Below are 128,523 nucleotides of genomic sequence, written 5' to 3'. Positions count from 1 at the left end.
GTCTTTCACTAAATTTGGAAACCTTTCAGCTACTATTTCTTTAAAAAAATTTTAGCAATACTCTCTCTTCTCCTACTGTGACTCTGAGGACATGGATGATAGAACTTTTGTTATTGTCTCACATTTCCCTGAGGAGCTGTTTATTTTTTTCACTTTTTTTTTTAACTCTCTGACATTCATATTAGATAATTTGTATTTATCTACTTTCAAGTTTATTGACTGTTTCCCTTGTTATCTCCCTCCCACAGGAATGGATTAGCTTTAAGAACATGATCTTTTCTGGAGTCCATAAAACCTCTGAAACATCACAGCTAACTTAAAGTCTTTGTCAGATAATTCCAACATCTGTATGCTCTTGTTATTTGCATCTGTTTGTCATTTTTTTTTTTTTGCCATACTAGTTGAGATTTTCAAGGTACTTTATATGGAGTATATACGGAGTATATGAATATGGCATCATAAGACTTTGGATCTTGTTTACATTCTATAGAAAATGTTGATATTTTTGCTTTAGCAGTCAGTCTGATTAGAGGCAGGCAGCAAATTCCTGCTTGCCTTCTGTGGGTTGAAGGTCCAATGTCAGATCAGTTTTCAAAGACTTTGCAGTGGTATTCAGATCTATCTGGTATGTGTATCACTAAGTGGTCAGTTTAGAACAAAGATGGAATGCAGCAAAAGTAGTCCTGAGAGGGAATTTTATGGCTCTAAATGCATATATCAAAAAGCAAGAAAGTGCTAAAATGAAAAACCTAACTGAACAACTGAAGAGGCTAGAGAATGCTCAACAAACCAACCCTCAAGCAAGTAGAAGAAAAGAAATAACAAAGATTAAAGCAGAAATAAATGACATAGAGAACCAGAAACAATAGAATAAATAAAACCAAAAGTTGGTTCTTTGAGAAGATCAACAAGATTGACAGACCCTTAGCTAGACTGACAAGCCAAAAAGAGAAGACCCAAATAAACAGATCAGAAATGGGAGTGGGATAAATACTATGAATCCCAAAGAAATTTTAAAAAATCATAAGAGGATACTATGAACAAATGTATGCCAACAAATTACACAATTTAGAGGAAATGGTCAATTTTCTGGAGACACATAAACTACCTAGATTGACCCAAGAAGAAATAGAAGAACTCAACAAATCAATCACAAACAAAGAGATCCAATCAGTCATCAAAAATCTAACTAAAAATAAAAGTCCAGGGCCAGATGACTTCACAAGGGAATTTTATCAAACTTCCAAAAAGAATTGACACCATTCCTGCTCAAATGCTTTCAAAAAAACTAATGAAAAAGGAACACTAACTCATTCTATGCAGTTAATATCATTCTGATACCAAAACCAGATAAGGATACTACAAAAAAGGAAAACTATAGGCCAATCTCCCTGTTGAATACACGTGCAAAAATTCTCAACAAAATACTTGCAAATTGAATCCAAAGACACATTAAAAGAATTATACACCACGACCAAGTGAAGTTCATTCATGGCATACAAGGGTGGTTCAACGTAAGAAAATCAATCAATGCAATACAACACATTAACAAATGTAAAGGGAAAACTCAAATGATCATCTCAATAGATGCTGAAAAAGCATTGACAAATTCAACATCCCTTTTTGATAAAATTCAAAAGGGAGGAATTGAAGGAAACTTCCTCAATATGGTAAAGGGCATGTATGAAAAACCCACAGCCAGCATAGTAATTGTGCTGGTTTGTATATATTATGTCCCCCAGAAAAAGCCATATTCTTTAATGCAATCTTGTAGGGGTAGACATATGAGTGTTGATTAGGTTGGAATCCTTTGATTGAGTGTTTCCATGGAGATGACTCAATCAACTGTGGGTGAGACCTTTGATTGGATAATTTCCATGAAGGTGTTACCCCACCCATTCAGGGGGGGCTTAATTGAATTACTGGAGTCCTATAAAAGTGTTCACAGACAGAAGGAGGTGCTTCAGACATGAAAGACACTTTGAAGAATGCAAGGAGCTGAGAGTGGAGCTAGAACATAACCTGGGATGAGGAGGCACCAGCCACATGCCTTCCCAGGTAACAGAGGTTTTCCAGATGCCATTGGCCTTCCTTCAGTGAAGGTATACATGTGTTGATGTCTTCATTTGGAAATTTTTATGGCCTCAAGACTATAAATTTGTAACCAAATAAACCCACTTTATAAAAGCCAATCCATTTCTGGTATTTTGCATAATGGCAGCATTAGCAAACCACAACAGTACTCAACTGTGAGAGGCTGAAAACTTCCCCCCTAAGATTGGGAATGAGACAAGGATGCCCACTGACACCTCTATTATTCAACATTGTGCTAGAAGTTCTAGCCACAGCACTTAACCAAGACAAAGAAATAAAAGGCATCCAAATTGGAAAGGAAGAAGTAAAATTGTCATTATTTACAGATAATATGATCTTATATTCAGAAAATCCTGAGAAATCAATGACAAAGCTACTTGAGCTAATAAACAAATTCAGCAGAGTGGCAGGATACATGATTAATGCACCTAAGGCAGTAATGTTCCTATACACTAGTAATAACCTAACTGAAGAGACAATCAAAAAAATTTCATTCACAATAGCAACTAAAAAATCAAGTACCTAGGAACAAACTTAACCAAGGATGTAAAAGGCCTCTACACAGAAAATTACAAAAATTTACTAAAGGATCTAAATAGGTAGAAAAATATTCCATGCTTATTGATAGGAAGGCTAAACGTCATTAAGATGCCAATTCTACCCGAACTGATCTCCAGATTCAATGCAATTCCAATCAAAATTCCAACAACCTACTTTGCAAACTTGGAAAAGCTAATTATCACATTTGTTTGGAAGGGAAAGGGGCCTCAAATAGCCAAAAACATCCTGAAAAAGAAAAACAAAGTGGGAAGACTCACACTTCTAGACTTTGAAGCCTACTATAAAGCCACAGCTTTCAAAACAGCATGGTATTGGCACAAAGATAGACGTACTGATCAACAGAATCAAATTGAGAGTTCAGAAATAGACGCCCAGATCTATGGTTGACTGATTTTTGATAAGGCCCCCAATTCCACTGAACTGGGACAAAACAGTCTCTTCAACAACTGGGGCTGGGAGAGCTGGATATCTATAACCAAAGAATGAAAGAGGACCCCTACCTCATTCCCTATACAAAAATTAACTCAATGTGGATCAAAGACCTCAATATAATAGCACAATAAAACTCTTAGAAGATAATATAGGGAAACATCTTCAAGACATAGTAATAGGAGGTAGCTTCTTAGACCTTAAATCCAAAGCACAAGCAACAAAACGAAAAAATAGATAAATGGGAACTTCTCAAAATCAAAAGCTTCTATACCTCAAAAGAGTTGGTCAAAAAGGCAAAGAGGCAACCAACTCAATGGGAGAAAATATTTGGAAACCATGTATCTGATAAGAGACAGATATCCTGCCTATATAAAGAAATCCTACATCTCAACAGTAGTACAAACAGTCCAATTATAAAATGTGCAAAAGATATAAAAAGGCATTTTTCTGAAGAGGATATACAAATGGCTAAAAAACACATGAAAAAATGTTCATTTTCACTAGCCAATAGGGAAATGCAAATCAAAACCACAATGAGATATCTCACACCAATAAGAATGGCTGCCATTAAACAAACAGGAAACAATAAATGCTGGAGAGGATGTGGAGAAATTGGAACTCTTATTCATTGCTGTTGGGAATGTGTAATGGTACAGCCACTGTGGAAGACAGTTTGGCAGTTTCTTAGAAAACTAGATATCGAATTACCCTATGATCTGGCAATTCCACTTCTCGGTATATACCCAGAAGATTTGAAAGCAGTGACATAAACAGACATTTGTATACCAATGTACCAGTGTTCATAGTGGTATTGTTAACAATTGTCAAGAGATGGAAACAATCCAAGTGTCCTTCAACAGAGAAGTGGGTAAACCAAATGTGGTTTATACATACGATGGAATACTATGCAGCAGTAAGAAGGTACGAGGTCTTGAAACATATGACAACATGGATGAACCTTGAAGATATAATGCTGAGGGACATAAGGCAGACACATAAAGAAAGATGTTGTATATTACCACCACTATGAACTCCCTGAACACTGTAAAATCAATGTCTTATAATGCAGAATACTGGGGACCTAGTGATAGACGGAGGCTAGTGAAAGGGGAATGATAATCTAGTATGTTCAGATACGTTAATGAGGGTGAATTCAAAGGTATGGGAATGGATGGGGTGATGATTGTTAATGGGATTATAAGCATCAGAGCTGTATTGAAGGCTAATAGGACTGAAAGGGGTTGTTTATAGGCATATATAACACAGATCAGCTCTACAAATATAGATAGGTGCTTGCATGATATAGTTCGAAGATATGATACTGGTACAAAGAGTTGATAATGGAATGGCATATGGAAAAAATCTACCTGTTGCATACCAGGGACTATAATTAATAGGAATACCTTACTAGTACCACACAAATACTAGGGACAAATAAGCAAGGGCTGAAAAGAGTTTGGGGGCATAAACGAATTTTTTTTAAAAATCAAAAAAAGTATTGATAAAAATAGACATGCTTCTGTATTAAGGCATTAAAATCAAGATCCAGTTCTAACAGGTTTCTTAATTTTTAAGTAGTGATGTGTAAAGTAAATTGAGACAGTTGCAATAACAATGAAAAGAGACAGACGGTTTCATTAGGACTTCTAAAAGAACAGCAGGGATGGAAAAAGGCAGGGGGAGGGAATAAACTACTTATATTTTTTTCTTAATGTACAACTCCAGAACTAAAAGGTGGGTACATGACACTTCTTTTTAGTGAGACTAAAGATTTGCAAGATGGATTCCAGCTCAAGGCTTTTAGTACATTTATGCAAAGTTGGATGTGCCAGCAGAACCACTGCCAAGCAGCTTGAACGTCTCTGGCTATGCCTTCAGTCATCTTGCTAAGGAGTGGAACAGGGCAGAAGGGAAACCTAATGATGTCTAGTCTCCAGGGCAAAGCAAGTGGGGAGAGGGAATGGGAAACTGACTCAAAGGGAAAGAAAGCACTAATACACCTAAGGCTTGGCATGCTCTCCCTCCTGACCCCAACCCATCAGAAAAGGTGATGTGAACAGACTGAGCATGGGGAATCTTAGACCAGGATTAGGGAGGCATTTCACCCAAAATTTCTTCATTAATTGTCCCCTCTAACAGATATCCACCACCAGGACTGATATTCAAAGTATCTAGCAAGTGGCCACAAATGGCCACAGAGCAAATCAAAATGGTTTCCAGCCACAGTACTAGAATAGCGTCCTCGAGATCTCCTGCTGTGGGAGACATTACTTGCTTCAGTTGCTAGATTGTGGGGAAGTCCAGGAGGAATTGAGGCAGCATCTCTTTATCAACTGGCACAGAAGATGTTCAATATATTTATTAGAGCAGTTGTGGGTTTACCAAGAAATCATGCAGATAGTACAGTTCCCATACACACCCCCCCCACAGTTTTACCTATTAATAAATTTTGTATTTCTATGCTTCTTGTCACAACTGCTGAAACAATATTATAATTACACTATTAACTATAGCCCATAGTTTACACTAGAACTCATTCTTTATGTTGTACAGTTCTATGGATTTTAAAAAAATTTTATTCTGGAAACATATATACAATCAGAAATTTCTAATTTTATCCACATTCAGATATACGGTTCAGTGGTAGATACATTCACAATGTTGTGCTGCCATTAATACCATCTATTACCAAAACTTTTTCATCGCCCCAAACAAAAACTCTGTACCAATTAAGCATTGATTCCCCTTTCTACCCCCACCCAGCCCCCAATAACCTGTATTCTAGTTTCTAACTATGAATTTGCATATTCTAATTATTTAATATCAGTGAAGACATACAGTTTGTCCTCTTGTGTATGATTTATTTCACTCAACACGTCTAATTCCTTTTTACAGCCAAATAGTATCCCATTGTACGTATATACCACATTTCATTTAGCCATTCATCTGTTGTTGGATGCTTGAGTTACTTCCACCTTTTAGCAATTTATGAATTATGCCACTATGAACGTTGCTTTGCAAGTATCTGTTCAAGTCCCTGCTTTCTATTCTTTGGGGTATATACCTAGCAGTGGGATTGCTGGGTTATATAGTAATTCTGTACTTAGATGTTCAATATGTTAATGACTGGAACAGTTGTACCAGTACATATAACCCTAAAGATAGGACAGAAAAAGGGACCAGAATCTCCTTAAGGCTTTACAAAGGAAGGATTGGGCAATTGGTTGGTGCTTCCATTTGTGGAACATCTCACTAATTTCACAGGTGGAATATTTTTCTCTTGGCAGAAGGTAAGGGCAAAAAAAAATTTCAGTGTGCCATTATCAAGCAGTTTTTTCAAATGCAAACTCTAAAAAACCACCCAATTATGGAAGTAGAACTACCTTTGGGTTAAAATTCTGATCTCCCCTTTTCAGCATCTAGGAAGAAGCAAAGAAAGTAAGAAACCTGGCATTGAGACTAAGAGCGTTTGCCCACACAACCAGCTGTCCCAGATCTTAACACTCAGACCTGCCTGCTGAGTGTGGGGTGCGGGTGCTCTCTCTTTAGACAGGGCACCACCCCCCAGGATCCTTCTTACACAGTCCCATCTTTCCATTCATGCTTAGCTCAATTCCTCTACCCATGAGGAGAAAAACCTCCAAACAGAGGAGGAAATTTTATAAGCTATATCCTGAGACATAGTCTTTACTAGGTAGGAAAAAACTTTCCAGGGCTGTTCATGGCGTGTTGGAGCTATGAGAGAAGAGGGAGCCATTTTAACAACTATTAAATTTTTTATTAAATTTCTAATCAAGTACTACAATAATTTCTTCTTTTTCATAAAATACTTAAATATTTACAACTTTATCAGTTTGGAAAAAGACAAACAACAAGAAGGAAAAGTGATCAAAGACAAATTAAAGCATAGAATAAACAGTCTATTAATGTGTCTGTCTGGACCTGGTGGCTGCTGCCAGGATGCCAGACTCTCAGTCTCAGAATCAGGAGTAGTTCAAAATCTCCTCCAGCTTCAATATGTCCAAGGGGGGGGGGGGGATTTTGATGACTTCAAAGAAGATTCTGCAAAAGGAAGAGTGGTATGCTCAGCATACAAGAGGCCAAAGCCAAGGAGGCTCCATGGGACAAGTGGAACATAGAGCCCCTGACTCCCTATCTTGCTTTAAACCTAAAGCAGAAAGGAAAATGAAAAGTATCTGAATCCCTCTTTCTCTTTAAGTGAGGTTAGTCTGGGCCCAGTGCTTTAAGGCTTCCCATGACTAAGTACAACCCCAACTTCAACCAGGGCTTGGTACTTACTGATGAGAATACTTGGAATACACAGTCTTGAGCCTGTCACAAGCCTGGAAAGTCAGCAGGATGTTCAGCTGCCTGACCAAAGGGTGAAGATCAGCAATCTTGTAGCCACTGTAATACTCTAGGGTAGGAGCCTGGAAGCAGCAGCAAGAACAGTGACTTGTAAAACAGACCATCTCCCCTACCCCAAGTCCAAACTTCCCACCCATTGCATAAGCAGGGGTGATATACAAAATGTTTTTTAAACTCATAAAGCACAGACATAGCCCAATAATTACAGGGTACTAGTCTAGAAGAATGAGTTCCAGTCACAAACAATAGTATGGCTACAGCCATATGTAATCACTGACATTAGCCCTGATCATAGGTGATCATCTGGCTGAAATTCATGAATCTAAGGATTTTATAATTTATTCACTCTTATAGCCAGACAAACCCCAGGACAAACTTGAGGTCCCAATTCAATGACTAACAGGAACTAAGGCTCATCCTCCTCTCTGGTTTTAAAATTATCATTCCTGTGGTGGAAAGGGGACATTCATGTATGTCACCAGAAGGAAAGCTGGAGGTTAAAACATGGGAACGTATAATATATATTTAAAAAAAAAAAGAAAGGAAAAGAAAAAATTATCATTCCATACATTTATTTTCTCATTCAGCTTCATAAAAGGCCCATGATGTGGCAGAAGCAGTATAGCAGAGGATTTAAGAGCAAAGGTTCTGGAGGCAGACTGCTTGGATTCAAATCCCAACTTCACTAATAGCAAATGTGGCTTTGAGCTACTTATTTAACCTCCTGGTGCCTCCATTTCCCCATCTTTCAAAAGGGGATCATTAACATAATTATATCACAGTATTAAATGAGTTATATATAGCACTTAGAATAAGGTTTATCACATAGTAAGGGCCCAGTCAATGGGATCAATAGGATTGATGTTACCAAGTCCTGTGTAGGACACTGGGAATACAAAGATGCCCTTGAAGAGTCTGTATCTAGTGGGGGAGACAGACACACAGAGAATGGCAAACTATGTGGTAAGTGCTATGATGGAAGTGAACATGGGATACTTGGAGGAACAGAGTAGCACGACCAATGAACTCTGGCCAGGAAAATCACAGAAGCTTCTGAGAGGAGGGCACATTTACAATGGGTGTTGAAAGAAAAGTGGGAGATCAACAGGCAGAGAAAGAAACAGGACTGATTCTGTAAGTCAGTGGTTATCTAAAAGTGTTTTGAATTATTTTCCTTGAACTCCTTTTTTCAATATATTTTACCTGGAAGTGGAGGTGGGGACCTAGAAGCCCACCAATTTGACTCCCTTATCTTTTACGTTGTCCCTGAGATAGGAACCCCAGGATTCTACCTAATACTGTGTGGAAACCACTGTCACAGGCACAGGGCATTGGTGTGAATAGGGGAGTAACACATTATATTGGGTGTGTTAAATAAGATTAATGGTCCCACTGCCACTGCATTGGTTCAGACCCTCAATGCTTCCCCTTGACTATCAAGGTAGCCTATTATTTAACATTCCTACCTTTAGACTCTCTCTCATCTAATATGCCTTCTATATTTCTGCATCAGTACTGTTCCCAAAACACACAAACAGTAGTATGCCTGTGCTTAAAAAATCTCCAATGCCTTAGGATGAAGTGGATTTCTTAGCACGGCATACAAAGTTGCTCACAATCTGACCACAACTACCACTGTAGTCTCATTTCTCACCATTCCCTATTAATATAACCTCTGTTCTATCCATAGCAGATATCTTATCCTACCCTAAATATATCATACTCTTTCTTTAGTGCCTTTTCAAATACTGTTCCCTCTAACTAGAATGTCTCCTCTCACAAGTTCCTACTTATCTGAGTCTCAGCTTAAAAGTCACCTCTTCTGCGAAGCCTTCCTTATCTATAGGAGAGGCAGAATAGCATAATAGCATAATGTACTGTGGAGACAGACTACCTGAGCTTAGGGCTAGTTTTTAGGTGATACTCACTGCTAAAGACATACCAAGTACCAAAACACTGAAATATTTCTGTACTGGTTGGCAAACAGTTTGCTGCTCTGGGCCCCTCAATTGCCCCACAGGATCTACCAAACTTCCCCAGGATCCAAGGATCAAAGTCTTACTCAGCATGGGGCCTCCAGAACCATGACTCCAGAGCTATGGCCACATCCATTCTAGCACTCCTAGTTCCTAAAGCCTAGCTCTGCCTATCACTAGCAGTATCAACATGGAAAGTTGTTTAAATTTTCAGTGTGTCAGTTTCCTATCTGTAAAATAAGGATAACAGTACTGATATAGAGCTGTTATGAAAATTAAATGAGTTAATACACAAAGTGCTTAGAACACTGTGTAGGCACTAATTCAATAAATGCTAGCCATTATTATTATTTATTTTTTTATCATCATTGCTGCCATTTATTGACTGATTTCTCTGCCCTAAGAAATTTCAACATGACTGGTCCAAGTTCATACAACTGTTTGTGGGGTTCTTTCTCAGTACACAAAGGTTTTCCCATCTGTAGTGACTCTAGAATATCCAGGTAGGAGGAGGTCAGGGGTGGTTGGGAAGGAGGGCTGCATTTGCACAGTAAGCATACTCTTTTTACATGGGTTGTATGTTACACATCAATAAAAAATTTAAAATTTTCTAAAGTTGTTTTTATTTACAATTTTTAAGAGAGCCTCAAATACAATTTTTATTTTTTTTGAGGTAGGACGATTTGGGGACCCTCCCTTCAGAGAAGAGCACAAAAGTCATATCTCTGAGTCCTTATTATACATATGGACAACTGCTTTCATGACTCCATTCTCTGGATTAGTGCTTTTCATACCCTGTCTAACAAGTTCTCTAGGGGACCAAGTTTGCCAAGGGTGTCTAGGATAAGAAGTGCCCCCCACCCCTGCTTCAATCAGAATAATTCCACATTAGTCTGTTTTGTGATATTGGACTTTCAGGTAAGCTTTCTTTGGAACAAAGCATACTGTGACTAAGAAAAATAAAATATTTCAAAATCATTGCTGTAGAAACCCTCTCGGTCTGCCAGGCCCCCAAATTGTTGAGGTGTTAAACAATTCATAACAGTGGGTATGTGGTAGTTTTTTCACCAACAGTTTCCCATTGCCCTAATTTACACCTTCCCTCTGAGCCAACCCTATTGTTTTCAAACCCCACTCTTTGCCCCTCACGAATATTTACTCAGTGTCCAAGCTTCTTCATGTAGAGGGCCAGGAGGAAGGAACCAGCAGCCAGTTTGGAAGCCCGCACCTGAACATAGTCATATTCCTTCAGGGTCATCTCACAGATGAAGCAGGACAATGTCAGGGTCTTCATGCTGGCATGGACACACTAAAAGCAGCAAGAAGTCTGGCTCAATAATCAACTCAGAAAACCAGCACCAAACAGAAGAGTCCCCCATACTCACTCTTTCAAATGATCCCACCCAAGACCTATATATCTTTCTGCTTGAGTAAACTACCTCTCTTACCCCCATGATTCATCTTAAGGTAGCTACCCCCCAAAGCACAGAATCTTTAGGGGAGGATTTTGAAATCAGGAGTGGGATTTGCCACCTTTATGGTTTTCATCCAAATTATAAGTGTGTTTATGGTACCCTCCTACCTTCTCTTTCTGTACCAATTATCCTTTGAAAAGCCAAAGTCCCTCAACTGTGACTCTGCACCTGGTTCCAATCTAGGAGGTGTTTCATGCTTCAAAAGAACCCCTTACCTTTTCTTGCATGAGCCTTTTTTTTTAAATTGTGACCTATAACGAAGTGACCTCCCATGAAACTAATAACCAGGTGAAGAGAACATTACTAGCATCTCCCCAAAATGCCATATGTCCCTGCTTGATCACAGAATCTTTTCCCCCTTCTCTACTCTGCCTTCACCTAAAACCTATAGCACACCATGGAAATAAGCAACTTGCCCCCCCCCCCCTTATATCATAAAGATTGCCGAACTTTAACCCAGCTGGTTGGATTGAAGGAGAAATTGCCTTTGCCCCTCAGTTTCCCTCTTTCCCTTTTCTCATCACTCAAGCAACCACTGTGGATATAGAGGAGAATAACCCAGCAGGGGGACAATGAAGATGTGCCTCTACCCTCTTACCTTAGCATATCTGCATAGGAAATGATAGGCGATGGGAATGTTGATGTCAAATTTGACGGTTTGGAGGATATTGATTTCCATGGCAAGCATCTCATCTCACTGGTAAATATTATCGCAGATGTACAGAAAGTCATCCACAAAAGGTGGGCAAGGTTCCTAAGGGTAGAGAGTAATGAAAATCACAACCAGGCAAAGACAGCCCTCTCCTCTGCTCAGCGCTGAAAGGCAGAGAAGGCAAAAAGCTTCAGGATAGCTCGGAGAACTGGATTCTGGTTGATTTGAGTGACTCATCAGAAAAACAAAACCTGAGGGGAGGGAGGGAAGGAACAAATACAAACAAACAGAAACCCACACTTTTAAGCTCTTTGAACTTAGTACAAGTTCCTACCTCTCTGCTCCTAAAGAATCAAAGAGGTTAGTTGGATCAATTATGGTTATGAAGAAAAAGCCAGCTACTCACTTTATACTGCTACTTCAAAAATTACTATTCACTTGGACCATTTAGAATCATTACCATGTAAAAGCCTGCAGCATCCAGGTTTGTAAATGCTTCCTTATATTTGCAGACAAGACTCCACAAAATGGGGATGGTGTTGGGACAAGAAGAAAAGGGCAGGGGGCAGAGAATCATGGACTAGAATGAAGCTTTAAAAAGAACTACCATTTAATTAAGCACATACCCACATATACACATCTTCAAACAGAAAATGGAAAAACCTTGATGATGCCAGGAAATTGAGATATACCACCATTTTCATCCAACACCAGCTTCCCTGCTTGGGGAAGACAGACAAAAGATTTGGTGGGGAAAAAATTATGCCTGTATGTGCATGTATAATTGTATACACATACTCATATATATACACATATATACACAAATGTATACACTCATATTTGTGTGTATATGTATGTGTGCTCAGTTTTCTCCAGGCCGTATAGACCCAGGCTCACCTCAAATTTTGCTGCGATCAGAAAAGCTGTGGAACCAAGGAGTTGTAGTTTGTCCTTTCTGCATACTGCCTCCATTAAGTAGTGATCCACCAGTTTCACTGCCAAGTACAGGGTTTCATGATTCATCTCAAAGGCCATCTAGAAGAATAAACAAACCGGGCATGAATCTGGATAGCATATAGCTCCAAACCATATCAGATAGATCTAGCTACATGGAGTGTCTGCAACATCAAGAACAGTGGAGCAATCATACCTGGTCAGCTAGGATTCTGCTATTAATATGAGAATTGCCCCAGCTAGGAACGTGGGTATATCTCCTTTCCTTTTCTAGATCTTGGCATTATCTATCCTTACACATTTGGGGCAGGTGACGAGTCTTAGAAACCAGAGAGCTGCCTTTCCTTCTCCCTTTGATCTCCAATACTTAGATTCTTCCTTTCCTCATTTGCTACCTTGTACAATGAACTCCAAAAAGAGATCATTCTGAAATACTCAGAGACTTGTTTATTAGTAAACAATACTTCTTTACTAATAAACAAGATTAGTTTGTTTACTAGTTTCTCTTCCTAAATAGAAATGCTGCTAGAATTCTCAATTGGCAGCAAGTACCAGTAACATCATTTGGAAGCTAGCTGAGGGAATGGAGAAGCCAGAGTAAGATTAAAAATCAGGAACATAACCCTCCTTCCCTACTTCCTCTTATTTATTCTTGCCTTGCCTTCACCAACTCCAAGAAGTCAACCGCTATAGCCCTAGTCCTGGGGTTAGTGCTGGCCCAGACAATAACTTTGTGCAAATTAGGAAAAAAGTGCCTTCTTTGTTTGGGTGAATAAAGTCCTGCAAGCACACATCTTATCAGGTAGACAATACCTTAGTATGAATTAGAAAAAGGTGTCCCTTCTTTAGGGAACAGGATCCCCATAGCCAGAATGTACAGCCTAGCAAACAACATGAGCTAGATTTCACTGCCCACTTTCCCCTTTGGCTATATGTCTTTCACAGGCACAATTTCTACAACTGTACCCAGGGGTCCCACCCATTCATCAGTGATATTTCTTCCTCACAACCCCTCAGGTTCTTAGGATCCAAAAACAATAAAATGCATACTAGGCCAACACCTCAACCATTGCACAAACCCTCTCTTTAATGTCTCCACTCATTAGTTGCTCAGTTACTGCTATAGCACCTTCAAATACAGCCCAAACTATCTTTGAATGCTTCTCATAGAAAATTCTTTCCTCTATTGAGTGGAAATCACCCTCCCTGTAAGCTTCACTTCATTTTATATCCTTTTATATAAGATATTCTCACTAACTGGAGCCTAAATAATTGAAAAATAGAATAAACCAATCCAAAGCATTAGAGAAATGGATGCATATTTGCATGGGCAAATGATTATCAGAAGATGGTTGATTGAAATAGTTCAAAAATGGACACATTAAGTTTCTAAATAAGAGAAATACCAAGAAGCAGTATTTACTGTTGCTGGGATCTTTTCAGTAACTTGTCTGTATTAACTTCTTATTGCTATTATAGCAAGTTACGACAATCTAAGTGGCTTAAAACAACATAAAGTCATTATCTTAGAAATCTGGAGGTTAGAATTCCAAAATGGGTATCACTGGGCTAAAACCATTGTGTCAGCAAAGCTGTGTTACTTTCTGGAGGTTCTAGTAGAGAATCCATTTTCTTGCTTTTCCAGATTCTAGAGGCTGCCCACATTCCTTGGTTTGCAACCTCCATTCATCTCCAAAGCCAGCAATGGCTAGCCAAGTCTTTCTCACATTGCATTACTCTTCTGCCTTCCAGTTCCTGAATGGGCCCTGGTGATTACATTGAGCTCATGTGGATAATCCAGGATAATTTCCCTATGTTATATTCAGCTGATTAGCAACCATAATTCCATCAGCTAATTTAATTCCCCTTTTTCATGTAAGGTAACATTCACAGGTTCTGGAGATTAGGATGTGGACATCTTATTGCTTCTGCCTATCATACTGTCCAAAAGAATATAATGGGAAATTGATGAGGAGAGCTCATGCAGATGAAGGGTAATGATCGCCACCTAAGTATCAAGAAATGGAGATCAGGTAATTAACCCCCCCCCAAAAAAAAGAGTGTTTGGGTAGGAATAGAAATAAGCAGTTCTCTGAAGATGATGTCTCTGTGATAAAATGACAAAGCCAGTACTTACATAACCTCCCTCCAGTACTCATGTAGGCATTTGGCCACTCACGCATGTGTGCTGATATCAATGGTAACATCTTAATGTGTACGTAAAATGTGAATGAATGGTTGAAATTTGGAGTAATAAATATTTAAATCAGCAGCTGTGCCAGTTTTAGCAATACTCCTTCTACCCTTCTATGCTCCAACCCTTCTAACATAATCCTATCATTTAGGACTACATGGAACAAGTCTATGACAACTTTTAAGCTACTGAAAACAGTTATTATGTCTCCTATAAATCTTCTTCACTCTAGACCAAATAACTTGACTTTTTCTAAGTATTCTTCACATGATATGGTTTTTGGTCCCCTCAGCATCAGGCTCCAAATGAGGGTCTTTGTGCCAGTTAGAGAAGACTGGCAGCACTCCAGATAATTTCAAGCAGCCACTATAAATGTAGATAAGAAGCCCTTTAGCACAGCAGCAAGGTTCTCTCCCTCATAACTGCCTTGATTAAAGCAGCCCTCCAATTCTTCATAAACACTGCTCTCCTCATCTGGAGATGGCTAAGAACAAAAGTGAAGTGATAAATAAATCACAACTATAGAAAATAAAAACATTACTCTTAATCCTGTACTACAAAATAAATAATAAAACCCTTATCAAATTCCAAAGTTCAAAAACCATCTTCTACTAAAATGAATACACAGAGCAACATAGCAATGTGAGACATCTATTGAAAACCTCTCCCCAGAGACTCAGTGGAAAAAAGGACAAATCTCACTTGCTCAGAACTTCGGATGAAGTTAAAGACTGGAGAAGGATCCCACAAATGCTGTATCAAACAAAGAGAAAAATATCAAGTAGGAAATTTCCATCCCAGACCAGCCAGTCCTCTTCTCTCCCCCTCACTCAGTCCCACAAAGCTTGGGAATTGCCCAGAGGCAGTGGTCAGGATTCCTCCCACCAGTGACACAGACTATATAAAATCTCTCAGAACAGTGAGACAAATCCCTAAGTATATCCAGACACAGAGACCCAAGTCCACATCCAGGGCAGGACACAAGATGCTGCAGACTGTGGAATACAAAGGGCCCCAAGAAGAAGCTTCCAAAATGGAGAATTAGAGAGGAAAGAGAATAACCTTTTTCTTTCCCAAAAGCAGCAAGTAAGCAGGCAGAAACTGTCTGAATTAGCTGTTTAGGGACCTGGGGAACAAGGGAGGGCACTCCAATGCTCAGGTCAGTGCAAGACAAAGAGACTGAGAAAACATGCGCAGAGACCAATTCTGGCCATGCTTCCTGGAGCCCAGGCCCCACCTTTCAGGGACACAACAGCAGGTGGTCCAATATTTGCCTGGCAGACAGCTGTGGTGGCCCTCCAACCCAAGTACAGAGGGAGACACAGTCAAGCACTGAGTCAGATACTTGAGAGCAAAGTGAGAAAACAGGATCCCTGCTGTTTCAGCCCCAACTGCTTACACACTACTGGGCTCTGAAGATCACTATCTGCAGGCCAGGAAGTGCAGGGGAAAAAAGCAGAGGTTTCTGGAGCCTCTCCAGATTCTATTCCAGATCTATCCGAGCAGGCCTACTCCCCTGCACGGGGACCCAACCCTGTTTTGGCTGGGAAATACTGACAATCCAATTGGCAAAGCAGTGCCCTAACATAAACTCAAGAAACAACTGAATCCTAGACAAGAAAGAGAAATTGACCTTCAGAATAGACCCATATAGATAACTAGATGAACAGATATCAGCAAAAAATCACAAGACATACTAAAACACAGGAAGATATGGCCCAGTCAAAAGAACAAATTAAAAAGTCAGAGGAGACACAGAATTTAGACCTAATCAAAGATGGTAAAAAAAAAATGACTTAAGTCAATTCGAGGAGATGAAAGAAAATGTGAATAAAGAGATAAAGGATATTAAAAAGATACTAAGAGAGCATAAAGAAGAATTTGAAAGAATACATAGAAAAATAACAGACCTTATGGAAATAAAAGCCATGGTAGATGAAATTTAAAATATACTAGAAACATACAACAGCAGATTTGAAGAGGCAGAGGAAAGGATCAGTGAGCTAGAGAACAGGGCAACCAAATTCAAAAAGACAAAACAACAAATGGAGGGAAAAAATGGAAAATTTGAACAGGTTCCCAGGGAAATGACTGACAACATGAAGTGCCCAAACATATGCATCATAGTTATCCCAGAGGGAGAAAAGAAGGGAAAAGGGCCAGGAAGACTATTTGAGGAAATAATGGCTGAAAATTTCCCAACACTTATAAAAGACATAAATCTACAAATCCAAGAAGCCCAATGTACTCCAAACAGAATAAATCTGAATAGACCCACTCCAAGACACATACTAATCAGACTGTCAAGTACTAAAGAGAAGGAGAAAATTCTGAAAGCAAGAGAAAAGGAATTCACCACATATAAGGAAAATCCAATAAGACTAAGTGCTGATTTCTCATCAGAAAATATGGAGGCAAGAAGGCTGTGGTATGATACATTTAAGATACTGAAAGAGAAAAAATGCCAGTCAACAATTCTGTATCCAGAACAATTTCCTTCAAAACTGAGAGAGAGGGCCAGGGCAAAAAGGCAGCATAGAGAGGTGTGGAAATTAGTTTGTCCTCTGCAGCAACTAGTAAATACCCAGGAACAACTAGTAAATAGTCTGGAACAACTGTTTGGGGGACATTCATGACTGGACACACATCATACACCAGTCTGGAATGGATGACTGGACCAAGACCACAGTGTAGAATTGTAAGTAAAGCCCTCAAAACTGGGGAAGTGGTGCCCCTCCCCCATGGGCACAGCAGGCTGAGTTAGAACACTTCACTGTGGGAATAAGAAAGGGTCTCTGCTGTGAGCAAGGGAAGATAACTCAACCAAGCTCCAACTGCAGTTTTAATTAACAAATTTGGACTACTGAATATAAGCTACAAGCACACATAAACCTGGAGCAAGCAGGAAAGGCCTCTCCTGGCACAGAGGAGGTGGGACTGACAGAAATCATAATAATAGATAGATAGATAGATAGATAGATAGATAGATAGATAGATAGATAGATGATAGATAGATAGGATATTGGAGATGGCTGAGCTCAGAATACTAGAAAGTTGCTATATCCCAAGAAAAGGGGTCCATATTACCAGGTACCAACTGCAGCTCTTGACTAGAGAAACTGAGGGGCTGGGGACTGGCTGTGAAAGGGAATCTCTTTTTTCACTTTTTTGTCTCATTCTAAGTAGCTCATTAGAGAAAGCCTCAGGCATTTTCAATTGTCAGCCAGCACTGATTTAGGCAAGGGTGGAGTTCAGGTAATCAGAGAGACAAAAGAAGTCATCAAGTGAAGGAGAAAATTTCCTAAAGGACAATTCTTCCCTAAGAAGAGGTGATGTGGGGCCCAGCTCAAGTGGCTTCCTTCCCTCAGAGAATTCAGACCTTAGGGCCTGAGGAGATATTAAAAAAAAAAAAAGAAACAGCTTAAGCTTGGCTTCTGAACACCCTTATCTGAGCAGGGACAGGGTCTGCTGATAAGTAAAGGCACTTCAACTTTTTACACCAGTAGGGAGCTGCAGGCAGACACGTGCCACCTGCTGGGCAGGATAGAAAATGCACAGAGTCTAGAGGCCTCACAGGAAAGTCTGACAATCTTCTGGGGCTCATCTTGAGGGAAACTTGATACTCATTACACCCTCCTACTGAGAGCTGGGCCCATCTGGTGTGGAAAAATCTGATTCTGGTAATCAAAGAAACCAGATGCTTAGACAATAAAAAATTATGAGTCACACAAGGAAAATCAAAGATATGGGCCAAAGAGAAAAACTTACATTTCAAATGAAATAAAGAAGTTGAAAAACTAATTAAAGATGTTCAAACAAATATGCTAAATCAAATCAAAAAGCTGAAGGAAAATGTGGCAAAAGAAATGAAGGATATAAAGAAGACACTGGGTAACCATAAAGAAGAATTCATAAGCTTGAATAAACAAATGGCAGAACTTATGAGAATGAAAGGCACAATAAAAGAGATGAAAAGCACAATGGAGACATACAACAGCAGATTTGAGGAGGCAGAAGAAAGGATTCATCATGAACTAGAGGAGAGGATAACTGAAATCCTACACACAAAAGAACAGATAGGGAAAATAATGGAGAAATCTAAACAGTGTCTCAGGGAATTGAATGACAACATGAAGCACATGAATATACATGTCATGCATGTCCCACATGGAGAACAGAAGGGAAAAGGGGCAGAAAGAATACTGGAGGAAATAATCACTTAAAATTTCCCATTTCTTATGAAAAATATAAAATTAAAGATCCAAGAAGTGCAGCATTGCCCAAACAGAATAGATCCAAATAGACCTACTCCAAGATAATTAATAATCAGATTATCAAATGTCAAAGACAGAGAGAATTCTGAAAGCAACAAGAAAAAAGTGATCCATTACATACAAGGGAATCCTGACAAGACTATGTGTGGATTTCCTGGTAGAAACCATGGAAGCAAAAAGGCAGTGGTATGATATACTTAAGATACTGAAAGAGAAAAACTGCCAACCAAGAATTCTGTATCCAAGAAAACTGTCCTTCAAAAATGAGGGAGCTTTTGGGGGGTCTTCTGTGACCAGTCATGCATCATACACTGTGGGTCTGGAACAGGTGGAATGGCTGAGATTATAGCAAAAAAAACATAAGTTTCCCCAGCCAGGGGACTCATGTCCCTCTCCAGAGGCACAGCAGACAGTCTTGGAGCTGGTTCCCTGAGGGAAAAAGAAACTATCTGTGCTTGGAGCAAGGAGAGGGGCTCAACCTGGCCCCAATTACAGAATTAATAAACAGACTTAGCCTGCTGAATAAAAGTTCCAAGGACAGATAAACCAAGAGCAGGCACCACAGAAACTGGGAGCAATCAGTCCAGCCAAAAAGAGGCAGTGCTAACAACAGTATCAAAAAGAAAAAAAAACACATAGAGACTTTTGGAGTTGGAGGTGTTCAGAATACTGGAAAAGGGCTGGGCTCCAAGGTAAAGGGGCACATAGAAATGTTACCAACTCCCATATGCAAACTGGGGAGTTAGGGTCCAGCTCTGAATAAAAGGCTTTTTCTTTCTTCTTTTCTTGCTCTCTGACTCATTATCTTTTGATTTTTCAAAAGACCATCAGAGTTCCTGCTTCAGCACTGCCCTGGGCAAGAGTGGAATTAAAATTGTCTCAGAGTAACTACTCAAGTGAACAAGATAATAGCCTAAAGGGTGTCTCTTTAAATAACCTATACTGGTAAGGACAAAACATGGAGGCTGGGGAAAGGACTTGAAAGGGATTTCTTTTACTTTTTCTTTTTTCTTTCTTTTTTTTTGAAATAACTTTTCAAAGTAGCTCATTACAGAAAGGCTCAGGTATGTGCAACTGGCCTCTGGACCCAGGCAACAGTGGAGCTAAGATATGTCTGAGAGACAAAGCAATGAATCTAGTGGGGGAGACAATTCCCTAAATGGCATACCTTCCACAAGAAACGGGGGTGTGTTCCAGCTCAAGTGGTAGACCTCCTTCAAAGAACTCAGACCCCAAGGGCAGAAAACAGAAACCAGCTTGAGTCAGCCATGCCCCTGGCAGGGACAGGGCCTGCAGAGAATTAAAGGCATCTCTGGCACTTCTTTACCCTTGTGGGAAGCTGTGGGCTGACAAGTGCCACATGCTAGATGGAATAGGAAAAGCACATGGTCTAGAGGCTTCACAGTAGGGTCTGACCACCTTCATGGTCTCATTCTCAGGGAAACATCATACCATTTTCCTGAGAATTGGGCCTGTCTAGACTGGGAAAATCTGATTTGGGAGACCCTCTCACAAAAAGGTTACATAGAGGCATATCTGGGGAGACCCTCTCACAAAAAGGTTACACAGAGGCAGGGCAAGAACCAGAAAAACAAGAGAGGAAAAATTCTGATCAACTAAACAGAAACTATATGAGAGGTTTAGAATAAGTTGAACTAAATGCCAAAGAACAGATAAAGAACAAAGCCAACCAACAAGAAAACCCTAGGTAAAAGAGTGAAAATGAGCTCCAGAATAAAGTCATCAAGAAAATATGATGCCTGGACAGCTAAAAACAATGAGAGATACAAGGAAACATGAAGATATTGAAGAGCCAAAGAATAAACTAACAATTCCACCGAGATACAGGAATTGAAACAAGTAATTAAAGACGTTCAAACAAATCTCCTAAATCAATGAGATGAGATGAAGGAAAATGTGGCAAAAGAGATGAAGGATATAACCAAGGCACTGGTTAACCATAAAGATTTTGTAAGCTTGAATAAACAATTGCCATAACTTATGGGAATGAAAGGCAAAATACAAGAGATGAAAAACACAGTGGAGACATACAACAGTATAATTGAAGAGGCAGAAGAAAGGATCAGTTAACTGGAAGACAGGGTGTTTGAAATCATACACACAAAAGAACAGAAAGGGAAAAGAATGGAAAAATACAGGCAGGGTGTTAGGGAGCCGAACAACAACATAAAGCACATGACTATACATATTATGGGTATCCCAGAAGGAGAAGAGAAGGGAAAGGGGGCAGAAAGAATAATAGAAGAAATAATCACCAAAAATTTCCCAACTCTTATGAAAGACATTAACCTATAGATTCAAGAAGTAGAGCATACCCCAAGCAGAGCAGATCCCAATAGATCTACTCCAAAACACTTACTGATCAGATTGTCCAATATCAAAGACAAAGAGAATTCTGAAAGCAGCAAGACAAAAGTGATCCATCACATACAAGGGAAGCACGATAAGATTATGTACGGATTTCTCTGTAGAAACTATGTAGGTGAGAAGGCAGTTTCATGTTGTCATTCAGCTCCCTAAGACCCAGCTAATATTTTTCCATTCTTTTCCCTATCTGTTCTTTTGTGTATATGATTTCAAATGTCCTGTTTTCCAGTTAACTGATTCTTTCTTATGCCTCTTCAAATATACTATCGTATGTCTCCATTGTGTTTTTATCTCTTGTATTTTATGATATGTTTAAGATACTGAAAGAGAAAACTGATAACTAAGAATTCTATATCTGGCAAAACTTCCCTTCAAAAATGAGGGTGAGATTAAAATATTTTCAGACAAACAGACACTGACAGAGTTGTGAATAAGAGACTGGTGCTACATGAAATACTAAAGGGAGGGCTAAAGGCTGATAGGAAAAGACAGGAGAGAGAGGTTTGGAGAAGAGTGTAGCAATGAAGACTATCAAGAAGGGTAAAAGCAGAGAGAGAAAAAAAAGAGATGACATATAAAATCCATAAGAAAAATGGTAGAAGAAAGTACTAACCTTACAGTAATAACACTAAATGTTAATGGAGTAAATGCCCCAATAAAAAGACAGAGACTGGCAGAATGGATTTACAAAAAGGACCCTTCTACATGCTATCTACAAGAAACTCACTTTAGACACAAGGACAAAAATAGGCTGAAAATGAAAGGTTAGAAAAATGTATTTCACACAAACAATAACCAGAAAAAAGTGGGAGTAGCTAAACTAATATCAGACAAATTAGACTTCAAAAGTAAAACAATTTAAAGAGAGAAAGGATACTATATATTAATAAAAGGCTCAATTCATCAAGAAAATGGAACAGTCATAAGTATTTATGCACAAAGCCAGAGTACCCCAAAATACATGAGGCAAACACTGAGAACTCTGAAGGGAGAAGTAGATATCACTACAATAATAGTTGGAGACTGTTCTGGTTTGCTAGTGGTGCCTTTTTGCAAAACACCAGAAATGGATCAGCTTTTATAAAGGGAGTTTATTTAGTTACAAAGTTACAGTCTTAAGGCCATAAAGTGTCCAAAGCAAATCATCAACAGTCAGGTACCTTCACTGGAGGATGGTCAATGGTGTCCGGAAAACCTCTGCTAGCTGGGAAGACACATGGCTGGTGTCTGCTCCAAAGTTCTGGTTTCAAAATGGCTTTCTCCCAGGATGTTCCTCTCCAGGCTGCAGCTCCTCAAAAATGTCACCCTTAGTTGGTCTTGGGGTGTTTGTCCTCTCTTAGCTTCTCTGGAGCAAAAGCCTGCTCTCAAAGGCTGTCTCCAAAATGTCTCTGTAAGCTGAGCTCTTGTGCATTCTTCAAAGTGTCCCTCTTGGCTGTAGCAAGCTCACTCCTTCTGTCTGAGCTTATCTAGTGATCTAATAAACTAATCAAGGCCCAAGCTGAATGGGCAGGGCCACACCTCCATGGAAATTAATCAGAGCTATCACCTACAGTTGGGTGGGTCACATCTCCAAGGAAACACTCAAAGAATTACAATCTAATCAACACTAATACATCTGCCCACACAAGACTGCATCAAAGATAATGGCATTTTGTGGGACATAATACATTCAAACCAGCACAGAGATTTTCATACACTGCTCTCATCAGTGGATAGAATATCTAGACAGAGGATCAATAGGGAAATGGAGATGGTGAATTATACAATAAATGAACTAGACTTGACACACATTTATAGAACACTACACCTCACAACAGCAGGATACACAATTTTCTCAAGTTTTCATGGAACATTCTCTAGGACAGACCACATGTTGGGTCACAAAGCAAGTCTCAACAAATTTAAAAATATTGATATTATACAAAACACTATCTCAGATCATAATGGAATGAAGTTGGTAATCAATAACAGGCAGAAGGCTGTAAAATTCACAAATATATGGAAAGCTAAAAAGTACACTCTTTGACAACCAATGGGTAAAGGAAGAAATTACAGGAGAAATTAGTAAATACCTCAAGGCAAATGAAAATGAAAACACAACATAACAAAACTTATGTGATGAATCAAGGGTGGTGCTGAGAGGGAAATTTATTGACTTAAACACCTATATTAAAAGAGGAGAGCAGAAATGAAGGAATTAACTATTCACCTGGAAGAACTAGAGAAAGCACAGAAAACTAACTCCAAAGCAAACAGAAGGAAAGAAATAACAAAGATTAGAAAAGACATAAAGGAAATTGAGAACAGAAAAACAAAAGAGAGAATCAACAGAACCAGAATTTGGTTCTTCAAAAAAAAATCAATAAAATTGATGGACCCTTAGGTAGGCTAACAAAAAAAAAAAAAAAAAAGAGAGAGATCATATTAAACAAATACAATCAGAAATACTACAAGCAACTTGTGCTGGTTTGAATGTATTGTGTCCCCCAAATGCCATTATCTTTGTGATCTTGTGGGACAGATGTTTTGGTGTTGGTTGGATTTGCTTGGAGTGTGCCCCACCCAGCTGTGGGAGATGATTCTGATGAGATGTTCCCATGGAGGCATGGCCCCGCCCATTCAGGGTGGGCCTTGATCAGTGGAGCTATATAAATGAGCTGACTCAGAGAGAGGGAACTCACTAAGTGCAGCTGGGAGTGATGTTTTGAAGAGGAGCAAGCTTGCTAGAGAGGAACGTCCTGGGAGAAAGCCATTTTGAGGCCAGAGCTTTGGAGCAGATGCCAGCTGCCTTCCTAGCTAGCAGAGGTTTAGCGGACGCCATTGGCCATCCTCCGGTGAAGGTACCCGATTGCTGATGTGTTACCTTGGACACTTTGTGGCCTTAAGACTGTAACTGTGTAGCCAAATAAACCCCCATTTTATAAAAGCCTATCCATCTCTGGTGTTTTGCATTCTGCAGCATTAGCAAACTAGGACACAACTATATGCTAAAAACTAGGTAACTTAGATGAAATCGCCAACTTCCTAGAAAAGTGTAAACAACAAAATTGACTCGAGAAGAAATAGATGACCTCAACAGACTAATCAAAAGTAAAGAGACTGAGTCAATCATCTAGAAGCTCCCAAAAAAGAAAAGCCTGGGACCCGATGGCTTCACATTTCAATTCTACCAAGCATTCAAGAAACGATTAGTACCAAACCTGCTCAAACTCTTAAAAATATTGAAGAGAAGGGAAAGCTACTTACCTCATTCTCTGAAGCCAACATCACCCTAATACCAAAGTCAGACAAAGATAGTACAAAAAAAAATTATAGACCAATCCCTTTAATGAATATAGATGCAAAAATCCTCAACAAAAATACTTGCAAATCAAATCCAGCAGCATATTAAAAGAATTATACACCATGACCAGGTGGGATTTATTCCAGGTATGCAAGGCTTTCAACACAAGAAAATCAATTAATGTAATGCAGCACATAAATAAATCAAAGCAGAAGTACCACATGATCATCTCAATCAATACAGAAAAGGCATTTGACAAAATTCAACATCCTTTATTGATGAAAACACGTCAAAGGATAGGAATAGAAGGGAATGTTCCCAATATGATAAAGGCAATATATGAAAAACCCATAGCTAACATCATACTAAACGGGAAACACTGACAGCTTTCCCTCTAAGATCAGGAACAAGACAGGATGCCCATGGTCACCACTGTTATTCAACATTGTCCTGGAAGTTCTAGGTAGAGCAATTAGACAAGAAAAAGAAATAAAGGGCATCCAAATTGGAGAGGAAGGAGTAAAACCTTCACTCTTTTCAGATGACATGTTCCTATATGTAGAAAATCCAGAAAAATCTACAGCAAAGCTACTGTAGTTAATCAATGAATACAACAAAGTGGCAGGCTACAAGATCAACACTCAAAAATCAGTAGTGTTCCTATACACAAGTAATGAGAAACAGGAGGAGGAAATCAAGAAAAAAATCTATTTACATTAGTAAACAAAGGAATCAAGTCTTTAAGAATAAACTTAACCAAGGCCACAAAGGAACTCTATAGAGAAAACTACAAGAAACTGCCACAAGAAGTCAAACAGGACCTTAAAAAAATGGAAGAAAATACTGTGTCAATGGTTTGGAAGACTAAATATAGTTAAGATGTCAATTCTACCTAAACTGATTTATAGATTCAATGGAATACCAATTAAAATCCCGACAACTTACTTTGCAGAAACAGAAAAACCAATAATGAAATTTATTTGGAAGGGAAATGTGCCCTGAATAGCCAAAAATATCTTGAGGAAGAGGAATGAACTGGGAGGTCTCACACTACCTGACTTTAAAGCATACTACAAAGCTTCAATGGTCAAAACAGCACGGTATGAGCATAAGGATAGATTTACCGACCAATGGAATCAAATTGAGTGTTCAGAAATAGACCCTTACATCTATGAGCAACTGATTTTTGATAAGGCAGTCAAACCAATGCAACTGGGACAGAGCAGCCTCTTCAATAAATGGTGTTTGGAGAACTGGATATCCATATCAAAAGAATGAAAGAGGGCTCTTCTCTCACACCTTATCCAAAAAATAACTCAAAATGGATCAAAGATATACACATTAGTACTAAGACCATAAGACTCTTAGAAGAAAATGTAGGGAAATATCTTAAAGATCTTGTGACAGGAGAAGGTTTCCTAGGCCGTACACCCAAAGCATGAGAAACCAAAGAAGAAATAGATAAATGAGATCTCCTCAAAATTAAACACTTCTATAAATCAAAGAACTTTGTCAGAAAAGTAAAAAGCAGCCTACACAATGGGAAACAATATTTGGAAACCACACATCAGATAAGGGTTTAATATCCAGAATATACAAAGGGATCCCACAACTCAACAACAGAAAAACAACCCAATTTAAAAATGGGCAAAAAAGAAATGGACAGACACTTTTCTGAAGAGGAAATACAAATGGCTCAAAAAGAGATGAAACAATGCTCAACTTCACTGGCTATTAGGGAAATGCAAATGAAAACCACAATGAGATATCATCTCACACCTACCAGAATGGCCATTATCCAAAAAACAAAAAATTATAAGTGCTGGAGAGGATGTGGAGAATGCAGCACAATTATTTACTGTTGATGGGAATGAAGATGGTTGCAGCCACTCTGGAAGGCAGTGTGCTGGTTCCTCAGGCAGCTAAGTATAGAACTGCCATATGATCCAGCAATTCCATTACTAGGTATATACTCAGAGGAACTGAAAGCTAAGACATGAACAGACATTTGTAAACCAATGTTTATAGCAGCATTATTCATGATTGCCAAGAGATGGAAGCAGCCCAAATGTCCATCAAAGGACGAGTGGATAAACAAACTGGTATATACACATGATGGAATATTATGCAGCTGTAAGACAGAACAAAGACATGGATCATGTAATAATGTGGATGAACCTTGAGGACATTATGTTGAGTGAAGTTAGCCAGAAACAAAAGGACAGATTCTGTATGGTCTCACTAATATGAACAGACATTAATGAACAAACTTTGGGAGTTAAAAGCTGACAACACAGGTGACCAGGAGATAGAAAGAGGGCAGAGATCAGCCATTTGATGCGGAAGGACTACAGAATGTTTAGGATTGATTGCATAGATCCAGAAATAGATAGCACAATACTGTGTGATGGTAGCACGGTATTGTAAGTACACTGAACAAAGATGTCTGTGAGTAAAGCTGAAAGATGAGGGTTAGGGTCATGTGTGACACCAGAAGGGAAGATAGACCATAAAGACTGGGTCTGTATAACTTACTGAAACCTAGAGTTGTCAATGATTGTGACTAAATGTACAAATATAAAAATGTTTTTACATGTGGGAAAATGAATAAAGGTCAACATGGCAAAGTGTAGAAAATTGGATGGCATAAGGGAAAAATACAATTAATGCAAACTAGAGTCTATAGTTAACAGTAACATTGTAATATGCTTCCATTAATTGTAATAAAGGCAATATACCAAAGCTAAATGTCTATAAGACAGGAATGTAAGGGTGTGGTACGGGATTCTTGGTGTACCTCTTATTTTATTTTACTTTATTCTTCTATTTTTTGTTCCCCATTTTTTCTCCTCTTCCTCTATCTTTGCAGTAGAAATGGAAATGTCCTCATATAGATTGTCATGGTAAATGCATAACCATGCAATTGTACTGGGAATGATTGATTGCTTAATTAGGGTGGATTGTATGGTGTGTGACTATAACTGTTTAAAAAGAAACAGAGAGATACAAATTCTGGAGAAAATGTGGAGAGAGGGATGCACCTATTCACTGCTGGTTGGGAAGTAGAATGGTGCAGCCCATCTGGAGGGCATTGTGGTGATTCCACAGGAAGCTAAGTATGGGGTTGCCATATAGTTCTGCAACCCAGTTATTGGGTGTATACTTGGAGGAACTGAGAGCAGGAACATGAACGGCCATTTGCACACTGGTGTTTGTGGCTGCAATATTCATGATTTTCAATGTATGTAGGTGGCCTAAGGGTATATTGCCTGATAAACGGAATGTTGAACTGTGGTGTATACATACAAGGGAATATTGAGCAGTGGCAAGAAAGAATGAAGTTATGAGGCATGCAACTATGTGAATGGACAGTATGTTGAGTGAAATAAGGCCAGAAAGGAAAACACAAACATTGTAACTCCTCACTAATATGGACTAACAATTATGTATAAAGTCTGAGAATCGAATCTGGGAGCATGGGTATAAGGGGAAGGCTTACTGTAAAGTTTCTATATTGTAAGGTCTTACAGCTTTCATATCTATTCATAAGTTATAACGGTTATTTCTAAATTCTTAGATGCTGAGCTGTTTCTGTGTGACGTGGTCAGTCTCCGGTGCTTTGGGTGTCTGTCTGGCACCTGGGACTTGGAGTCAGCATTCAGCAGCTGTGAGTTTTGGCAATGCCCCATGCAGCAACTGTTAAAGCAGCTAAAAAGGAGATCAGACTTTGGAGATATGAACGAAATGGACTTGGTTGAGACTGGGGTAGATCAGACTAAAGGGTTCAGATTATATTGACTGTTCTAGAACTTTGGCTTCTGTGCAGGACCAAAGAAGAGACTGGGCTTTCTTGATGCAAAATCTATATTTTCTGTAGCACACAATACAATTTAACTTGTGTGGTTAGTTTATTCAAATACCATAATTACATGGAACCTTGAATAGGGAGTGAGATCGGGTTGGTTTGTATAGGTTACTGTGAATACCTGATAACATACCAGAGTAATCTGCTGTCGCAGCATAATATCTCTACTGAGGAATTTGATAATGAGGATGCTGACTCCTCCTCTCTATGCTGCTCTCATATTCCACCTGATGTTTTCTGTTTCTGACAGTAAAGAACCAGTTATTCCTTCTGATACAAAAGCATATTTAACAGAACTTTTACCTAAAAACACTCAATTATTCATGTCCTTTGAGTCCTATATTAGAAGATTATTCATCTCCTTTGAGTCCCTTAGTCCCTTAGCTTATACTGAAGAAGCTAAACTGTTAAAAACTGAATATTTTCAAGAAAGCAGAAAGGCCCTCTCAATCTGCTTAGATATAGCTAACAGGTAACCATCTAGTTCTCTGTGTAAAAAGGAAACAGAATGCAGCTACAGCTGTTACTTTAATCATAGATCAGTCATAAGAATACAATTATAATCAAATTATGTTTATTAACATGATCTAATGGCTAAACTAATCATGGAATGAAATAAGAAAACTACATTAACAAGCTAGAGATAAGTAACGGTAATCTCTTTTCTAATTTTTAGATTTTATATAAATAAAAAGTATGTTATATTGCTCTTACAGAAGTCACAGATTAATGAATAGAAATATCATCCGTAGAGTTTTGCAGGCATTCAAGGCTAAGTCTCTGATAACACTGTGGATACCCTCCTTTGATCTTGAACCACTCATGGACCATGACGCTTCATTTACCACTCATGGTTCAAACGTAAAAATAGAATATGATTTGATTGCATGTAATTAAAAAGTGCTATTAATAGTCTTTAACCCAGACAAGGAGAAGCTCTCTGATATCATGGCCAGCTGCATCTGGAGGAACAGGCGCTCCTAGGCTTGGTAATGTATCAATTAATTTTTAAGTTCTAAACTCGTTCCTTTTACCTTAAGTTCTCCTTTAGTAAAAATGTGTTGAAGTTGAATTCTTGTCTTGAGTCCTATTTACGTTTTAAACTATTGTCTGTCCTTATATTTTTAATTGACTGGGAGGTTACCTGATGAAGCCCAAATTGACTGAATCACAGCCTATTAAGGTTCAGGCCTTTTCTAATGGAGATCACAAGTTTGAGATGTAAAGAGACAAACCTGTGACATGGGGCAGAGGATAGAAAGTAATTGCAAAGCCCCCTTGAGGGACTAGTGAACAATGTGGAAAGACTAAACTCCCCCACCTGGGGAATTCCTGATATTCTTGCAAGCACTAGAGACTACCAGTTTAGTAGGCTGAGCCCTTGATCTTGGTGCTTGCCCTTATGAAGCTTGTTACTGCAAGGGAGAGGCTAAGCCTACTTATAATTTTGCCTGAGAGTCACCCCCAGAGAACCTCTTTTGTTGCTTAGACATGGCCTCTCTCTCTAAGCCAGCTCAGCAGGTGGACTTGCTGCCTTCCTCCCTATGTGGGACATGACTCCTGGGTATGAGCCTGGACCAAGCATTGTAGGATTGAGAAAGCCTTCTGGACCAAAAGGGGGAAGGGAAATGAAACAAAATAAAGTTTCAGTGGCTGAGAGATTTCAAATGGAGTCAAGAGAGGTCATTCAGGAGGTTACTGTTAAACATTATACAGATATCCCGTTGTAGTTTTTAGTTTACTAGAATATCTAGAAGGAAATATCTTAAACTGTTGAACTGCAATCCAGTATCCTTGATTCCTGAAGATGAGTGTATAACTATGTAACTTATATGGTGTTACTGTGTGATTGTGAAAACTTCATGACTCATACTCCCTTTATCTAGCACATGGACAAATGAGTACACAAATGGGGAAAAAAGTAAATGAATAATAGTGGGAGGGAGGGGTATGGGATATTTTGAGTGTTCTTTTTTATTTTTATTCTTATTTTTACTTTTATTTTTGGAGTGATCAAAATGTTCAAAAATTGTGATGAATACACAACTACATGATATGGTAAACAATTGTACACTTTGGATGACTGTATGGTATGTGAACATATTTCAATAAAATTGCATTAAAAGAAATCTGAGAGAGAATTTAAAATATTCAAAGATAAACAGGGGAGGCAGGGCAAGATGGTGGAGAGGTGAGGTGTAGGTTTTAGTTACTCCTCCAGGGCAACAGGTAGAAAGCCAGGGACTGTGTGGACTGGACACTAGAGAACAATTTGACTTTGGGCGTACCTCATATAACACTCACAAATGTGTGGAACAGCTGAGGCCAGAGAAATCTGTAAGTTCTCACAGCCAGGAGACCGTGCCTCTCCCTGCCAGGCTCAGTCCCATAGGAGGAGGGGCCATCAGTGCTGGTAATGAGGAGGGAGAACTGCAGTGGTGGCTCGTATTGAAAAATCAGACTGCTGATCCAAACTCCAAACATAGATAGACTGAGACCAGACACCGGAGAATCTGGGAGCAGTCAGCCAGGTGGAGAGGAGACAGGGCTAGCAAAAACAGCAAAAAAAAAAAAAAAAAAAAAAAAAAAAAAAACCCAAAAATAAAACCAGCAGCTTTTTGGAGTTCTGCTGAACATAGAACAGAGAAGGGCAGTGCTCAAACAGAGTCAAGCTCATATGCAAATCCAGAGGGCAAGTTTCCTTGTCTGAAGAGCTGGTTTCTCTGCTTTCTTGATTGTTCCTTAATGGCCCTAAACTCCTTGTCTCTTAGCATTTCAATAGCCCATTGGATCTACAAGGAGGGCCCTTCTTTTTCTTTTTTTTTTTTTTTATCTTTTTCTCTTTTTCTAAAACTATTACTCTAAGAAGCCCATTACAGAAAGCCTCAAAGACTTGCAATTTGGGCCCAGACAAGAGCAGGGCTAAGAAACCTCTGAGAGTCAAAGCAATAAGTCTAGTGACTGAGAAAATTTGCTAAACACCACAACTTTCCGAGAAAAGGGGGGCATTCTCTTATACCCATCTACCCAGTGGGCTGGGAACGTTCATGCCCGGTGCCAGCACCAAAGCCGAGAGCTGCCACAAACAACCCAGTGTGATGGAAACTGTTTCCAACAACACACGGACACACCACAATATTGGGCATGGAAAATAGCCTTTCCTGCACCCTCAGTTAATTGTCCCAGAGCTAGGAAGGCAGAGCTGTGTGAAAAGGGGGAAATTAACACACCCCATTCAGCCATTCTTTCAACAGACTTGGAACACCCCTACACAGCCTTGCAGCCCAGAACCTCCCTTGGGGGATGGTGCTCACCTATGATGTGGCACAGTCGCCCCTCAGCAGAGGACCTAGGAGTGCACAGCTTGGAATAGGGACCCACTCGCAAGTCCCAGAGACCATACGCCAATACCAAGGACTCGTGGGTCAGTGGAAAAGACAAACTGTGGCAAGACTGAACTGAAGGATTAGACTACTGCAACAGCTTTAAACACCTGGGAGATTTGATTAATAAAGCTGCCCCCCCTCCCTAACTGCTCAGACACACACCCCATATGCAGGGCGGGCAACACCAACTACACATGCAAGCTTGGTGCACCAATTGGACCCCACAAGACTCAAACCCTCACTCACCACAAAGAAAAAGTGGGGGAGAACTGGCTTGAGGGGACTAGGTGGCTTGTGGACTCAACCTACTGGTTGAGTCCACAAAGCTGTAGATCTGAAAAATTAGAGATAAGAGTTTGAATCAGTCTACATATCCTTAAAGAACCCTATCAAGTTAAGCAAATGCCAAGAGGCTAAAAACAACAGAAAATTTTAAAGCATATGAAGAAAACAGACAATGTGGATAACCCAAACACAAACACCCAAATCAAAACATCAGAGGAGAGACAGTACTTGGAGCAATTAATCAAAGAACTAAAGATGAACAATGAGAGCATGCCACAGGATATAAACGATGTGAAGAAGAGAATGGCACAGGAAATAAAGGACATAAAGAAGACCCTAGAAGAGCGTAAAGAAGAAATTACAAGAATAAATAAAAAATAGATGACCTTATGGAAATAAAAGAAACTGTCAACCAAATTAAAAAGATTCTGGACACACACAGTACAAGACCAGAGGAAGGTGGACAGCAAATCAGTGACATAGAGGATGACACAATGGAAAATGAAAGAAGAAAAGAAAGATTGGGGGAAAATTGAAAAAATCAAAATGGACTTCAGGGATATGACAGATAATATAAAACATCCAAATATAAGACACATTGGCGTTCCAGAAGGGGAAGAGAAGGGTAAAGCTCTAGGAAGAGTATTCAAAGAAATTGTTGGGGAAAACTTCCCAAATCTTCTAAACACCATAAATACACAAATCATAAATGCCCAGTGAACTCCAAATAGAATAAATCCAATTAAAGCCACTCAGAGACATATTCTGATCAGATTGTCAAATAATGAAGAGCAGGAGGAAGTTCTGAAAGCAGCAAGAGAAAAGCAATTCACCACAAACAAAGGACACAACATAAAACTAAGTTGTGACTACTCAGCAGCTATCATGGAGGCGAGAAGACAGTGGCATGACACATTTAAAATTCTGAGAGAGAAAAATTGCCAACCAAGACTTCTTCATCCAGCAAAGCTCTGCTTTAAATTTGAGAGACAGCTTAAATTTTTCATAGACAAAAAAATTGCTGAGAGAATTTGATAACAAGAGACCCACCCTACTTAAGATACTAAAGGGAGCCCTACTGACAGAGAAACAAAGAAAGGAGAGAGTGATATGGAAAAAGGTTCAGTACTAAAGAGATTCAGTATGGGTACATAAAAGGACATTAAGAGAGAAAGGGGAAAAATATATCCAACAAACATAAATCTAAGGACAAGATGGCTGATTCAAGAAATGCCTTCAAAGTAATAATGCTGAATGTAAATGGATTAAACCCACAAATTTAAAGATATACATTGGCAGAATGGATAAATAAAATGAGCCATCAATATGTTGCAGACAAGAGACTCACTCAGCTTAAACACAGGGACACAAAGAAATTGAAAGTGAAACGATGGAAAAAATATTTCATGCAAGCTACAGCCAAAAGAAAGCAGGACTAGCAATATTAATCTCAGATGAAATAGACTTTAAATGCAAGGATGTTATGAGAGACCAACAAGGCCACTACATACTAATAAAAGGGGCAATTCAACAAGAAGAAATAGCAATCATAAATGTTTATGCACCCAATCAAGGTGCCACAAAATACATGAGACAAACACTGGCAAAATTAAAGGAAGCAATTGATGCTTCCACAATAATTGTGGGAGACTTCAACAAATCCCTCTCTCCTATAGATAGATCAACCAGACAGAAGACCGTGAAGGAAACTGAAAACCTAAACAATCTGATAAATGAAATTGATTTAACAGACATATATAGAACATTACATCCCAAATCACCAGGATACACATTCTTCTCTATTGCTCACAAGGATTAAAGCAGAACTAAATGACATAGAGAACAAAAAAAAAAACAAGAGAGAATAAATAACACCAAAAGTTGGTTCTTTGAGAAGATCAACAAGATTGACAAGCCCCTAGCTAGACTGATGAAATCAAAGAGAGAAGACTAATATAAACAAAATAATGAATGAGGAGGGTGACATTACTGTGGATCCCGAAGAAATTTTAAAAATTATAAGAGGATAGTATGAAGAACTGTATGCCAACAAACTGGATAATGCAGAAGAAATGGACAATTTCCTGGAAACATATGAACAACCTAGACTGACCAGAGAAGAAATAGAAGACCTCAACCAACCCATCACAAGCAAAGAGATCCAATCAGTCATCAAAAATCTTCCCACAAATAAATGCCCAGGACCAGATGGCTTCACAGGGGAATTCTACCAAACTTTCCAGAAAGAACTGACACCAATCTTACTCAAACTCTTTCAAAACATTGAAGAAAATGGAACACTACCTAACTCATTTTATGAAGCTGACATCAATCTAATACCAAAACCAGGCAAAGATGTTACAAAAAAGGAAAACTACCAGCCAATCTCCCTAATGAATATAGATGCAAAAATCCTCAACAAAATGCTTGCAAATCGAATCCAAAGACACATTAAAAAAATCATACACCATGACCAAGTGGGGTTCATTCCAGGCATGCAAGGATGGTTCAACATAAGAAAATCAATCAATGTATTACAACATATTAACAAGTCAAAAGGGAAAAATCAATTGATCATCTCAATGGATGCTGAAAAAGCATTTGACAAAATCCAACATCCATTTTTGATAAAAACACTTCAAAAGGTAGGAATTGAAGGAAACTTCCTCAACATGATAAAGAGCATATATGAAAAACCCACAGCCAGCATAGTACTCAATGGTGAGAGACTGAAAGCCTTCCCTCTAAGATCAGGAACAAGACAAGCATGCCCGCTGTCACCACTGTTATTCAACATTGTGCTGGAAGTGCTAGCCAGGGCAATCCGGAAAGACAAAGAAATAAAAGGCATCCAAATTGGAAAAGAAGAAGTAAAACTGTCATTGTATGCAGATGATATGATCTTATATCTAGAAAACCCTGAGAAATCAATGATACAGCTACTAGAGCTAATAAACAAATTTAGCAGAGTAGCCGGATACAAGGTTAATGCACATAAGTCAGTAATGTTTCTATATGCTAGAAATGAACAAACTGAAGAGACACTCAAGAAAAAGATACCATTTTCAATAGCAACTAAAAAAATCAAGTACCTAGGAATAAATTTAACCAAAGATGTAAAAGACCTATACAAAGAAAACTACATAACTCTACTAAAAGAAATAGAAGGGGACCTTAAAAGATGGAAAAATATTCCATGTTCATGGATAGGAAGACTAAATGTCAATAAGATGTCAATTCTACCCAAACTCACCTACAGATTCAATGCAATCCCAATCAAAATTCCAACAACCTACTTTGCAGACTTGGAAAAGCTAGTTATCAAATTTATTTGGAAAGGGAAGATGCCTCGAATTGCTAAAGACACTCTAAAAAAGAAAAACGAAGTGGGAGGACTTACACTCCCTGACTTTGAAGCTTATTATGAAGCCACAGTTGCCAAAACAGCATGGTACTGGCACAAAGATAGACATATAGATCAATGGAATCGAATTGAGAATTCGGAGACAGACCCTCAGATCTATGGCCGACTGATCTTTGATAAGGCCCCCAAAGTCACTGAACTCAGTCATAATGGTCTTTTCAACAAATGGGGCTGGGAGAGTTGGATATCCATATCCAAAAGAATGAAAGAGGACCCCTACCTCACCCCCTACACAAAAATTAACTCAAAATGGACCAAAGATCTCAATATAAAAGAAAGTACCATAAAACTCCTAGAAGATAATGTAGGAAAACATCTTCAAGACCTTGTATTAGGCGGCCACTTCCTAGAATTTACACCCAAAGCACAAGCAACAAAAGAGAAAATAGATAAATGGGAACTCCTCAAGCTTAGAAGTTTCTGCACCTCAAAGGAATTTCTCAAAAAGGTAAAGAGGCAGCCAACTCAATGGGAAAAATTTTTGGAAACCATGTATCTGACAAAAGACTGAAATCTTGCATATATAAAGAAATCCTACAACTCAATGACAATAGTACAGAGATCCCAATTATAAAATGGGCAAAAGATATGAAAAGACAGTTCTCTGAAGAGGAAATGCAAATGGCCAAGAAACACATGAAAAAATGTTCAGCTTCACTAGCTATTAGAGAGATGCAAATTAAGACCACAATGAGATACCATCTAACACCGATTGGAATGGCTGCCATTAAACAAACAGGAAACTACAAATGCTGGAGGGGATGTGGAGAAATTGGAACTCTTATTCACTGTTGGTGGGACTGTATAATGGTTCAGCCACTCTGGAAGTCAGTCTGGCACTTCCTTAGAAAACTAGATATAGAGTTACCATTCGATCCAGCGATTGCACTTCTCGGTATATACCCGGAATATCGGAAAGCAGTGACACGAACAGATATCTGCACGCCAATGTTCATAGCAGCATTATTCACAATTGCCAAAAGATGGAAACAACCCAAATGTCCTTAAACAAATGAGTGGACAAATAAAATTTGGTATATACACACGATGGAATACTACGCGGCAGTAAGAAGGAACGATCTCGTGAAACATATGACAACATGGATGAACCTTGAAGACATAATGCTAAGCGAAATAAGCCAGGCACAAAAAGAGAAATATTATATGCTACCACTAATGTGAACTTTGAAAAATGTAAAACAAATGGCTTATAATGTAGAATGTAGGGGAACTAGCAATAGAGAGCAATTAAGGAAGGGGGAACAATAATCCAAGAACAGATAAGCTATTTAATGTTCTGGGGATGCCCAGGAATGACTATGGTCTGTTAATTTCTGATGGATATAGTAGGAGCAAGTTCACAGAAATGTTGCTATATTAGGTAACTTTCTTGGGGTAAAGTAGGAACATGTTGGAAGTTAAGCAGTTATCTTAGGTTAGTTGTCTTTTTCTTACTCCCTTGTTATGGTCTCTGAAATGTTCTTTTATTGTATGTTTGTTTTCTTTTTAACTTTTTTTTCATACAGTTGATTTAAAAAAGAAGGGAAAGTTAAAAAAAAAAAAAGGAAAAAAAAAGATGCAGTGCCCCCTTGAGGAGCCTGTGGAGAATGCAGGGGTATTCACCTACCCCACCTCCATGGTTGCTAACATGACCACAGACATAGGGGACTGGTGGTTTGATGGGTTGAGCCCTCTACCACAGGTTTTACCCTTGGGAAGACAGTTGCTGCAAAGGAGAGGCTAGGCCTCCCTATGGTTGTGCCTAAGAGCCTCCTCCCGAATGCCTCTTTGTTGCTCAGATGTGGCCCTGTCTCTCTAGCTAAGCCAACTTGAAAGGTGAAATCACTGCCCTCCCCCCTACGTGGGATCAGACACCCAGGGGAGTGAATCTCCCTGGCAACGTGGAATATGACTCCCGGGGAGGAATGTAGACCTGGCATCGTGGGACGGAGAACATCTTCTTGACCAAAAGGGGGATGTGAAAGGAAATGAAATAAGCTTCAGTGGCAGAGAGAATCCAAAAGGAGCCGAGAGGTCACTCTGGTGGGCACTCTTATGCACACTTTAGACAACCCTTTTTAGGTTCTAAAGAATTGGGGTAGCTGGTGGTGGATACCTGAAACTATCAAACTACAACCCAGAACCCATGAATCTCGAAGACAGTTGTATAAAAATGTAGCTTATGAGGGGTGACAATGGGATTGGGAAAGCCATAAGGACCACACTCCACTTTGTCTAGTTTATGGATGGATGAGTAGAAAAATAGGGGAAGGAAACAGACAAAGGTACCCAGTGTTCTTTTTTACTTCAATTGCTCCTTTTCACTCTAATTATTATTCTTGTTATTCTTGCGTGTGTGCTAATGAAGGTGTCAGGGATTGATCTGGGTGATGAATGTACAACTATGTAATGGTACTGTGAACAATCGAAAGTACGATTTGTTTTGTATGACTGCGTGGTATATGAATATATCTCAATAAAATGAAGATTAAAAAAAAAAAAGACATAATGCTGAGCAAAATAAGCCAGGCACAAAAAGAGAGATATTGTATGTTACCACTAATGTGAATTCTGTGAAAAATGTACAATGTTTTATACTGTAGAATGTAGGGGACCTAGAGATACCAATTAGTGGAGGGGGAATGATAATCTAATAAGAACAGATAAACTATGGAGGGTAATCTCAATGTTATGGGAATGCTCAGGAATGATTATGGTTTGTAAACTTTCTTGGATATAGTAAGATCATGTTGGAAGCAATAGAGTTATTTTAGGTTTTTTTTTTTCTCTTATTCCTTTGTTTTCTTAGGGGTTGTTAATTTTCTTGGGGTATGGTAGGAACATGTTGGAAGCAATGTAGTTATTTTAGATTATTTGTTTTTCTTACTCCTCTGTTTGGACATGGTTTATTAATTTTCTTGGGGTATGGTAGGAACATATTGGAAGCAAAGTAGTTATTTTAGGTTATTTGTTTTCCTTAATCCATTGCTTTGTTTGAAATGTTGTGGGGTTTTTTTGGTTGTTGTTTGCCTGTTTGTTTTTAATTTTTTGATAAACAAAGTTAAAAAATTGAAAAAAAATCAGTAGAAAAATGGGAGTAAAAACTAAATGACAAATAGGGTGGGATGGGGGGATGGTTTGGGTATTCTCTTTTCACTTTTATTTTTTATTCTTATTCTGATTCTTTCTGATGTAAGGAAAATGTTCAGAAATAGATTGTGGTGATGAACGCATAACTATATGATCATACTGTGAACAGTTGATTGTTTACCATGGATGACTGTATGGTTTGTGAATATATTTCAATAAAACTGAATTTAAAAAAAAAAAATCAGCTCTGCCTAAACTAACCTTCCCATCATCTTGTACCAGAGAGTTCATTGATAATTAAGCTCAGTTTTTAGGAATGCTAGACCCCATTACATAGAAAATAATGTTTAGGTATATTGTAGTGATTAGAATGCTCAGAAGCCTTTAATGAAATGTGCAAAATTACATAAGTGTACAAACAAATAACAATTGTTATGAATGTTTCAATATGAGGAAGGCCAAGGAACTTTCTTTATATATTTAAAGCATGTCTCTGTATGAGTGTATGAATATATAGATATATAGATATAGATATATAGATAGATATGTAAAGCATGTGATTGTACATTGTTTATGCATTGCTTGTTATTTTTTAAAGAGAGCCGTGATACTGAATGAATTCATGGAGCCACATATAGTTCATTAAATAAAATGCTTCTCCTTATGCCAAAAAAAAAAAAGATAAACAGAAGCTGAGATAGTTCATTAAAAATAGACCAGCCCTATGTGAACTTTTAAAGGGAGTTCTGCTAACTGAAAAAAAAAAAAAAGGACAGGAGAGAGAGGTTTAGAGGAGGGGACAAAAATGAAGAGTATTAGTAAGGGTAATTACAGGCTAAGAAAAGAGAAAAAATATATCTGACAAATAAAAGTCGAAGGAAAAAATGGTTGAAATAGATACTGCCTTTACAGTAATAGCATTGAATGTTAATGCACTAAACTCCCCAATCAAAGGACACAGATTGGTAGAATGGGCAAAAAAATGATCCAAGAGATCATTTTAGACCCAAAGATACAGAAAGTTTGAAAGTGAAAGGATGGAAAAAGATAATCCATGCAAGCAGTAACCAAAAAAAGAAAAAAGCTGGGGTACCTAAACTAATATCAAAATAGCCTTTAAATGCAAAATGCATAAACTGAAAATCAACCAGATAAGTGGAAAAGATAAGTAATTTTTTGCCCTATTTTATTGAGATTGTTCACATACCATACAATTATCTAAAGATCCAAAGTGTACAATCAATTGCCCATGGTACCCTCATACAACTGTGAACCATCACCACAATTAAAATTTTTTTTCAATTTTTAGAACATTTCATTACTCCAGAAAATAAATATAGACACACAAAGAAAAGAAACTCAAATCCTCCCATACCCCTAACCACCCCCCCTCCATTATTGATTCATAGTACATTTGTTACTGTTGATGAAAGAATGTTATAACTGTAGTATATAGTTTGCAATAGGTATATTTTTTTCCTATATGTCTCTCTATTATTAACTTTTAGTTACAGTGTCATACATTTGTTCTAGTTCGTGAGAGAGATTTCTAATATTTGTACAGTTAATCACAGATATTGTCCACAACAAGATTCACCGTTTTATACACTCCCATCTTTTAACTTCCAACTTTCCTTTTGGTGACATACATGACTCTGAGCTTACCCATTCCACCACCTTCACACACCACTCAGCACTGTTAATTGTTCTCACAACATGCTACCATTACCTCTGTCCATTTCCAAACATGTAAGTTCACCCTAGTTGAACATTATGCTCATAATAAGCAAGTGCTCCCCATTCTTTAGCCTCATTCTATATCCTGATAACTTACATTTCATGTCTATGAGTTTACATATCATAATTAGCTCATATCAGTGAGATCCTTCAATATTTGTCCTTTTGTGTGTCTTATTTCACACATATAATGACCTCAAGGTTTCTTCATCAACCCATTTTTAAGATGGTTTTGCTCACACACCATACATTCCGTCCTAAGTAAACAATCAGTGGTTCCCTGTATAGTCATGTATTTATGTATTCACCACCATACATAAATATCTATATAAGGACACCGCTATTTCTTAAACAAAGGAGGAGGAAGAGTCAAAGAAGATAGAGAGATGAGAAAAAGAATAAAAGAGAGAGAAACAAAACAAAACAAAACAAAACATGACAGCTAGGAAGCAACAAAAGGAAAAATAGCAGTAAACTAAAGTAGAATAAACAGTCAGACACCAATACCAATGCCAGGAGTCCCACACCCTTCCCCTATGTCCCCCCACATATGCATTTAGCTTTGGTATATTGCCTATGTTATACTAAAGGAAGCATAATACAGTGTTTCTGTTAACTATAGTCTCTAGTTTGCACTGATTGTATTTTCCCCCAATCCCAACCCCTTTTTAACACCTTGCAATGTTAGCATTCATTTTTTTACCTCATGTAAAAAAATTTGTACCTTTTATCACAATTGTTGAGCACCCTAGGTTTCAGTGAATTTTACAGTCCCCGTCTTTATCTTTCATCTTTTGTTCTGGTGTTGTATATGTTCCTAACCTTCCTCTTTTAATCATACTCACAGTAATCTTTGTTCAGTGTACTTACATTGCTGTGCTACTATCTCCCAAAATTGTGTTCCAAACCTCTCACTCCTGTCTTTTCCTTTCTGTCTGCAGTGCTTCCTTTAGTGTTTCCTGTAGAGCAGGTATCTTGTTCATAAACTATGTCATTGTCTGTTTGTCAGAGAAAATTTTGAGCTCTCCCTCATATTGAAGGATAGTTTTTCCAGATATAGGATTTTTGGTTGGTGGTTTTTCTCTTTCAGTATGTTAAATATATCACACCATTTCCTTCTTGCCTCCATGGTTTCTATTGAGAAATCCGCACATAGTCTTATCAAGTTTCCTTTGTATGTGATGGATCGTTTTTCTCTTGCTGCTTTCAGGATTCTCTTTTTATCTTTGACATTTGATAATCTGATTATTAAGTGTCTTGGCATAGGCCTATTCAGATATATTCTGTTTGGTGTATGCTGCAGTTCTTGGATCTGTAATTTCATGTCTTTCATGCAAGATGGGAAGTTTTCACTGATTATTTCCTCTATTATTGCTTCTGCCCCCTTTCCCTTCTCTTCTCCTTCTGGGACTCCCATGGCATATACATTCCTGCATTTCATTTTGTCTTTAAGTTCCCAGAGACATTGCTCATATTTTTCCATTCTTGTCTCTATCTGTTCTTTTGCATGTAGGCTTTCAGGTGCCTTGTTCTCCAGTTCCTGAGTGTTTTCTTCTGCCTCTTGAGATCTGCTGTTGTATGTCTCCATTGTGTCTTTCATCTCTTGTGTTGTGCCTTTCATTTCCATAGATTCTGTCAGTTGTTTTTTCGAACTTTCGATTTCTACCTTATGTATGTCCAGTGCTTTCATTATACACTTTGTCTCTTTTGCCATCACTTCCCTAAACTTTTTGAATTGATTTAGTATTAGTTGTTTAAATTCCTGTATCTCAGTTGAAGTGTAAGTTTGTTCCTTTGACTAGGCCATAACTTCATTTTTCTTAGTGTAGGTTGTTAATTTCTGTTGTCTAGGCATCTGGTTTCCTTTGTTACTCCAATCAGGTTTTCCCAGACCAGAACAGGCTCTTGTCCAGTAGAAGGCATGTTCCAGGTTGCTTATGCTGCCAGAATGCAAAACACCAAATATGGATTGGTTTTATAAAAGGGGGTTATTTGGTTACACAGTTACAGTCTTGAGGCCATCAAGTGTCCAAGGTAATGCATCAACAACTGGGTACCTTCACTGGAGGATGACCAATGGCATCCAGAAAACCTCTGTTATCTGGGAAGGCACGTGGCTGCTGTCTGCTCCAAGTTCTGGTTTCAAAATGGTTTTCTCCCAGAATGCTCCTTTCTAGGCCACAGCTCCTCTTCAAAATGTCACTCTCAGTTGCTCTTGGGGCATTTGTCCTCACTTAGCTTCTCTGGAGCAAGAGTCTGCTTTCAATGGCCATCTTCAAATTGTCTCTCATCTGCAGCTCCTCTCTCAGTTCCTGAGCATTCTTCAAAGTGTCCGTCTTGGCTGTAGCAAGGTTGCTCCTTCTGTCTGAGCTTATATAGTGCCCCAGTGAACTAATCAAGGCCCAAGCTGAATGGGCAGGGCCATGCCTTCATGGAAATTATCCAATCAGACTTATCAACTACAGTTTGGTGGGTCACATCTCCATGGAACACTCAAAGAATTACAATGTTATCAACACCAATATGTCTACCCACACAAGATTGCATCAAAGATAATGGCATTTTGGGGGACACAGTACATTCAAACTGGCACAAGGCAATAGTATCATTTTCCCTGAGGGTGTCTTAGATTGATATACCCTGTAAGGCCTCAAATCACTGTGCTTTTCTGCCCAGCAGGTGGCACCTGTCAGCCTGTAGCTCCAGACTAGTGTAAAGAGGTGTGGCACGTGGCTGTTTTCCCCCAGGCTCTGGGGTCTGGTTTGGAATGGAAGGCAGGTTGTAGAGCTTGGCACCACCTCTTTCCTCTTAGAGAAGATACACCCTCTAGGGAGAGGTCATTAGCATTTGAATAGTCTCTGACTCTGCTATCTCTGCCCTTGTCTTGGTCTGAGCATTGGAAATTGAAAATGGCTGAGGCTTTCTCCACTGAGCCAAAAAAGGGACAGAATACCTCCCTTCAAGTTCAGTCTGTGGACCCCCTCACTTTCACCTGTCAGCCAGAGACAGCACCCAGTCCTCTGGGCTTCCCCTCCCTCCCAGAGAGGTCTTCCAGCTCTCCAAGGTCAGTCATCAGGAAAAGCCTCTGTCTGCTTCTTGTGGATTAATAGCTTGTATTGACTGAGCAGATCATGCTTGTTAATTAAAACCCCAGTTGGAGCTCAGCTGAGTTATATTCACTTGTTCAGAGAGTGCTGCTCTCTAGCACTGTGAGGCTTTGCAGTTTGGGCCATAGGGGGAGGGGACTCCCGGCTTAGATCTGCAGTTTTTACTTACAGATTTTATGCTGTGGTCTCAGGCATTCCTCCCAATTCTGGTTGGTGTATGGTGAGTGGATGGTCACGTTTGTCCCCCTGCAGTTATTCCAGATTATTTACTAGTTGTTCCTGATTCTTTATTAGTTGTTCCAGGGGGGACTGACTAGCTTCCATTCCTCTCTATGCCGCCATCTTCTTCCCTCCTCTAGAATAAGTAATTTTTAAAGGATAAACATTCTGACAAATTGGAGCAAATGTCTATCAAAATTTTTCACTCAAAAGAATTAGAATAATTTTTTAAAGTATATTCTCTACAAGAGCTGAGAGGACATTGAATCTATTGAAAGAGAACACTCTTGGATCCAAGAAAGATTGGTTCCTGGTGAAAAAGGAAATACTTAATTAAAAAATTTAACAGATGCTGAGAGCAGATTAGAAACTGCCAAAAACCAAATCAATGATTTCAGTGGCCACCTTAGGAAATTCTCCCAAAACTGAGAGGTAAAAGAAAGCTGAAGACAATGAATGCAAATTTGAGAGACATGCAGAATAGATTCTGGAGATACACACATTCTCATGCACAAACACATATACACACATAATCAGAAGGAGAGAAGAGAGAAGGCAGAACAGGAAAAAAGAATTAAAAGGTGAAAACTTCTCTAAGGCAGAAAAACACTTGAATCTTCAGATTGAAAAGGACTCACAATATACTATACAAAATCAAGGAAAACAGATCCATATCTAGACATACTGAATATTTTTTTTAATTTCAAGGTAAACAAAAAAAAATAAAAGGAAAAAATCCTATGAACATCCAAGACTAAAACCAAGTTACTAGAAAAAGGGAGAAACAAAACTCAGGTTAGCATTAACACTTCCTCCATAACACTGAATGCCAGAAGACAATGAAAGAATGCCAGTGATATTTTGAGGGACAAGATTTTGACCCAGGAATCTGTAAGTATTTAAGCAATGGACAAAGGCAACAGAATTGTAGAGATTTTTAAACATTGAAGGATTCAAAATGTATGCCAGTAGAACATACATTTACTTAAAAGTGTTTCAACTAAATTACTTAAACGGATTGAGAAGTAAATCAAAATAAATGAACTTAAGCATAAATAGTGTTTTAGTTTGCCAGGCTGCGATGGCAAATACCACACAATAGCTTGGCTTAAACACTGGGAATTTATTGTCTCACAGTTTCAGAGGCTAGAAGACTTGCTTCCTCCTAGGGTCAGTAGCATCTGGTGCTGGTCTGCTGCAATCCTTGGAATTCCTTGGCTGGTATCTGTGCCTCATGTCCCATGGCAATATCCTCTTTTTTCCCTTACAAATTCCCACTGACTTCCTGTTTCTCCCTGTGGCCTTCTCTAACTCTGGCTTTGGGTTTCTTCTTTTTATAATCACCTTAAGGCCCACTCTGCTTCAGTTGATCACACCTTTACTAAAAATAAAATCTTCAAAAGGTCCTATTTAAATGGTTTCATACCCACAGGGATGTTGATTACAATTAAGAACTTGTCTAAATTGGAATACATAATTCAACATGACACACATGGTATAAAATAAATTGTAATTAAAATGAAGCCAACAAAGCAGAGTTTCCTTGCATGGCTAGGAAACTTAATGAAAATATCAAAAATAATCCTTCATAGGGAAGATAATGTATTAAAAATAATAATCTGGATCTAAAAGCTTAGATTATTTCAACTCAAAACAGAATAAGAAATGAGGTAAATGTATGCAATATATATCACCCTATTTGAGGTGGAACTAACAGAGCAGGTTCATCAAAGGGACTGGTTAACTAAATAATGGTTACATCCATATAATAGAATATTAATGCAGCAGTTTTAAAAAATGAGGTAGATCTACAGTTACATGGAAAGACTTCTAAGATTTATTCTTAAGAGAAAAAAGAAAGTTTCAGGGCAATGAATACAACTTGGCCTATCCATATAACAAAACAAAAAAAGACTCTTAAACTCCACACTCATTAAAAAACATATTTTTACATGTGCATATATATGTATGGATATCTATATATTTATGTATTATTTATATAATCCATGATTTTTTAAAAAGGACAATCAAAAATTTAATAAAAGGGATAAGACACAAAAAAATCTGAAGGATTACCCCTGAGGAATAAGAATAAATGAAAAGTGTGGTTGATTCTATACCCCCACACACACGCACAAATACATACATATAAACACACACAAACATACATACATACACACACCCACATACATTATAAATATAATAATTTTGTAATTTAAAAAATTGTATGGGTCAGGGGTTATAGTGAGATGGCATGGATGAAGAAATGTAAAGAGAAATTATCTAAAAAATGGTTGTGGGTGGTTACTGCGCTGCTTTTAGACTTTGATAAATTAAGCAGAAAAAAACAAATTAGCATATAAATTTTAAAATAATTATTAAGCCCAAGTTAATTGATATAATGATGTTTGTATCCTCTGGATAATATGTATTTTCCTCAAATATCTGAATCATTTACAAAAATGTATTAAATCTGAAACCACGAAGAAAACCTCATTAACCTAAAGCACAAATTCTCATCCAAGTCACATTCTCTATATACAATGCAGTTAACCTAGAAATTGGCAATAAAAGAATAAACCAAACAAAAGAAAGGCAAAATATTTGGAAACAAAGTTAAACACTCCTCTTAAACAAAAAAAAAAGTGTCAAAGAGGAAATAAAAGTTGCAACTGCAGACTACTGAGAAAAATCAAGATAGCTACAATACTATCTTTCAAAACTAATTGGTTGTAGTCAAAACTGTAATTTGAAAATGTATAGTTTTGGAGCTTTTATCACTGAGAGTAATAATTAAAACAGATTAACAATTCAACTCAAGAAGCTAGGGAAAAAAACAAAATAAACTTTAGCAGAATAATAACAAAGATTAAAGCAGATGTTAATGAATTAAAAAAAAAAACAGAAAAAGTTAAACACTTATCCATGAGCTGGTTATTTGAAAAGACAAGAAGTTTGAAAAAACCTCTTGTAAAGAAAAGAGAGAGAGGGAGTGTGTACATGCATGCAAGCATACAGGAGCAAGATAATACATCATGAACAATGTTATGAATGAGAAAAGAAATGATTACAAAAAAATACTATGCACAATCAAGGACAATAACTGGAAATATCCATGAATTAATTATATTTTAGGAAAATATAAGTTACAAAAATGACTCAAGAAGAATAAGGTTTTCTAAGTAGACCAATAAGATGTATTAGAAAAAGTTATCAAAGAATGGCATGTAAAGAGCACCATAAATCAATGGGCTCATTGCCAAGTTCTTCAAGAAAAATATAATTCCTGTATTAAACTTAGTACTGTAAGAATCTATAAAAAGGAGAGCAAATTAAACCTAAAGCAAGAAGAAAGGAAATTAGAGGAATTAGAGGAGAAATCAATAAACTAAAAACAGAAAAAAATAGAAAAAAAAATGAAATCAAAGCCTGGTTGTGAATGTTTGTAGAAGCTCTTTTCACTGGAAACAACCCAAATGTCCTTCCACACATGAATGGATAAACAAACTGTGGTACATCCAAACAATGAAATACTACTCAGCAGTAAAAAAGGAATGAACTGTTGGTACATACAATGTATAGATGAATCTCAAGGGCATTATGCTGAGTGAAAGAAGCCATTCTCATAAGGTTATATACTATGATTCCATTTATATGACATTCTTGAAAAGACAAAGTGGTTTCCAGAAGCTAAGAGTGGGGTGAGGGTGTGACTATAAAGGGATAGTATGAAGGAGTTTTGTAGGGATAGTGGAACTGTTTTGTGTCCTGATTTTGGTGGTGGTTACACTAATCTACACATGTGTTAAACTCATAGAACTGTTGCACCCTTGAGCCCTTACCCCAGAGAAAAGAAACTATGATCGCACAAAAATCTGTACCCAAATGTTCATAGAAGTTTAATTCTTAACAGCCAAATACTGGAAATGGATGTCCTTCAATAGGTAAATGGCTAAACAATCTATGGGACATCCATACCATGGAGTACTACTCAGCAATGAAAAGGAATGAACTATTGAAAAATACAACTTGGATGGATCGCAAGGAAATTATGGTGAGTGAAAAAAGTCAATCTCAAAAGGTATGCAGAGTGTAATCCCATTTATATAATGTTCTTGAAATGACAAAATTATAGAGATAGAGAACAAATTAGTAGTTGCCACAGATGGGAAAGTATAGTGAGGGAAGTAGCTGTGACTATAAAAGGGTAGCACAAGGGATCCTTATGGTGATGGAACAGTTCTGTATCTTAACTGTAGTGGTGATTACACAAATCTACATGACATAAAATTGCATAGACTAAACACACACACATACACACAAATGAGTGCACATAAAACTGGTGAAATCAAAATAAGGTCTATGGATTTTACTAAAGTCTGTTTCCAGATTGTGATACTATACTATATTCACACAACTATACTAGAGTTATACAAGATGTTCCCACTGGGGGAAACTGGCTGAAGGGATCACAAGACCTCTTTACCAATTTTTGCAACTTCTTGTAAATTATTTCAAAATGATAAAAAGATTCATAGAACTGTATAGCAATAAATTCAAATTTATGCCTGATTATTTTAAAAATATAAAAATTAAAGTTATAAAAACACATATATAATATGATCTTTTCTAGAACTGTGATTGACATGGAATATACATTAGCATCATTTGTGGAGCTTTTTTAAAATATATGTGTCTGGGTCATACCCTCACAATTCTGATTTGATAAGTCTGGAATAGGACCTGGGCATCTGGTGATTTTGAGGTATACTCCTTGTAGATAACCACTGTTTTAAAGCTATGGGTGAGGGTGGAGGGGTAGAATACACACACATGAATGTTTACAGTGATTGTAGGATATGAGATCACAGGTGGTTATAATTTTTTACTTTGCTATAATAAATGTGTATTTTTGTGCAATAAAAACAACAAAATCTTTTTTTAAAATGATTCTGTTCCTCATTCCATGAAGTAGAGACATTTTATCTCTGCTATCTATTTATTTCCTATCCCTACTTACAGTTTCATGACAGCCCCAAATTTGATGAGTAGAATTTCTCTATTCTCATCAATGTGGCTAATAAAAATATTGATCAGAACAAAATCAATGGAAGTCCACTAGAAATTTCTTTCTAGCCTGGTGATGATCAGGAATCTTTGGGTCCTTATTCAATACTGATCCAAATTCTACTCTTATCTAATTTACTATTCTTCATCATGTCTATAAGATAAGAAACATTTTCATTGTCTGCCAGTTTCCAAACATACTATGTCTACCACATTTTCCTGGTCTGTCATTCCAAAGTCAGACTGAACCACTTATCTGGTACTTAACAGATGATTCAGAATCATATGTACTACCTTTTCTTCCTAATTAAAAAAATAAGACTCTGCTGGGCATAAACTATGCCTTATTCCTTGCAAACTCCATAGCAATTCATTACATTCAATTCATTCAACAAATATTACTGACTCCCTATTACATGCTCACTAAGCGTGGGTTCTCCTTTCTTAGCATAAAACGATAATTAAATATTCTTAGCAGTATTCTCTCAACATACAACCCCGGACAAACAGCTACCTGCTATGTCTGTTGCCACACTGTCCTTCCTATCACCCATCCTACACAAAACTTAAAAGGCACCATCGCTGATCCCTATCCAAAACACTGGATAGACCTTTACAGGGCTTTGAGAATTATTAAACCTCTGTACCATAATTGCCTTTTGTAGAAATAATCTTGCCTTCCACTGGGTTCTCACAATATTTTATTTATAACATTCCTATAGTACTTAGTACACTCTACTTTGTTTTAGACTTATTTGTCTGCATGTCTTATCTTTCACCCTAGATTATAAGCCCCTTGAGAGTAGGAATGACGGCTTATTCAGCTCTGTATACCCAGTAAATTTTTACTGTTTGGCACATGGAGGTGCTGAATGAATAAATGAAAAAGAGAACGCCAACTCCTTAAAGCAGCAATTGTCAGGCTTACCTGTACCTCCACCAACCAGTCCACAAGAATGGCTCTCATGTCACTGCTGATGTCAATCTGCCTGTTCATGTATTTTTTAAGTATGAACTTTTCCTGGCAGCAATGAGAAAGGAATGTTAATGAATAAACTCCTTTTGGAGTTCAAAAATTGTAACAACATAATTAACTCCTTCATGGTTCTAACTCATTATTTTCAGGTGGTAGCAGATAGGGGCAAGATCAAAGTATCCTTTACCAGGAATGTTCCAGTTATTCTTGGGAAATAGATTCAAGCACTGTGGCATTCAAGAGTACATATTGAGGAGTCCAGGGGGGATATGAGTAGGAACTTACCTATAGCTAAAGATGAATAACAAAAAGGTTCTCCCCTTCTATGTAATGCAATCTAAAGAACAGTACCATGCTTGGTAGAGCAATGCTTCTCAAACTTTAACATGTACAAAGACCATTTGGGGATCTTGTAAAAATGCAGAGTATTATTTAGAAGTTCTGGGGTGGGGCTACGTTTCTACATTTCTAACAAGATCCCAAGTGAAACCGATACTGCTGAACCAAGGCCCACACTTTTAGAATAGCAAAGTTGTCTCTCATTTCCTCTAAGGCATAGTAGAAAGAACATGATCTTTAGAGTCAGACAGGCAATTAATTGCTACCTCTCTAGAGAGAAGATGAGATATTCACCCTCCCTTCTTTTACATGGCTTGCTAAAATTCTGATGGGCAGATAAACTTGGTCCCACCTGTTTAGTTGAGAAAGATAGAAGAAAATTTGGAATTAATTAGAAGGAAAAGAGATTGGCAGATCTCAAAGGAGAAAGAAAACTTCACCAGGTTGGAGAGCTGAGGCAAAGGGTATGATTTTACATATGATGCCAGAATTCTGCATAGAGATGGATAAAGATGTCTGAAAGCATCACTCAGTAAGAGGCTGCTCAACCATTTTTTGTGTCTAATTGCCTTGTCAGCAATTAGAGGTACAATCTTATGGTCTTCAAGGTAACCAGACTTTAGTCCAAATCCCAGGTCTGCCATGTACTAGCTATGTGACTCTGGGCAGTTTCCCCTGTCTGTAAAAGGGAGATAATAATAATACTTACCAACATGAAGTTATTGGGAGAACCAAAATAGATGTCTATAACTCCCTTAATACAATATCCAATTCAGAGCAAGCTACCAGTAGCTGCTACCTGTTACTATTATTGTTATTTTCAACATCATTATTTCCTCCCCTTTCAACTTGCATGCTGATGGAGATGGAGTGATAAGGAAATGAGATCTAGAAATCACTGGCCCTCCAGCTACCTACACACCTCTCTGTCCTTCATGTAATTGTAGATATCCTTGGCATACACTGAGTTGAAAAACTGATCACTGTGGTCCTTGTCAACATCCTCCAGTGAAGTAATCTGCTCACAAATCACACAAAAAAAAATATATTAGAAGGAGAAAGATTTCAAGGAAGGCTTAGCATGTCCACATCAAGGATGACTACTTTTTCCCTACTGTTTTCTTTGGCTACGGTTCCTCAAGTCTCATATATTCTGGGCCCTACCCAAGCATCCATTGGCCCTGCAATCCTCAGACTGTCCTGTGATCAACTAATACTTAACCCTCCTTGTAAATGCCTTCCCTTCCCTAAGAACCAGGCACCTTTTTGACAGTTAAGCTCAAGACTCTCCAAGACAGATATTCTTATTTTACTATTTCAGTTTATGTAACCTGCCTTCTTAAGCCCTTTGTTATGTCCCAACCTTATGATCTGACCAAATTCATCTTCTTGGCAAACTTTTCCTCCCTTCTATATCTCTTCCTAGGTTGTTTTGCCTAAAAGAGGGGGCTATTTCTCCTCCTGCTTGCCTAATCTCATCCCTTCATTTTCCCAGTCTATAACTTAAAGACCACCTTCGTTGGGAGATGCCCCTTTGAACTGTTCCCATCTTTGACTCATGCCCACTATGATGCAGATTGCAATTAATGGGAAAGGCAATTTCAGGAATGAAAATGTCTAAACACTACTACAAAGCCCAGATATATAGTACAATATTCCAGACCCTGTGAGTATCTCTGGAGTAAATACTTACTGATTGCTTGGCTCTGGCAGTATGCCAGTTAGGGAGTCAAGAGAATCTCCAATGCCAACTTCATTTAAGAGAAAAATGCCAAAGATCCCATGTCCTAAGTAATCTCAGGTTAGTAAATGTATTCCATGTCCTAGGTAACCTCAGGTTGCAAAAGATGGGAAGAGATGATTCTGTGACAACCACCATTAGTTAAAATCAGAAGTAAACCCAAGAAATATCATCCCCTTGCTGAGCTGAGGGGCATCCCATAGCTTACTATATACAACTCAAGTGTTAAGAAGGCAAAAAAAAATCTTTTTGCTAGCAGCCACCTCCAGAACAAGAAAAGAGCACTTTACATAATTTAAGGCAAGAAAAAATAAGAATACCTCTTCCTGGGTTCTCATGCCCTGAGGTAAGAAAGGTTCATTGGAACTGGATTCACAAGCACTGGACTTGCTGGTGGTACTGCCCTTGCCCATATTGGATATGCTCCAAGCAGTGCTAGATTTATCTGTTCTGGACTTAGTGGCAGTGCTGGATGTATGTGGCTTGGTCTCAACTGGGAAGATCAAGAATGCTTTAAGAAAGATGTCTTCCTTGGCAGTGGGATTATTTTGCAAGGCCAGTGGCTCCTTGAAGTATAACTCTTCCGCAATAGTGGATTCTCATTCAAGCCTAATACCTCCTTGAAAATGAATGCCTCATTGATAGTGGGCTTTTCCTGCAAAGTCAAGGGCTCCATGAAGACAGCCTCTTTCCCAATGCTGGGCTTCTCCTGAGAAGCCAAGGATACCATGAGGAAGGCCTCCTTCTCAATGCTGGACTTCTTCTGCAAGGCCAATGGCTCCTTGAAGAGGGCTGCATTTTGAACACTGGGCTTCTCTGGCAAAGCCAACAGATCCTTGAGGAAAGCCTCTTTATCAAAGGTGGGATTCTTCTGCAAATCCAAGGGCTCCTTGAAGAGGGCTTCCATCTCAATGCTGGGCTTCTCCTGAAAGGCAAACAAATCCTTGAGGAGGGCCTCCTTCTCAATAGTGGGTTTCTCCTGCAAGGCCAAGGGCTCCTTCAAGTGAGCATCTGTGTCAGTGGTGGGTTCTTTGAAGAGAGTCTCCTTCTCAATGAGGGACTTCTTCTGAATGGTAAATGACTCTTTGAGGCTGGCCTCCTTCTCAATGCTGAGCTTCTCCTGCAAGGCCAAGTGCTCCTTGAAGTCAACTTTCTCCTCAATGCTGGGATTCTCCTGCAAGGCCAAGATCTGCTTAATAAAGGACTCCTCTTCATTGGTGCTATTCTCTTGCATAGCCAATTGCTTCTTCAAGAGGAACAGGCCCCCCTGAGCAGTGGGCTCCTTCTTTAAAGATAATTACCTCTCTACAATTGTTACCTCTTCAGCAGAGGTCTCTTTCTTTAGGGCCAAAGGCTTCTTAAAGGGGGACTCCTTGACAATGATAGTCTTCTCCTGCAAAGTTAACAGCTTCATCAAGAAGGATTTCTCTTTGGTGTCAGTACTCTCAAGAATAGCCAATGGTTTGTGGAAGAGAGAGTCCTCTTTGTTGGTAGCCTTCTTCAGTGAAAATGGTTTCTGGAAAAGGAATTCCTCCACCACAGTATAATTCTCCTTCAAGGCCAATGGCTCCTGAATTAAGAACTCCTCTTCAGAGGTGATTTTCTCTTGTAAGGCCAGTGGCAAGGCGCCCTGATTGGTCTGCTTCTCTTGCAATGCAGATGGCTCTTGGAAGACAGATGTCTCCTCAGAGTTAGGCTTATTTTTAAAGGAAAATGGCTCCTTAATGAGTGATTTCTCTTCAAAAATGATCTTCTGCAGTAGTAATGGCTTCTTCAAACAGCACATCTTCCCCTGAGTGGTATGCTTCTTCTTTAAAGATAACGGCTTCAGAGTGAGAGTTGTCTCCTCAATGGTATGTTTCTTTTTAAAAGCCAAATGCTCCTTTAAAAATGGTTCTTCCTCAGTAGGAGTCTTTTGCAAGGCCAAAGCCTTCTTCAAGATGGACATCTCCCCATGAGTGCTCTGCTTCTCTTGCAATACAGATGACTCTTGGAAAAGGGACTCCTCCTCAGTTGTAGGCTTCTTTTTAAAGGACAATTGCTCTTTAATGGGTGACTTCTCTTCAGAGATGGTCTTCCATAATACTAGTGGCTTCTTCAGGTGGGATATCTTCCCCTGAATGGTGTACTTCTTTAAGGATAACAGCTTCTTGGTGAGGGTTGCCTCTTTGGTATTATGCTTCTTCCTAAAAGAAATCAGTTCCATAACAGAGTCATCTTCATTATTTTTACTTTCCTGCAATGCCCATGGCTTCTTGAAGAGGGCCACCTCCATCTCAACTGTGTGTTTCTCTTGCAATGCAGATGGATCTTGGAAAAAAAACTTCTCCTCAGTGATAGGCTTCATTTTAAAGGACAACAGCTCTGTAGTGAGTGACTTCTCTTTAAAGGTAATCTTTTGAAATACTAGTGGATTCTTCAGGGGGGACATCTTTCCCTGATTAGTATACATCTTCTTCTTTAAAGATAATGGCCTCTTGATGAGAGTTGCCTTCTCAGTTTTATGCCTCTTCCTACAAGTCACTGGATCCATAATAAACTCATCTTCATTGTCAATCTCCTTTTGCAAGGATAGTGGCTGCTTCAAAAGGAACACCTCCTCCTGATTTGAATAATTCTTTGAAGATAATGGCCTTTTGGTGACAGTTGTCTCCTCAGTAGTGGGCTCTTCTTTTAAAACTAATGTCTTTGTGAAAAGAGATACTTCTTCAGTTGCAGGTGTTTTGGAGATTGTAAGTATCTCTGGAATGAGCAGTTTCTCCATAATGTTTGGTACCCAGGTGGTAGAGGCTACTATTGGTAAGGGTTTCAGCTTACACCTGTAAACAATGCCTGGGTAAGAAGATTTTAGTTCCTACAATTTTCACCTATCATCTCAATGAAAATCTAAACATAAGGTAATTTGTTGCTATATTTACTAAAGATATTGAAGGGGAAATGGTTTCAACCCTGAGACAGATTAGAGGGTATATGGGTACCACGGTGAATCAAGTAAGTAGAACTCTATAGCTTCTATGGCCTAGGTCCTTAAACTTTTCTGAAAATTTTCCTCTGCAATCCATGTTTTGCTTTCTCATACGTTTTATTAACTTAATTTATATACAAAGGCTATTGTTATAATACTTATCACATTGTATGAATTATCTGCTTATATATCAATCTCCCTCACTAGCTGTATTTATCTTTTTTGTCTATCAGCACCAGGCATATGGTAAATGCTGATTAAATTAATATTGTTTGAAAGCTTATGATTTGCATTTGTAAGAGAAAGGTGAGCTGCCAATTAATATTGGGGGTATCTAACCACATTTTTTTCACTCTGGCAGTAGCAAGGGGTTATTCAGGAAACACTTGGCCAATGAAGCTCTAATAAGAAGATCAAAATAGAAACTTGTCCAAAAGTGTTAGATGGAAAGCTTTGTTTTGAATACGATTTCATGTCCAACTAGTGACTGATCTAGTGTGACCAAATCATGGGAGCCTAGAAATCAGAACAAAGAGAGTGGATTGAAGGCAAATATAATGACCAGTCTAAACAACAGTAAGTACCTCAAAAGGCTGAGCCTGACCAAATAAGTTTCAGGTCTCTCCTGATGAGAACTTTTAGAGGTGATCATCAGACATCCACTTGTGCTAAATGACATGAATTCTCAAGACAGATTGTCTGGATTAACATCCTGACTTCTCCATTTACTGGCTAGGTGACCTTGGGCAAGTTAACTCTCTGTACCTCTAGTTTTTCATCTTTAAAATATAGCTCATAATAGGCTTGTTATGAATATTCAATGAAGAAATAGAAATAAAAACACTAAAACAAAATTTTATAAAACAAGTTATATAAAGCAATACTCTGAATAATTGTCTGCCAACAAATTAGATAACTTAGATGAAATGGACCAACTCCTAGGAAGCATTGAAACTGACTCAAGAAGAAATAGAACATCTGAGCAGACCTGTAACAAGTAAAGAGATTGAATTAATGATCAAAACTACCAACAAAGAAAATCCCATGACTTCACTAGTGAATTCTACCAAAGATTTAAACAAGATTTAATGACAATTCTTCATAAATTCTCTGCCAAATAAAAGAGTTTTCAACTCATTCTATGATACTAGTATTACTCTGATGCCAAGAACAAAGATGTCACAAGAAAACAAAACTACAGACTAATATCTCTTATGAATATAGATTCAAAAAATCTCAAAAAAATACTAGCAAACTGAATGCAGCACATATAAAAAGGATTATATACCATGATCAAGTGGGATTTATCTCAGGAATACAAGCTAGGTATTAAAAATAAACTAATGTGATACACCATATATCAATAGAATAAAAAAACAAAACCCACATGATTATCCCAAAAGACCCAGAAAAAGCATTTGACAAAAACCAACACCCTTTCATGGTATAAACATGAAATAGAAAGAATAGAAACCTCAACCTGATATAGGGCATCTACAAAAAATCCAAAGCTAACATAATAATTAATGGTAAAAGACTAGATGCTCTTCCCCTAAGATCGGGAACAATTCAAGGATGGCTACCCTTAACCACCTCTATTCAACATTGTACTGGAGATTCTATCGAAGGTAATTAGGCAAGAAAATTAAATGAAAGTCATCCATATCAGGAAGGAAGAAGTAAAACTACATTCGCAGATTGCATGTTCTTATATATAGAAAATCCTAAGGAATCCACACAAAAACTGTTAGAACTAATAAGTTCAGCAAGGTTGCAGGATACAAGATCAATACACAAAAATCAATTGTATTTCTAGACTTGCAATGAACAGTCTGAAAATGAAAATAAGAAAACTATTCCATTTACAATAATGTCAGAAAGAATAAAATACTTAGGAATAAACTTAACAAAAGGAGTGTAAAATTATACTCTGAAAGCTACAAAACAATGCTGAAAGAAATTAAAGAAACACTAAATAAATGGAAAAACATCCCATGTACATGGATTGGAATACTTCATATTGTTAGGATGGCAATACTCCCTAAATCGATCTACAGATTCAAGGCAATTTCTGTAAGAATCCCAGCTGGCTTATTCACAGAAATTGACAATCTGATTCTAACATTTATATGGAATTGTAAGGGGCCCTGACTTCAAAACTTACTGCAAAGCTATAGTAATCAAAACAACATGGTTCTGGCATAATGATAGAATACAGAGCAATGGAATAAAATTTAGAGTCCAGAAATAAATCCTCACATTTAGGGTCAACTGAGTTTCAACAAGGATGCTAAGACAATTAAGTAGAGAAATAATAGTGTTTTCAATGATAACAATTAAGTAGAAAAGAATAGTGTTTCAACGGTGTCAGTTAGATACCCCCATGCAAAATAATGAAGTTTTACTGCCACCTAATACAAAGTACAAAAATTAACTCAAAATGGATCAAAGATTTATATGTAAGAGCAGTAACCATAAAACTCTTAGAAGAAAACATCCTGTACCCTTTGATTTAGCAACAGTTTCTTAGATATGACACCAAAAGCACAAGCAATAAAGCACAAGCAGATGGACCAATGACCAGCCAGCTACTCAAGATCCCCTAAAATGTTAAGCTGCCCCCACATCCCCAAGCACAGACTAGCTCAAACAGGGACTGAATTGCTAAAAGGGAGAAGAGATGAGCACAAGGTCTTTTATCAAATTTCCTAACAACAACAGGTCTTTCAATAAGTACACAACCTTGAAAAAAAAGAGAAAGGAGGCTTGTAATTCTTCAGCAATCACATCTGGGCCCACATGAGCACCCAGGGTTAAGGTGGTAGTCACCAGTATGGCTCACTAAACATGCTCTCAATGGGGACAAAAGGAGGTCAAAGGGATGTCACACTTTCCCTTTTACCATCTAAAACAATGCTACCTGAAGCCCCTCTTACTCACCTTTTTATATTCATCTCATTATTTTTAGCCAGCCCAAGAGCAGTTGTGTTTTTGTTTACCTTCTTGGAAGCATCTTTAACATCCTTATTGGCCTCCTTCTTGGGCTGGGCAAGTTGACTTTGAGAAGCCTACAAAAAAGGCAGAGGAAAAGGTGGTGAAATGAAGAGAAGCACAAATTATTCGACAGGTAGCTCTTACAGGAACATCCTGACTTATGGGGACGTAACAGCCTGTTTGGGTGTCCCCAGAATGATAATTAAAATATCTCACAACTAGTATGGCACTGATGCCAGCCAATCACAGTGGAAGCTAGAAGCAAACAATCAGTACAATAGTATAGGCGCATATTGGCTAAATAGCAACTCTAAGTATTCCCAAGGGAAATAGGGTGTAGTTTTGATCTCCATGTTAGGCATAATAGCTGGCAAATAATTGAAAAGATGTTTTGTTAACATCACATTTCACTTTGACCCCAAAAGATGTTGAGAGGATAGGGGAGAAGCAATATAACTACCTTTGCCATCATAGTATGCCAAGCTCAGTTAGCTTTTCAGGGTAAACCTTTAACACAACAACACTACCTGTGATACATCTATCCCATCTCATTGAGTAACAGTTTCTGCAGTATTTATTTAATGTGAGATTCTGGGGAGCTCCACCACAGATTCTCATTGTGACCAATTCTATTAATGAGTAGGAGAGATCTTGAGGCTGTGAATAACATTTAAAGGTTATGGTTTTAAAATGAAACAAAATAACTAAATTCTTATTCCAAATAAATAACATAACAACACTACAGGAAAAGATAAAATGTTAGGGAAGAGAAAAAGAACTAATCCAAGTAACTTATAAACACAGTATTTGACTATGTGGTCTCAAACTATACATCCTCAGTGTGTGTGTGGGGGGGGGGGTAGGAAGAGGGGAATGTCGCAAACAAATCTTGAACTCTTTCTAGCAGGTTTGTCTATTCTAGTGATGTGGGTGAAGTAATTTTGAAATTATTTTAGATGTATTATAGCACTGAGTAAATGTGTTGATGTCCTTGGGAACCAGGGTTCTCACTGAGGAAAAACGAATGTACAGATATGGATTAGGGAATACAAGGAAGAACTCTGTATATCAGAAGTGGAGCTGTGCAAACTCATGATTCCTTAAATAGGTATATATATGTATATATGCATGTTTTAAGTACACATGTGTGCATGTGTGTACATAATGCAGATATTCCATAGCTCTGTCTGCTGAAAAGGCAAAAAAGCAATGACACCCCACCCAATAGCAATGAGCATACCTAGCATCCATACCTTGGTCTCTACTACCATTCTCTGCTAAAAGGAACCAGAACTCTTTGGAGAAATGGTTTACTCCAGGGCAGGGACAGAGTAGGTACAAGATGTACCCTACCACCTGGAATATCCTGTTATTCTGGGAAAAAAATGCTCAAGAAATTATGAGAGCATGTTACAAGGATACAGTAGTCAGGTTGAAGGGATGCCTATTGGCCAAATTTGGGACAATTTGAGCACCAAAATAATTAAGTAATAATAAATAATAAATCATGTAAAATAGAATTCATGAGTCCATATCAAAAATAAATAAACAAATGGGGGAGAAGGGAAGGCTTGTATTCATAGTAGAATGCCAAGTGCAGACCAGTGAATGTGCAGTGAGTGCCAGAGTTGGAAAAAACATCATAAAGATTAGGTTTTAAAAGGGGGATGTGAAAGGAAATGAAATAAGCTTCAGTGGCAGAGAGATTCCAAAAGGAGCCGAGAGGTCACTCTGGTGGGCACTATTATGCACCCTTTAGACAACCCTTTTTAGGTTCTAAAGAATTGGGGTAGCTGGTGGTGGATACCTGAAACTATCAAACTACAACCCAGAACCCATGAATCTCGAAGACAGTTGTATAAAAATGTAGCTTATGAGGGGTGACAATGGGATTGGGAAAGCCATAAGGACCACACTCCACTTTGTCTAGTTTATGGATGGATGAGTAGAAAAATAGGGGAAGGAAACAAACAGACAAAGGTACCCAGTGTTCTTTTTTAATTCAATTGCTCTTTTTCACTCTAATTATTATTCTTGTTATTTTTGTGTGTGTACTAATGAAGGTGTCAGGGATTGATTTAGGTGATGAATGTACAACTATGTAATGGTACTGTAAACAATAGAAAGTACGATTTGTTTTGTATGACTGTGTGATATGTGAATATATCTCAATAAAATGAAGATTTGAAAAAAAAAGAACAAAGGGGGAAAACAGCAACTTTATGGTGATGAGACCCTACACCCCCTACCCACTGGACGGCAGCGGGAAAGGCTGACATCCAGGCCTCCCGCTAGATGCACGGAGGAGGACACGACACGTGGTATTCTCCGGGACACGCGCAACCTGCAAGTGATTGTTAGGAATCAAGCCCCACTGAGACCGTTCCAAAAAATAACCCATTGGTACTCTTCATCAATCACTCCAGATTGAAGGACACGAAGGAGACATGACAACTAAGTATAGCAGGTGACCTTGGAGCACAAAACAAACATGAGTGGGACAGCCGGAGCCATTTGAATAATATCCATAGATTACATCATGTATCCTGTTAATTTCTTGACATTCATAACTGTCCTGTTGGTTGTGTAAAGTGCTAATATCTCAATGAAGGGTATATGGGAGTTCTTTGCACTAGTTTTGAGACATTTTTATATTGTCTGAAATCCTTTCAAAGTGAAAAGTAAAAAGAGATTATAAAAAGTAAAAAAAAAAAAAAAAGATTAGGTTTGTCCAAGCAAAAAATTATCAATGGAAGCTGAATCTAAGTGACATTTTGATGAAAAGTAGGCTATTTTCAGGCTTTTAGATCGTGTCCCACAGACTGCTTATTACTTGCAAAAGAAAAAAAGGTAACTATATTTTCAGGCATTTAGATCATGTCCCACAGACTGCTTATTACTTGCAAAAGAAAGAAAGGTAATTACATAGTGGAGAAACCAAGCAATATCTTAACCAGGTGATCAAAATTAACATCTCCAATGAGGGAAGATGGACATCTGTGCCTCCAGACATGTTACCCTGAGAAGGACAGAATATCATCTATGCAATATTCCAGACAATGTATATTATCAGTGTAATCATGAGAAGACATCACATAAACCAAAAATGAGGAATATTCTATTAAAAGGGAGGAGGGTTATGACAGGACTGTATTCTTCAACAATGACAATGTCATAAAAAGAAACAAGAAAAAGCTATGAACATGTGCCAGATTAAAAGAGGCTAAAAAGACAAAGTTAACTAAGTATATTTGACCCTTGACTGAACCCTTTACTAGAGGGGGGAAAATTCTATAAAGGACATCATAAACTCAACTGACAAAATTGGAATATGGATGGCAGATTACATAAAAAATGCTGCATAAATGCAAATTCATGAAGTTGATAACTACACAATGGATATATGGGATACTTTTCATATTCTTAGGAAATATGCACTGAATTATTTACCAGTAAAGGGCCATGATGTATATAAGCAAATGATAGAGTAAATGGGATAAAATGTTAAAATGTGAATTTAGGTAAAGGGCATATGGAGGCTCTTTGTACTACTTTTACCTTTGCACCTTTTTTTAAATTTTAAGGTATTTCCAAATGAAATGAAAAAAAACATTATGCCTTTGTATCATACCATAATAGGCAATGACAATCCAATAGGGAATTCTGCCTTAGGACCACAAGTTGTCTACCTCTGCTCTTCAAAAAGTTTGGCAGAGTCTTCCTAAAGTTTTACAGACTGTTTATATGTGCAGTTGAGATTCAAATGGGCAAATAAGTGCATTCTTGGCAGAAGAGTGGTAGACACCCTTAACCACCAAGGTAAAACACTCTGCTTGTCATTTGTATAGATTCAGAGCCCTGATATTTTCATATGTAAGCTCAAAGGGACCTTTAACTCTATTTCCCCATAATTATGTCACCAAAAACAGGATAATAGAGATGACAATCCTAACAACATAAAACCATTTAAATAAACATGGATATAGGCCTTATCTCCTTGGCTACTGGCTCAGGACCTTCCCATGCTGGAATGATAAAATAGGGGGAAAGAAAAAAACACAGTAGATGAACTAATTAAAATAAACTTTTGGCAGGCCAGGACCTCACTATGGTGAATGTTGAGGAGAAGACAGATACGGAGGCATGGAGACCTATTAATACTGACTGGAAGAAACAAATCATCATATAAAGAAACCACAAAATTAAGAGAGAACAGATTCCTCAACCCTCAAATAGATGCGCTGAGACATCTGCAGAAATGTCCAACCCTAGGAATGGCTTAGGTATATCGTATTGATGGAACTTTCTTTGGAAAGCACCAAAGACCATTCAAGGTGACCAAAAATTAATCTTCAAAACTGGAATGCAAAAAGGAAATGGGATTTCTTAGCTACAGAAAAGCTAGAGGTAGAGGTATTGGCCAGGATACCTTGTTTTCCCTACCCTGGATAAGGATGTGACCTAACATGTTGAATTTGGTTAGAGAACCAGGCAGGTCTTGGGTATCTGCACATATTTCCTACTAATAGTGTAGTTCCTTTGTGTTTGTTCTTTCCAAGTGATGAGATAAACCTCATGAAAAAAAGGACTGATACATAGCAAGAAAGTAAGCAGCTTCTCATATGCTGTGAAACCTTACCTCATACAGTGTCACCATGCTCACATCAGGGACTTTGGGGGCTAAGGGAAGCTATGCTAAGATGGGCTGCATCTGCTCCTGATCTGTGTGGCTATCTTATTGCAGCTGAGTTTCTAGATCCTTGGTTAAATGTCATGAATGGACTCTAACCTTAAAGGTGTGTATGGAGGGGTCTCTTTCAACCAATCTATAGTAAGCCTGAAATGATGCAGAAAGCTATAACCTAATCACACATCTTGTAATTTGCATGGAGTAGAGACTATGATAGCAGGAAGGTGGTCACATAGCTTGAAGCAGGGATCCAAGGGAGGGAAATTTTCCAAAGCTTATCTAATATTGCGCAAGGGAATAAATGTTACATGGTAGATAAAAGAATTCTGGTAGCCACAGAAGTAAATGCTGTTGTGAAGGGTGAAATAGTTCACCAGGCTTCTCTGTAGCCTAGATGAAATAGAACTTAAAAACCAACATGAGGAGATTCAGGCAAGATGGTGGAGTGGTGAGGTGTGGGTTTTAGTTACTCCTCCGGGGCAGTAGGTAGAAAGCCAGGAACTGCATGAACCAGACACTGGAGAGCAATTTGACTTCAGGCATACTTTATACAACACTCACAAATGCACAGAACAGCTGAGATCAGCAAAATCTGTAAATTCTCGTGGCAAGGGGACCTGTGCCCCTCCCTGCCAGGCACAGTCCCATGGAAGGAGAGGCCATTGGTGCTGGAAACGAGGAGGGAAAACTACAGTTGTGGCTCTGATTGAAAACTCAGACTGCTGATCAAAAACTCCAAACATATATAGACTGAGACCAGAGAATCTGGGAGCAGTCAGCCCAGCAGCGAGGAGATAGGGCTACCAAAAACAGCAAAAAAAAAAAAAAAAAAAAAAAAACACAAAACACAGACATTTTAGAGTTTGCATGAACAAAATATGGAGAAGGGCAGGTCTCAAACAGAATCAGACACATATGCAAATCCAGAGGGTGAGGACCCTTGTCTGAAGAGCAGGTTTCTCTGCTTTCTTGATTCTTCCTTAATGGCCCTAATCTTCTTGTCTCTTAGCATTTCAATAGCCCATTAGATCTGCAAGGAGGCCTTTTTTTCTTTTTTTTTTTAATCTTTGTCTCCTTTTCTAAAACAATTACTCTAAGAAGTCTATTACAGAAAGCCTCAAAGACCTGCAATTTGGACCCAGGCAAGAGCAGAGCTAAGATAGCTCTGAGAGTCAAAGGAGTAAGTCTAGTTGGTGAGAAAATTTGCTAAATACCATAACTTCCCAAGAAAAGGGGGCATCCCCTTACAGCCATCTTCCTGGCAGACTGGGAACACTCCTGCCTGGTGCCAGCGCCACAGCCCAGAGCTGCCCCAAACAACCGAGTGTGATGGGAAGTGTTTCCAGCAACACGCACATATGCCACAATATCTGACATGGACAACAACCTTTCACGAACCCGCAGCTAATTGTCCCAGAGCTGGGAAGGCAGAGCTGTGTGAAAAGGAGGAAATTAACAATCCCCATTCAGCCATCCTTTCAGCAGGTTGGGAATGCCCCTACATGGCCCTGCAGCCCAGAATTTCCCTTGGGGGATGGAGCTCACCTGTGATGTAGCATAGTCTTCCCTCAGCAGAGGCCCTAGGAGGGCATAGCTTGGAAGAGGAACCCACTTAAGTCCCAGGGACTATATGCCAATACCAAGGACTTATGGGTCAGTGGCAGAGACAATCTGTGGCAAGACTGAACCAAAGGATTAGACTATTGCAACAGCTTTAAATCTCCAGGAACACCTGGGAGATTTGATTATTAAAGCCGCTCTCACTTCCTAGCCACTCAGACACATGCCCCACCTTCAGGGCTGGCAGCACCAACTACACACGCAAACCTGGTGCACCAGTTGGACCCCCAGAAGACTCAGACCCCCACTCACCATAAAGACAAAGTTGGGGAGAACTGGCTTGATGGGAATAGGTGGCTCATGGATGCCATCTGCTGGTTAGTTAGAGAAAGTGTACACCAACAAGCTATAGATCTGAAAATTAGAGATAAGTACTTGAATCAGTCTACATATCCTAAAAGAACCCTATCAAGTTAAGCAAATGCCAATAGGCCAAAAACAACAGAAAATTTTAAAGCATATGAAAAAAACAGATGATATGGATAACCCAAACCCAAACACCCAAATCAAAAGATCAGAGTAGACACAGTACTTGGAGCAATTAATCAAATAACTAAAGACCAACAATGAGAGCATGGCATCAGATATAAATGACATGAAGAAGACCCTAGAAGAGCATAAAGAAGAAATTGCAAGAGTAAATTAAAAAAACAATCTTATGGAAATAAAAGGAACTGTCAACCAAATTAAAAAGATTCTGAATACTCATAGTACAAGACTAGAGGAAACCAAACAACGAATCACTGACCTTGAGGACAACAGAATGGAAAATGAAAGAACAAATGAAAGAATGGGGAAAAATAAAAAAAAATCAAAATGGACCTCAGGGATATGATAGATAATATAAAACCTCCAAATATAAGACTCATTGGTGTTCCAAAAGGGGAAGACAAGGGTAAAGGTCTAAGAAGAGTATTCAAACAAATTGTTGGGGAAAACTTCCCAAACCTTCTAAACAACATAAATACACAATACATAAATGCACAACATACTCCAAATAGAATAAATCCAATTAAACCCACTCCAAGACATATTCTGATCAGATTGTCAAATACTGAAGAGAAGGAGCAAGTTCTGAAGGTAGCAAGAGAAAAGCAATTCACCACACACAAAGGAAACAACATGAGACTAAGTAGTGACCACTCAGCAGCCACCATGGAGGCAAGAAGGCAATAGCATGACACATTTAAAATCCTGAGAGACAAAAATTGCTAACCAAGGCTTCTTTATCCAGCAAAGCACTCCTTCAAATTTGAGGGAGAGCTTAAATTTTTCACAGACAAACAAATGCTAAAAGAATTTGGTAACAAAAGACCTGCCCTACATGAGATACTAAAGTGAGCCCTACAGACAGAGAAACAAACAAACGAGAGAGAGAGATGGAGAAAGGTTCAGTACTAAAGAGATTCAGTATGGGTACATTAAAGGACATTAAGAGAGAGAGGGGAAAAATATACCCAACAAACATAAACCAAAGGACAGGATGGCTGATTCAAGAAATGCCTTCACAGTTCTAACATTGAACATAAATGGATTAAACTCCCCAATTAAAAGACACAGATTGGCAAAATGGATCAAAAAATATGAACCATCAATATGTTGCATACAAGAGACTCATATTAAACACAGGGACACAAAGAAATTGAAAGACAAAAGGATAGAAAAAATATTTCATGCAAGCTACAGCCAAAAGAAAGCAGGAATAGCAATACTAATCTCTGAGAAATAGACTCTAAATGCAAGGATGTTATAAGAGACAAAGAAGGCTACTACATACTAATAAAAGGGGCAATTCAGAAAGAAGAAATAACAATCATAGATGTTTATGTACCCAATCAAGGTGCCACAAAATACATGAGACAAACACTGGCAAAACTAAAGGAAGCAAATGATATTTCCACAATAAGTGTGGGAGACTTCAACACATTACTCTCTCCTATACATAGATCAACCAGATAGAAGACCAATAAGGAAACTGAAAACCTCAACAATCTGATAGATGAATTTGATTTAACAGAAATATATAGAACATTACATCCCAAGGCACCAGGATACATATTCTTCTCTAGAGCTCATGGAACTTTCTCCAGAATAGATCATAGGCTGGGACATAAAACAAGCCTCAATAAATTTTAAAAAAATTGAAATTATTCAAAGCACATTCTCTGACCACAGTGAAATACAATTAGAAGTCAATAACCATCAGAGACTTGGAAAATTCACAAATACCTGGAGATAAAACAACACAATCCTAAATAATCAGTGTGTTCAAGAAGAAATAGCCAGAGGAATTGCTAAATATATAAAGATGAATGAAAATAAGAACACAACATATCAAAACCTATGGGATGCAGCAAAAGTGGTACTCAGGGGGAAATTTATAGCACTAAATGCATACATCAAAAAGGAAGAAAGAGCTAAAATCAAAGAACTAATGGAGCAACTGGAAAAGCTAGAAAATGAACAGCAGCCAATCCTAAACCAAGTAGAAGAAAAGAAATTACAAGGATTAAAGCAGAAATGACATAGAGAACAAAAAACAATAGAGAGAATAAATAACACCAAAAGTTGGTTCTTTAAGAAGATCAACAAGATTGACAGCCCCTAGCTAGAATGACAAAATCAAAAAGAGAGAAGACCCGTGTAAACAAAATAATGAATGAGAAAGGTGACATTAGTGCAGATCCCAAAGAAATAAAAAAAAAAATTATATGAGGTTACTATGAACAACTGTATGCCAACAAACTTGATAATGTAGAGGAAATGAACAATTTCCTGGAAACATATGAACAACCTAGACTGACCAGAGAAGAAATAGAAGACCTCAACCAACCCATCACAAGCAAAGAGATCCAATCAGTCATCAAAAAGCTTCCCACAAATAAATGCCCATGGCCAGATGGCTTCACAGGGGAATTCTACCAAACCTTCCAAAAAGAACTGACACCAATCTTACTTAAACTCTTTCAAAACATCAAAGAAAATGGAACACCACCTAACTCATTTTATGAAGCTAACATCAATGTAATACCAAAACCAGGCAAAGATGCTACAAAAAAGGAAAACTACAGGCCAATCACCTTAATGAGTATAAACACAAAAATTCTCAACAAAATACTTGCAAATCGAATCCAAAGACACATCAAAAAATCATACACCATGACCAAGTGGGGTTCATTCCAGGCATGGAAGTATGGTTCAACATAAGAAAATCAATCAATGTATTACAGCACATTAACAAATCAGAAGAGAAAAATCAAATGATCATCTCAATAGATGCTGAAAAAGCATGCAACAAAATCTAAAATCCCTTTTTGATAAAAACACTTCAAAAGGGAGAAATTGAAGGAAACTTCCTCAATATGATAAAGAGCATATATTAAAAACCCACAGCCTGCATAGTACTCAATGGTGAGAGACTGAAAGCCTTCCCTCTAAGATCAGGAATGAGATAAGGATGCCCGCTGTCACCACTGTTATTCAACATTGTGCTGGAAGTGCTAGCCAGGGCAATCCGGCAAGACAAAGAAATAAAAGGCATCCAAATTGGAAAGGAATTATTTGTAAATGATATGATCTTCTATCTGGAAAACCCTGAGAAATTGACGATACAGCTACTAGAGCTAATAGACAAATTTAGCAAAGCAGTGGGATACAAGATTAATGCACATAAGTCAGTTATGTTTCTATATGCTAGAAACGAACAAAGTGAAGAGACACTCAAGGAAAAGATACCGTTTTCAATAGCAACTAAAAAAATCAGGTACCTAGGAATAAACTTAACCAAAGATGTAAAAGACCTATACAGAGAAAACTACATAACTCTACTAAAAGAACTAGAAGGGGACCTTAAAAGATGGAAAAATATTCCATGTTCATGGATAAGAAGGCTAAATGTCATTAAGATATCAATTCTACCCAAACGCATCTACAGATTCAAGGCAATTCCAATCAAAATTCCAACAACCTACCTTGCAGACTTGGAAATGCGAGTTATCACATTTATTTGGGAAGGGAAGATGCCTTGAATTGCTAAAGATACTCTAAAAAACAAAAACAAAGTGGGAGGACTTACACTTCCTGAATTTGAAGCTTATTATAAAGCCACAGTTGTCAAAACAGCATGGTACTGGCACAAAGATAGACATATAGAACAATGGAATCGAACTGAGAATTTGGAGATAGACCCCCAGATCTATGGCCAACTGATCTTTGATAAGGCCCCCAAAGCCACTGAGCTGGGACATAACAGTCTTTTCAACAAATGGGGCTGGAAGAGTTGGATATTCATATTCAAAAGAATGAAGGAGGACCCCTACCTCACATCTAAACAAAAATTAACTCAAAGTGGATCAAAGATCTCAGTATAAAAGACAGTACTATAAAACTCCTAGAAGATAATGTAGGGAAATATCTTCAAGACCTTGTATTAGGTGGCCACTTCCTAGACCTTACACCCAAAGCATAAGTAACAAAAGAAAAAAATAGATAAAAGGGAACTCCTCAAGCTTAGAAGTTCCTGTACCTCAAAGGAATTTGTCAAAAAGGTGAAGCAGCAGCCAACTCAATGGAAAAAAAATTTTGGAAACCGTGTGTCTGGCAAAAGACTGATATCTTGCATATATAAAGAAATCCTACAACTCAATGACAATAGTACAGACAGCCCAATTATAAAATGCGCAAAAGATAAGAAAAGACGGTTCTCTGTAGAGGAAATACGAACGGTTAAGAAACACATGAAAAAATGTTCAGCTTCACTAGCTATTAGAGAGATGCAAATTAAGACCACAATGAGATAACAACTCACAGCAATTAGAATGCCTGCCATTAAATAAATAGGAAACTCAAATGCTGGAGAGGATGTGGAGAAATTGGAACTGTTATTCATTGTTCCATTGAATTCTATATCTAGACAGGAGGCCTGCAAAAATGGTACAGTCACTCTGGAAGTCAGTCTGGCAGTCCCTTAGAAAATTAGATACAGAGTTGCCCTTCAATCCAGCAATTGCACTTCTCACTACACACCCGTGAGATCTGAAAGCAGTGACGTGAACAGATATCTGCAAGCCAGTGTTCACAGCAGCATTATACACAATTGTCAAGAGACGGAAACAACCCAAATGTCCTTCAACAGATGAGTGGATAAATAAAATGTGGCATATACACACAATGGAATACTACGCGGCAGTAAGAAGGAATGAAGTTGTGAAACATGACAACATGGATGAACCTTGAAGACATAATGCTGAGCAAAATAAGCCAGGCACAAAAAGAGAAATATTATATGCTACCACTAATGTGAATGTTGAAAAATGTAAACTAAATGGTTTATAATGCAGCATGTAGGGGAACTAGCAATAGAGAGCAATTAATGAAGGGGGAACGATAACCCAATAAGAACAGATAAGCTATCGTGGGTAAATTTAATGTTCTGGGAATGCCCAGGAATGACTATGGTTTGTTAATTTCTGGTGGGTATGGTAGGAACAAGTTCACAGAAATGTTGCTATATTAGGTTATTTTCTTGGGGTAGAGTAGTAACATGTTGGAAGTAAAGTAGTTATTTTAGGTTAGTTGTCTTTTCCTTACTCCCTTGTTATGGTTTGTTCAAAATGTTTTTTATTGTATGTTTTTTTTTATTTTTTTCTGATATAGTTAATTATTTATTTAAAAAAGAATTAATTTTAAAAAAAATGAAAACAATATGCAGGGCCCCCCTGGGAGCTGGGGGAGAATGCAGGGGTGTTGGGCTTCCCCACCTCGATGGCTGCTGATGTTCTCACAGACATAGGGTACTGGGGGTTTGATGGATTGAGCCTTCTACCATGGGACTTGCCCTTGGGAAAACTGTTGCTGCAAAGGAGAGGCTAGGCCTGCCTATAATTGTGCCTAAGAGCCTCCTCCCGAATGCCTCTTTGTTGCTCAGATGTGGCCCCCTCTCTCTAACTAAGCCAACTTGGCAGGTGAAATCACTGCCCTCCCCCATTCATGGGATCTGACACCCAAGGGAGTGAATCTCCATGGCAATGTGGAATATGACTCCCAGGGAGGAATCTAGACCCAGCATCATGGGATGGAGAACATCTTGACCAAAAGGGGGATGTGAAAGGAAATGAAATAAGCTTCAGGGGCAGAGAGATTCCAAAAGGAGCTAAGAGGTCACTCTGGTGGGCACTCTTATGCACAATACAGATAACCCTTTTTAGGTTCTAATGAACTGGAATAGCTAGAAGTAAATACCTGAAACTATCAAACTACAACCCAGAACCCTTGAATCTTGAAGACGATTGTATAACAACATAGCTTATGAGGGGTGACAATGTGATTGGGAGAGCAATGTGGACCACATTCCCCTTTGTCTGGTTTTTGGATGGATAAGTAGAAAAATGGGGGAAAAAAGGGCACCCATTGCTTTTTTACTTTAATTGTTCTTTTTCACTTTAATATTTATTCTTATTATTTATGTCTGTGTGGTAATGAAAATGTTCAAAAATTAATTTTGGTGATGAACGCACAACTATATAATGGTACTGTGGACAACTGATTGTATGCTTTGTATAACTGCATGGTATGTGAATATTTCTCAATAAAATTGAATTTAAAAAGAAACCAACATGAGGCAAACTCCTAATCTGTAAAGTGGAGATAATCATGGTATCTATCTCATAAGGTTATACGTGGATTAAATGAATTAATACATGTAAAAGTATATATATGTAAAAGAGTGCCTGACACATGGTAAGGCCTCAGTAGGTATTAGTTATTACTATTTTCAAAGACCAAGATCTACCTTTGACCTGATTCTATATTCAATTGGCAACCTTCTAATTATTACTTCTGATTTTTGCTGGTACCTTAATGGTACCAGAGGGGAGGTGTCTTAAAAATGAACTGAAGAACTCTTGGTGAAAATTGAGTTTCTGGATCTTCATAGTTGAAGACCTATTCATGGAACTATGGCTATCAGTGGTCCTAAACCTCAGTGGGACATTTTTTATTGACACTATGACTGGGATGCTTCTGGAATTGAATGCTGGGAACCAGAAATACTAGTTGAGGTCAGTCCTACACAACAGAAAACTTGCCCTGGCTAAAATACCTACAATGCTTGAATTGAGAAACACTGCCCTAGACCACAATGATCTCAACAAAGTACTTACCTCTAAGGTCTAGGCAGCCAGCTGAGCCTCCTCTGGACTCTATCTAAATGCAATATGGCACAGTTCTCAGTTATCTGCAATTTCATATCTGATGATCACTCTGCTGCTTCCAGAAACCTCCACCAAATTCACCCATGTGCCAGTAGATTTGTCATTGATTCTAAATAAAATCTGCTCTCAGAATTCTAGAGAAGGTCAGGGTCTGATAAACTGAAAAGGTCCCTCAAGGAAAAGGTTATCTAACAGAGGACTATACTAGCATATTTACATTGGTGAGATCTTCAAAAGCTGATCTCTTTTTGAGTGTTCCCTGAGGTGAAGATGGAGATATCTTTGCTTGGTAATTCTCCTCCCTCTAAAAAAGTAAAAGAGGCAAATTAGTATATCCAGTTGTGAAGTCTCTTCAGGGGACTCAGGTCATTTTAGGTCATTCAGGGGAAGCTCCAGAATCTCCAAGAAACTAGGGAGTCATATAATAAATGCCATAAAACTACTTGTCTCATATTTATGGTTATCCTATCCAAGATTAACCTTCTCTCTACCACTCTTAGTCATTCTTTTAATATGGTAAATTAGTTCCATAATTTAACAAATATTTAAGCATCTCTTATGTTAAGTAATTGATTTAAGATATTCCCCAAAAAGGACAATAGCACATATATCTAAATACTAGCTCTGGATCAGCTCTTTACTGGCTGTTGATGCTGTACAAATCACTTAGTCACTAAGCCTCAATTTTCTTATCAGTAAATTTGGAATGACAACCTACCTTATTGATCTTTGAGGATCCAATAAAGGAATAGATGTGAAAAGTCTATATAAACTATAAAAGGACAGAAATACTATTTAAACTGCATATACTCCAATATGATTATAAACCTCAAGGGAGAATTTCATATATCAAAAACAGAGTTTGGTAGTCCAGATTTATCTCTAATTGTTAGGGTGTATAAAGGAGAGAGGGGAGAATATTTTGGGATAGAGGAGGCCTTATTTCTAGTCATTGTATATATACGCAGGCCTTACCCTATTCTCAATGGGTAGGAGCATCTCTACGGGGTTAGAGGTTAGGGAAAATCACACTGTAGGACTCTTCTACCCACTAACAGCTTTCATTTGGTGAAAGTCTCCTAAATCTCAGATATCCCTTATGCAATGAGAACAAACCCTCCCCCATCTATTTCAGGGAATTGTCAAGCAGAACACTGGGAAGAATCCATTTGCTTTGTTTTCTATCTATATCATGATCATTTAGTATATGGTACATAAAGTGACAAGAAACTTAGAGAATTGGATTCATAATACAATGGAACATTCCAGCACAGTAATCCTGGAAAAGCTGAGCGTAATTGCTTGTGTTTTCTAGTGAATTTGCTAAGAAACAACTAAACTATTAGTCTTTTATCAATTCATAATAATCCTTGTGGAAATAATAAGCAAAATACATGTTTTTCTCACAAATCAGATAAAAAATTGTTGGTCTGTTGTTCAAGTCCTACTTAATATCAGTGGTAGAAATAATCAGCCCAAAATAAAACTAACAGCTGAAATTTCACTCAAAATTTAGATGTGCAAAATGTGTCCCAAGGAAATTGGATTTGGTAAAAATAACTGCCATAAAGGAAAATTTACAATAGCAGAACTCTAAGCAGAAAATTTGATATGGAACAAACCTGATCAATATATCATATCTTTCTTGCCAAATTTACATGGGAACAAAAACATTTGGCCTCTCCATGAATATCATTTTAATAAAACAAAAATGAAAATGATTAGAAAATATGCTGAGAGAAAATCAGTCAAGGAAATTAAATTGGCCTAATGATGCTCCAGGAAACACTCTTGATGAAAACTCATCAGTGTTATTATAATTCTGATTAAAATGTGCCTGATGATGAACATAGACTATCTCAGGGTTGGAATGACAATGTCAACTATCCACAAGGTCAAAACAGCAGAGTCAAAAACTTGCTGATCTAATTTCATATTTTCCCCAGGATATACCATGCAGCTTCCTGGCAAGATGCCCAGAGCTTCTCAGAGAAAGTAAGAGTATAGCAGTGGATTGTTAATAAGTGCTGAGTTTTGTTTGGTTTTAAAGATTGTGGAGGGTGGCCTATAGTTTAGATGTGCATTTATGAAGAAAGAGAGCTCACACTTTCTCTCCAAATTCTAATTTGCTAGTATTCTCCAACTACTGTGACTGCCACCCCTTCCTGCTTTGTCAGATTAAACCACACACAAAGATTTAGGAGTGAGAATAGAGACTAAGCCAGCACAGGAAGAGACTATCCAAGACATCACTGAGAGTGACGGCTTGTGCTCACCTTTTCAGATTGGTCATGACCATTAAGTACAATTTTGCTGTACTGAGATTTCTTAGTTTCAGGTTTGGAGCTTCGGAGTGGGGGTAGCAGTGGCATCACCTACAGATTCAGCAGCGTTCTGCCCAAGGCACAACTGCAATCAGAAAGGGGCTCTTTAAAACACCTTTTACAAGAAATAGCACAGAATTCTCTGCAAACCCTTGAGATAAACCAGTCTCTCTATATCATCACTAAAAGAAAACTGACTTTAGCATCAGACAGATCTGAGTTCAAACGTTTCTAAGTGATTTAACTCACTGAGCTTCAGTTATCTCATCTATAAAAAGATAATTATACCTCTCTCTGCAGGGCATTGTTCAAATTAAATGAGATGCTCTATATAAAAGGACCACACAGTGCCTGCCATCCTCTATAGGCACTGAGATTGTGGCCTAACCCCTAATTTAGCCCTAGGAACACAGGGGACAAAATTACACGAGAGTTTTGCATTGAAAACAATCAAGAACATGACAGCTCATATAGTACTGGCCTCATATAGCACAGAGGCAAGCTGGTAGAGTTAATATTCTTTAAAAGCATGGGGCCCTAACAATAGCAATAATAATGACTCTACAGAGAAGACAAGAGAATGCACAGCACACACACATGTATACACTACAGCCTAAACAGTATTCAAAGGCTGCATTCAATCAGCAGAAATTTTAATTCAGTTCCAGATACCTGCTAGGGAAAAAAAAACAATTCAAAAGATGACATAACAGGGAAAGTAACTAAGTTATTGAAAATCATCTGACATAAGAACTTAACAGTCATCACAGCCCTTGGGAGTGCCCTACCTTCTCCCCATTCTGTCCTCCTCAAGGCTCTTTTAGATTGTGAGTCTTCGGTAGTTAGGATGCACTTACATGTTGTACAACAAATACCTTACTAGGAGGAATCAATTTTTTTAATACAAAAGAGACCCTTTCCATTCAGGCCCTTCCCACCCTACCTACATTTAATTTCAAAGTTCAACTTCACTTGACAAAGAAAAGACTCCCCAAAGATAGACCCTAAAGGCAGTGAAACAAATTTACCACTATGTATCAAGTACTTCCAGCAATGGAGATACAAACAAATAAATCATAGATCCTATCCTAAAAGTATTCACATGCATAATCCTAACATTAATATAAAAATGTGACAAATGCTTTAATAAAGGTAGATGCAGGATACTGTAGAAACGTCTGGAAATTCAGTAATCTTGTGAGGGATAGGCGGTCAAAGTAAGCTTCACAAAGAGGTAACATTTGCTCTAGATTTTAATGACAAACAGGTCCCCAAATAGACTAGGGAAGTTTCCAGGCAAAGAAAGCCTGAGTCCAGGCAGAGACAGGAACGTGAAGAGCATAACAAGTTCAGGAACATCCCAGTTGTCTGGAGTATGGAACATAAAGAATATGTTGAGGAGGGATTAGAAAGGAAGTGAAAGGCTAAGCTCTGGCCATGTTGGTAAGAAAGGGAAGCAGAGAAGACTGCAGCTTGAGGGAAATTTCAATAAAGGAGAAAGGCTGATTTCAGTTTTGCTTTATCTGGAGAAGTTTAACATTTTTCTAAGTGAGGAAAAGCAAGTACAAGTATGTGTCTTCACATTTATTAATTTAGTTGATCCTCACAACAAAACTGTGAGGGTAGACAGAGCAGGTACAATTCTCCCCATTTTAGAGCTCCAGATGGGTTAAGTGACTTACCACCCAGGATCACAAACTATTAAACAGCACAGGTCACACAGCTATTTCCATGGCACATTCTAAAATACCATGAAGTCTCTCCCATCACTCTAAGAAACATTACTAAACAGTCCAAGATCCAAAGAGATATACAGCAATGTGAGGAGGTAAAATAAGCATGGGCTTTGGACTCTGAGCAATTGGGATTCTGCACCAGCTGATTTAGCAACTCTGAGCCTCAGTTTCCTCCTCTGCAAAACAGCTATAATGCCACTTACTTGCAGAGAAGTTGTGCAGCTCAAATGCAAATTTGTATGTACAAAGGCTGATGCAAATCCCACCAAATCCAACCCTACTTTCAATCTCATCCCTCAAAACTCTGCCAATCAGCAATAAAGCTAAATTGGGTGCACCCAAGCTTAAGTGACTTGTATGAAAACTACTTACTCCACTATTATTCACACCTCACACAATTTTTTATGGATGATCAAAGGCTCATGCTATGAAAACTTTACCTACCAAAAGAGAAGGAATCTGGAGTCAATAAGTGAGAAAACTCTCAGCTGATGACATTACAGGTTAACCAAACCCCAAGGTCAAAGAAAATAAGGTTACTCAGATAATTATCATATACTACCTGTATTATCCTGAACATTAAGCACTTATTTTAGGGGATGCACACTGACTTGGGGAAACTAATTTTACTGCCCTTGGGGTAGGGGAGATTGACACCCTCAAACACATACTTTCATAAAACCCTCTGCGAAATACTTCCAGTTTCTACCTCTTACAGAACCCTGAGCCTTACTTGAGCAAGAAAATCAAAATTCTTCCCACTTTCAAGACTTTCCATTTCCCCTACACACACACTGACAGGAATTGAAGACCTTTTAGGGCATCTCAAGGCTGGTGCTGAGATCCAGACAGGGGCAGCGGAGCTAAGATGATCAAGATAATCTACAGGAAGTAGTAGCAGCTTCACTTTGTATATAAAGGCAGATTATAGAGAGAAAGGTACTGGAGAAGGAAGAGAGTATGGTGGCAATGAAGGCAGCACTGGGATGGAAGGAGGCCCAAGAGTCTAGTTCAGGTCCTGCTCCTGGTTGTCTGGGTAACACTGGGCAAATCCCCTTCCCTCTCTGGGTCTCAGTTTCCCTACCTAATAAAATGAAGCAACAGCACCAGAGCACCCTCACTATCCAAAATGTGGTCCATAGACCAGCAACATTAGCATCACCTGAGAGTTTGTCAGCAATTCAAAATCCCAGGCCCCAAATTAGGCATACAAAATCGGAATCTACAGGTTACCAACATCTCCAGGTGATTTATATGCACATTAAAGTTTAAGAAGCACTGTCTAGACTTCCTCCAACCTCTGACATTCTAGGATTCTAAGTGGACTAGAGCAAAGGGCGGTGGGAAAGCTGGAGCTGAAAGTAGTTTGGAGGCAGGGATGGGGATAGGAAAAAGTCAGTGATGATTAAAAAAAGAGAAAAAAAAGGCAGGGTGATAAAAAGGGGGAAAGGACAAATGTTTCCATCCTCCTCTCATATATTTCAACCTGTAGTTCAGATGACATCCTTCAACTAGCATTTCCTGACTTAATCATCTCTGATCCCTCAGCAGTTGTGGATGAAATCGGTCCTGTATTCATTTACACTTATGAAAAGAATTTTGTAAAGGTACTCTGATTCCAACACGTGGTCTGGTCACGCCATCTAAAGGCTTGAACCCAGCATCATCTTTATCTCACTCCCCAATAGACACTCCCTGCCCAACCTCCTACAGGGCTCACGCAGCACTGCTGAATGACAGAAGAATGAGACAAAAGGATTGTCGCAGGAACGCCTCCCATCTCGGCAAGAGAAGACAGCGTATACCAGGACCTGGTGCGATGCCCCAACACCAACCTGCAGGCGACAAAGCCGGACAGTAGAAGCCCGAAGGTGCCTACCTCACACGGAGATTAAGGATAGAGCAGGAAAGACCATGGATGCACCCCCAGACCAAGAGACGCCCCGGAAATAAATGGAGCTCCGTGTCGTGGCGATCCGTGTTGGTCAGTCTCAACCCAGCCTGTGCTCCTTCCAATGGACCCAGCAGTAGATTTTGAAAACTACAGCTTCAGGAGGAAGCGCAGTAGTGATTGGCCAGCAGAGGGCGGGGGAGGCCAATCAGCGTGCACAGCTGCTACTCGTGCTCGCTAGAGAGAGGCACAGATGGGCACTTTTAAATTGATTTCTGAGTGAATGGACTTCGCACTGGGGCGTGGTTTCGAATACTGGGTGTCTTTAAAGAAATGTTTTCATTTAAATAACCCTGCTGACGGATTGGGGAGATGGTTGTGCAGTATCGGTTCAAATCACTTAATACATTAATATTAAAAATCCCTTATAGAGACAAACGTTAACTTCTGCAACCTTCAAAAATGGCCCTGTGAGGGAAACAGGTTAGAAATTATTCTATTTTATGGATGCAAACCTGAAATACAGAGAGCTAATATGAGCTAACATTAATTCAGCATCAGCTCTGTGCTAATTTCTGTACATTTTTTATCCTTTTAAATCCTCCCCAATATGGTAGGTACTTTATTTACTATCATTGTACAGATGACAAAATTGTAACTTGCCAACTGTCCAAAGTCTCAGAGCTACAATGTGGCAAAGCAGGTACTACAATTCAGATAGTCTCATTAATTTCATTCATGCATTCATTCATTCATTTAACAAATATTTACCCAGTACCTGCTTTGTGCAAGGAACTAGAAAAAATATATATGAAGAATTGACAAGAGACTTGCAGAATTCATAGCCATGCCCTGTCCTTTGAGGAGGCAAAGAGAAAATGGAGATGCCCAGGATAAAATCTAGGACACCTACATATATGGCAAACACTCTACCACTGAATTAATCCTTGCTTTGTTTTCTAGCCCATTCTCCTTGTAATATCTTGTGGCCACTGCATTGAATGTAAAATATTTACATGGTTCCAGGCCCTCTTCTCTTTTTAATCTCTCTAGATTATCTGACCCACATCCACAGCAGTTAAATATGATCTAAAAGCTGGCCTTGAACTCCAGATTCATAAAGCCAACTGACTACTCCACATCTCCACATGGATGTATAATAGACATCTCAGATTCAATAAGTTCACAATAGAACTCTTAATTATCACCTCCTCACCAAATCTGATCCCTCACCCAAATCCCTCATCTCAGAAATCTGTACCAACCATATCAAACCTATTTCAAGCCAGAAACCTGGGTATTGTCCTTGATTCCTCTTTTCCATCATCTTATCCCCCACCCCACCTCCCCATCATATCCAACCTTTCTGCAAGTCCTGTTATTCTACTTCAAAAATATATCTTAAATCCAACTACTTCTCTCCATCTCCATTGCCACCATTGTGTCTTGTTTGGACCACTGTCAAGAGCTTCCAACCTGGTCTCCCCCCTTTCTGATGTCACCCTTCTCTAATGCAAATATGACATAACAAGAGCAATCTTTTTGTAAAAAAATTATCATGACACTCTCCTACTTCAGTGGTTCCTTTACTTTACTTTTGGAGTAATTATTGTTATATATAATTTTTTAATCCATCCCCTCACTCAAGAATGCAAGATCCATGATGGCAGGGACCATATCTATTGGGTTCTATCTACAGTGGTTAGCATAACCAATAGCTCACATTTATTAACTGCTTACTATTTGTCTGGCATTGTTCTGACACAATAATCCTGTAGGTGATATTATCCGCATTTTGCAGATGAGGAATGTGAGACAGAGAAGTTTAGTACAACAGGATTCACTGTGTTGTACAGGCCTATGTTTCATCTTTTAAATTTTATTCTAGTAACATATACAACCTAAAAATTTCCCCCTTTTAACCACCTTCACCTATATAATGCAGCGCTAAACAAGCACTTTAATTCACTGTCACTGGGAGTAAAAACTGCCACAAGCTTTGGGACAGTTATTTGAAAATACCTATTGAATTCTAAATGTTTGAACCCTTTTACCTGGAAATGCTATTAGTAATCTTTCCTACAAAAATACTTATTCCAAGAAAGATGGCTGAAAACTTCCCAAATTTGGCAAGATACATAAAACCTATAGATATAAGAAGCTAAGCAAACCCCAAACAGGATAAACCCAAAGAAATTCATGTGAAGACACATCATAGCCAAACTTCTGAAAACTAATGACAAAGCAAAACCTTGAAAGCCACTTTTCTAATAGGTGTAAAAAAACTTTAACAGTTTCTCATCAGAAACCATAAAGGTCAGAAGGATGGGGCATAATTTCCAAGTACTAAAAGAAAAAAACCTATCAACTCAGAATTATTCTATATCCAGTGAAAATGTTCTTCAGAAATGAAGGGAGAATTAAGACATTCTCAGATGAAAGAAAACTAAGAGAATTTGTTGCTAGCACACCTACCTTAAAAGAATAGGAAGTTCTCAAAATAGAAAAAAAATGGTAATAGAAGGAATCTTGAAAATTGGGAAGAAAGAAAGAACAATGGAAAAAGCAAAAGTCTGGGTAAATACAATACACTTTTTTTTGATCCTGAGTTTTCTTAATTATGCTTGACAGTTAAAGCAAAATTCATAACATTCTCTGATGTGGTTCTAAAACTACGTAGAGGAAATATTTAAAACAGTAATACTATAAATGGAGGGGGATAAAGGCATGTAAAGGGAGAAAAGGCATCTATCCTTCCCCAGTAAACTGGTAAAATCGCAACACCAGTGGCTTGTGATAAGTTATGTACATAAAATGTAATACCTAGAACAACCACTAAACAGATGCACTCAAAAACACTATAGACATATAAAAATGAATATGCAAGTAACTGACAGGAAGGTGGGCAAAAGGAAACAGAGACAGGAAAAAACAGAGGGAATTACCAGAAAACAAACATGGCAGACTTAAGCCCTAACATATAAATAATCACATTAGATGTAATGATCTATATAGAGGAAACAAAAGTCAGAGATTGGCAGAATGGATAAAAACCATGACCCACCTACATGCTGTCAACAAGAAACTCACTTTAAATAGAATATAAGTAGGTTGAAAGTAAAAAGATGGAAAACAATATGCCACACATATATTAGTTTTTAAAAAGTGAGTGAGGCTATATTAATATCAGATGAAGAAGATCTAAGATGGCAGCATAGAGAGGAGTGGAAGCTAAGTAGTCCCCCTGGAACAACTAAAAAAAATCAGAAACAACTAGTAAATAATCTGGAATAACTGCAGGGGAACAAATGTGACTGTCCACTCATCATACACCAACCTGAATTGGGAAGAATGCCCGAAACCACAGCATAAAATCTGTAAGTAAAAACTGCAGATCCAAACCGGGAAACCCTTCCCCCACAGCCCTAGCTACAAAGCCTCATGGTGCCAGAGAGAAGCTTTCTCCCAGCAAGCGAATATAGCTCAGCTGAGCTCCAACTGGGGTTTTAATTAACGAGTGTGAACTGCTCACTACAAGGTACGAATCCCCAACAAGTAGACAGAGGCTTTGGGTGACAAATGACCTTGGAGAGCTGGAGGGTTGCCTTGGACTAGCTCTGTTCCTTTTTTGACTCAGTGGAGAAAGCCTCAGCCATTTTCAGTTCCCAGTTCTGTGACCCAGACAAGGGTATAGCACAGGCAAAGAGAAACCATTGAAATGCTAATGACGTCCCCCTAGGGCATCTATCTTCTCTAAGAGGAAAGGGGTGGGGCCCAGCTCTACTACCTGCCTTTCATTCAGAACTTACACCAGTCAAGAATTATAGGCTAACAGGTGCCACCTGCTGGACAGAAAAGCACAGTGACTGGAGGCATCAGAGAGTGTACCAATTTCCTAAGACACACCCTCATGGAAACCAGATACTGAATATTTCTTCCTTCTGGGACCTTAGCCCATTCTGGTCTGGGGAGGCCTGATTGGGGTAACCAAGGAAACCATGACTAGACAACAGAAAACTACAACCTACACCAAGAAAAATGAGGTTATGACTCAGTCAGGGGAACAAACTTGCACTTCAACTGTGATGCAGGAATTGAAACAACTAATAATAATTGAATTCAAAAAGTTTAGGGAAGATATGGCAAAAGAGATGAACCATATAATGAAAACACAGGACATACATAAGGTAGAAACTGGAAGTTCAAAAAGACAACTGGCAGAACCTATGGAAACGAAAGGCACAACACAAGAGATGAAAGACACTGGAAACATACAACAGCAGATCTCAAGAGGCAGAAGAAAACACTCAGGAACTGGAGAACAAGGCACCTGAAAACCTACACACAAAAGAACACATAGAGAAAAGAATGGAAAAATACGAGCATCATCTCCGGGAACTTAAAGACAAAACAAAAAGCAAGAATTTACGTGTCATTGGTGTCCCAGAAGGAGAAGGGGAAAGGGGCAGAAGCAATAATAGAGGAAATAATCAATGAAAATTTCCCATCTCTTATGAAAGACATAAAATTATGGATCCAAGAAGAGCAGTGTACCCCAAACAGAATAGATCTGAATAGGCCTATGCCAAAACACTTAATAATCAGATTATCAAACATCAAAGATAAAGAGAATCCTGAAAGCAGCAAGAGAGAAACAATCTATCGCATACAAAGGAAGCTTGAGAAGACTATGTGCAGATTTCTTAACAGAAACCATGGAGGCAAGAAGGAAGTGGGGTGATATATTTAAGATACTGAAAGAGAAAAACCACAAAGAATCCTATATGTGGCAAAACTATCCTTCAGATATGAGGGAAACCTTAAAATATTCTCTGACAAACAGACAATGACCGAGTTTGTGAACAAGAAACCTGTTCTACAAGAAACACTAAAGGAAGCACTGCAGACAGAAAAGACAGGAGTGAGAGGTTTGGAAAACAATTTTGGGAGATAGTAGCACAGCAATGTAAGTACACTGAACAAAGATGACTGTGAATATGGTTGAAAGAGGAAGGCTGGGATCATGTGGGACACCAGAACAAAAGACAAACGATAAAGACTGGGACTGTGTAACTCAGGGAAACCTAGGATGCTCAACAATTGTAATAAAAGGTACAAATATGTTTTTACATGAGGTAGAACAAATGAATGTCAACGTTGCAAGTTGTTAAAAATAGGGTGATATTGGGGGGAAAATACAATCAATGCAAACTAGAGACTATAATTTATGCAAACATTGTATTATGCTTCCTTTAATATAACAAAGGCAATATACCAAAGCTAAATGCTTATGGGGGGTGGGGAATAGGAGAAGGGTATGGGACTCTTGGCATTGGTGATGTTGTCTGACTCATTATTCTACTTCAGGTCAATGCTATCTTTCCTTTTGTTACTTTCTAGCCGTCAAGTTTGTTTTTTGTTTCATTTTGTTTTGTTTTGTTGTTTCTCTCTCTCTTTTCTTTTTCTTTTGTCTCTCTACCTTCTTTAACTCTTCCTCCTTCTTTGTGGAAGAAATGGAGATGTGCTTATATAGAGTGTTGATGGTGCTGAATACATAAATATGTGACTATACAGGGAACCAGCGATTGTTTACTTAGGATGGAATGTATGGTGTGTGAACAAAACCATCTTAAAAAAATGGGTTGATGAAGAAACCTTTTGAGGGCACTATATTGAGTGAAATAAGACAGACACATAACAGCAACTATTGCAGGTTCTCACTGATATGAATTAATTATAATATGTAAACTCATAGACATGAAATATAAGTTACCAGGATATAGAATGAGACTAAAGAATGGGGAGCAGTTGCTTATTATGGGCAGAATGTTCAACTAGGGTGAACTTAAATGTTTGGAAAGAGACAGCGATTATGGTAGCATGTTGTGAGAATAACTAACAGTGCTGAAAGGTGTGTGAAAGTGGTGGAAAGGGTAAGCTCAGAGTCATGTATGTCACCAGAAGGAAAGTTGGAGGTTAAAAGATGGGGATGTATAAAACAGTGAATCTTGTGGTGGGCAATGTCCATGATTAACTATACAAATATTAGAAATCTCTCTCATGATCTAGAACAAATGTATGACACTATAACTAAAAGTTAATAATAGAGAGGCATATAGGAAAATATATATATACCTATTGCAAACTATATACTACAGTTAGTAGTATTTTAACATTCTTTCATCAACAGTAACAAATGTACTATACCAAAACTATGAGTCAATAATGGAGGGGGCAGGGTTGGGGGTATGGGAGGATTTGAGTTTCCTTTCTTTGTCTTTATTTCTTTTCTGGAGTAATGAAATGTTCTAAAAATTGAAAAAAAATAATTATGTTGATGGATGCACAGATGTATGATGGTACCATGGGCAACTGATTGTACACTTTGGATCTCTGGATAGTTGTATGGTATGTGAACAATCTCAATATAATATATATATATATATATATATATATATATATATATATATATATATAAATATTCAAAGACATAAGTAGATTGACAGTAAAAGGATGAAACAATATATACCATGCAAGGAGTAAACAAAAGAGAGATTGGGTAGCTGTACTAATATCAGATAAAATGGACTGTATGTCAAAAATTGTTGCAAGGGACAAATAAGATTTTCATATATGGATTTATGGATAAAGATGTCAATTCAATAAGAAGACATAAAAATAAATAAATATATATGCACCTAACAGCAGAGCCCCAATATATATGAAGCAAATATTGACAGACTTGAGGGAGAAATAAACAGTTCCACAATAATAGTAGGATACTCCAATAAACCACTTTCAATAATGGATAGAGAATCTAGACAGAAGATTAATAAGAAAATAGAAGACTTGAATGATACTCTAAACCTACTAGACAAAACAGACATATATAGAATACTTTGCCCCATAGCAGCAGAATACACATACTTCAGGAATCATTCTTCAGGATATACTATATGTTAGGTTACAAAACAAATCTCAATAAATTTAAAATATTGAAATCATACAATGTATCTTCTCTGACGACAATGGAATGAAGCTAGAAATCAATAACAGAGAGGGAAATGAAATACTCACAAATATGTGGAAATTAAACAACATACTTTAAACAACCTATGGGTTAAAGAGGCAAACAGAAGTGAAATCAGGAAGTATCTTGAGGCAAATTCAAATGAAAATACAACATACCAAAACTTATAGGATACAGTGAAAGCAGTGCTGAGAAGGAAATTTATACTCTAAATTCTTACATTAAAAAAGAAGAAAGACTTTAAATCAGAGACCTAACCTCAGAACTGGAAGATCTAGAAAAGGAAGAGAAAACTAATCCCAAAGAGAGCCACTGGAAGCAAATAACAAGGATTAGGGTAGAGATACATGAAATAGAGAGAATCAGCAAAACCAAAAGTTGGTTCTTTGAAAAGATCAATAAAACTGACAAACCTTTAGCTAGATTGACAAAGAAAAAAGGAGAGAGAACACAAACAACTAAAATCAGAAATGGAAAAGGGGACATTACTACCAACCCCACAGAAATAAAAAGGACTATAAGAGGATACTATGAATAACTGTATGCCAACAAATTAGATAACCCAGATGAAAAGGACAAATTCCTAGAAACACAAAAACTACCTACACTGACTCAAGAAGAAATAGAATATCTCAATAAATAAATAAGAAATAAAGAGATTGAATCATTAATTTAAAACCTCTCAACAAATAAAGCCCAGGTTCAGGTGGCTTCACATGGGAATTTTACCAAATATCCAAACAGAATTAACATGAATCCTGCTCACATGCATCCAAAAAACTGAAGAGGAGGAAACACCCCTTAACTCATTCTATAAGACTAACATCAACCTCCTTCCAAGGCCAGATAATGATACCATAAGAAAAGCATCTCATGAATATAGATGCAAAAATCCTCAACAAAATACTAGCAAACCGAATCCAATGGCACATTAAAAGAATTATACAACATGATGAAGTGAATTTATCCCAGGTATGCAAGGATGGTTCAACACAAGAAAATCAATTAATGTAATACACCACATTAACAGAATGAAGGAAAAAACACATGATCATCTCAATTGATGCAGAAAAGACACGACAAAATTCAGCACTGCTTCTTGACAAAAACACTTAGAAAAGTACAAATAGAAGGAAACTTCCTCAACATAATAAAGGACACATATTAAAAACCCACAGCTACCATCATACTCAATGGTGAAAGACTGAAATCTTTCCCTCCAAAATCGGGAAGACAGGATGCCCACTGTCACTGCCATTATTTAAAATTGTACTAGAAATTCTGGCTAGAGCAATTGGGCATTACAAAGAAATAAAAGGCATCCAAATTGGAAACAAAGAAGCAAAATTTTCCCTACTTGCAGATGACATGTTCCAATATACCGAAAATCCTTTAGAAAAATCCACAACAAAGCTACTAGAACTAATAAACATATTCAGCAAAGTAGTGTGTTCAAGATCAACACGCAAAAATCAGTAGTGTTTCTAAACACTAGTAATGAACAGTATGAAGAAAAATAAATAAAAATTCCATTTACAGAAGCAACTAAAAGAATCACACATCCAGAAATAAATCTAACCAAGGATGTAAAGGAATTGAACATGGAAAACTACAAAACATTTGTGCTGGTTTGAAACTGTTATGTACCCCAGAAAAGGACATGTTCTTTTAATCCATTCCCATGGGTACAGGCCTATTGTGGGTGGGACCCTTTGATTAGGTTGTTCCAATTGAGATGTGATCCACTCAATTCAAAGTGGGTCTTAATCATTTACTGGAGTCCTTTATGAGGATACAAGACAGAAAAAAGTCAAGAGAGCTCAGAGAGAGAGAAACACCCAGAGATTTTAGAGAAAAGCACCAAGAGAAGAAAGCAAGGACCCACAGAAACTGAAAGAATCAGAAACTGAAAGCAATGAAACCTGAGAGAGAAGGATCAGCAGACCCCGGCCATGTGCCTACCCATGTGACAGAGGAACCCAGATGCCATTGGCTTTTCTTCAGAGAAGGTATCATCCCATTGAGGCCTTAATTGGGACATTTTCATGGTCTTAGAACTGTAAATTTCTAAACTAATAAATCCACATTGTAAAATCCAACCCATTTCTGGTATATTGCATTCTGACACTTTAGCAAACTGAAACAGCATTGTTAAACGAAATCAAAGAAGTCAAAGAAGACCTAAATAAATGGAAGGGCATTCTGTGTTCATGGATTGGAAGACTAAATATTGATAAGATGTCAATTCTACCCAAAACAATTTACAGATTCAAAGTAATCCCAATAAAAATTCCATCAGTTGTCTTTGCAGAAATGGAAAAGCCAATCATCAAATTTATATGGACAAGTAACAGGTCCTGAATAGCCAAAGCCCTCTTGAAAAAGAAGAACGAAATTTCCAGATCTTGAAACTTAGTACAGAGCCCCAGTAATCAAAAGAGTATAGACCTGACATAAGGATGGACATATAGACTTGAATTGGGAGTTCAGAAATCTACCCTCATGGTATCGCCAACTTATTTTAAACGAGTTCCAAATCCACTCAATAGAGAAAGAACAGTATCTCCCTCAAATAGAGCTAGGAAAACTGTATGTCTATATGTAAAAGAATGAAGGTGGACCCTACCTCATATCATATACAAAATCAACTCAAAATGGATCAGACCTAAATATAATCCAGAACTCCTAGAAAAAAAAATAGAGAAGCATCTTCAGGACAATGTTTTCTTAGGATTTACACCTAAAGCACAAGCAACAAAAAAAGTATATAAGTAGATAAGTGGGACCTCATCAAAATTAAAAACTTTTGTTCATCAAAGGACTTTATCATGAAAGTAAAATGACAACCTACACAATGGAAGAAATACTTGGAAACTACATATCCAATAACGGTTTAATATCCAGAATATTAAAAAAAAAACCTTCAACTCAACAACAAAAAGACAAATACCCAATTAAAAATGGGCAAAATACTTGAATAGACTTTTCTCCAAGGAAGATATACAAATGGCCAAAAAGCATATGAAAAGATGCTCAACATCATTAGCCATCAGGGAAATGGAAATCAAAACCATAATGAAATACCATTTCACAACCAGTAGAATGGCTACTGTTAAAAAAAGTGGAAAATTACAAATGTTGGGAAAGATGTAAAGAAATAGGAGCACTCATTCATTGTTGATGGGTATGTAAAATGGTGCAACTGCTGTGGAAGACAGTTTGGTGGTTCCTCAGAAACTAACAGGCAGAATTACCATACAGCCTGGCAATCCCACTTGTAGGTATAAACCCAAAAGAAATAAAAGCAGTGACTCAAACAGATATTTGCACACCAATGTTCATAGTAGCATTATTCACAATTGCCAAAAGATGGAAGCAACCAAGTGTCCATCAACTCATGAATGGATAAATAAAATGTGGTATATACTTACAATGTAATATTATTCAGCTATAAAAAGGAATGAAATTCTGATGCATGCAACATGGATGAAGCTTGAAGACACCTTGTTGAGTGAAATAAGCTAGACACAAAAGGACAAATATTGTATGATATCACTGATATAAATAATTAGAATAAGCAAATTCATAGAGTCAGAAACTAAAATACAGGTTACAAGGTGCCAGGGTAGGGGTAAGAAATGGGGAGTTAATACTTAATTTGTACAGTGTTTCTATTTGGATTGATGGAAAAGTCTTGCTAATGGATGCAGGTGATGGTAGCACAACATTGTGATTGTAACTAACAGCACTGAAATACACATTTGAATATGGTTAAAATGGGATATTTTAGGTTGTATATATAATGCTAGAATAATAAGATAAAACAAAACATAGCCAAAGCAGGGACACCTTGATCATCAAAAATAATAATTTATTGGTGGGAATGTAAAATGGTACAGCTGCTGCATAAAACAGTTTGGCAGTTCCTCAGAATGTTAAGTGTAGAATTACCATATGACTCAGCCATCCCACTTCCAGATATATGCACAAAAGAATTGAAAATAAGGGATCAGATATTTGCACACCAATGTTCACAGCAGCATTATTCACATTAGCCAAAAGGTGGAAACAACCTAAGTTTCCATCAACAGATGAATGAATAAACAAAATGTGGTCCATACACACAATGGAATATTATTCAGCCCTAAAAATTAATGATTTCTCATACCTGCTACAACAATGAAGCTTGAACACATCATACTGAATGAAATAAGCCAAACATGAAGGACAAATATTGTATTATCTCACGTATGTGAAATAACTAGAATACGAAAATTCATAGAGACAAAGTAGATTGCAGGTTACTAGGGGCTGGGGTGGGGTGGGGAATGGGGAGTTAATGCTTAATGGGCACAAAGTTTCTATTTGGGGTGATGGAAGAAGTTTCAGTAATGGATGAATGTTAATGGTTGCACAACAATGTGAATCTAACACCACTGAAATGTGCAATTCAAATTAGTTAAAATGGGCAATTTTATGTTGCAGGTATCATCAAAATAAAAGTTTTAAAAAATGAAAAAAAAACCCACTCCTACAACTAATAAGTGTGTTCAGCAAGGACACAGAATACAAGATCAATAGACAAAAGTCAATTTTACTTCTATAAACTGTCAATGAACATATGGAAACCAAAATTAAAAATACAATACCCTTTACAATAGCTTAAAAAGTTGAAATAATTGAGTATAAATTTAACAAAACATGTACAGGAATTATATGCTGAAAACTACAAAATGTTAATAAAAGAAATTTTTTACAAAGAGCTAAATAAGTGAAGAGAAGAACCATGTCCATGGATTGGAAGATAAGCAACAGTTTAAGATGCCAGTTCTCCTCCATTGTATATATAAGTGTAACAAATTTACTATCAAAATTCCAGCAAGAGTTTTTGTATAGACATGATTATTCTAAAATGAATATGGAAAGGCAACGAAACCAGAATAGCTAAAGCAATTTTGAAAAAGAAGAATAAAGTTGGAGGAACTACTCTATGTTAACATAGGAACACTAGTGGTAGTTAATGTTAACTACAGATTAGACTGTGTGGTACTGAAAGAGGGATAGACACATAAATCAATGGAACAGAACAGAGAATTCAAAATAGAGCCACCTGGTTTTTGACAAAGATGAGTAAGTAATTCAATAGAAGAAGGATAAACTTTTCAACAAATCATGCTGGAGCAATTAGATATCCATAGATTAAAAAAATCCTGACCTAAACCTCACATTACATACAAACATTAATCAAAATGGGTCATAGATTTAAATGTAAAATTTAAACTACAGAACTTTTAGAAGAAACATCAGAGAAAATCTCCTTGTACTAGTACTTGATAAAGAGTTCTTAGACATGAAGATCCATAAAAGAAAATAATAAATAATAAAACAAGCCTTATCAAAATTGAAATATTTTACTCTGTGAATGACCCTGAAAAGATGCTGAAAGGATAAGCTACAGACCAGTAGAATATATTTGCAAACCACATAGCTAACAGAAAACTTGTATCTAGAATATATAAAGAATCCCTAAAACCCAATATTGAGAAAACAAACTATTCAATTACAAAATGAGAAAAGGACCATGAAAAGGAATTTCATGGAAGATGGCAAATAAACACAAGAAAAGATGTTCAGCATCACTAGGCCTCAGGGAAATACAAATAAAAACCACAAGGAGAGATTACACACCTATTAGAAAAAATAAAACTTTTTAAAAGTGTCATACTAAATATTGGCAAGGGTTCAGAGAAATATGATCTCTCATACATTGCTTGTGGGAATATAAAATTGTATGACCACTCTGGAAAATAATTTGGTAGCTTCTTTAAAAACTAAAAATGGACTTACTACACAACCCAACAATTCTATTTCTGGACATTTTTCCCAGAGAAATTAAAACTTAGAGTCATACACAAAAAATCTGTATATGAATGTCCATAGTAGCATAATTCACAATAAACCATAACTGGAAACAGTCTTCAATGGGCAAATGGTTAAACTGGTACATCTATACCATGGAATACTACTCAGCAATAAAAATAAACTATTGATATACTCAACAATTTGAATGGCTTTCAAAAGCATTATGCTGAATGGAAAAAAAAACTAATTTGTGAATTTCACGTACTGTATAATTCCATTTATCTAACATTCAATATAGAGAGTTGGACAAAGTCACTGCCTTCCCTGAGCCTATACAAACTTTTATGATGGTGATATTAAGAAAATGTATCAATAAATACAAGAAACATAAAAATGCAGTTTTAAGATAGGGAGTGATTCTATCAGGGAGAAATCACCAATTTCCCTTTTAATTTGAGAAATGACTGCTCATAATGGTTTTATTAATGGAGTGATAATGTGCTCTGCCAGAACGCACTTTTCAAGCAGCTGCAGCCTCTTGGTGGCCACATGAACTCATTACGCCAATTGGCAATCTTTTGAGAGCAAGAGGCCCAGGAGGTCTAAGCCTGACATCCCCACAGCGCTACTACCTGACAAAACTGCAAACTACACCAATCTTCATCCCATTTTATGTCCCTGAAACGAGAGGAAACGTTAGGGATGGGGGTGGTTGAGGGGAGGATGTCTAAGAGTGCAATGAGGGAACCTAAAAAGGTGAAAACAATTTCGATTAACAGCCGTGTTCCCTCAGCCATTTCCTCCCACATGTCCAGCACAAGCACAGGAATATAAAGGAAAAAGGGTCTTTTAATAACCAGAAAAACAATTGTAACTTTAACAAGCCAGAGATGGACTGGAACAAAAGCTATACACCCGAAAGGAGTTCTCCACCAGTCAGAAAAGGGGAAAAAGAAAAAGAAGGATTACAGGCAGAGGAACAGCCTATGTTATAACCGCCTTGGAATAACGGCCTCGGAATAAGGGTCTCGAAATAACGGTCTCCGAATAACGTACCTGTGGGCGACCAGACTGACCCCACCATTTTCACCAGCAAGGGGAGATACGGATCAGCTCTTTGTTCAGTCAAACGTGAAACCACCAGATGGGGCCAAAAGATCAGAGGAGATACCCTTTAGACTTCTTTTTCTCAGGGAATTTCTCTTCTGGATCACCAACTCTGGCAGAACGAAGAGGCAGACAGATCTCCGCCCATCCCCATCCCCCTCTGCCTCCAAGACGATGGAAGAAGCTAGTACCTGTTCTAGCCTCTTCTCTGCAGCTGCTCATTTTAAAAATCGGGCTTCAAATTGCTTGAGAATTAAAGGAGATAATGATAATGCACGTAAAACACAGCACCAGGCAAATTCTCAGGTTCCACCCCTGCAGAAGTAAAAACTCTGTGATAAGGCCCAACTTTAATAAGCCCCCCAAGTGATTCTGATACATGCTAAATTGTGAGAATTATTGCTCCAGGAAGAAGTCTGCCCACTCATAGCTAACCAAAGTTTTGTTTTGTTTTCTTTTTGTCATTATTACAGATCCAGTGACTCTATGAATTCTGAATTTTGTGTCCTGCCTGAAATTACGAAGTAATCATTTGTTTATTGAGCCCAGCTATGTGTCCAGTAGCATGGGATACAACAAGAAAGAGACAGAACCTTTCTCCAGACTTACAATGTAAGTGAACCAGGAATAGGAAAAGTTAATTAACTCTACAAGGCCAGATCTAGTAAATGTCGGAAAAATTATACAGACAATAAGCAAATATTCTAAGAGATCAGAGGAGGTAAAGTTCACAGTTATAAGAGGGAGGAGGTTAACCAGAAATGGCCAGGACCAAGCCAAGCTCACACCTCAAAAATAGCTGTAAGTCATTTTCTAAAACAAGGCAGTAGAACAGACCTTAGCTGCCTAATTAAGCCCCTACCTAAAGAGAATCACAAGCTTATTTAAGAATCCACTTTCCTTTAACAGGTGCCCCTGAAATAAAAAATGAAAATATTTATTGCTTTTAAAAGTCCTTTATTTTCTCCCTCCAGTCCTGCAGCCACTCATAGGGAATGACAGATATGCACAATATAGACATAACATAAATACTTAGCAGAAGTCATTATGTAGCGTTATTGTCTAGATGTTCAGAATAGCTATGTAAATTTTCACTTTCGTATGGTTGAGTGAAGCTGCTCTAAATGACATTGTGCATTCTTGTGGTTGGAAAAATACTCAGGAGACAGAGAAGTGGGGTTACCAACTGGTAGGCAGTAGACCATGTCTGATAATCATGGACATCCCTGCCCATTTTCCAAATATAACAGTGTGGTTACATAAACTAAATTAGGTAGGTTAAATATGAGGCTCGAAGACACTTAATGTGACTAACATAGTGGGACTGCATGTAACCAACAGTGGAACCAACACAGGCAGACACAGTGATTTAATGAAGGCTGATAGTTGAATTTTCTTTTGTCATTATTCATAATAATCGCATTGCAAACACAAATCCTATTTTTATTACATTAATAGCTTTTTCAGACCAAATAACAACTGAAAGTATATTTAAAGTTTTACTTTCTAATGTTATTCACAAATTGGGGTGGAAGAGAAGTTGTTTGTGTAGAATAAACAAGGTTAGAAAATGGAAGATGCTGGTTAGAAAAAGAAAACAATTATGACTAAGGTTTTTGTGTTCAACATCACTATGTTTGGCTCTTAAAGGCTAACCTAAATACATACTATTTACACACTGACGCAGCATATTCCTCCTTTTGACTCTTTGAATATCCTGCTGCCCTGATCTGTAACCACATCTACCAGCTAGAGAGCTTTGGTAGCTTAAGATAAAAAGGCAGTAGATACACTGTAACTTGGGACTGTCATGTCTGCTTTGATTCTTCCATGCATTTACTTTATTAGTTTCCAATCCAAATACTGCTCATGTCTGCTCCTAGTCAGTTTCTGAGATGACAGAATTTGGGTGCTATGGGAGAGGGTTCTAATCATCCATAGCAATTCTCTTCATTTGAGGATTTAATAAGATATTTTCCAGGGCTGAATCACAGTTGTTCCCTTCTGGGCTGGGAGACCTATGAGCTTTTGTGATATTTTGAGGGATGTATGTTCTTGTGCTTGCAGAATACATAAACATGAAAATTTTCTTTGCTTCTTATTCCACAGAGATAAGCCAGACACAGGCACTCCAACTTTTTCTTTATCAAAATTATCAAACAATCCCCCTGACAAAAGGATGGTAAAGGAAAAGCAGGCCCTCTACTGTAAATTTTGGTGGATCACCGTTAACTAACAGGCTCAAAATTGTACAGCAGGGGTAAGACTTGCAACCTCAGTAGTAACAAGAGAAAGAAGAAACGGAGGAGGAACCAAGAATATGAAACTATACTCTTAGGGATTCATCTCAACTGAATTTAATGCAGATGCAGTTATTCACATGAACATACAACAAATTATTTGCATTTATTCATATTAACATGCATTTATTCACACGTCAAGAAAGAGAAAAGACAAGATGATACTTGGGCACAGAGAAAGCCATTTGGCTATGGACTAATGTTTCAAAGCTGTGGCTGAACTGAAGGCATCTTAAAGTATAATGGATAATCCTGTAAAAAATACTGTAGTCAACAATCCAGCACTGGTTAGAATGGAAAAGAGTAAGTGGTACTTAAGTCCCTTCATAGCCTGAGGAGTCAATATAAGGCCAACCCTGTCCCAACTAATTCAACCTCTCTCTGGGCTAATTATGTCTTATGATAAAGATCCCAGCTTGGTGGATGATTTAGAGCACCCAGAATCCTAAGAACAGAGCCCTAAGCTTTGTGTTGTCATTGTTCTCTGTAGAAACAGTGATGTCATAAGTAGAAGTTCTCATACCAGCTGGCGGTTGAGGTTTTAGGAGAGTATGGAGGGTTGAGGAAAGAACCAACATTTCAGATCAGACTGGCAGGGTCATCAGAACATCCAAATTGACCATAACATCATTCAAAGATCCTAAGCAATAATCTGCCCTGATACTACAAAGGTAGGAGCATCCTCTGCCTTCTTTTTAACTACTTAAGTGGGGGGGGGGGGGGTCTTAATGGTAAGATTAAATCACAGAAGCTGCTGAAGCAGCCCCCAACTCTGTATTTTCATTTTATTCAGGTGATCGAGAAAGGGTTTAGACCAAGATTTCTTTGTTTCTACATAAATCCAAAGATCTCTTGCCACATAACTCTGATTCTCTAGTGAGAAATTCAAAAAGAAATAAGCTAAGGTATGAAACTTAAGTTTTGTTTACAAAGATGGGTGGTAATTCTGTATGTTAGAAAACATAGACCTCACAAAATTGGAGTCTAATATGATTAGATTCTTGATGTCTAGAGAAAAGAGAAAAGGGAAAGGATATATCGAGGAGTTATGAGCTGGAGAAAATATGAAAGATTTATGTGTACTCTCTTAGAGATAACAAACAAGAAAGGCTTCTCTTACAGCAGAAAGGGTCTGACATGCTTTTGATGTGAAAATGCTACTGAATTTGCCAAATAGCCACGCCTGTGCTGAGGTTGCTAGAGTTTGGGGCATTGTGACTCAACAGACACTGCTGTCATATCCCAGGGTCAGAGACAGCAGGGAAAAGGCAGGCCCACCAGTCACATCCAAACAGCTGACGGGGGTGGCAGCTACCCACAGGTGCCCAAGAAATTGGCACTGCCCGGTTCCATCTAAAGGGGCACATCTCCAGCACACTTTCAGCCAAAAGTCTGAAAGAACTTCATTATCAAGGTAATGAGTTCATCAATTTTGTTTTGTACAGTTCTTTAGGATGTGGACTAAGGCTGTATCCAAATCAAATGAGGGATCTCTGTCTCCTTCCTTTTTTATAGGCTAATGTTTTCTAACCCTTAAAAAAAGAAACTCTGTCTTCTGAGGGTATGGGAAGCCTTTTCCTGTAACTTTTTCAAGAACTTGGAGAGATCCTTGAAGACCCAAAAAGATCTTGGGGGTGGCAGGGATGGTAAAGTGTGGGAATGTAATACTACCATGTCAAAGGATTGTCATCAGAGGATAACTGTTTAAAAAATGTTGAGAGGATAAGGGAGGAAAGGAGAGAGGGAAGGAGGGTGGGACAGGGAGGGAGGGAAAGAGATGTGGCAGGGTGTTGAAGGAAGTTGTCAGAGAATATTTTTCTTTCTAAATAAAATTAACCATGATTATATGAGATCAGAGTCTGGTCTTCCTCAGACATTTGTCTCTTGGTTTTATTTATGACTTTTAGACTGAGCATTCTCAACATTCAAGAAACTTGTTTCATATGTTGAAATCTTGTAAATTTTTTTTTGAAAAAAAGATGACTAATTATTTTCTCCACTGGCTTTGACCTTAGTCTTTTCCAGTGGCCTCGAGTGCTAAGTTTTACAGCTATTTAAATAATTTCACTTTTTTTAATGTAATGAGAAAGAATCTGTTGAATTTGGGTTAGCTAGAGTTAGAGGGCATGGGGTGAACTTGGTTCTTTGAAGGTACTCAAGAATGGGTAGAGAAAAGTAGAAACAGACGAGAAGACTCAGTAGTAGAGTTGGGTAGAAGTGAATTGCTAAATTTAATCCCCACAGTCTCTAGACCTGATTGGAAGTTTGGACAGGGAAGATGGGTATAGGGAAGAAGCTGATCCTGGGGAGAGGCAGACTAACTATTGTTTGTCTATTGCCAGTGACTGGCTGGGAGAGGGAACTCTGATGTCAGAAGCTGTCTGGTCACTCACTTCTTTTTAAATCCACTTCCTAGCCCACCATTTTCCTGATGTTCTCTCAAGTCAATATATCCCCATGGTTCCAAATACTTGGTGTGGGAAATCTAAATTAAAGGCAACTATGGATTTTCCTAAAAGGTAATGATCCTGAGCATCACTTGCCAAAGTTCAAACATTTCCTCCACTGTCCACCCATCAATTCCTAGTCTAAACCGATATGAATCACAGGCGGGTTTCAGGAAAACCTCCAGAGATTCTTATCCAAACTGACCCAGTTTCTAAAACCGTATCTAAGCCTTTTAGATCTCTTTTTTTCTCTTTCCAGATGTCTGATGATATTGACTGGTTACACAGCCGCAGGGGCGTGTGCAAGGTAGATCTCTACAGCCCAACAGGACAGCAAGATCAGGACCGTAAAGTGGTAAGATAAAAAAGCTAGCCCTACCAAGGAGTGCAAAGAATTGGCATTTGAGTATTATAGACATCCTGGGCCCTAGGATAGATTAAGGGAGGTTGATGTTGAGAATTCTCTAAGCAACCAAAATAAATTGTGTCTGTTGGGGATCAGCATGCTTATATATCACACAGGGACAAATCAAGTGAAGGGCAGGATGAGGAGTGATGTAAAGACGGTAGAGGAGGAAGGATAAGAGAGGGCCTGAGGGGAGGGAAGAGTGGTGGTTGCCTAGTTACTAGCCCCTATTGCCTAGCACCTAGTACATAATAATGTCACCTAGCTACCAATGTGTTATGGTAAAGTGGGACACCTCAGGAGGGCATAATACTTCATACTTTGTTTCCCAAACTTCAAGTCATTTGCACAGTACTTCACATTTTTATCACGTTCAAGTACAACCCATATTATTAGTTACTTAATATGTATTTTTACAATCATTTTAAATTGACTTATATTAAAAAATTAACCATCACCCTAAGTAATACTATCCATACTATCACAGGTGTAATATACTCTAGTGTATATTTTTCCTAATGCACAATACAAAAATACAACCATTAAACACAGTAATGCTTATCCATGTACCAACTAAAATGATCTATATCATAAATAGTAAAAACACTACATTTAGAGAAACCCTAGTATGGTAGGAAAATGCCCTAAACTGGGAACCAGGGTATGAGTTTTGAACCAAGCTCCACCTTTGAGTTTGTGTCAATTGGGCAAACCACTTTTCTCTTTTCCCAACCATAAAATATGGATATTATATATTGGGTCTCTCTACTACAGGTAGGAATTCTCATTTAGGAAATATAGTAGTGCTAGGATTTTGTCTGGCTATTAATAGTAATACTATTGACTAATGTTTATTGAGTGCTTCAATGCGCCAGACACTCTGCTAAAAGGTTTACATGAACTCTCTCAGTTAATCCTCACAAGAACCCTCGGAGGTAGGTGCTATTATCCCCAGAAAGAGAAATCAGGGTCTTTTCTCTAGAGTGTTTCTAAATTCACCCTCCTAATATTATGCAGATATGCTTTGTTGATGTGTCCACCCTGAATGTGGAAGATAAAGATTCCACGGTGAGTATCTTCTGCTCTCCTCACAGTTGGAACAGGTGGGTGACTGCTGACAGGGAAATGTTGTGGGAAAGGGTGGAAAGGTGAAGGGTACTCAGATGGAAAGCCATCATTCTCATGAGCCCAGGATTCCTGATTCAGAATTTACTTTTATGCTTGCTATTAAGAGTCATTTAAGAAGTCATGTTAGTAGCTAGGAATGTTAGAAAATAGTATGCCAAGAAAGTGAAGAAAACGTCTGTCCAAAAGGTTGATGATTAATGGAAAATGATTCTTGAAACTAATGGCTTTGTGAAGGAAGTAGTAATTTGTGGAGGAAACTTTGTCTTATTCTTCAAATACTAGCATTTGCAGAAATAAAAAGGATAATAGGAGACATCGCTTTGTGTTTTGAAGTGGTAGGGTAGGGGAACAGCTTGGAGAAATCTAAAAAAGCAAATGTCCATAAGAATCTTGCCTCTTAATTCCTGTAGGATGCTGCTGGTTCCCACTCAGAAGGTGAATTAAACCTGGAGTATCTGGAAGAAAAAGAGATTATTGTGATCAAGGATACCGAGAAGCAAGACCAATCTAAGGTATAGTTAGCCTCTGAAATTCCACCCCTTCTGATTCCCTGACCCCAGTGCTGAGTCTGAGGACTCTGGTTCAGAAATGGTACAAGGACCATTGTCAAACAGGCTCATAAATATGAAAACTATGTGACATTCTAGAGAACATATATATATATATGTCTTCTCCTGACTCCTGGGCACTTACTCCAAACAGAATCTTGCTATTCCTTTCCTAACAAAGAAGTAGGCTTATAAGCAAGTTCCTTTGTGATGTTCTTTGCTGGCTTGTAATGGACTTGTGTACCCCACATTGTCCAGAGATTGACAAAGGAAGAGATAGAGATGTGGAGAGAAAGAATACATAATGGCCAAGAATTTGAGTGTCTAGGGCCCCACCTTGTCATCTGAAAGATTACTCAGGCTGTTGGGTAGCTTAAGGTTGGAAGCAATTAGACTCCCATGTCACTATCACACACAGAATCCTTTGTTTTTGTGTAAATATCCCAAATTGTATCTGTTACACCCCTGGTAACTAGAAGGTATTGGAGCACACAACAGATTGTCCATACTTATATTTGGCTTTAGAGCAAAAGAGGAAAATATTTCTTTTTCTGTGTCCTAAGCTCACAGTCTATGTTCCGATTTGTTAAAGCTTTCAGAATGCAAAATACCAGAAATTGATTGGCTTTTATAAAGGGGGGTTATTAGGTTAAAAATTTACATGTCTAAGGCCATAAAAGTGTCCAAACTAAGGCATCAACAAGAGGATACCTTCACTGAAGAAAGGCTGATGGTGTCTGGAACACCTCTGTCAGCTGGGAAGGCACATGGCTGGTGTCTGCTGATCCTTTGCTCCTGGATTGCATTGCTTTTGGCTTCTGATTCCACTGGCCTTCTCTTTAAGCATCTGTGAGCTTCATCTTTTAGCTTAGCATCTCTAAATGTCTGGTATCAATGGCTGTCTCCAAAGTGTCTCTGGGCATTTTCTCTCTAAGCATCTCTGAGTCTCTCTTCAAAATATCTCTGCCTTTTTTCCTCTCATAAATGACACCAGTAAACTAAGACCCACCTTGAATGGGCAGGTTACATCTTCATGGAAATAATATAAAAAGGTCCTATCCACAATTGGGTGGGTCACATCTCCATGGAAACAACCTAATCAAAAAATCATATCCACAATAAGTCTGTACCCACAAGCTTGAATTTAAAGAATATGGCTTGTTCTTTGATGCAATCTTGTGGGGACAGATGTATTTAGTGTTGATTAGATTGTAATTCTTTGTTTCCATGGAGATGCAACCCACCCAACTGTGGGTGGTAACTGTGATTAGATAATTTCCTTGGAGGTGTGGCCCTGCCCATTCAGCATGGGCCTTGATTAGTTTACTAGAACACTATATAAGCTCAGACAGAAGGATGAGCTTGCTACAGCCAAGAGGGACACTTTGAAGAACACACAGGAGCTGAGAGAGGAGCTGCAGCTTACAGAGACGTTTTTGGAGATGGCCTTTGAAAGCAGACTTTTGCTCCAGAGAAGCTAAGAGAGGACAAATGCCCCAAGAGCAACTAAGAGTGACATTTTTGAGGAGCTGCAGCCTAGAGAGGAACGTCCTGGGAGAATGTCATTTTGAAACCAGAACTCTGGAGCAGACACCAGCCACGTGCCTTCACAGCTAGCAGAGGTTTTCCAAATACCATTGGCCATCTTTCAGTGAAGGTACCCCCTTACCTTGGACACTTTATGGCCTTAAGACTGTAACTTTGTAACCAAATAAATCCCTCTTATAAAAGCCAAAAAAAAAAAAGAGAGAGAGAATATGGCTTTTCCAGCATGTTCCACCCTGTGGACCCCAAAAAGACATGTTCTTTCCATATGCAGAATACATCACAAAAGCTTAAATCATTTCAACAACAGTAAATAAGTACAAAGTCTTATCAAAATCAGTTACAGGTGTGGTTTGTCCTAAGGCATAATTCCCTCTAGCTGTGGACCTGTGAAACTTAGAACAAGTCATCTGCTTCCAATATACAAAGGAGAGACAGTCATAGGATAAATATTCCCATTGCCATAAGGAGACATTGAAAGGAAAGTAGGGATCATCGGACCTAAACAGTTCTGAAAACCCACAGGGTAAACTGCATTAGATTTCAAAGACTGAGAGTCATTGATAGAATGACATTTTATTCTTGGGGCTTGAGAGCGCAGCAGTCCCACCCTTTCCAAGGGCTTATGCAGTGGCCTTGCTCTCTCCAAACTCTGGGGTGATTGCTCCAACATATACAAGTATTAGGGAGACCACCTTGTTTTCATCAACACCCTCATCAAACATCAGGGCACCACCCAGACTCTTTGCCATCTCTGGAGCAAAGGGTCTCCCCTCTCAGAACAGTGGGTTGATGACTAGGCTCTCCCCAATCCCCAGGGAATGTGCTCCACCCTCTCTAGAGCCTGAGGCAGCAACATTTTTTCTGAACAATGGAGCAGCCAAGCCCCCCTCCATTCCAGAGACATCTGAGAACCTTTAGGCAGCAGCACTCTTAAACTCCAGGGGAGGAGGCTGGCAAACTCAACACTATCCATGTGCTTGTGTGGGTCTGCTCTCCTGGCCCATGGTTCCTTGACTCCAGACCTCCGCTTCCATGGTTCTGTCTTTGAAGAAATTTTTCCTTCAATCTGACACTTTTCTAACCATTTTAGGCCAGACTGGCAGTGGTTCCATTTATACACATCTCGCAAAACAATGTGTTGGCTTGGCATTCAGCATACAGGGGTCAAAATTGGCAGACAATAGGACTTTCCCAAAATCCTTCTTGGATAACTCCATCTCCAATCCTGGCTTGTACTGAACTGGCTGGCTAGTTTAAGGTTTCATTAAATCCTCATGTGAAGCACTAGCCACTGGAGTCTCACCTTCTGGACACTCAGAATTTTCCAGACGAATCAATTTCTGGTTTCTTAGTAACCAAGAGTTCAGTTCTCAGCTTATCTCTTTCTTCTCACATTTACTATAAGCTGCAAGAAGAAGCCAGGTCACATTTTCCACATTTAGTTTGGAAATCTATTCAGCTAAGTATCCCAGCTCATCACTTTCAAATTCTGCCTTCCATTTGACACCAGGACTCAATTTTGCCAAATTCTCTGCCACTTTAAAACAAGGATTGCCTTTCTTACAGTTTGCAAAGATGCATTCATCATTTCTGTCTAAGGCCTCATCAGAAGTATCTTTAAAAGTCCACATTACTACCAATAGTCTCTTCCAAGCAATCTAGGCCTACTCTATCAAGCTCCTCACAATTCTTCCAGAATCTTCCCCTTACCTGTTTAAAAAGCTGTTGCAACATGTTTGATATTTGCTTCTTGCAGAACCCCACTTTTCTGGTACCAAAATTTGTTCATTTGTTAAAGCTGCTGGAATACAAAATACCAGAAATCAATTGGCTTTTATAAAGGGGGTTTATTAGGTTACAAATTTAAAGGTCTAAGGCCATAAACATGTCCAAACTAAGGCATCAACAAGAGGATACCTTCACTGAAGAAAGGCTGATGGCATCTGAAACACCTCTGTCAGCTGGGAAGGCACATGGCTGGCATGTGCTAGTCCTTTGCTCCTGCATTGCATTGCTTTCAGCTTCTGGTTCCAGTGATCTTCTCTTTAAGCATCCGTGGGTTCTCACTTAGCTTCTCCAGGGCAAACTCTGGGCTTCATCTCCTAGTTTAGCATCACCAAATGTCTGGTTTCAACAGCTGTCTCCAAAATATCTGTGGGCATTTTCTCTCTAAGCATCTCTGAGTCTCTCTTCAAAATGTTTCTGCCTTTTATCCTCTCAGAGTACACCAGTAAACTAATTAAGACCCACCTTGAATGGGCAGGGTCACGTGTCCATGTAAATAATCTAAAAAGGTCCCGCCCACAATTGGGTGGGTCACAACTCCATGGAAACAACCTAATCAAAAGATCACACCCACAATAAGTCTGCCCCCACAAGACTGAATTAAAAGAATATGGCTTTTCTGGTATACATAATAGATTCAAACCAGCACAGGCTGTAACCAGAGACATCAGTTCTGTTCCCAGACACCTTAAGAATGATAGAAGTGGCCCCTCAAGGAAAGAAAAATGCATCATAAGATATCCCAAAGATATCTGGTTTTAATTGAGGGTGGAGGCCAAAATGGCATCTTAAGGGATAAATAATGACTGTTGTTTATCTTGAAAAGAACAGCCCATATTTCCTACACAGAATGCAAATCTTCTTGACTGTAATTTAAACTCATTTGCAAAAAGTTGATCTTATTATAACCTCACACTTCCAGAAATTCAGTGAAGAGAGAGGAGATGAAGCAATAAAAGGGGCAGAAAGTGCAAGGGTACTTCCATCTTAGTAGAATATATGTACATAGCATATATACACATATACAGACACAAGCATACACAGTCACAGGCATAGATATACACATATATAAACTTATACAAAGTGACACACATATTGACATATACATTATTTAATAAAAATAATGTATACAAGCAATGACATACACATGCCTGGCTACATGTGACATTAGCAAATATACACAAGCATTGTTATAGCAAATGTATATATTGACCTATTCTTAAACAATAACTTACATACACATATACAAAGATATACAAAGTCATACATAGATGCGCTGACATGCCCACATGACACACATACACATGCACGTTGATACACACAATGCATAAACATATACTCACATGCATTAACACACAAGCCTTGATCAAAACACAGTGACCTAATGGATGATGGAGACAGCAGCACAACATTGTGAATGTAATCAACACCACTTACTTATATATTTGAACATGGTTATAAGAGGAAATTTTAGGTTGTATATGTGTTACTAAAAGTTTTTAAAAAACCATAGGACTGTACAACACAGTGAACCCTAATGTAAACTGTAGACAATAGTTAATAGTATAATTATAATAATATTCTTTTATCATTTGTAACAAAGGTGCCATACTAATGCAACGTGCTAATAATAGGGAAATCACGGGGGAGATGGGGTGTTTAATGGGAATTCTGTATTTTCTGCATGATTTTTCTGTAAACCAATAACTTCTTTAATATAAAAAAAAACACAGTGACCATACATACTCAGGTATTGGCATACAGACATAAATATACACACATATGCAAAGACATATATAACTATACACAGACTTGCTGACATAAACACAAACTTAAAAGAAAGTGATGCACATTCAAAAATGTTTGTATGCATTGACACACAAATTGACACAAATGCAATGACATACCTACTTACTTGTTAACACACATATACTCAAATGCCAGAACATGTAACAATGACACATTCTCAAGAGCACTGACATAACACATAACATAAACCGATAACCAATTTATTGACAAAGTCATTAAACAATCACCTATTTACACATATTCATATTTTAGCATACACATTAACATAGTAATATGTATGTTAATGTGTGAATTCATGCTTTAACATATATAAATGCATTTATAGCTACATGATATTTACTGTTGGATTTATATGTACATATATGTAGAGGTACTCAAATTGACACAGGCTTATTTACATATTCAGAAACATGCTGACATACACACTTATTTTGACACTCACATTCATGTACAAATATACATACTAACATGCACATATAATGACCTATAGAGTAGACAATGTGCATTGGCATAAACAATTCTCACATATGCTTATATATAAACATACATGTGCACTGATATAATATGCATATGCCTATCCATACTGGCACATTATCACACATTAACAATGCAGACTGACACATCCTTAAATAGTGAGATGTGTGCATTACATACATACATTAATAGATTCACAGTCTGGCTTATATACATGTCGACTCACATGAATCAACATGAATTATGTACACACATATACACATACACACAACAGACATATTAACACACATTTTTGAGACATATTGAGACAAGCACACATACTCACATGAATTGACATTGATAACACTTGAATATAGGTAAGTATACAAATGTAAATATTCTGAGCATGATATGTAGCTTCTGTTGCTGCCACATCTGCTTTAATATGCATTAATGGATAACATATGGTAGGTTATATGGTATGTATGTTATATTCCCATGCAAAGTCTAAAGAGACATACACCTAATCTGTTTAGTTTAGAAGATTTATTCTTCTAAATAAAATAAGGGAAAGAAGTAGTCTACCCAAATTCTTATGGATAGGTATTCTTTTTTTTTAGACAGAGGGATCTGTGTGCCTTTTCAAACAAGCCCCCTCTGATCCCATAAGTGTCCTCAATTGGCTTCTCAGTGATCTCCAGAAGTATGCCTTGGGTTTCCAGCATGCACTGAGCCCCTCAGCCTCTAGTTGTAAGCACAAAGTAGGAGACACAGAAAGCGAGTATCACAGATTATCCTCTGGGAACTGCTACAGTGTTTATGCTGATCAACTGAACATGGATTACATGGCCAATGCACCTCAAAGCCTTCATCTAGAAACGACAGCAGCCAAAAACACCAACAACAACCAGAGTCCTTCAACTCCTCCAGCCAAATCTCCTAGCAATCAGAGAACAGTTATCTCCCACAATGGAGAAAGTTCTATGGATGACCTTTCCTTCTATGTCAACCGGCTATCTTCTCTGGTAATCCAGATGGCCCGTAAGGAAATCAAGGAGAAGTTGGAAAATGGAAGCAAATGCCTTCATCATTCAATCTATCCTCCCACTGGGGACAAAGGAAAAAACAGCCCCCGCAGTGCTGTGAGCAAGATTGCTTCTGAAATGGCCCATGATGCCGTAGAAGTTACCTCTGCAGAAATGCGGGGCACTGGGGAAGAGTGCAGGGAAGGTGGCCGGAAAACCTTTCTGTATAGTGAATTATCCAACAAGAACAAGAGTGGAGACAAGCAAATGTGCCAGAGAGACAGCAAAGAATTTGCAGATTCTATCAGCAAAGGGCTCATGGTTTATGCAAATCAGGTGGCCTCTGACATGATGGTCTCTGTTATGAAAACCTTGAAAGTGCAGAGCTGTGGGAGGCCCATTCCAGCCTGTGTGGTCCTGAAGAGCGTATTGTTGAAGCACACCAAGGAAATTGTGTCCGATTTGATTGATTCTTGCATGAAGAACCTGCATAATATTACAGGGGTCCTGATGACTGACTCAGACTTTGTCTCAGCTGTCAAGAGGAATCTATTCAACCATGGGAAACAAAATGCTGCAGACATCATGGAGGCCATGCTGAAGCGCCTGGTCAGTGCACTTCTTGGTGAGAAGAAGGAGACTAGGTCTCAGAGTCTGTCATATGCATCCTTGAAAGCTAGATCCCATGATCCCAAATGCAAGAACCAGAGTCTTGAATTCTCAGCCACCAAAGCTGAGATGAAGGGGAAAGACAAAGGCAAAATGAAACCAGAGCAGTGCAAGTCATTGACCAGTGCTGAGAAAGTCAGTGAACACATTCTCAAGGAAAGCCTGACCATGTGGAACCAAAAGCAAGGAAACCGAGGCAAGGTGGCTGGAAAATTATGCCCCAATAGAGAGGAGAAAAAAGAAAAGATCAGCCCTTCCACAGATTCACTGGCAAAGGACCTGATTGTCTCTGCCCTTATGCTGATCCAGTACCATCTAACCCAGCAGGCCAAGGGCAAAGACGCATGTGAAGAAGAATGTCCTGGTTCTACCATGGGCTATATGGCTCAAAGTGCCCAATATGAAAAGTGTGGAAGTGACCAAAGTGCCAAAGCACTTTCAATGAAACATCTAGAATCTCGTGGAGCTCCTGGACCATCCACCTCTCCAAAGGAGAATCAACAGCTGGACTCCCAGAAGCTAGATATGTCAAACATCATTCTAACGCTGATTCAAAAGCTGCTTAGTGAGAGCCCCTTCAACTGTGATGAAGTACCTGAAGGTGAGAACAAGCGTTCTGAGCCCAAGACAAACAAAGCGGCTTCCATGTCCAAGAGGCCTGACAGAGGGGAGGAACAATGCCAGGACAATCAAGAACTTGACTTCATCAGTGGGATGAAGCAAGTGAACTGGCAATTTATAGATCAACTGGTAGAATCTGTGATGAAGCTGTGTCTTATCATGGCGAAGTACAGCAACAATGGGGCAGCTCTCGCTGAGTTGGAAGAGCAAGCAGCCTTGGCGAGCAACCCCAATTACCAGGGCAGTGGTTCCAGATGTGGTCACAATGCCATGTTGTCACAGAACTATCAAGAAACTCCTGGGCCTGAAGTCATTGTTAATAATCAGTGTTCTACAAATAGCTTGCAGAAGCAGCTCCAGGCTGTCCTGCAGTGGATTGCAGCCTCCCAGTTTAATGTGCCTATGCTCTACTTCATGGGAGACGATGATGGACAACTGGAGAAGGTAAGCAGTACAACAAGGCACAAGAAGAAAGACCATTTAAATGGGTGGGGATGACATTGTACTTAGAGCACAACATTGGTCCAGTTTTTTTTCAAGTCTATTTTTTACCATGTACCTCATGAATTACTCTCACCTCATAAAGAGACATAAAAGTGACGAACTAAGTGGGGCTCTGGACACCTCAGGCCTGTGAATTTCTGCCAACAGGAGAGGAGAGTGGGATCAGATCATTTTCAATGTCCCTTTCAACAAACTGTTTGGTAAAAGATTGAAGCAATAAATTTTAAGTCATATGTTCTGAGTTTTAAAGCCCTCAAAGGACTGAAGAGAAAAAAAAAAGAAGCTTCTGCCTCCTCTCTGAGGTGATAGAAGTTTCATGGACCCATTTTGTCTCTGGCCTGCCAGAAACTATTTAAACTTAGTCTCTTATTATTTCACCTATGCTCCTTCCCCAAACTCATGGTACTCATAGAGAAGCTTAGGTCACAACTAGGAAATGGTAATAGCTTCTTCCGTTCTATTTTGAGTTTTCTAGCAGGAAAGGAAAGTTGCAAAAAAGAAGCCCAACACTGAACTCTCTTCTTCCTTCATTCCCTCTCTCATTTTTGGATATGTAGGACTAGAGCTCCCTACACACCCTAACTGGGAACATAGGTTCAGTGCCCACTGGTTTGCACTGTCTCCAGGGCTCTTCTATTCATCATTCTCTCATAGTGCAGTCTCCGTAGCAGAACTTGACTAGGGTGAAGCAAGTAAGGTGCTTAGGGTGCAAAATTTAAGAAGGCAATGCAAGTGACCTGAGAAGAGTGAGTGTCTCCTCAAATGTTATGCCCTAGGCACTTCACTTGCCTCACCTTAGTGCTGGCCCTACTTCTCAGATCCCACAAGCCCCAGCATACATACACATAAGACACACAAGTTCACACACACAGATGCACACATACACACCCCACAGCTGCATTTGCTGCATTAGATGGATTCCAGAGAAATCAAATACTGAGCCAAACTACTTTTGGTCCAGGAGCTGAGCCCAGGCAATCCTCCCCACCCCAATCTCATACATTTTGGGGGGAGGTGGTGGAATAGCTTCCTCTAGCCTTGACCTAGCAATCAGCACAGACTAACTGAAGCACCCAGTGAAGATATTTTAGTGATCACAATTGGTTTCACTGTTTGTTTTACAAATTCAAAAAGCTTGGGGGAGGGTCATGGAAAAAGGAGAGCCATGTCAGCGGACCCCTGCCCTGGATCTGTGGCATGCTTGACTCTAACTACACAATCATAGTGGGGTGGGGGGATGAGGATAGTCCACTTTGTCTATTTGGTCCCCTCCTCTAAAACCATCAGGTGACTGAAGTTATCCATGCTCTCTTCACAGCTTCCTGAGGTTTCAGCCAAGGCAGCAGAGAAGGGGTACAGTGTAGGAGATCTTCTTCAAGATGTCATGAAGTTTGCCAAGGAACGACAATGGGATGAAGCTGTGGGAAACATGGCTAAGAAACAACTGCTAGACTGGCTGCTCGCTAACCTGTGAGTTAACAACTCCTTCACCTCCTCTCCATCTTACTCCCGCCAGCAGCATTCCATCCCAGTTCCAGCACCCCCCACCATCAAGCCAGTGAACTACATGCTACACAATGTATCTCCTAATACATCTGAGAGGTTGCACTGTGCAAATAAATAAAGGGTGTCAAACAAGCTGGACAAGAACATGAATTAAAAAAAATTAAAAAAAATGTATCATTGTTCTCTTGACCAGATATTTCTTAGGCAAGGCAGGGGAATGGGTCCAATTCCCAGAACTGGTAATACAGTGTTGGACTTGTGTCCAGATCTCACCCTAGGTTATTTTCTAAGCACTCAAAACATAGGGATGTAACTCAAGTCCCCAGGTAATCTCTTATCCATACAATCTCAATTCACAGTTGATTTAGAGTTTTGCCACCTGTGGCTTCCCTGGTTCTCCCAGAACTGCACAATTAACTTGATAATAACCTTTCCAATCTCAAGGGTACAGCTTCTTGGTCTTTATTCAGAGAGTGTGTAGCAGTGCTAGCTTAGGCCAAAAGCAAGTTGAAAAAGTACCCATAACTTTGCCCCCCTTGCCACACATACCCACAAGTGTTCACTGCACATTGCTAAATACTACCCAGAACTGCAATTGGATCTGATCCTCCCCATGTGTAAAGCTTCCTTTAAAAGTTGTTCCATTCCACTGATGAGATTTCCCTGTATTTCACAAGTCTGAAAGAAATTTTCTGACAACCTAAAGCTACAGGGTGGTGAATTCCTTGAAGCCACCTAGGTGAGTCCCAATGTCCCCTTTGGGCTGGCCTGCCAAGTTTACTTTGGGATTAGCACTAAGTTCCTAGATTTGTTATACACTTCCCAGAAATCAGCCACCATGCTGGAATTCATTGCAAATCAGGTAAAGAGAATGATTTCAACCTTGTGGCCCTCTTTTAGCTGGTCTGCTTTAGACTTGGTGTGCTCTCCTGGCACTTGAGGTGTTGTGGCTTAGTAAAACAAGTACAGGATGTGGTATCCTTCTGGAATCAAACATAAAAACTTTGCCTCTTACTAGTTGCATGGCCTTTAGTAGTCATCAAGACTCTGAGCCTGTTTCTTCATCTGTAAAACTTAGCTAAAAATTACCATCACACTGGTTAATAGGTTAAACTGGAGGAGTGGATGTGACAGGCTTCATGCAGGGTGAATCTTGTTACAAATGTAGAAGAGAGTGAGTGGAAGTATAACTCAACAATGCCTGGACCAAGCAGATGAGAAGTGAAGGCAAGCCCCTTTAAAGGAGGACTTTCTAAACTTCCCAGCCCAGATGAAAGCTAATCAAATTTTTTCCAGTTGCACCCCACCCAGTGAAAAGCTTTGGAGATGAGCCATCACAGATCCTTCCTTTTGTCCTTGAAGAAAATCCTTAATAAACAAATCCTGAGGCCTGGGCTACATTTCTGATGACTCAGCCCTCCCTGAGCACAGCTGGGTCTCATAGCAGTTTACTTCCTTGATTAACTTGGCTCTTGCCTTGCTCCTGATTTTTATTATGAGGCAGACTTGGGGATTCTTTGGAACATGGAAATCAAGCAAAGGAAGTTACATGTTCTGTTAAATTATGGAGGTTGGGATAAAATGGTCTCTAAGGGCCTTCTAGTTCTGACATTTCAGGCTTCTAAGAACAAGATTCTTTTTCATAATTTCTCAGGGAAAGTTGCATGGATGAGGTAAGTTTGGGGTGAGGAAATTTTATTTTTGCCAGAGCTAACTGACAGACTCCAGCAGAGAAAGGAATGTTTTGGGATACAAAGGGCCCTGACAAGGGTCTGGAGGAGCTCAATAACCCCTGGGATTCCTGGAGGGTGAGACACTGGCCTTTCACCCCTCTAAATGGAAAAGCAATCCCAGGCATCCTAATAGCAATGTGACCTTGCTCAATGCCAATAGTTAAAATGGACAAGGACTTCTGCTGAGCTGAGAGCCTGGCGTGTAGTAGGAAAGGGAGGACAGAAGCAGAAATAAAAGGAAAATATGATTTCCTGGCAGGAGGTGCAGTTGGCCTGACATCTCTGGCAGTTGCAGTCTCTCTGAACATCAGACCTCCATTTCAAAAGAAAGTTGTGAGCAGAACTTGCTTGTGAGGTTACTACAGGGCTAGGAGGAGGGTGAAATGAATGAGGCAAAAGAGGGAGGCACTTGCCTCAGGTACACAATTTAAGGGGGTGCCAAAATTTGTATTAATTTAAGATAAATGTTTTAATGCAACATTTTTAAACATTAAAATTAATGCAAAAAATCTGATGAACAAAATATCAAAAATTTTAACTCAGAGCTTTAGTTACAGTGCTGTGCTGAACCATAGTGGAGCATGAGGCAAAAGGAAAAATCAGTAATACTGATTTTATCAGAGTAACACTTTATGGCATTAACAATACATTTAGAGAATATATTGCCCTTAAAGCCTAAACCAGTAAAAAAGAGAACCACAATGAATTAATTCCCTGTCTAAAAAACTTAGGAAGGGAACAAATAACAAGTTTAATAAAGGGAAAATAAAATTTGTAGTAAGGAAAAAACAGAAAAGGAAAGGAAAAAATTAGGGCTGAAAAACATGAAGAGTGGCTTCTTGGAACAAAAATCAACAAAATAAACCTCTAGCTCAATTATTCAAAGAATAGAAATCTTAAAAAATGATCCAATCACTCATGAGAATGGTGGTATAATGATGAACACAATTATTTTTATTATACAAAAAGAAGAATCTTATTTTTGACATGCTAGCCAAGTGGAAATGTATGCTGCTTACCTAAACTATATTCATGAGAAAAAATGTGAGGGCACCCATATAATTCTTTCTTTATGCTTTCAAAGACAAAAGTCTTATTTGTCTAAAATAATGATCAGTAACATTCTATCTATATCTGTATTTTTCAGCATTTTATAAATGTAGTGAAGGATGGAATGTTGTTCAATCCATTTCATAACTGAGAAAATTTAGGTACTTGAACCTAGCAAGCATAGCACCATAAAAGAGCATTATGAACCAAACCCACTTTTGAATATAGATGCAAACTTTTAAAATTAAATCTTAACATATTAAAATATTTATCTATTAATAACCCAATAGTGCTGATTTGAATAACTCTAAGCTCTTATAATACAAAAAAAAAGCTATCAACACAATTCACAATAAAAGCAGAATCATGAAATTATCTTAATAGATGCTAAAAAGCCATATTAAAAGTTCACATCTTGTTTCAGTTAAATCTTTAAAAACCAGGGGGAAGGATGTTGCAGTGTTTTCTCTCTTGCTTAACATGATAAGAGAACATCTTTCCAAACAAAAGCTCTTATTAGATTAATTCTGCTTAAAAACAGGAACCAGACCAGAATGCCCCTGTTAAAATTCTAATTTAAATTCTAAACTCTAAGTTCCATTAATGAAAGAAAATAAGTAAAAAGTAGAAATATAGGAGGGGAAGAAATAAAATGTCGCTTGTGCAAATGATATATTTGTATATCCATAATATCAGAGGTAATGAGATTTGCAAAGTTATAGGATATAAGATACTTGTGAGCTGTAAGAATTCGCCTTCAACTAAAATGATTCCAGCTGCTTTCTCCCTGGTGCCTCAGAGACAGGCAAAAAGTTCAGCAGCAGCCCTGCACTAAAATCCCCGCAATGTCATTACATAAACTAAAGCTGAAAGAATCAATTGAATTCCTGTATCCTAGAGCCACACATCCAGAAAGGAGAGAGTCTATTTACAATAGTCACAATAATATTATTGTCACTTGAGTATTAAGGAAGGCAAGAGTAGACATTTATAGAGCACTTACTGAGTGCCAGACACTGTACTGGGTGCTTTAATTCTTTCAAAAACCTTGAGAGATGGATTGTTATTCACTGCTTTTTACAGATGAGAATTTAGAGGCTCAGAAAAGTTTAAATGACTTTTTTCAAGGTCATACAACCAGTAAGTGGGAGAATTGGGATTCAAACCTAGGTTTGCCTCATGTCAAACACTATGGTCTTTTTGTTCCATCATACTATCTTCCTATTAACTCAGAGCCCATGCATATTTTGGAAACAAAACTAGAAAACATAAATGAGAAAAATAAAGGAAAACAAATAAATAGAAAAATAGCCTATGCTCCTAACAGGCAAAACTAAAGATTTCAACAGGTAGATGTTATACAGTGCCAATTAAAATCTTCATGAGGTAGTCTCAAAATATCTCCCCCACAGTATTTATTAATTACAAAAGGGAAAATAGCTTTACAATAAAGAAATCTGTCAGTTACCACCTAAATTAGGTGATCGAGGTTAATATCACCATTATAAGACATACTGATATTATGTATCTCCTGATGTGATGTGATGAGAAGGGCATATCACCTATGTGGCATCCTTGCCAAAAACCCATAACACCAGTCTAATCATCAAAAAACATTAGACAGGGGGAAGAGGGAAGCTGCTATTCGCCATCGCCACCCGCTCCTTGGCTCTTCCTCCAAATCCCCCAACAGATTGCCCTTCTCCGGACAAGACCCCGCAGCATCCTTGGATCCCCACTCTGTCCTCAGAGGCCGCAAACAGGGGCACCCACTTCTCCGAGCTGGGGGTAGTGAGGAAGGAACGCACCTCAGCAGCTTCAACAGCTGCTTGAACAGCTGCCCTCGCATCGGCCACCAGGGGGCGATTCTCCCCCGGCCAAACCCCAGATACCAGAGTTTTGTCATCCTTGGAGAAGGAGACTGATCTCGGGAAACTCCTTCTCCATGGAGAAATGCTATCTCTAGCTTTCTCTTTCACTTATTGTTATAAAAATAATTTATATAAAAAATAACATCTAGGAGGCGGGGCAAGATGGCGGACTGGTGAGCTGTATGTTTTAGTTACTCCTCCAGGAAAGTAGGTAGAAAGCCAGAAACTGCGTGGACTGGACACCACAGAGCAATCTGACTTTGGGCATAATTCATACAACACTCATGAAAACGTGGAACTGCTAAGATCAGCGAAATCTGTGAGTTTTTGCAGCCAGGGGACCTGTACCCCTCCCTGCCAGGCTCAGTCCCGTGGGAGGAGGGGCTGTCAGCTCTGGGAAGGAGAAGGGAGAACTGCAGTGGCAACCCTTATTGGAAACTCATTCTACTGATCCAAACTCCAACCATAGACAGACTGAGACCAGACACCAGAGAATCTGAGAGCAGCCAGCCCAGCAGAGAGGAGACAGACATAGAAAAAAACAGCACGAAAAACTCCAAAATAAAAGCGGAGGATTTTTGGAGTTCCAGTGAACATAGAAAGGGGAAGGGCAGAGCTCAGGCCCTCAGGCTCATATGCAAATCCCGAAGAAAAGCTGATCTCTCTGCCCTGTGGACCTTTCCTTAATGGCCCTAATTGCTTTGTCTCTTAGCATTTCAATAACCCATTAGATCTGTAAGGAGGGCCCCCTTTTTTTTTTAACCCTTTTTTCTTTTTCTAAAACAATTACTCTAAGAAGCCCAATACAGAAAGCTTCAAAGACTTACAATTTGGGCAGGTCAAGACAAGAGCAGAACTAAGAGATCTCTGAGACAAAAGGCAATAATCCAGTGGCTGAGAAAATTCACTAAACAGCACAACTTCCCAAGAAAAGGGGGGTGTCCACTCACACCCATCATCCTGGTGGACAGGAAACACTCCTGCCCATCACCAGCCCCATAGCCCAGAACTGCCCCAGACAACCCAGTATGACGGAAGTGCTTCAAATAACAGGCACACACCACAAAACTGGGCGTGGACATTAGCCTTCCCTGCAACCTCAGCTGATTGTCCCAGAGTTGGGAAGGTGGAGCAGTGTGAATTAACAAAGCCCCATTCAGCCATCATTTCAGCAGACTGGGAGCCTCCCTACACAGCCCAGCAGCCCAGAACTGCCCTGGGGGAATGGCACTCACCTGTGACATAGAACAGTCATCCCTCAACAGAGGACCTGGGGTGCACAGCCTGGAAGAGGGGCCCACTTGCAAGTCTCAGGAGCCATACGCCAATACCAAGGACTTGTGGGTCAGTGGTAGAGACAAACTGTGGCAGGACTGAACTGAAGGATTAGACTATTGCAGCAGCTTTAAAACTCCAGGATCACCAGGGAGATTTGATTGTTAGAGCCAACCCCCTCCCTGACTGCCCAGAAACATGCCCCATATACAGGGCGGGCAACATCAACTACACATGCAAGCTTGGTACACCAATTGGACCCCACAAGACTCACTCCCCCACTCACCAAAAAGGCTAAGCAGGGGACAACTGGCTTGTGGAGAACAGGTGGCTCCTGGACTCCACCTGCTGGTTAGTTAGAGAAAGTGTACTCCACGAAGCTGTAGATTTGATAAATTAGAGATAACGACTTCAATTGGTCTACACATCCTAAAACAACCCTATCAAGTTCAGCAAATGCCAAGAGGCCAAAAACAACAGAAAATTATAAAGCATGTGAAAAAACCAGACGATATGTATGACCCAAGCCTAAGCACCCAAATCAAAAGGTCAGAAGAGACACAGCACCTAGAGCAGCTACTCAAAGAACTAAAGATGAACAATGAGACCATAGTACAGGATACAAAGGATATCAAGAAGATCCTAGAAGAGCATAAAGAAGACATTGCAAGACTAAATAAAAAACTGGATGATCTTATGGAAATTAAAGAAACTGTTGACCAAATTAAAAAGATTCTGGACACTCATAGTACAAGACTAGAGGAAGTCGAACAACGAATCAGTGACCTGGAAGATGACAGAATGGAAAATGAAAGCATAAAAGAAAGAATGGGAAAAAAAATTCAAAAAATCGAAATGGACCTCAGGGATATGATAGATAATATGAAACGTCCAAATATAAGACTCATTGGTGTTCCAGAAGGGGAAGAAAAGGGTAAAGGTCTAGGAAGAGTATTCAAAGAAATTGTTGGGGAAAACTTCCCAAATCTTCTAAACAACATAAATACACAAATCATAAATGCTCAGCGAACTCCAAATAGAATAAATCCAAATAAACCCACTCGGAGACATATTCTGATCATACTGTCAAACACAGAAGAGAAGGAGCAAGTTCTGAAAGCGGCAAGAGAAAAGCAATTCACCACATAGAAAGAAAACAGCATAAGACTAAGTAGTGACTACTCAGCAGCCACCATGGAGGCGAAAAGGCAGTGGCACGATATATTTAAAATTCTGAGTGAGAAAAATTTCCAGCCAAGAATACTTTATCCAGCAAAGCTCTCCTTCAAATTTGAGGGGGAGCTTAAATTTTTCACAGACAAACAAATGCTGAGAGAATTTGCTAACAAGAGACCTGCCCTACTGGAGATACTAAAGGGAGCCCTACAGACAGAGAAATAAAGAAAGGACAGAGAGACTTGGAGAAACATTCAGTACTAAAGAGATTTGGTATGGGTACAATAAAGGATATTAATAGAGAGAGGGGAAAAATATGACAAACATAAACCAAAGGATAAGATGGCTGATTCAAGAAATGCCTTCACGGTTATAACGTTGAATGTAAATGGATTAAACTCCCCAATTAAAAGATATAGATTCGCAGAATGGATCAAAAAAAATGAACCATCAATATGTTGCATACAAGAGACTCATCTTAGACACAGGGACACAAAGAAACTGAAAGTGAAAGGACGGAAAAAAATATTTCATGCAAGCTACAGCCAAAAGAAAGCAAGTGTAGCAATATTAATCTCAGATAAAATAGACTTCAAATGCAGGGATGTTTTGAGAGACAAAGAAGGCCACTACATGCTAATAAAAGGTGCAATTCAACAAGAAGAAATAACAATCATAAATGTCTATGCACCCAACCAAGGTGCCACAAAATACATGAGAGAAACACTGGCAAAACTAAAGGAAGCAATTGATGTTTCCACAATAATTGTGGGAGACTTCAACACATCACTCTCTCCTATAGATAGATCAACCAGACAGGAGACCAATAAGGAAATTGAAAACCCAAACAATCTGATAAATGAATTAGATTTAACAGACATATATAGGACATTACATCCCAAATCACCGGGATACACATACTTTTCTAGTGCTCACGGAACTTTCTCCAGAATAGATCATATGCTGGGACATAAAACAAGCCTCAATAAATTTAAAAAGATTGAAATTATTCAAAGCACATTCTCTGACCACAATGGAATACAATTAGAAGTCAATAACCATCAGAGACTTAGAAAATTCACAGATACCTGGAGGTTAAACAACACACTCCTAAACAATCAGTGGGTTAAAGAAGAAATAGCAAGAGAAATTGCTAAATATATAGAGACGAATGAAAATGAAAACACAACATACCAAAACCTATGGGATGCAGCAAAAGCAGTGCTAAGGGGGAAATTGATAGCACTAAACGCATATATTAAAAAGGAAGAAAGAGCCAAAATCAAAGAACTAATGGATCAACTGAAGAAGCTAGAAAATGAACAGCAAACCAATCCTAAACCAAATACAAGAAAAGAAATAGCAAGGATTAAAGCAGAAATAAATGACATAGAGAACAAAAAAACAATAGAGAGGATAAATATCACCAAAACTTGGTTCTTTGAGAAGATCAACAAGATCGACAAGCCCCTAGCTAGACTGACAAAATCAAAAAGAGAGAAGACCCATATAAACAAAATAATGAATGAAAAAGGTGACATAACTGCAGATCCGGAAGAAATTAAAAAAATTATAAGAGGATACTATGAACAACTGTATGGCAACAAACCGGATAATGTAGAAGAAATGGACAATTTCCTGGAAACATATGAACAACCTAGACTGACCAGAGAAGAAATAGAAGACCTCAGCCAACCCATCACAAGCAAAGAGATCCAATCAGTCATCAAAAATCTTCCCACAAATAAATGCCCAGGGCCAGATGGCTTCACAGGGGAATTCTACCAAACTTTCCAGAAAGAACTGACACCAATCTTACTCAAACTCTTTCAGAACATTGAAGAAAATGGAACACTACCTAACTCATTTTATGAAGCTAACATCAATGTAATACCAAAACCAGGCAAAGATGCTACAAAAAAGGAAAACTACCGGCCAATCTTCCTAATGAATATAGATGCAAAAATCCTCAACAAAATACTTGCAAATCCAATCCAAAGACACATTAAAAAAATCATACACCATGACCAAGTGGGGTTCATTCCAGGCATGCAAGGATGGTTCAACATAAGAAAATCAATCAATGCATTACAACACATTAACAAGTCAAAAGGGAAAAATCAATTGATCATCTCAATAGATGCTGAAAAAGCATTTGACAAAATCCAACATCCCTTTTTGATAAAAACTCTTCAAAAGGTAGGAATTGAAGGAAACTTCCTCAACATGATAAAGAGCATATATGAAAAACCCACAGCCAGCATAGTACTCAATGGTGAGAGACTGAAAGCCTTCCCTCTAAGATCAGCAACAAGACAAGGATGCCCGCTGTCACCACTGTTATTCAACATTGTGCTGGAAGTGCTAGCCAGGGCAATCCGGCAAGACAAAGAAATAAAAGGCATCCAAATTGGAAAAGAAGAAGTAAAACTGTCATTGTTTGCAGATGATATGATCTTATATCTAGAAAACCCTGAGAAATCGACGATACACCTACTAGAGCTAATAAGCAAATTTAGCAAAGTAGCGGGATACAAGGTTAATGCACATAAGTCAGTAATGTTTCTATATGCTAGAAATGAACAAACTGAAGAGACACTCAAGAAAAAGATACCATTTTCAATAGCAACTAAAAAAATCAAGTACCTAGGAATCAACTTAACCAAAGATGTAAAAGACCTATACAAAGAAAACTACATAACTCTACTAAAAGAAATAGAAGGGGACCTTAAAAGATGGAAAAATATTCCATGTTCATGGATAGGAAGGCTAAATGTCATTAAGATGTCAATTCTACCCAAACTCATCTACAGATTCAATGCAATCCCAATCAAAATTCCAACAACCTACTTTGCAGACTTGGAAAACCTAGTTATCAAATTTATTTGGAAAGGGAAGATGCCTCAAATTGCTAAAAACACTCTAAAAAAGAAAAACCAAGTGGGAGGACTTACACTTCCTGACTTTGAAGCTTATTATAAACCCACAGTTGCCAAAACAGCATGGTACTGGCACAAAGATAGACATATATATCAATGAAATCTAATTGAGTATTCAGAGATAGACCCTCAGATCTATGGCCGACTGATCTTTGATAAGGCCCCCAAAGTCACTGAACTGAGTCATAATGGTCTTTTCAACAAATGGGGCTGGGAGAGCTGGATATCCATATTCAAAAGAATGAAAGAGGACCCCTACCTCACCCCCTACACAAAAATTAACTCAAAATGGACCAAAGATCTCAATATAAAAGAAAGTACCATAAAACTCCTAGAAGATAATGTAGGAAAACATCTTCAAGACCTTGTATTAGGCGGCCACTTCCTAGACTTTACACCCAAAGCACAAGCAACAAAAGAGAAAATAGATAAATGGGAACTCCTCAAGCTTAGAAGTTTCTGCACCTCAAAGGAATTTCTCAAAAAGAAAAAAAAGACGCAGCCAACTAAATGGGAAAAAATTTTTGGAAACCATGTATCTGACAAAAGACTGATATCTTGCATATATAAAGAAATCCTACAACTCAATGACAATAGTACAGACAGCCCAATTATAAAATGGGCAAAAGATATGAAAAGACAGTTCTCTGAAGAGGAAATACAAATGGCCAAGAAATACATGAAAAAATGTTCAGCTTCACTAGCTATTAGAGAGATGCAAATTAAGACCACAATGAGATACCATCTAACACCGGTTAGAATGGCTGCCATTAAACAAACAGGAAACTACAAATGCTGGAGGGGATGTGGAGAAATTGGAACTCTTATTCATTGTTGGTGGGACTGTATAATGGTTCAGCCACTCTGGAAGTCAGTCTAGCAGTTCCTTAGAAAACTAGATATAGAGCTACCATTCGATCCAGCGATTGCACTTCTCGGTATATACCCGGAAAGTCAGAAAGCAGTGACACGAACAGATATCTGCACACCAATGTTCATAGCAGCATCATTCACAATTGCCAAGAGATGGAAACAACCCAAATGTCCTTCAGCAGATGAGTGGATAAATAAAATGTGGTATATACACACGATGGAATACTACACGGCAGTAAGAAGGAACGATCTCGTGAAACATATGACAACATGGATGATCCTTGAAGACATAATGCTGAGCGAAATAAGCCAGGCACAGAAAGAGAAATATTATATGCTACCACTAATGTGAACTTTGAAAAATGTAAAACAAATGGTTTATAATGTAGAATGTAGAGGAACTAGCAATAGAGAGCAATTAAGGAAGGGGGAACAATAATCCAAGAAGAACAGATAAGCTATTTAATGTTCTGGGGATGCCCAGGAATGACTGTGGTCTGTTAATTTCTGATGGGTATAGTAGGAACAAGTTCACAGAAATGTTGCTATATTAGGTAACTTTCTTGGGATAAAGTAGGAACATGATGGAAGTTAAGCAGTTATCTTAGGTTAGTTGTCTTTTTCTTACTGCCTTGTTATGGTCTATTTGAAATGTTCTTTTATTGTATGTTTGTTTTCTTTTTAACTTTTTTTTTTCATACAGTTGATTTAAAAAAGAAGGGAAAGTTAAAAAAAAGATGTAGCGCCCCCTTGAGGAGCTTGTGGAGAATGCAGGGGTATTCGCCTACCCCACCTCCATGGTTGCTAACATGACCACAGACATAGGGGACTGGTGGTTTGATGGATTGAGCCCTCTACCATAAGTTTTACCCTTGGCAAGACAGTTGCTGCAAAGGAGAGGCTAGGCCTCCCTATGTTTGTGCCTAAGAGCCTCCTCCCGAATGCCTCTTTGTTGCTCAGATGTGACCCTCTCTCTCTGCCTAAGCCAACTTGAAAGGTGAAATCACTGCCCTCCCCCCTACGTGGGATCAGACACCCAGGGGAGTGAATCTCCCTGTCAACGTGGAATATGACTCCTGGGGAGGAATGTAGACCCGGCATCATGGGACGGAGAACATCTTCTTGACCAAAAGGGGGATGTGAAAGGAAATGAAATAAGCTTCAGTGGCAGAGAGATTCCAAAAGGAGCCGAGAGGTCACTCTGGTGGGCACTCTTACGCACAATTTAGACAACCCTTTTTAGGTTGTAAAGAATTGGGGTAGCTGGTGGTGTATACGTGGAACTATCAAACTACAACCCAGAACCCATGAATCTCGAAGATAGTTGTATAAAAACGTAGCTTATGAGAGGTGACAATGGGATTGGGAAAGCCATAAGGACCACACTCCACTTTGTCTAGTTTATGGATGGATGAGTAGAAAAATAGGGGAAGGAAACAAACAGACAAAGGTACCCAGTGTTCTTTTTTAATTCAATTGCTCTTTTTCACTCTAATTATTATTCTTGTTATTTTTGTGTGTGCTAATGAAGGTGTCAGGGATTGATTTAGGTGATGAATGTACAACTATGTAATGGTACTGTAAACAATCAAAAGTACGATTTGTTTTGTATGACTGCGTGGTATGTGAATATATCTCAATAAAATGAAAAAAAAAAAGATGTATTTAATAGAGCTTACATTGTCAATCTGCCTTTATGTTCCAAACAAAAAGTCAAGATGTTACATGGAAAATGATACATGATATTCATTGATCCTTTGGCAGCATTTGTCAGCTGATCGTGTTGCCTGTTCTGTTGTCAGTTTTCTTCAACATTTGTTGTATAGTCTAGTCAATCTTTTTATTCCTGTAATATGGGAATTTTCTATCTTATTGCTACCTAAAGTTAATAAATCAAGATTATGGTCCTCACACTTGGGCAATATTAAAATGACTAAACACTTCCCTTGAATTGTTAGATTACAAGGGGGCATTTGAAATCAGATTTTAGAATTCCACTTCTCATTAGCTATGTAATTTGAGATTTCTGCCGACTCAGATTCAATTCCTAACTTGTTGAAAGGAAAACAGTTTTTAGTGCAAAGCCTTTCAAAGTCTCTTAAGGTTGAATGTTGCACAAGTTTTAATTGATTAAAATAAAATTGTAATTCTGTCAAAAAAAAAGATAGGAGAAGTTTGTGGCACCCTTACTGGCCCCTCCCCTCCCCTTTCCCCTTGCAGGATGATACCAGCCTGTGCTCCCATTTTGGGCCCCTGCAACTTTTTTGAAGGAAGCACAGTAATCCCTATATGCATACTGGGGTGCCTGTATGTGAGTGACAGTCTATCAGATGGCAGCCTCAAAGCCTGAACACTTGTCTCTGGCTTGCCCTCCCAGAACTTGCCTTGCAGGCAGGAGCAGCTTGCAGACAGCTAAGAAACAATTAGCTCAAAGCAGCCTGGGGAAAGGATTACTGACCTTAAACACAGTAGAGCACCTGGGAGTGGTGGGGGCCTATATCTTGGGGAGCAGAGGAGACATTCAGACTTCTGTAAATGGAGGAATTCCTAAGGCCATGAGTAAGCACAAGCCCATGACAAGACACAGGCTCAGAAAAGAAAAAGAGGACCATGCACTGCACATTCTCGGACTAATCTTCTTGATAGGAGAGCTAAACACGGAAGGAGAGCAACAGCCAATGCAGAGCAAATTTTCAAAGACTGTGAAAGGTGTTTTATGCATTGGTTTATCTCTTTTATTAGCTCCTGGCACTCAAGGAAATCTCTGTCATGCCACAAGCTGGATAAAACTTAAGTAACAGTTCTGAGACTAAATTCCAGAGTTAACACTTTAAAAGATTAAAATGTACAGTGTGCAATAAAAGAGTTCAAGACAAAGATCATCTAGAAGCTGCAGGTCATGTGTATTTTAAAAGATGCCCTTGACTTTGAAAGCTCATCCAAAATCCCAAGCCTAATCACCACTGAAAACTTTGAGGCAGTCTTGGCTCTTTATCTATATAGGGGAGGCAGACACATACAGTGTCATCAGATTCCCTTTGGAATTATCTTTGGTGGAACTGATTTAAATATTGTATGATCTCACTGATATGAAATAATTAGAATAAACCAATTAATGGGTTCAGAAACTAGCATACAGTTTACCAGGGGCCAGGATGGGTGTAGAGAATGGGGAGTTAATGCTTTATTGGTACAGAGTTTCTTCTTCGGGTGATAGAGATGCTTTGGTAATGGATAGTGGTGATGGCAGCAAAACATTGTGAATGTTACTAACACCATTGAATTATATATCTGAATGTGGTTAAAAGTGGAATTTTTAGGTTGAATATGTTTCTAGAATAATTTTTTTAAAAAAGCCATGGATCTGTACAACACAATCAGTGAACCCCAGTGTAAACTATGAACTTTATTTACTAGTATAATTATAATCATATTGTTTCATCAATTTTAACAAAGGTACCACACCAAAGCAAAGTGTTAATAATTAGGAAAACTGTGCGTGAGGGGGGTATATGGGAACTCTGCATGATTTTCTGCATGATTTTTCTGTAAACTTACAACTTCTCTAATACAAATCAAAGTAAAACATTTAGCCTTGCCAAATAGCTGGGGAGTTCAAGTTTGCTCACAAGATACAGATATTAAGGTTGGGATGGGGGGCAGGGAGGAGGGAACAAAAGCAAGACAGCAAGGCTCCACTCGCTGGCACCCATACACCCTGGCGTGTGAGGGAGCAGCCCCAGATGGTGCTCATCAGTGCTCCTGAAAGACAGAATACATGAGGTGGGGAACTTGGAGGGGGAATGGGACTCAGGACGTTTGCCAATTGGTACAAAAGTATTTTAGTATTTTAACACCAATATGGTTATATTAGTGCCTAAAGGCTGAATACCAGCCCTGGGTTGGAAATTCTTTACTTTCATTATCTTTCTCAAGCCTTGGGGGCCTGAAAACTGAATTTGAGTTAACACCTGAGGTGAGTCCAGTTGAGGAAGGAGTGGAAGGAAGAGGGTCCACAAGTTGATTCCAGTTCACACAGCTTTGATCACACCATATTATAATGTCCTATGTACATGCCTGCCTTCCTAGTAAACTGTAAATAGCTTATAATAAGTGGATATAAAGTGCCTTCCACTTAACTGGGCAGCCAATCAATGTTTGTTGAGTAACAGCTAACATGTATTGTGTGCTTTGTGCACTTTACACAGATCCTCTCTTCTGATCCTCAAAGCATCCCTATTGGTTCCCCCATTTTACAACAGAGGAAATGAAGGCATAGAGGATAAGAAACTTGCCCGCATTTGGGAGTAAGCCCAGTCAGTCTGACCCTGGAGCCTGTGCCCTAACTGCTATGCTTTACTTGAGGGCTGATGATCAGCCATGCATGTGCAACAGTTCAGAGGTTGAGAAAGCATGGCCTGGTGAGACATTTGGCAGCTAGACTATATGGTGTATGAAGGAGAAGTAATGTGTGACAAAGAACAGTCAGCTGGCATCAGATTGTAAAGGGCCTTGCTCCTAAGGGCAATGAGAAACCATTTGAAAGCTTGAATGGGCTAGTGTCAGGGTGAGATTTGCCTTCTGAAATGCTCATATGGTCTGCTGTAAGAAGGATGGATTGGAGGAACTAGTGTGCTGCTCAACTGTCTTTAGGGCCTTTACTTCCTTTATTTATTTCTGGATTTTTCCCTCATTTCATCTTTCATTTTTTAAATGGCCTGCCTCACTGAACTTTACTGAAGGTCAAAAATATTTATCCACACCTGGGCCAACACATCTCTTAGGAGAGCTGGTGGGGGCAGTTGACTGTTGTTCCGGTTTGCTAATGCTGCCATTTTGCAAAACACCAAAAATGGATAGGCTTTTATAAAGGGGTTTATTTGGTTACACAGTTACAGTCTTAAGGCCATAAAGTGTCCATCAACAAAGGGTACCTTCACTGGAGAGTGGCCAGTGATGTCTGGAAAATCTCTGTTAGCTGGGAAGGTACCTGGCTAGCATCTGCTTGCTCCCAGGTTGCATTTCAGCTCCTCTCTCAGCTCCTGTGCATTCTTCAAAATGTTGCTCTTGGAGCATTTTGTCCTCTCTTAGCTGCAGCTCTTCCAAAATGTCACTCTCAGTTGCTCTGCATCTGGGACAGTGTGGCTTTTATTAAGTACTCCAGTGATCCAATAAAGACCCACCCAAAATAGGTGGGGCAACACCTCCATAGAAATAATCCAATGAAAGGTCTCACCCACAGTTGATTGAGTCACATGTCCATGGAAACACTGAACCAATAGGTTCCAACCTAATCAACACTAATACATCTGCCCTCACAAGATTGCATTAAAGAACACGGTGTTTTGGGGGACATAATACATCCAAACCGGCACAACTGGTGAATGGCTGGAAAGCCCCAGCTATAAAGAAGACAGTTGGTGAAGGAGAAGGTGACTGGTTTTCACTTTCCTTCCCTAAGGCTGTTCTTTCTCTCATAGCCTGTATTCCCCACTCTCACTCCTACCACAGGTATCAAAATGACAAAACCAGTAGCGTCCAGACTCCCCTACCAACCCTTGTAAATGACAAATGGATGTATTTTCTCTGACCCTGAAATAATTTCACACACTTCCCAGAAACTATAAATCCTATCTCAGAAATTTGCAGGAGGGGGAAACAAAGGCAAACACCTGGACATGCTCACTTCCTCTCTGGGACTTGAAAGCATCTGTCTCTAAGAGATCCTGCTTTTAGAAAAGAAATTTCCCCTGTCCAAAATTTCAGGTGCCTTTTTAGCACAGAGTATCAGCTTGAGCAAAGGAGGGTCTTACCAGGGAAATCTCTGGCACCAAATGGTTCACTTCTGAACCGATATGGCAGTCCAGTTCTCCTCATCCTGATGCAACATTTAGACCAGGCACACCAAGAATGACATCACATATTTCTATCTTTCTTTGAATACACTCTTGGAGTTTCCTTCCTACTTCCCTGGCCCTTCCTTCACAGTATCTTTCATGGAATCCATACTCTGCCCATCTGATAAATGTTGGATTACCCCAGGATCTATCCTTAGCTCACTGCTCTTTTTATTATCCTCACTCCCTATCTGTACCCTCTTTGCAGAAGGTTGGGGGCAGGCCCATCTGGGACATTGCCAAAGGAACTAGTGCCAGAGTTTGTGTCCTAAAGGGAGCCAAGAACCAAGGAGGCAGAAGATAAATCTGAGATGACATTTTCACAGTGGTGCTTCTAAACTGGGGCCCTGGAACCTCTTAAATGCAGGTCCCTAAGCCCCACCCACAGAAAGTCTAATTTCTTAGTTTGGGGCCTGGGATAGTTAGGCTTATTTGTCAACTTGGAGAGGTAATGGTGCCCAGTTGTTTGGTCAAGCAATCACTGCCTAACTGTTACTATGAGGACATTTCATGGACTTAAATCATCAGTAAGTTGATTGCATCTATGGCTAATTACATCTGTAATCAACTGAGGAGAGTGTCTTCAGCAATGAGATAGCTCATCCAATCAGTTAAAGGCTTTAAAAGGAGAAGTGATTATTCCACCAGTCAGAAGAGAGAATTTTCATCTCTGCTTCAGCCAGGCAGCTTCTCATGGGGAATTCCTCAAAAACCTTCACTGGAGTTCCCAGTTTGCAGTCTGCCTTATGGAATTTGGACTTGTGCATCTCCACAGTTGCATAAGACAATTTTATAAAATCTCATAATATTTAAGATATCTCCTTTTGGTTCTTTTTCCCTAGAAAACCCTGACCAATAAAGGGCCACAGTAAGGCCATAGGTATTTTGAAAAATCTTCCCTTACTGATGTTCTATTACTCCTTTTTATTTAAAAAAAATTCAAACCTACAGAAAAGTTGTAAGAGTAGTATAATGAGCCCTCAAAAACCCTCATCCAGATTCACCAATTGCTAATATTTTGTCATCTTAATTTATCTATCTAGTACACTTCTGACTAAAATGGTTTGTGTATAAATATGTATATATATATGTATGATTATTGTTATATAAAATAATTATTCTTATTTTGCTGAATATTTGAAAGTTAGTTCAAAAATCATGATATTTCACTCTTAAATACTCCAGTGTGTATCTTATAGGAGCAAGGGCATTCTTCTCCATATAGTTCATGTTCAATTTTCCTTAAATATCCCAATAATGGCCACTATAGCTGTTCCCTTCTACCCCATCCAAAATCCATACATTGCATTTAGTTATCATGTCTCTTTAGTCTCCATTAATCCAAAACAGTTTCCCAGCCTTTTTTTCTGATCTTTCATGAAATTGACATATTTTAAGAGTCCAGGCCCATAGTAGAATATCTGTTCTGGTTTGCTAAAGCTGCTAGAATGTAATATACCAGAAATGGATTTGCTTTTACAATGGGGTTTATTAATTCACAAATTTACAGTTCTAAGGCCATGAAAATGTCCCAATTAAAGCACCAACAGGACAATAACTTCTCTGAAGAAAGGCAGATGGCATCTGAGGTTCCTCTGTCCCATGGAAAGGCACATGGCCAGAGTCTGCTGGTCCTCTCCCAGGTTTAGCTTCTGGTTTCCATGGCTTTTCTCCAAAATGTCTCTGGGCTTCTGTCTTAGCTTCTCTTTCTTAGCTTCTCTCTTAGCTTCTCCTGGAGGCAAATTCTGAATTATATATCTTAGCTTCTCTCCAAAATGTCTCTCTTAGTTTCTCTGACCTCTCTGTGTATGAGCTCTCTTAAAGGACTCCAGTAAAGGATTAAGACCCACTTTGAATGGGCAAGGTCACATCTCCATAGAAAAATCTATTCAAAAGTTCCCATCCACAATAGGTCTGCCCTCACAAGAGTGGATTAAAAGAACATAGCCTTTTATGGGGTACATAACAAATTCAAACTAGCACAATATGCAAGAGATTTTGATCCACAGCCAAGGTTGAGAACAGCTTAAACAATATTTGAGTTTGGAGAAGGTATAACCTATTGAGAATTGAATCATGCCCCCCACAAAAGGCATATTCAGGTCCCACCCCCAGGGTATGAAACTACTTGTAACAAGACCTTGAAAATGTTACTAGTTAAGGTGTACCAAAATGGAATGAGGGTGTGCCTTAATCCAATACGGCTGAACAACAGAAATTGAATGCAGAAAGAGAAGCTAAAAGGAGTAGCCAGAAGCTGAAAGTCAGTGGAACCAGGAGAGAAAGGAAAAGATGTATCCATTTGCACTGCCATGTGACAGAAAAGCCAAGGACCAGGGATCACTGGCAGCCAGCCCCAGAATGCCACAGTCTTCTGAGAGAAAACATTGCCTTGCTGATGCCCAGATTCTGGACTTCTCCTAGCCTCAAAACTGTGAATGTGTAATTCCCATTGCTTAAGCTAACCCATTGTATGGTATTTGTTTTAGCAGCAAATAAACTAATAGAACAGTCAACAAATCAAAGGGCAGGCCTAGGGCTAAAACAGAAACAGCACTAAGGGTGAGGAACTGTGTGAAAACTGGAAGGGGATCAGGACTGAAATGAGGAAGGGTGGTGAGCTGGGTGAGTTGGATAACTTAAAAATATAAAGTCATGGTGCTACTCTTCCTATAGCTACAAATACCCAAATATGTCCAGAAATTATTTATATTTAAAATGTGATTTTTTCAGTCCTCTCACCTGTCTCCTGTGCTCCAGGACCTTATATTGAGCTTTCCACAGGACATGGACATTTATTGAGTATGTGCAGTATGCCAGGTACTGTTCTAAGTACATTACATGAATTACCTATTTTAATCTGCACCACAGCAAACCCTCTAGGAGTCAGGAACTATTATTGTCCCTGTTTCATGAATGAGGAAACTGAAGCACAGAGGGGTGGTAAATAGTTGAGGGTCACACAATTAGTAAGTGGTGGTACCAGAGTTTGAACACAAGGAGTTCTGGCTCCAGAGCCCTCACTTTTTTAATTTTACTTTTTTAATTTTAATTAAGCAAAATTGACTTTTTTCTTTTGGTTTACAATTCTATGAATTTTAACATATATATAGATTCGTGTAACAACCACCACCACAGTTCGTATACTGTATTAGTTAGGGTTCTCTAGGGAAACAGAATCAATGAGAGATATCTATAAATATGAGATTTATAAAAGTGTCTCACGCAATTGTGGGTATGCATGAGTCCAAATTCTGTAGGGCAGGCAGCAAACTAGCAACTCCGATGGAGATGTTTGATCAACTCCTCAGGAAACAAACTGACAACTTCAACGAACATGTTCGATGAACTCCTCAGAAAACGAACTGGCAACTTCAATGAACTCCTCAGAAAACACTTCGCTGGTCAGCCAAAGAAGTGAAGGTCCTCTATCTGTCTCACTTAAAACTCTTCAACTGATTGGATTAAATCCAGCTGACTGCATTCTCTCATTTTGGAAGACATGCCTTTCATTGACGTCATCAGTCACAGCTGCAGCCAACTGATGATTTAATAAATCATCCTGTTGGTTTGCTAACCAGCCACAAATGTCCCCACAACAACAGTTAGGCAGCTGGGTACCATCACCTGGCCAAGGTGACAC

The 128,523-nt window shown here is 38.6% G+C and overlaps 2 protein-coding genes across 2 annotated transcripts; one reads left to right on the top strand and one right to left on the bottom strand.

Annotated features, from left to right (window-relative positions):
- Window positions 1-7,070: 7,070 nt before the first annotated feature.
- CCNB3 (cyclin B3) lies at window positions 7,071-73,739 on the bottom strand. Its single transcript, XM_037824677.1, is given in 12 exon segments — window positions 7,071-7,149; window positions 7,387-7,517; window positions 10,591-10,740; window positions 11,505-11,660; window positions 12,456-12,593; window positions 49,760-49,852; window positions 51,069-51,164; window positions 52,208-52,479; window positions 52,482-54,706; window positions 57,793-57,920; window positions 71,585-71,671; window positions 73,644-73,739. Coding segments are annotated over 12 exon segments (3,651 nt in total).
- Window positions 73,740-96,323: 22,584 nt separating this feature from the next.
- AKAP4 (A-kinase anchoring protein 4) lies at window positions 96,324-108,034 on the top strand. The gene is made up of 5 exons (XM_037824713.1): window positions 96,324-96,419; window positions 97,488-97,538; window positions 98,009-98,110; window positions 104,362-106,500; window positions 107,879-108,034. Exons 1-5 carry the CDS (start codon window positions 96,324-96,326, stop codon window positions 108,032-108,034), a joined length of 2,544 nt encoding a protein of 847 aa, XP_037680641.1.
- The last annotated feature ends 20,489 nt before the right edge of the window (window positions 108,035-128,523 follow it).

This window comes from Choloepus didactylus (genome assembly GCF_015220235.1).
Source record: "Choloepus didactylus isolate mChoDid1 chromosome Y unlocalized genomic scaffold, mChoDid1.pri SUPER_Y_unloc1, whole genome shotgun sequence".
Lineage (NCBI taxonomy): Eukaryota > Metazoa > Chordata > Mammalia > Pilosa > Megalonychidae > Choloepus > Choloepus didactylus.
The sequence above is the reverse complement of the archived record's forward strand: the minus strand, read 5'-3'. Positions and strand labels throughout refer to the sequence as shown.

What these genes read in the sequence shown, in the direction of transcription:
- AKAP4 (XM_037824713.1), top strand. Translation starts at nt 96,324, where the DNA reads ATGTCTGATGATATTGACTGGTTACACAGCCGCAGGGGCGTGTGCAAG. An exon ending in AAGATCAGGACCGTAAAGTG is followed by an intron (nt 96,420 to 97,487) that starts GTAAGATAAAAA and finishes AATATTATGCAG; the next exon opens with ATATGCTTTGTTGATGTGTC. An exon ending in ATGATGGACAACTGGAGAAG is followed by an intron (nt 106,501 to 107,878) that starts GTAAGCAGTACA and finishes CTCTCTTCACAG; the next exon opens with CTTCCTGAGGTTTCAGCCAA.